General features: G+C 42.1%; 1 protein-coding gene and 1 long non-coding RNA gene across 5 annotated transcripts; one reads left to right on the top strand and one right to left on the bottom strand.

Moving 5' to 3' along the window:
• Positions 1-6,257: 6,257 nt before the first annotated feature.
• On the bottom strand, positions 6,258-114,690 carry fbxl20 (F-box and leucine rich repeat protein 20). Of its 4 annotated transcripts, none has more exons than XM_033034860.1 (15): positions 114,569-114,690; positions 65,407-65,468; positions 44,453-44,507; positions 39,115-39,189; positions 33,302-33,396; positions 30,935-31,003; positions 29,449-29,544; positions 21,399-21,525; positions 18,857-18,931; positions 15,205-15,335; positions 14,541-14,601; positions 14,046-14,090; positions 11,490-11,546; positions 8,641-8,853; positions 6,258-7,108 (listed from the first exon to the last, which is right to left on the bottom strand). In XM_033034860.1, exons 2-15 carry the CDS (start codon positions 65,466-65,468, stop codon positions 7,001-7,003), a joined length of 1,269 nt encoding a protein of 422 aa, XP_032890751.1. In that variant the 5' UTR covers positions 114,569-114,690; the 3' UTR covers positions 6,258-7,000. The 4 variants fall into 4 exon arrangements, with proteins under 4 accessions (XP_032890751.1, XP_032890749.1, XP_032890750.1 ...); XM_033034858.1 differs by lacking the exon at positions 114,569-114,690 and adding an exon at positions 114,373-114,562; XM_033034859.1 differs by lacking the exon at positions 114,569-114,690 and adding an exon at positions 114,373-114,562 and having other exon boundaries at positions 15,205-15,332.
• On the top strand, positions 114,677-119,642 carry LOC116981780. The gene is made up of 2 exons (XR_004414291.1): positions 114,677-114,857; positions 119,091-119,642. It is a non-coding gene; the product is annotated as an uncharacterized LOC116981780 (long non-coding RNA).
• Positions 119,643-123,338: the final 3,696 nt, after the last annotated feature.

Raw genomic sequence — 123,338 nt, 5'->3', positions numbered from 1 at the left:
AAACACATGAAAGACTGTAGTGGAGAAAGATAGCTCTACACTTTTATAAACGCTCCAACCATTGACCTCACTGAAGTGCAGCATCCTCTCCTCAACACAGTGGTACTGGAACGAAAACGCGTCAAGAATCTTGTACTCGACAACGAATGACATCAATCTATAATTTATAAACAGAATCATCTTGATGATTGACAATTTAAGGCCGCACATCACCCTATAGATTTGGGGGGGGGGGGGGGGGGGGGGGGGGGACTTTTCTCCTTTTTACAAAATATGTACATTCTTAAAATGATTTTTCTTCAAGTAGCTTTTACCTTGCATAAATAAAATGAACTGCACGTTTCTTTAGACATATTAAAACAATCAATGCTTTAGCTCCTTGGATTATGCTGCAGCTTAAAAAAACCGTAATCATTTTTCTTCTGATCAGATTAACACTTTCATCCCACTCTGCATCATCAAATTTACTTATTACTGCACTCGATACCTCTTGTTAAGCTTGAACCACAGTTGAGGTTTATCTACATTTGTGTGTGTACTGACAAGCCTTGCTTAGATTTATAATCTAATAACCAAGAACCTAGGCAGGGATCAATCATACCTAAAGCCACAGGCTAAAAGACATTTTCATGGCAGCAACATTGACTGCTTATGTTTGCGGTGAAACCAATGAACAACACAGAGCTTTTTGATTCATTTATCCAGTTTTAATGTCATTTGAGATTATATTTTTGCACCTATTTAACTGTCCCAACAACCGCTGAAGTTTGAAGCGGATTTTTTAAAAGTCTGTAAATCCTTACATTTTCCACAGAAAACATGAAAATATTTTTAGATATTAAAAGTTGCACACCAAGTTGCAGTCATTGTGCAGAATATGTTAACATCAGTGCTTTAGATCTTGCTTTAAGTAGATTCCAAAGCAAATGCACTGGTATTTCAAAAGTGGAATTGAGTTGGTTTGCAAATTCACATCAGGCCAACCATTCCCCAACTCCATAAGAAGTTGACCTAATCTTAAAGTGTCTAACCTAAAAATGCAGTAAATCCAGAAGATCAACACCAAGCCATCACCGCAAAGAAGATAACTACCATGCCAAATACAGGATACACTGGACAAATGAGATTTAACAAAACACTCAACTGGTTGAAGACCAAGACTAACACCAACTCGGTAGCTTGGGCTAATTTGTGTAAATTCAATGGCGAGCAAAATGGATCCTGCATAAAGTGCAGTATAGGCAAATCACATTTAAATCACAACTCCTGCTACATTAAAATTGATAATATGCCTTATCAGGTCATGTCAACAGAGCATTCTGCTATATTAATGCAATGTTGTATATCATATTCTCAGAAAGCTGTCAAATTAACACTGAACTGAAAAGATATTTTTTTTTTAGTTGTACTTCAAGTATTGCAAAGTGTGCAATTCATAATATTCACACAACTTCAAAAAAATAAGCTTCATCTGATGAGGGGCACATGGAAGCCATTCTATACTATGTAACCCACCACTTGGCCACTTCACCATAAATTCTCCAGATCTGCAACTATTTTTACCGACACTAAATAAAATGGGTTGCCATTTTTCAACAATTCCACACAACTATTCACAGCCGCCCTTCGTTGGTTCTTAAACAAGAGCAGCAGTTTATAATGCTGAAGCAACGTTCCCACTGGTGGACAGAAACGTCCTTTGTTTCTGTGAACCAGTGGCAAGCTATAACCATTTTAATTAAAAGAAGACATAGATAGCCACTTCACATGTGGAGATGTGGGGGTGGAGGCATAGTGGTTGTGTTACATTAGCATCCCAGAGGCATGGACTAATGTTCAACAGGATTCAAAGAGCTAGGTAATTTAAAGTCAATAGAACCTGTCAGTAGTGATTGTCATAACATTTCAGGTTGGTAAGGAAACACAAATTAGTTTGTTAATGACTACATGACCACAGTAATGGATCTGATTTAAAATGACCTCTGAAGTGTCCACAACAAGCTACCGTTGTCCAAAAATGCTATCAAGAAAGTAGCGCACTACTGCACTCAGAGCAATTAGGGGTGGACAATAAACTCTTGATCTTGATGGAAAATCCACATCCCAGGTGCAGACAAAAACTGGAAATGCCACTTTCTATAGTGCACAGAAAAATAAAATAACCTCCTCGAATCAGGATCCACTCCAGCCGACCAGGGCACCTGCTGGGATAGTCAGCTGTACTGATGAGCACAATACTGTCCAGCCACACATGGAAGGCAGGCAGATGTTGGCATTCCCAATGTAACTGCATCATATTAATATGCCACCAAGAGAATTGGAAATTTACCACTTCTGTCAAAGTTTCGTCCCAACTTGTTCATTGTGGTTTATTTCACTTTTTAAAGTTCCCCTGCATCAAGTTGCTTAGCTAAATATCATCTGACAGATGTAATCATCAATGTTCCCCTTCTTTGGTCCCATTTTCATGCAGTCCCATCACAACTGTATTCCTTGTTCGAACCAACCTCAGAGAGGCCTCACATGTTGAAGAGCAGGTAAGATTTCAGTGTAGTTTGTGGCCATGAGGTCTTTGATGCTTATTTTTTCCAAATACTTTGATGCTATCTCCCTGGATGTCTTATCCTATATGGTGGAAAGACAAACTTCACTCCAAGGGATGTACGACAGGTTCACATTGGTCAAGTACAGCACCACCACTTTAGAGTTGGCCCATGACAATTGATGTTTGGGGTGTAGTAATGAGACTTGCAGACTGTGACCAAGTAGATGTACCTATTGACTTTGCAGGCCGACCCACCTACACTTTTGATCACAGGATGGGAGTCTGATGCACATGTGGGAAAGTATTTAGTTTAGTTTAGAGATACAGCGCGGAAACAGGCCCAACGGGTCTGCATCAACCAGAGATCCCCGCACATTAACACTATCCTACACACTGCTGACACTTTACACGTATACCAAGCCAATTTACCTACAAACCTGTACGTCTTTGGAGTTTCTTACTTTTCTGCACTGGGTTCATAAGGAGAATGTCTTATTTCCAATTAGTTCAGACAAGCTACATTACCAAAAAGATTTATTTTCTGAATTTCATACCCCAGAAGTGAGCTGGAACCAGGCCAAGCACATTTTATTTAACATCTATTAGATACCAATAATGGGGACATCCACTAAATTAACCACTGCTACTTCCACATCAGATTGCTATTAATCTAGATACTAATGACGCAAGAGATTTATATGAGGTGTAAAATTGAGGACTGCATAGAACAAGGGAGGGCTTAATCCCTTCATCTGAGAGGTTAACATCTAGAGCGCACAAATTTAAGGCAATAAGTAAAAGGAAAGAGTTGAAGAAAGTTGCATCATATGAGCAATGGTCTTTTACTTATAGTTTAATAAGGTGATTATGGGACAAAAAGGATGAGAATTTAACATGCTCCAAAGTAAAGGGGAAGAATTGAAGAGGTAATTGGTGTGGGTGGATTTTTCAGCTGGCATGGAAGTGGACATGATGACGTCCGTCTATACTGCTTTTCTATGTAGTCTTTCACAGATCTTGGCTTCATCAACCAAAAATAATCTAAATCTGTTTCCCTTACTCTAGCTCGGACTATCGAGTCAAGACCAAAACAAACCACCGCAAGGAAGCTACAGTGAACACCCACTGCAAACAGGACAACAAATTCATGCACGAGATGTCAAACACAATGCCACAGAGAAAGGTGGAGAGCAGAAACTTACCAGTGCTAGAATAGAGACCAGCAGCCACTGTAAACTGTCGATATCTACAAGTTTGTCTGATAACTCCTGAATGTTACACAAACAAGTCAACAGCTTTGGATGAATAGGCTGAGGAGCCAGAGGCTATGTGTGTCTGTTAGAGGTAACAAGGGGACCATACAAGGTATATTCATATAGTTCCCAAGGCACTGACAACTATATGGAAATCTGCAGGGTCATTGAGACGGAAAATATATCAGGGTTAAAATAAATCACTGATCAAGCAAAAATTCAACACCTATCTTGTGCTCATTCAGTTTAATGCCATCAAAACTGAAACCATCAGCCGGAACACTGGCTGTTTCTCTCTCCAAACATTCTACCAAACCCAAGTATTATACTGGGAATCAAATAAAGTCACGTTAGTAGTAACTAGATATTGACTAATTCTCCTGGACTTTTCCTTTGGAGGAAGTGTTGATGAATAGGATGAAACAGAGTTGTGAACAAGTTACTGCAAGTCGAATCACACATACATTTAACATTTTCTGGTGGTATGTTATGAATGTGGCATGCAAGTCAGCTGTTCTTGCATAGCGCTAGCTTACAGGACAGTCAGCTGAAAGGCATTTGCAATCGGCAATATCAAGAAATGGGAAGAAAAAAGATGAACTGATAAGTTTCTGCAAGGAAAGCCAGCTGTTAAGGAAGCAATCCAAAAATAAGTCAAAAGCAACAGGAACAGAGTCTATGGTAGAGAAAAGGCAGGACCAGAGGAAGAATCTATAAAGACTGCTCAGCCCGACTTGGGGAAAGATTACAAGCTTTGGTCTCTTGCCAAAGATATGGCAGCCACCAGGAAGCAGCTTTGAGCAAACTTCCATTGCATTCGCGTTTAGAGGAACAATATTATTGGATGGAAAGGGCACAAAGATAATTAGCCTTTTAAACAACTTTACTGTTTAAAGTAAATGACTGACTGAATAGCAAAGCAGAAAATAAATAAATTAAAAGGAAACCCGTACATCAATAATAATAATAATAATAACAATAGGCAAGTCACAGAAAAACGGACTTTTATCTTCATTTTACCATTACTTCCATCTGGCGTATAGAACTGTGGGATAAACATCTACCACAATAAATAAATTAATGACTCAGCTAAAGTCTCTTCTTGTGTATTTGGTTTGTCATTTCTTTTTGAAGAGGGATTGGGTTCCATGATCCTCACACATAACATGGCCTGTCCCATTCCCTGGAGACAATGGAATGGATATTTGCTGAAAGTTGCATGCACTGGACATGCAATGGCTCTGCATTGTACTAGGTTTCTAAACTTGTTTCACTGGCTTCAATGGAACTTAAATCCTGAAGAAGAATTCAACATGCAGCATCTGCAATTCCGCCAATTGCCAACTCAGCATGTGGAGGTGGCAGATTTCCATCTCTTGGGCCTTTGCAGTCAGAAGCAACTTGAATGAAATAACAATCCCGGAGTCACTGCTGAAATTGCTGAGCCATAAATACAGAGACAGCTCCGACAATTACTCTTCCACAGGCCAGTCCAAGACTTATTTCCTCGTGCAACCATATCTCAAAATGACCCACACGAACAAAATGTTTGTGAATCCAATGGCGAGAGGTCAAACTTAAAAAAAAAAAATGTTAAATGCGTAAATTTATAATTGAATGTTTTCAAGAAACTTTCAAGAATAATAATTCAGGAATGCAGAACTGATTTCAGAACTTCAAGCAAGTGCCTGCAAGCTCAGTTTAAAATATAAAGAATGAAAACATAGACACATGAATCACTTTAGTCCTCACTCTTTCCCACCTCCAAAGTAAAATTGAAAACATTTTTAAAAAGCTTTTCACATTTTAATTCTTAACATTTACCTCTAACCCTCCAACATCTGGTATGTTTTAGATCTCCGAGAACACAACTTGTACACATTGGTAGGTTGTTAGTGTTTTATCTGAAACAAGATCGGGACTGTTTTTCAATGGATTACATAGAATGAGGCAGGCGGATCATGAGAAATATTACAATTTCATTCCTGGATGTTTGGAACTACGGAAATCGTTAACCACATCTGACACTCTGAACCACTGAAGAACTGACACACATCAACAACACACAGGGTTAAGATGTATCATGAACTGACTGTATTGCACAATAAGGTAACAGGGCTTATAAAAAAAATCCACCCATTCTTGTAAACAAGCAAAGAGAAAACCCTATCAGTTCTCCCATGGTCCAGTAAGTTTATCCAACCAGGTATATGATTCCTCACCTGCACTCAGTCTTCCAACATCAGCCAGGTTAAAGGGGGTTTATATAATTAACTAAACAATCATTGAATGGAATTTCAACTTGGGCTCCTGATCTAAATTTCTATCCATCAATTCTACCTAAATAGGACAAATGAAGATAGAATTGTGACAGAATGCATCATATTGCACTGCACCCACCCCAAACCCTAATTATGCTCGATACACCAATGTCATCATATGGTCACAGTGGACAGGCATCCATTAACCTGAGGAACCGTACTCCGTGCGTTCGGGCGGAGAGACCATTGACTCAAACATTTCACAAGAAACAAAAATATTCAGCGTATCTCAAGAAGAAAACAAATGACCTTGATGCTACAGGATGCAGGACCGTAGCACAGGCCAAACTGTGCAAGACAGCAGAAATAGTGAGCTGCAGAGCCTAAAATGCCAGCTGGTAGCCTCTTTTCCAGGGAAGGAATGACAGATATGCAGTCGGTTTGGACCAAGAAGAAACTCTTGTGCAAAGCTTTCACAGGCCAACGTGCCACAAATTCCATGTTACAATTCCCTTCCTTTTCCATGCAGAAAGAATAGTGGGCAAAAGGGTTAGTGCACAGTATAATGTGGTTGTGTCTCACAGTACGTGTGTGTTGGCAGGTTGCATTACATTTTTCTCGAGCGGGTATGTAAAGAATTTCCCCCACTGCAACACATGGAATCTAATTTTCTTTCCCCTCAAAAATCCAAAAAAATAAATTATCCGTGTTGTTGGGAGAATCTGAATTGAATCATACAGTGATGGGACTACTACATATCTGCACCCACAGACATGGGCATCACAGGTGCTGCCTGGTAACCATGCGATCAGTCATAGCCACAGTGATTGGACAGCCCTTACTATACAGTCTCACAATGCACCAGGATCGCCACTGACGACGTGTTCAATCGCCTCCATTGCAATGCTATTTAAATAGATTTGGGCAGGACAAAGTTGGTGTCATAGAACAATGCAGCACTTGCAGAAACGCTGACGACCACCACTCACTGATGCAGGAGGTGTCACTGGAGCAAAGTAGGCATGGACTTTGATGTTGGGTAAGTGAGTCTGCAATTAAAGAGAAAAGGGACGGATCAAACTTGTGCCAATAAATCAGCCAACATTAGCAACAACTTGTCCCACCCCCATTCGTTCCTCCTTCCAGTACCCGTCCAGCACAAGGTACAGAAGCTTGAAAGCATGCACCACCAGATGCAGAAACCGCTTCTTCTCCCATGTCATCAGGTTGATCTTCCATAACTAGGGTACTGTCCGATTCACCTCTACCTCATTGTGGACATTGGACTTAATCTATGGAACTGATGTGCTACAATGTTGTGAACTATAGTCTGCACACTGCATCTTCCCCTTTCCTCTGTCCATTGTACTTGAGTTTGCCTTGATTATAATTATGTAAAGTATAGCTGATCGGATAGTACGCAAAGCAAAGCTTTTCGCTGCACCTCAGCACACGTGCCAATAATAAACCTAAACCACAAATCAGGCAGGTACAAAAAATTGCCACAGCCTTTCCCAAACATATCCTTTAAATCCCAATGTTACCAGTTAATTTGTATATTATATGCACATTCACACACTTGCAAGACATTTCAGATTGAACAGAGAAAAATGTCTCTGCCACAAAAGGCATTGTTGCTTGGTGTATACAAGGTGATGATAGGTATCTAGACACAAAAAGCATAGGGGGGGGACATAAGAAATGTGATGGAGGACCAGCCACAATCATACTGAATGGCAACACAAGCTTGAAGGGCTGAATGGCCCACTCCCACACTTATTTTCCCCTTTTCACATTTCTACACAAAGCTCCTTCGAACCCTAACTCTGACCAGTCCTAATTCACTTTAAATTTTGTTAACTAGATGCCCCGAGGCATTTTGCAATGTTAAAGTTGCTACATAAATTCAAGTAGTTCTTTTAAAAATATATAGTATAAGCTCTCTTACCTGCCTTGTTGCAGATGAGTGTCACTATCCGATTGAGCATAGAACAGTAAAGTACAGAAACTGACTCTTTGACCAACAATGTCTGGGCCAATGTTAGTCACTTAAAGGCATGTCCCACGCATGTGTTTTTTCCGGCAACTTGTTGGCACCCATCATAGTCACAGGGTGACAGGGCCTGTATGGTCGTGAGTAGTCGCCCAAAGAGTCGTACCTTTTTCTGGTCGCCGCTGGATTTTTAACATTTTCGGCGACCTGCTGTGACTATGACGGTGTCGGCAAGTCGCCGAAAAAAATCACGTAAGTGGAACAGGCTCTTAAGTGATATGAAATATTTACTTCAATTTATTTCTGATCCGTTAATTTGTGAAGTATTAAGATACTGGTTTGCCCTCGACTCCCACCATTTTGACTTCTTTCATTTATATTGCTCAACTCAGACAATTATTTGCAGTGTTCAGATAAAACTCCTTTCACACAACCATCTACAACTACAACCTCCCCCTTTTCGTATCTCCAACACATCAATTAACAGCTGGAGGACGGATTGGGACGTTATAACTGGATGGACAGCACCCATACTCTAAGATAGACATAAGTAGAAGTCCAATCACTTGGACAGAACAACATGCTTACTCGGAGTCTCTTGATCCCAGCACGTGTTATCTGTTGACAATCGTACAGCTCTATCCTCTCCAGACTGTGACAGTTCTTTAGATGCTCCAGCGAGGCGTCTGTGATCAGCGGGCAGTTATCCAATTCTATCACTTCCAATCTGTCATGAGCACAGGCCCCGTTCCCAAGATGGCGGATACCGTCGTCAGTGATCAATTCACAGTGAGACAAACTCTGCAGAGGGGAAAATTGCGCTGTGAACAACTTATATTCAATGTTTTCAACATAAGTTCCAGAAAGCAAATGGAATGAGAAAACAGATTAGAGCAGGAATTGAATTGGGGCAGCACAGTAGCGCAGCGGTAGAGTTGCTGCCTTACAGCGCCAGGGACCCGGGTTCGATCCTGACTACAGGTGCTGTCTGTATGTTCTCCCTGCGACTGTGTGGGCTTTCTCCGGATGCTCCGGTTTCCTCCCGCACTCCAAAGATGCACAGGTTTGTTGGCTAATTGGCTTTGGTAAGTTGTAGAAATTGTCCCTAGTGTGTGTAGGTTAGTGTACGGGTGATTACTGGTTGGGGCTGACTTAGTGGGCCAGAGGGCCTGCTTCTGTGCTGCAACTGCAACTCTCAAGTGAAAGCATGATCATTCTAAAAGGAGTTGAAAAGAAGAGTTGAGGAATAGAGGTGAGGCAGATGGAATCAGGGAAGGAATTCAGAGAGTGGGATTCAGGTAGCAAGAGAAGGGGGTGGTCTGTGTATTTCAGTGGAATACTGGCCTGTTTGAGGCCTGGAATGGATGTTAATGGGATACGGCCAGGAAGGATTTAACATTTAGGATTTGAATTGACTTCTAAATCTTGTCCCCCAAAGCGCAAGCTCCTTTACTGCAGAAATAATAGTTTTCTTCTACAATCTGAGACTTGTTTTTCTACCAAATGAAGGTTTCCTGCAAAGGATGTTTAGTCACACTCCAAACAGTTCAGAACGTTCTGCCTTCCGGCAGTTGTTGTCCACGGGGAAGAGCAGACATCAGATTCTAAAACTCAGCAGCTGAGAAAAACCGTGAGCCATAGAAAAGCAAGTGATTAGGAAAACTGAGATCAGAAAAACTGCACAAAAGGGTGCATTTGACAAACATGACCACAAGAACAAAACTATAAAGCGGAACAAAATTAGAGGGACAGCAAAGAAAAATATTTCTTAAAATAGACAAATTTACAGTAATTGGGGGTTTTGTAATATATTTCTTGAAATGTATATTTCTTGAAGTATATATTACTTATGAGTATATATTTGTCTCCATTTACAGAGTTTAAGCATAGGTTGTCAGTGAAGAATTGGAGATTCAATTTCTGCTGATTGGTTGATATATGAACTAATTTGGACACAAAAGGCAGACGTGTTCATATTTCAGGTTGAGAGTACTTCAATGTATTTGGCAAAACAGCTTAAAGTACCAGTGGGTTTACAAAGGTAGACAAAAATGCTGGAGAAACTCAGCGGGCGAGGCAGCATCTATGGAGCGAAGGAATAGGTGATGTTTCGGGGCGAGGCCCTGCATCAGTCTGAAGAAGGGTCTCGACCCGAAACGTCACCTATTCCTTCGCTCCATAGATGCTGCCTCACCCGCTGAGTTTCTCCAGCATTTTTGTCTACCTTCGATTTTTCCAGCATCTGCAGTTCTTTCTTAAACAGTGGATTCACAAAGGTTAGACCAGCAAGCCCACAGCCCAGTTGGTAATGTGGTCTTTGCTTGATAAGTCGCTGGAAGCTTATGTTCTCTCTCAAACAGTTTCACACAATGGAGGAGCCATCAAATATATTTCAGGGGAAAGAATGCAGGCAGAGGCAAGAAAAAAAGGCAAAGGAGTCAAACAGAACTAATAAATGGCAAACATTTTGTCAACTTTCAAATGGAGAGAACCCCCCACCCCCCTCCCACTAATTTACTTAACTATCTATCTTTTAAACAAAGTAATTGTTCGAGGATCCAACTCTTTACATGTTATTTGGTCAGAATGCAAATGACAACAGATGCCAGATATTTGCCGATCAACATCATCAAACTTTGATGATCAAAGCAGTTGGCAAGCAAAAGGTAGGTGTTAACTATCTTTTACAATAGCAAACCGGGAACAAGAGTCCTTGGCTCAAAATTACAGATCGGTTCATTAGGAATTATATCAGACCCATTTTCTTTCAGAGTAGTAGAAATCTGAAACTCAAGAAACACTGGGCCCGGATAACAACTGCACAGCAGTGTAGTTGCTGCCTTACAGCACAAGCGACCCGGTTCCGATCCTGGCCATGGGTGCTGTCTTTACAGAGTTGGTACGTTCTCCGTGACCCCGTGGGTTTTCTCCAGGTGCTCCGGTTTCCTCCCACATCCCAATGACATACAGGCTTGGTAGGTTCATTGACTTCTGTAAATTGTCCCCAGTGTGTAGGATAGTGCTAGTGTAAGTAAGAGTGATCGCTTGTGGGCACGGACTCAGTGGGCCCAAGAGCCTGTTTCCACGCTATATCTCTAAAGTCTAAAGCTGTCCATTCAGCAAGGACATGATCAGTGATTGAAGTTTTGCAGTAAGAGGGAGTCAGAACCAAACTGAATAGTGACGAGACACGACACGGTGAATGGGGACACAAGAGAATATAGATGTTTGGAATCTGGAGCAACAACCAATCTGTTGGAGGAACTCAGCTGTGGTGGGGTGGGAGCATGACTAGGTGAGTGGAAGGAATCCTGATGCAGGGTTTTGACCCAAAATGCCAACCATTCCTTTACCCCACAGAGGCTGTGTTACCCACTGAATTCCCCCAGCACAATGTTTGTTGACACGGTCACTACTTGCTCCCTGTTTCTACTCACCAACACTTGGAGCCGTGGACAGTAAATAGAAAGCTGTATTAAAGTATTGTCTGTAATCTGCAAGAGAAAAATAAGAAAATAACTGAATATGGGTTACTATAGATATATTGCATCAGCAGTTCAAATAAATAGCTGCCACGGCCTTCCTATGAGATAGGAAGGTAAAACTGCAATAATTTGGCTACCATAACTTGGAGTATTAATATACTTACATGCCATTATGATATGATAGAAAAGTATTCAGTCTATGCCTAAACAGAGTATACAAGCATAAGGTGCATAGGCAGCAGCCTCCCATTGCCATTATATACTTTAAGGATGTCCAGGTTTTAGCTACCAAATTTCCAATTAGAGGGGGCACATTAAACAACAGTTTAGAGTTGATGTCTTTAGCTGATGAAAACTCACACTGCCTCAAAATCTTATGGAAAGAATAATCTGAGTCATAGATCTTAGACAGGAACTCATGAAGTACAAACTTATTCAAGAGTCACCATCTTCAGGAAAGGGAAAGAGTATAGGAAAAATAAACTCATTGTTACAGGGCACACATGACAAGCTGCAAATTCAATTAACAGCTTTAGTGCACAAGTGTGTTAAAGAAACGAAAAGATATGAAGTGTTTCACATTGTGTTAAAGAAACGAAAAGATATGAAGTGTTTAAACAGAATTTCACATAGTTCTATAGATTTCACTGAAGTGTTTGTTTTTCCACTGAGCTAATGGTGAGCCATTTTGTCACTTTCCAAAATTAAAACCCAACCACGCCATTCAACCAAAATGTGACTTTTGTGATGAATACAAGATAAATATCAAAAGCCACAATGAACTGAAGAGCCTGCCTTTTCTTGGAAATAAACAGACTTATTTTAATATAAAAAGTATCACAAGCTACAAAACTATATCCATTTTTTTTCTAGGAAAAGTAATAGATACCAAGGTTATGACAGACAGTCATAGTCAGTCATACGACGTGGAAACAGGCCCTTTCGCCCAATTTGCCCACACCGACCTAGAGACCCCATCTACACTCGTTCCACTTGCCTGCACTTGGCCTATATAACCCTCAAAACCGATCCTATCTATGTGCCTGTACAAATGGCTCTTGAACGTTATGATAGTACCTGCCTCAACTACCACCTTGGGCAGTTCGAACTATATATCCACCACCCTTTGTGTAAAGAAAAATTACCCTTCTGGTTCCTATTAAATCTTGCTCCCTCACCTTAAAATTATATCCCCTAGTTTTTGATTCCAACTCTGGGAAAAGGTAGTGTGCATTCAACCTGTTCAAATCAATTGAAATGAACAAGACTGCACCATATATCAGCTTTGAGAGGCCAAAGAGTAATACTGGAATCTCAACTCAAGGAATTAAGCAATCAAAATGTATATTTTGAAAGGAACTGCACATGCTGGTTAATCTGGACAACCCATCCTTTTTCTCCCAAGATGCTGCCTGACCGGCTGAGCTACTCCAGCACTTTGCACCTATCTTCGATCACATGGACGACGTGCTGTTTAGGGAGTCAGTACTTCTGCACTGATACGTGTGATACTAGCATTACTCAATGCAACCGGCAGCTAAAAGTCAGCGCACTCCAGCCCATTATCTGTTTCTTTGGGATAAGCTTCATGGTCCCATAGTATCTGATAACAGTATTTAAGAAGGAACTGCAGATGCTGGAAAATCGAAGGTAGACAAAAGTGCTGGAGAAACTCAGCGGGTGCAGCAGCATCTATGGAGCGAAGGAAATAGGCAACGTTTCGGGCCAAAACCCTTCTTCAGACTGATGTAGGGTGGGGGGGGGGGGGAGAAGGAAAGATAAAGGAAGAGGATGAGCCACAGGGCTGAGGGAGAGCTGAGAAGGGGAGGAGACAGCAAGGGCTACCGGAAATTGGAGAAGCCAATGTTTATGCCGCAAGGGGCAAACTGCCCAAGCGGAATACGAGGTGCTGCTCCTCCAATTTCCGGTGGTGCTCACTCTGGCCATGGAGGAGGCCCAGGACAGAAAGGTCGGATACGGAATTCCGAATTTAGTCAGAGGGTGGTGAATCTGTGGAATTCATTACCACAGTTAGCTGTGGAGGCCAAGTCGGGGGGTATTTTTAAAGTGGAGATTGACAATTTCTTGATTAGAAATGGTGTGGAGAAAGCAGGACAATGGGTTTGAGAGGGAAAGATAGAACAGCCATGATTGAATGGTGGAGTAGACTCGATGGGCGGAATGGCCTAATTCTGCTCCTGACATGAACTTGGTAGTTGGCACTTCTGGTTGGGATTTCATATTCTCAGCTTTTTTCCATGGAAGCAAACTTAGGTTCATATTTAACATCATCTTCGCGTTAAAACCTGGTGTTAAAGGATGGTCAATACCAAAATCTGACATAACATGATTAATCACTGGAGGGTTTCAACCTGAAACATTAACTGTGTTTTTCTTTCAACACCACAGATGCTGCCAGATCTGCTGGGTAATTTCTGCTTTAAAAATATATCCACCATTCGTTATAAAGACCAAAGAAAGTAAAAACATTACTAAGATAACATTCACCTGAACACACTCTTCCAGGTCCATCTTCTCAAGCTCATGGCAATTCTGCAAAGAACAACAGGATATATATATATAAATTTTCTAATTACCTCTCTCATACTGCTCAGCTTCGTTTTGGCTACAAGTTATATCTTTTGTGGAATTGGCATCTGGACTTATTTTATCAAAGCTGAATTTCAGCAAAAAGCCCTGATCTGCACTAAAGCTTTATATAAGCTGCAGAAGCAGTATCGTTAATTGATTCACATTTTTCACCACTCCTCCCTGGAAATAGTTTGGCACAAATTGCCAACCGCAATACTTTACTCCAAGGTTGATTGATTTCAACAATGCTCTTGTTATAAACGCTTCAAAACAAAAAAGTCTTTGTGACCTCAGTTGACTTGACGTACTCTGCTAGACTGTGCACTCGTCATGAGCAAGACAATTACCCTCCAGCCTTGCAAAATATCAATTCAGTGCACAAGGTGGCTGCCAGGTTATTGGTGCACTTACTCGGGCTAACGTGGTGAATCCCACATCTGTTAACTGCGAACATCTAGCAATCTCTAATATTCTGAAAAATAAAATCAGAAGTCATTAAAGTAGTAAATATTTGTCCAGCAATCTCACCGCTTTATCCTTTGATATCTGTTGGACAGTTTGGATCATCATATATACTCACACACACACACACAAGAGAAGCATGTACCATTTATTAAAAATTGTCTACTGCGATAATGGGGACTGAGATGTTTGTCAAATTGCCAGATAATTGGCAACAATAATAAATGATAACAATAAAAAATGATAAATAAGTCGTTTTCTTTACTTTGTCCTTAATTTAAGCCTCCTTGCTTCAAGAAATAACAGTTAAATTAATAACAGTAATGCGTTTTTTATCCTGTCGGATAAAGCTGTACTCGTCAGAGTTAGTATAATATTCTTTCTGGAATCTTCAGTTTAAAACAAGAATCTATCGTATAGTGTAACAGTAAGATCAGTCTTTCCGTATTCTCTTTTCATGATGCAAGTCATGTTCAATGCACACAGCTGACAAACTCCCTACATGCCAGTGAAAATGGTTGCCAGAGAATGGAGGCAAGTATGCAAGGAAGTATAACATATTAGTCACACCTCAGCCATGTACACACAGAAGTGGCCACTGCTTCATGCCTACCTAAGTCGAATGCAATTCTGTCCCAATGCATTCAAAATAGCATCAGTGATGTTACTACAGCCAGAGACACAGAGTGACTGCAGTTTATGGCATCCTCTGCAAATCGTTATCAGCCCCTCGTCTGTGATCTGCTGCAAAAGAAAATCACAACGAAAGTAAAATTTTATAGGGATATTTGAGGTGGTCATGTGATGCAATGCTGCGCCACAGGTGGTTCAACAGCTTCCTGATCGTCACTCACTGGAGGGAAAATAAAACAGCAGTACAACGTGGCCATTTCCGTTCACTTCTTGACTGTCAGATTCCAGAGGAATAAAGCATCCCCCCTTTGGACAGCACACAATGTTAGAGATAGACAAAAGGAAATTAAATAAAGCGGGCAGAACAGAGGAGAGAAGAATCATGGAGCTGGGAGAGAAACATTAAATGGACTTTACAGACCTCCATCCCCTAAAACTACACTTTAAAAGGTTTGAAATGCAGCTGATCTCATTAGTCAAAGTTATAACCTTTCCTCCAGGTAAATGAGAATGGAGGAGAGTGGTTGAAGTGGGCAAGGAATTCAAGGAATTATATGCAGATGTGTTGGGTAAAACACGTTTTTATTACTGCCAAGTGCTTTGATCTTCCCACTGGTAATGAGAACTAAAATATTATGACATTCATACAATGACAAGACTTGGTAACACAAATTATACTCAGTTGGAGGATTGCACGCACAGTAAACTGCGATTACACATTCATAACAAAAAAAAGATCAAGCATCAGATGGGCCTCACAGACTAAGAAATTTAAGAGCTTGAAGATTTGGAAGCAGATTTGAAATGATTCAATTTGTGCTTCAAATAGATTACTGCAATGTTCAGTGGTTGGAGAATATGGCATTTATATCGTTTTTTACGTTGAGGGTGAAGGAAAGAAATACTTTCACCTACATGTTTCAAGGTAGCAACCTGGATAGTTTATTGTTCAGCAGCTCCACTATTTATAATATTTATGCAATTCGCTAAAAGTAGTGCAGCTATAAAGGATTATGAAAAGTATGCTTACATATTGTAATATCAACGATATCTGTTTGTTAAAAAGCTGAAGTAGAACCCTTTGGCTTGCTTATGTCTCAGATGACAGGAATGTAGAGAGAAGCCAAAGATCGTATCAGCCATGATCATAATGTAGGAAAGAGCAGAGTTGAGGGATTGTGTGATCCACACTACTTCCCAAGATCTTGTTCAGATCTGATCTGCTTCTGTCAGAGTAGTTATGATCTGGAACTCTTAGCCTGCAGAAGCTGTTGAAATGGATAGTCAAGGCTTTCAAAGAGGTATTGTGCAAGTCCTCAAGGAAAAATATTTTGTGGGACTTTTGGGAAAAAGTGAGGAAATGGGACTGTCAATACTATACTGAGAAGCCCCAGACGAGATGAAATGAATGGCCTCCTCAACTGCTATTAGGGTTTATGGTTGTCTGTGAATACCAGGAGCTGCACAGCAATTCTCACAGCCAATGCAGAGACAATCATTATTGTGCATTTCATTCAATTCTAAGCAAGGTTGACATTTATTATCCACCATTAACCACTGCTGATCTGACTAACTTGTCAGTCAGTTGTGTTCCAGCAGTAGGATGCTGCCTTGCAGCGCCGTAGACCCGGTTTCAATCCAGACTACGGATTTTGTACAGTCAGTACGGAGTTTGTACGTTCTCCCCGTGACCGCGAAGGTTTTCTCCAAGATCTTCGGTTCCCACCCACACTCCTAAGACGTACAGGTTTGTAGGTTAATTGGCATGGTATAAGTGTAAATTGTCCATTGTGTGTGTGTGTGTAGGATAGTATAAGTGTGCGGGGATCGCTGGTCGGTGCGGACTCGATGGGCCGAAGGGTCTGTTTCCATGCTGTATCTCTAAACTAAACAATCTAGAGTAACAAAAAGGCCTAAAATGTTTAAGCATTGCAGATGTCCTTCTTGAAGTGAACAAGATGGATTTTTAGGACAATCAATAGTTTCAAAACCTACTGATTACTATCTTTATATTCTAAATTTATTTAGCTATATAAGTTTAAATTCTTTGGCTGCAGTCATGGGGTTGGAATGTGTTTTGGATTACATCTAGGATTCTAGTGCAATTCAGTTTAGTTAATTGTCACGTGTACCGAGGTACAGTGAAAAGCTTTTTGTTGCGTGCTGACCAGTCAGGCAAAAGACAATACATGATTACAATCGATCCATTTACATTGTACAGATACATAAGGGAATAACGTTTAGTGCAAGGTAAAGCCAGCAATAGTCCGAGGGACATCAGAGGTTCTAGATTACTACACCAGTAACATAACCAAAGTGTGTATTTATGGCACTGGAGATTGGGTAACAGGTGAGAAAGTAGGCAGAGGGGTGACCAGATAGATAGAAGTATAGATAATTGTGTGAGGCATAGATAGGGTAGACAGTCAGAACCTTTTCCCCAGGGTGGAACTGTCAAAGACTAGAAGGCATAGCTTTAAAGTAATGCCCCTGTCCCACTTAGGAAACCTGAACGGAAACCTCTGGAGACTTTGCGCCCCACCCAAGGTTTCCGTGCGGTTCCCGGAGGTTGCAGGTGGTTGTCGGAGGTTGCAGGTAGTGGAAGCAGGTAGGAAGACTGACAAAAACCTCCGGGAACCGCACAGAAACCTTGGGTGGGGCGCAAAGTCTCCAGAGGTTTCCGTTCTGGTTTCCTAAGTGGGACAGGGGCATAAGAGTAGCAAAGTTTAAAGGAGACAAGTAGGGCAATTTTATTTGTAAACAGTGGGTGATTGCCTGGAAGTGCAGTAGTGGTGGAGGAATTATTTCAGACAGGCACATGAATATGCAGAGAATGGTGGGATATGGATCATGCACAGGCAGGTGAAATTAGTATAGTTTAGCAACATGTTAGGCAGAGACATTATGGGCTGAAGGGCTTGTTCCTTTGCTATACTTTTCTCTGTTCTATAGAAAATATGTTTTAACTCTTTCTTGAACAAGCAACAACTATTGAAATCAGCACAAATTGCCAGCTGAGAATAAGAAATGGCCTGGTCAACTTGCCCTATGTTGTTATAGAACCAGCCGGTAGACTCGTGTGAGTACTAAGCTCATACACTAGTTGGGCAAAGAACCCAAGAGTCATTTTCACCCTTAGGAATTCCTCCCACCCCACACCTCCCACTTCCCAGGCACCAAATAATGGTTCCTACCAAGGCAATGGAGGGGAAATAATTGAAGGAAAATAATTTCTAACAGAAACAGGCTTTCTGACTAAGAGGGCAAGACCTCGTCACAGCTGAACAATCATTAATGTGGGTCTAATTGTCCAAACTTTGAGGCAGAATAGTGCGAATTATCTGGGTTTTTGAACAAATCTTGAAGGGTCTCGACCCGAAACATCACCTATTCCTTCGCTCCATAGATGCTGCCTCACCCGCTGAGTTTCTCCAGCATTTTTGTCTACATTCAGATTATCAATGTAACCTATGCTCCATAAAATATGGGTGCAGCTTTGAAATAATATTCCTTGCACTTGTATTTAAAGTATTTTGCTCCTCTGAAATCCACAGAGACTTAGCAATGTTTAGCATCATTTGTTTTTTAATGTTTTTACAAGCAGTTTTCACTTTCCCATCAGTTTCACTTACAGAGCAAGTCTGAAGGTTCAGAGTGACCAGCTCGGGACAGTGAGCACCAATGTACTTCAAAGCTTCATCTTCAAGCTGTGTGCAGAAAGCAAGTACAAGTTATTTCAAAACTCACAGATTAATATAAGGAAATTAGTGTTAACCATACATTAAAGTGGTAGACATACCAATTCAGTCATTACTGGATCCAACCTTCAATGCTGTATATTCAAGATTCTGTTGCATTGTTAGACACAACTAAACTAAATATGGCATCAGAACACTTTGAGATGCAGGGAGCACTGGTTCTTCTTCCACAGATGTGGCCTGGCCCAAATATTCCGAACATTTTCTGCTAGAAATCTTTTTTCCTCATAAAGAGAATCACCGGTGCTGCCCGTAATGGCCGCCTCGCCAGCAGTCTGTATTTTTGCTTTTTACTTTGTATGGCTGTATGGCAACTCAAATTTTATTGTACCTTAATTGGTACATGTGACAATTTAAATTGAATCTTGAACTGTAATATTGGCGGTTTAGATAAAAAATCATTGGAATATCAACAAAATGGAACACTCAGATGCATCATGGTGTCCATCTTTGAGTCACAGAGCCATACATCATGGAAACAGGCCCTTCGGGCCATCTCATTCATGCCAACCAGGATGCCCCAGCTACGCTAGTCCCATTTTACTTGCATTTGGTCCATATCTTTCTAAACCTTTCCTATCCAAGTACCTGTCCAAGCGTCTTTCAAATGTTGTTATTGTCCCTCAAGATCAATGATAACTTGCTTTAACGAGGCCAATATCACCACCACAGATGGGTCAAGAGATGCCTGACGGGATAGGTGACTGGTCTTATGGAGGATGATGCACCCATTCTGCCATTTACACTGGTCTTCTGTGCAGTCTTGATGCATGATCCCCAGATTATCAGTGCCGTCCAGAAAGTTACTTCACTAGTGTAGAAATCAGTGGAATGTTGCATTTCTCTGCCAAACACCCCTACTGCCTCTCACCTCCATCGAGGAGGCTTTCGGAGTATCTTTGAATGTTTTCCTCTGTCCACCTGGTAATCTCTCCCTATGATGAACTTCATGGTAAAACTTCTCTCTCGGGAGTCGTTTGTCAGTCCTGTAAACACCATGGCTTGCCCAAGACAGCTGAATGAGTTCATCTGGGGGCTCCATGCCGAGTTCTCTTTCTCACAATGACTTTGGTTAGTTAACTTTCATGAATTTGGAACGTTGCAATGACAGCAGAAGTGGCATCTTTCCAGTGCCTGCTATTGGAGATCCAAGTCTTGGAAGCACACAGGAAGACAGAATCATTACTGCCTATCAATTATGATGCACTGGTTTTGACTTTGAAATTCAAACTTAGAAACTCTGAAATTCAAACATTTTGAACTTGAAACAGCTTTTTTTTCAGTTAAAGGCTGCACTGGCACATAGACTTTATTGTGAGGTGGCTCCTAAGATGGAGAAGTGGTCCGAGTGTCCCATGAACTTTATAGTAGGAGGATGGTGCAGTACGGTAGCAGGTTGGTAGGGGACCTCTGTCTTACTGGTGTTGAGTGCAAGGCCCATCCTCCAATGCTAAATGCACGAGTCAATGATGATTTGAAGCTCTGCCCCCTTGTCTGCAACAGTACCACCTACACAAAGGCGACTAAGTTTGAGATGTCCTTGGTTCTGGAGTGGAGGAAATGTGGTTCGAACAGTTTTTCATTAGTCCAGTAATAGTTCCACCCAAGCAAGATAGTCAGCGGTGAGGTGCAACTGGCATGAAGCCATTTCAGCAGTACATCAACACTAAAAACAAGTGTAAACGTGACATGATTCTAAGGAGGTTCTTAGCTCGAGGAAGTCATACTTCACTACACTCGAGTGTTGCGATGGCCATGACCCTAGATTAAGGTGCTTATATCTTTCAGCTGTAATTCCGCTCCAAGTGAAACTTTATACCAATACTGGGAAAGTGGAATTTCAATTTAACGTTAAATAAACGCCTGAGTGAATATTTTAAGTACAAGCACCTAATTGAGGAAGTAGACTTCAGTAAATGACAATAGTGGTCAATGCATGAATTCACATTTTGCATAAATGACAATTTAAAATGAAACCATTAGTCAGCCTATTCAGCCTCGACTCCATTTGCCTCGGTAATCCTCCTAATATCACCACTGACAAACCGGCTCTAATGGACAGCGAGTGAGGATTGTGAAGGTGAAGATTATAAAGTAGCATACCATAAAATGTGGTCTTTTCAGCGTTTAATTAGCCGTGTCAAAAATTATATCTGCAACAATACCCACCATGTTCGATTTTTGCTTTTTAAAGCATTTGCAGTTATATTTTAAAAAAATACAACAGTTACTTGCAAAACTGGTTTGCTTCCATCATCTTGTTATAAATCACAAGCACAATATCAACAGGAACAATGTGGATCCCAAAGGTGAAAGAACAATTATCGATTATTGTCAGTCTGAATTATTTTTTTGCAGCAGGATTGGCTGCAAGTCATATAGCATGCTCTATGTACATGATAAATCACGTGCCGACCTGTGTGCATCCTTTCAGAAACAGAGCCTTCAGTCCACCGCAGCCCCTCACCAGTGCTTGAATTCCATCCTTTGTTACCTGATCACACCAGGATATATTCAACTGTTCTAGAAGCGGACATCCCTCACTGAAAATAAACAATTTAACAATGGTGAAAAAAGCGTGCTTCTAACTTAAACCATACAAGCAAAACATCCCGCAATCAATATTCACCAGCGGAGTGGGTTGCGTATTGATGTGTAGAAAGGAACTGCAGATGCTGGTTTACACCGAAGATAGAAACAGAATGCTGAAGTAACTCAGCGGAACAGGCAGCATCTCCTCCTCTGAAGAAGGGTCTTGACCCCAAACGTCACCCATTCCTTCTCTCCAGGGATGCTGCCTGTCCCGCTGAGTTACTCCAGCATTTTGTGTCTATCTTCGGGCTGATTATTGAGTTGTAATACATACTCTAATCAGAGTTTCAACTGAGTGAGGCTCTTGTGCAAAGTGAAAGATCGCAATAAATTAAAGAAAACAGCAATAATGACATTGGTAAAAGCAAGACTTACTTTGAAACTTTAACAACCACAATCAATGGACATGGGGCAAGTATTTACAGCATGTAGCAATAAAGAGAGACCAATAGCTTTACAAGCCATGAGAGCCAAGTTAATCCAAACCCTTAGTATATCATCGTATCAAATTATAGACCAAATGCAGGTTATATTGATTCTTTTCCCCACCAATATAAACAAGGCACAATTTGACAAGGAATGTCATCCTACCTTGTGCGTAATGGATGTTAATAATAGATTCATTACTACTAGGTCTAACCTCATGCAGGCATGGGTGGCAATTCTCTAAAATAAGGGAATTCAGCGAGTGTGTGTTTCACCACTGGAGTCCAGTATCGAGGCACGCCTAGGTGATCCATGGGTGAGTTTGAGAATAGTAAGGTTAAACGAGAACTTACCAGTTTGAAGTTTGATCTTTATTTTATGAGGAGTTACGATGAGGAACTACGTGAAGAACCCCGCTCGTGCGCATGCGCGTCAATCTTCAAAGCAGCGGTGTGAAATCACAGATAATAGTGACTGAAGTATAATAGTAAGCTGAGAGAAGACTAGAACTACCAGATGACCTTTATGAGGGCTGGGAGCTCTCATAAAGATCAATGGAAGATCAAACTTCAAACTGGTAAGTTCTCGTTTAATCTTACTATGTTGCTTACTATGCGTATATAATGCGCATAAATAACTGCACTTTTTTCCATTCATTGTATTTTAACTTATTAAGTATGGAAGCTATTTGAGGAAATGTGTGGTGTTATGTCTGTCTTGAAGCTGTCGTGGCACTGTAATTTCCTGTAAAGGATTATTAAAGGTATAATCAATCAATCAATCAATCAATGTTACTTCGGAGTCACGTGAAGATTTCAAAGCTCTGTGATTTCATGCCGTGAGAAACGAGTCTACACAATCACAACTGCTTCATTGACAAATGAGGGAAAAACATTCATAATGCATACAGTCATGACATTGATTTAGAACATGCTGATGCTGTTAATGAAGTAATAATCATAGTAACACCTCCCGGGTGGAACTATAAATAAATAAAACGTAAAATAGAGTTGACAAATACCTTTGGTCTGGCATTGGGTTATTACAAAATGTTTGGAAAACCCGTTCGTGTTTTACCATGCTGCAGCTGTCAGGATGTGATCCAACGGAACGTCAATAACCCTTGCTGCCGATGTAGCAGCAGCCCTGGTGCAGTGACATCTGGAATCAGTATCTACTCCTGCATCGATCAACCCCGTTTTATCCCTGGAAATCGTCTGACCGGATACGTTTTATAACGTTTTTTGTGTACTAACAAGCATTGCAAGTTCAGAGCCTTGAAAAAGCTCTTGGTGACCTTGACATATAGTTGTATATGTGTGCCCTCACATAGCCAAAGGTCCCTGGGTATGCCTTGAACTATTCTGAGACCTGTGCTTAAGTAATTATAAACATAAAATATTATGTTTTATTTACAGATGTAATCATCCTGTCCCTTCGCAATATGTAGCGACTGAACTTGTTGCGCTAAACCAGCGCCAGTAGGACAACTAGCTTATGAGAGCCAGCCAAACTCAAGGATGTAACTGGAGCCCTCTTGTGGAATAGTGTTAACACAATGTCAGTATCCCTTACTGGGATTCTCCTCCTGGGAGAACTTGTGTTAAAGATATCCTTTACAAACTCGATATCCGGGGTGAACCCGACAGAGTGAGTCCCGTTTGCTGCAGTAAATATGATGGGGAAAACACGTTGACACCGTTAATGGCCCTAACATTTAAATTATTGTCAAAAGACCAATTAAAATGAACTCCAAGACGTCAGTAGTCTGTACCGTTTTAAATGGAACGTAAGCATTAAACAACACTTCCCATTTCCTGCAAAGAAATGTACTGCTTTTCCCTTTTTTGGTGCTATCTCAGCACTCTGGAGTGACCCCATACAAGGGTAAGTGTGCCAACTCCAGCCGTAGGGCAGTCTATTCAGATACTGCAGAGCATAAATTGATTTTAACATGCAACGGCTGATTTCCCGAGCCATAGCCTCTTATAAGGTTGTCTTATTATTCCCGACAAATTGGGAATTTAAGCTGCATAGGCCAATCAGACAGTAGGAAACCTAAGGCGGGATCTTGATGACTTTATTTGAAGACCCGACTGACGAGGCAAAATGGAGGAAGATATAAACCATTCCTCCTCCTTGTAGCGAGAATGTATCTTTCGCCACTGTTATGCCACATACTTTTGCGACCTGTGAAAAAGCATGACAGCAACATATCAATATACAGTGTTCCATTTAACCCAAAATCATGAATACTATGTGGTCCAACACCCATTCTGTGTTGTCATGATCTGTACTTGATAATACACCTGTGGCAAATTAAATTAGGTAAAACCATTACAGGATATTTTACTTTAACTTGATTGCACCCATGTGACCAACGTATGCCTCCATCATAGTGTATCAACCTGAAATTGAGCATGCAGAATATGCATATTCGCTCAGTTACTCTTTAACCCATCGAATGCATGTAGGGTCTATAAATAGTTGATACCAATAAACTGAAGAATTGATAAATCATACAAATCTCCTCCACATCCAAACTGGAGATGACCTTCGCAATACCCTACGTTAGGCCATTAGCCTTATTTTTGCAATATAACTGTAATATTTACTGACCAACTGATGCATACTGTTTGTACATCATAGTGACTTTTGTAGCTTCAGTTAGTACAATACAATATAATAGTTTTATTCCTCACATTGCACATAAGTGCAAGTGAAATGAATTTGTCAGCAGCAGCAGTAGTAATAGTGTCAGTGTATTAACAATTACCTACATGGCACTTTACAGTTTGCCATTTAGCATGATGTCAAAGTTCCCACTTGCACAGCTGAATCACAGCTATATATTGCCAATTAGTCTTAATGAGTAGCGGCTGATTCTAACCACAAGGCTGTTACAGATTTCTATTAACTGCAATCTGTTGCCCAGGGTGGCGTCATAGGCCAATTAATAGTCAAAGGTAAATCCCAATGACCAACAAGTCTATTTGGTAACAACTGAATTTAACTGTATAGAAGAGCCCAATTTCTTAAATATAGTTTGAGACTCCAAATATCTCCAATGATCCCTGTAAATGGGAACACCCTATGAAAATCAGTTGTTAATTAGCCATCTTTCATAATGACCAGGCCACTCCTGTCATCATTTTGTGCCTGTCTTAAATGACAACTCTGGCCCAATTTCCGAGCCTGTCTTGCAAGACAATCCTGGCCATAATACAATTCTGACCCCAACTATGGACTACTCTGACCATTATACCAAGCCTGTTTCAAAGGCAATCCTGGCCAAAATAATGAGTCTGCCTCAAAACACAATTCTGGCCCAATTCCAACCTGCTTTACATGGTTAGATGCCCCTAAGGAGATGATTATGTCTTAATCATTCGTGTATTGTGCAATCAAGTGTAAATCTTACCAACTTGTAAGTGGTCCTTAGTTGCAGAGTAGAACTGGCAGAGTACATGGAGCCTCTGGCCCGCTTTCATGCAGCCACCAGCTTCAGTGAACCACTTACTGCCGATGCAATGAAGCTTTGCTCGTTGTTGGCCTTGACTGGTCCAACAGCTTGTGCTTCGTCCTCCAGGTTTTTCCTGTTGAATGGGTCTTACCTGAATAGTAGATTCAGCGGCTGTCTCTAATGTCCCCCTGAGCAGTGTTCACTGCATTGTGTTGGGATGGCAAACCTTGCTGCCAGGCATGGTACTTCTGACACATGCCCTTTATCCCTTGAGTATGCTCCACAGCTCAACCCTCAAACTCGGCGTCAGATTTGTACTGACCCGGCATACTCCCTACTCCAAAAAAGAGAGGCATTAAGCAGCCCTGTTACAAGGCGCTGCTGGCGCGGGCTCCCCCATTAGGCCAACGCTGCCATTAGCCTAGGCATCACCATGAAACAGCCCTGTCCAAAGGTGCTGCTGGCGCTGGCTCTTCCATACGCCTACGCTGCCATAGACTAGGCATCTACCTCAAGCAGGCCTGTTCCAAGGCGCTGCTGGCGCGGGCTCTCCCATACGCCTACGCTGCCATAGACTAGGCATCTACCTCAAGCAGGCCTGTTCCAAGGCGCTGCTGGCGCGAGCTCTCCCATAGGCCCACGCTGCCATAGACTAGGCATCAAGCAGCCCTGTTCCCAGGCGCTGCTGGCGCGGGCTCTCCCATAGGCCCACGCTGCCATAGACTAGGCATCCAAAGTAAGCAGCCGTGTTCCAAAGTGCTGCTGGCGCGGGCTCTCCCATAGGCCCATGCTGCCATAGACTAGGCATCAAGCAGCCGTGTTCCCAGGCGCTGCTGGCGCGGGCTCTCCCATAGGCCCACGCTGATACAACTCCCTAGTGTGTCTAGATGGAACATCCTCTCCATTAGTACCTTCATCCTAACCAATCTCCAAATTTTTATACCTTACCAGAGGGGAACCCTCCCAGAACTAATGCTGACCGTTGAGGTTAGTTTGATCCCATATCCTGGGACCACTGCGGTCTGGGAGCCGCATTGCTGCTGGATTTCCCTTCCCCGGGAACCCCAGCATCTGTATATTTTACCGGAGGGGAACCCTGACGGTACTAGGGCTGACCGTTCTTTAAATGGAGCCTCCCGAGGAACCCACATTGTCCTCTGAGAATTTAACATTTAAATTCAAACAGTACCCGTAGCTACCCGGGTCTCTGACACTGCAAGTTAGCAACTCTACCGCTGCTGCAGTGCAACCCAACTGGGATATTCCCCAGTGTTTTAAGCACTAATTAAAAATCGCAGACCTGACTTACCAGCTACCCGCTTCCGCGGTCGGAACCGGGGTCTCCCCACAGCCCGTAGCTGGTTCCCTCGTCGGCCTCGCGAAGTACCGACAGGAAACCTCTGAAAAGAGGTCCCTGCACGGAATCTAAGACGGGTAAGAAACAGAAACCTTACCTTCTTAGTTTAAACTTACCGCTGGCAAGCAGCGACATGTGCTTCGCAATGTGAACGGCGATATGATGCGCATGTACACGAGCGGGGTTCTTCACGTAGTCACTCACGTGACCCCAAGTAAAATTCCATATCTGGACCAGAACTCCAAAGTTTGCCAAATTCCAACCCAATGTAATGATCAACTTAACCAAGGAATAGCACTGGAGATCAGCAAGAAGCTATAAACCGGAATCAGACAGAGCAAGTTTAATTTCCCCTGTGGCCCAGTCACACACGTATATAATTTTGCTGCTTGCAATGCTCCAAAGTCAAATAGCCCTTTACAGCTGTGCTGACAAAAATCCCATGTTATTTCTTTGCAAAATAGAAATTTATTGCAGTCTATTTGCAAATCTATTGTAAATGACTCCCAGGTGACACAAACTATCAAAGGAAGGAATAACACTCTCCAGAGAGCACTGCAGTAACCAGGAATTGGAACTGAAATTATGGGAAGAATTAAAAATTTCAGTTTCAGAGAAATATTAAAATCAATGCACATGATCAAAGTGTCAGCGCGGTATTTAATCTAACCGTGGGGATCATTTAATATGGATAGTTTCAAGGTTGTTTGCACAGTTGATGGAAGATTTTGCAGCCTCCTGCTGTGGGCATTGGTGATAGCACAAGCACTTATTGCCCATCCTTGATGCGAGTGTTGCTTTTATTTTGCTGCTATTTTTCAGAATGGCTTTCATGGCCTCTTCACACGGAAGTTACGGGAGACCCGATAGAAGTTAAAAAAAATATGGGAAGCACAGATAAGATAAATATTAGAATAGTTGCCCCAGGATGGAAATCTCAAATGCTAGAGAACATAGCTTTAAGGCAAAAGTTTAGAGATTTACAACGCAGGTTGCTTTTTTTTTTTTTTAAACACAGAGTGGCAAGTGTCAGGAACACACTGCCTGAGAAAGTGGGGGAAGCAGAAACATTTAAGAAGCATTTAGACAGACACACAAAGACAAAAAATGGAGGAATATTGACCATGTGCAGGCAGACGTGCACTATAAATTGGCACCAAGATCAGCGCAGACTCGTGGCACCAATAGTTAACACTTGCCTACTTTATCACTGACTTTGCCTTTCATTCGTGCCACTGCTCCCCCATTTCCACTTCTCTGAACTTGCTTTAAACCTTTTTACATCTATTTTCTCTGCTGATGCAGAGGACTTCCAATACTTTCCTTTTGTAGTTTAAAAACACTCTGGAGTATTGCGTACAGTTTTGGTCTCCTAATTTGAGGAAGGACATCCTTGTGATTGAGGCAGTGCAGCCTAGGTTCACGAGATTGATCCCTGGGATGGCGAGACTGTCATATGAAGAAAGATTGAAAAGACAAGGCTTGTATTCACTGGAGTTTAGAAGGATGAGAGGGACCGAATGGCCTCCTCCTGCACCTATTTTCTATGTTTCTATGTTCCTAAAAATAAACAAGCCTATTTGTTTGGATTAAAAGGGGGAAATTTAGCCATGTGCTTGAGTATTTTAAGAATATTCACTCCCAACACAAAATAAAGTGAGTGAGATTTTTAATGCTTTGTTTTGTTCCATGTTGGCGATTTTATGAGTTGTGGGAACACAATTTCTGTTAAATTGCTACTCTTCAGAATAGTTTAGCCATTTCACACCAATAGTTCCATTACGCAAATGCCATCAGATTAGTCAACTGATAATTATTCATTAAATCAGTGGAATGTCTAACATTACGTTCATTTACTGAATGGGAATGCTAAATGCAAGAACAGATGTGGGATTAAAGGCACGGATAACTTGCAAAATCCTTTAAAGGGCCTGTCCCACTTACGTGTCCTTGAGCCGCGAAGTTCGAGCGCGATTACATGCGTACGCACAGCCGTCTGGAGCTCGTGACGTAATTTGAAGATGGACACAAAGCTGGAGTAACTCAGCGGGACCGGCGGCATCTCTGGAGAGAAGCAATGGGTGATGTTTCGTGTCGAGACTCTTCTTCAGTCTGAAAAGAAGGGTCTTGACCCGAAACGTCACCCATTGCTTCTCTCCAGAGATGCTGCCGGTCCCGCTGAGTTACTCCGGCATTTTGTGTCTATCTTCAATTTTCTTGGCCCCACTCTGGGAGTAGAAGTGGGGGCGGATCCGGATCTGCAACGACCGTGAGCCCCAGGCCGAGTTCGGCGATCGTTTGGCTGCTTCTGCTGCTGTTGGAGGTGAGACGTTGCATCACGCCAAGGTCTTGGGCCTGTCCCACTTTGGCCGTCAGTTCCGCGACAGGCTGTTGGCGCGCGAAGATTTCGTTCACTACAAAAATTTCGGAGTCCCGCGCGATGTCGTGCACAACTACATACCCCTACGCGCTTCTAAGTGGGACCGAACACACGCAGCCATACGTTGCCCGTGCGCCTCAACGCAACCACGAGGTCGCATAATTTGCGTGCCAAGGACACGTAAGTGGGACAGGGCCTTAAGAAACAAAGTAAACATGGTAACAGGAAGGTCAATCATTAAAACTCACCTCAGAGCCTTCAAAGAAAAGTTTGTGATCGACGTGCATGACGCTAGATCCAAACTTCTTAGCTTCGAGCAAAATTTACTTAGACTAGTACAGGTTCTACAAAGCAAGAAAACAAAAGATGATCAAGAATCCATTTTAAGCGCACAATACCAATTTTCCAACAAGACTGTCAAAGGGATCTCATTCTTCTCTCTTTTTGCCCTTGTTGTTGGGAAAACAAAGGAGGACCCCGAGTACTTTGTAACTTTGTCAGCGCCATAGGTGGCCCCTATTTGCATATCTTGGGTATGCAAGCAAATAACTTCATTGTGCCTTATCATATGCGATATAAACGTCTTCCCATCCTGCTTCCTGTAAAGACTCTCCCCTTCTCCCAATTCCTTAGTCTACTCCACATCTGCCCCCAGGATGAGGTTTTCCATACTAGATCATCAGAGATGTCCTCATTCATTATAGATGAGGCTCTCACTAGGGTCTCCTCGATATCCCGCAGCTCCGCTCTTGCTCCCCCTCCCCCCCCATTCGCAACAAGGACAGAGACCCCCTTGTCCTCACCTTCCACCCCATCAGCCATCACATACAGCATATAATTCTCCAACACTTTCACCACCTCCAACGGGATCCCACTACTGGCCATTATCTTCCCATCTCCACCCCTTTCTGCTTTCCGCAGAGACCATTCCCTCCGTAACTCCCTGGTCAACTCGCCCCTTCCCACCGAAACTACCCTGTCCCCAGGTACTTTCCCCAGCAACAGCAGGAGATGCAACACCTGTCCATTTACCTCCCCCCTCGACTCCATCCAAAAATCCCAACAGTCTTTCCAGGTGAGGCAGAGGTTCACTTGCACCTCCTCCAAATTCATCTAATGTATCCGCTGTTCCAGGTGTCAACTTCTGTACATCGGCGAGACCAAGCGCAGGCTCGGCGATCGTTTCGCTGAACACCTCCACTCACTCTGCCTTAACCTACCTCATCTCCCGGTTACTCAGCACTTTAACTCCCATTCCCAATCTGACCTTTCTGTCCTGGGCCTCCTCCATTGTCAGAGTGATGCCCAGCGCAAATTGGAGAAACAACACCTTGGGTAGCTTACACCCCAGCGGTATGAACATTGACTTCTCTAACTTCAAATAGCCTTTGCTTTCCCTCTCTCTCCATCCCTTCCCCCTTCCCAGTTCTCCCACCAGTCTTACTGTCCCCGACTACATTCTAAACATAATAAGAAAGAAGTTGCTTCTTCATTTGTTTCTTTCAGTAGATGTTGGACCAGGAAATCAAATTCAAAATGCTGCCGTCTTTGAAAATTCCCCGCCCATTATGGCATCAGTGGAATAGCTTATTATTGATTCATCCATCACTTCCTTACTTTCCACTCTTTCAAACATTCATTGCAGCTTAATTTCATGACTTTTACCATTCATTTACATAGGCTCACAGAAAGCAAAGACTGCAAATTATTTTCAAATTATTAAATTTTACTTACGCATCTGTGATTTTTGTGCATCCATTCAAATTTAACTGTTCGATATTCCTGCAATTCTGAGCAAAGGTCCTGGAACAAAAGAGTGTTGATACAACTTACACTTTTGAATTGCAATGCAAAATTAGAAAGAGAAACTTTCTACTAAACCAATCATCCCAGGAATCATGATGGATAATACATCTTTGTTGTATTATCAATTATATCGCTCTTACAGAAACTAGGCCTGGACAATATTACAGATATTGTCTCAGCAGAGCCCTATCCAATTGGAGCACAATATCCCTAATCTTCTCTTCAAATTATTTTCCAATAAGGACCATCATCCATATTTCCTCTCTAGTTGCTTGCTCTTTCTGCAGGTTAACTTTCAGGTGATTTGGAAGGATCATGCAACATATTGGACCAACAACACCCTCTCCACCATCTAACCTGCCTTACCTACCTACAACACCTCAATGACACTGCGCTGCATACAGTATTCAGAGCCGTCCCCTAATTTATTTTCCCACAACCAGTATAAATGAGTCACCAGACTTCAATTGCCAGTTCCGCTGGTTAACCAATTACCAAGACGACTTGAGGCTAGTTCACATACTGCATTACAACACTGTGATGTAAAATTGTACAGTTAAGATAATTGAAATGTAAAACTAATAAATGCATCTCCTCATGACTAAAACCAGTCAACATTGATTGGCAAAATATCACATGGACATTCGGTCTGGCAGACTGTCGCACAGAGCAGCAATAATGAAAAGCTGACACGGTCCTTCATTAGGAGGCAACATGCATGCACAACATGGTTAAACTACAAAAATCTTTCATAGAGATGAAAGGAGGCAAACATGCATGGCCAGAGTACAATTGTTTAATCAGTCGAGGGTTAAGAGCTATATATGATCAAGCGGAATGAGTATTGTGGACTGGAAGTGATAATTAGCCATGGCTAGCTGGCTTTTATTTCCCTAAATTTATCACAAATAGCCATTAACATAGGTATGTTCAAAGTCAGTCTTTGTTCTCTTTTTGTTACCAAGATACAGCACGGAACGTCACAGGAGATCCCTTTTCCCTGTGGCTATCAAACTACAATTCCTCCCTCTTCTGTCGTGGGGTAAACGACAGTAGATGAGGTTGGAGGAGGTGCAAGGGAACCTCTGCCTAACCTGAAAGGACTGTCTGGGTCCCTGGACAAAGTTGAGGGAGGAGGTATAGCGACAGATGTTGCATCTTCTTCGGGTGCAGGGGAAGGTTCCTGGGGAGGGGGTGGGAAGGGTTGAGTTAACCAGGGAGTTGCGGAGGGAACGGTCTCTTTGGAAGGCGGAAAGGGGTGGAGTTGGGAAAATGTGGCGAGTGGTGGGATCCCGTTGAGGGAGGTGGTGGAAATTTCACAGCATTATGTGTTGTGTTGTGTTGCCTTAATGGTAATATCCATCGATATACATACAGTGCAATGAGATTGATGTATAGTTTGGTGTTTAGTTTCGATTGTGGAAACAGGCCCTTCAGCCCACCAAGTAAGCACTAACTAGCGATCACCTGCGCAGACTATTTCTATCCTACACACTAGGGACAATTTACAGAAGCCAGTTAACCTACAAACCCGCACGTCTCTGGAATGTGGGAGGAAACCAGAGCACCGGGACAATACCCACACGGCCACAAGGAGAACGGACAAACTCCATACATCCGTAGTCAGGATCAAACCCAGGACTCTGCAGCTGCAAGGCCGGAACTCTACGCTACGCTAAATCAGGAAGCATAAAAAGGAATGGAAATCGTGATAATTCTGTTTCATAACCCCAGATAAACCTTGATCTAAATGAATGAATAATCTAAATGAATGAATAAGCTTAGAGAGTTCAATGGCCCACTCTTATTACTGAAAGGCTGCAGCAGCAGACACTCAGCTCTCTCTGTCTCTTCCAATAATGTCACCACATTCACAATTCTAGATGTTATTTGTCCAGGAAGCCTCAAAGATCAGAACATGGATTTCAGTTGCAGGAAACTCAATGCTGTGTTTACAAGGCATACCGCATGTGCGCAAATGCACCCCTTTAAACCAACATACTTGCACCAAAATACGTGAATCCATGTTTTGAGCAAGAAAAGTGGGAGTGCCTTCAACAAAACTAAAACACCAGCCAGAACCAATCAGTATATCATCCCTTAACAGTCTTAACATAGCTCGTTTTTTAGGCCATCATTTAAAATAATTCAGGAAGGATGGTCCTATATCAACACACGTAAAGAAGGGTTTTGGCCCGAAACGTTGCCTATCTCCTTCGCTCCATAGATGCTGCTGCACCCGCTGAGTTTCTCCAGCATTTTTGTGTACCTAATAGTTTTAATGTACAAGTTTACCGTAAAGAGTTGTCTCCCACTCCAAGGCATCCTCTCAGACTAAGTTTTCGTAAAAAACCACCGCATCGTTTAGAAATATTCTCTACTACTCGGCCCTGTGTCCAAGAAAAGAAACAATTTCAAATTCAGGAATTTGACACGATAGACATTTTCACGATGAAGATTATGAATTCAATAGTTTTCATAACCCGAATTAGAAAATTAACATTTTTCCTTTCAAAATCTGATAGAAACAGTCAATATTTCAAATTAAAACCTCATTCCATAATAAGATGAAGACTAATGTACAAACTATGAAATTGAGAATTTGCTAAATGACAAGTTAACAATTTGGAGACAGATCCTTGATTTCCTGGATTCTGAGAAAGAAAACACTTTAGTAGACGAAAGTTGAAGACAAATATTGTTTTTAAGCTGTAAAATTAATGTCTAGAAAAGGACCAACATAATAAAATCTCCTCACTTCTGCACTTTGACTTCAAAAGGCTCTTGTCCAAGTTCCCACATGAACTTGGCATTGAAGACCTACCAGAATGTCGCATTTCCACATAACTAACAAATATACTTCTGTATTTTTACACCAAACCACGCAAGCTATCCAATTTACCCCAACATGTTTGTGCGGCAGATGATGAGAGCTAGCGTATAAAAAACAACAGAATGTACAGTATGTTCTGGGACAATAAGATTAGCAGCAGAAATATTTTATAATGAAAAGATTTGTTCAACCAAGGGTGTTCAGGTTACGAAAGGTTAAGTAACCAGTGGAATGGCAGGTATGCTGTATGACTGCCAATTTGAGCATTATGGGCGGTTCAATTGTCAGCGAGATGGACAGAGTGTAAATGCCGAGCAGTCTAGACATAGTTGAAAACAGAAAAATGTTGGCATTCCACAGTGGGCTCAAGAGCATCCGGAAAGACAATTTCAGATTTCAGAACTAAATTGGCCAGGACTGGAAAGAGTCAGCAGACCCTTCATAGGGTTCAGTAAAATATATGAAGATGTGTGGACCAAGTTGGTGACAATTTGCGCCACCTTTCCTCCTTCTACCTTAAATAAAGGTTATAGGTTCGGAAGTTACAATATACAAATAGTTTTAGCAGATGCAAAATCCAGACAATGATTGCAGGCAATTTTCATTGCACACAGAGCCAATGTTCACTGCACATAGATCCATGGAACAAATATGATGTCTCGTGCAGAACATAATGGACCCAGTATAGAATGGGACTCAATTCACTAACTGCAAGCCTAAAATTAATTTCTATGAAGTATAAGTACAGTAAACCCTTGTTTTAATGGAACTCGATATAACGGATTTCTGTTACAGCGGACGGACCTACTCACGGCTGCCCACGCCACCCCCAGCTCCCACCGACAACCTGCCAACGCAACCCCTGGCCGTTTCCTCAGCCAAGCCACCATCACCTGTATTGCTGTATTGAATCTTTGGAGCTTAAGACGAGTAAGGCTTTGTTTTAATGTTTCAGCTGAAAAAAGGAACTTCTGCCAGTGCAGTTCTTGCTCAGCCCAAATTTCATTGTCGGGTCTCCACATATGAAATGCCATCTATTACACTCAGTTACAGCGGACAATCGGCAATAACGGACATCATTCTTCTCCTCAATGGTGCGTTATAATGAGTTTACTGTATATGCAAAATCGTTAAATGCTCATGCAATTATGCTGCTCTTACAATAACGTACCAAGTTTGTCTTCGCTTCTCTAAGAATTTTTTTTAAAGTTCTAAATTAAGACTGAGCACATTCATTCCTCCCTTTATGTCATTTCACAAGTAGTCTCTATTTCCAAAATATTTTTTTTTAATGGACAGTTGCAGTACATCAGTAAGAGAACTCGAACACAGAACATCTAAATGGAGAGAGACTGCAAGTCAGTGAAGTACAGGGGAGAGGGGGGAAAGATCTAGGTGTTTGGATACATGAACACAAAAACAAAGGGGGTGGGAGATTGCAACCTTCACATGGTCCGCCCTGTTTCGACGAATGCAATCAACCCGGCGCGCACAACCAAATAAGATCAAATAGAACAAGTTGTCCTACAACTTTAGGCTGTGCACACCATACGCAAGAAGAACAAAAAAATAGCAGAAAAGTCCAATAAATAGTCAAGGTGGCAAACTCCATTTTGCTCTTCATTGCAAAGGAGTGGGGAAAATAGAGTGTTTTCTCATTACATTTGTCCAGGGTATTGGTGGAGCCTCGTCTGGACTAGAAAATAAGATGCAAGGCATTTAAAATGGAGGGGCATGAAGATTTATTCTCACAGATTCAATGATACTTTATGGTATGCCAAATAGATGGTGGAAAATATCCACAATTCTCTGCCCTGATGGGTGATGGAAGCTGGATCATTAAAAGTATTTAAAGTGGAGGTGGATAATTATTTGAAAGATTGAGAAATAGAGATGGAAAGAGAAATGGCACAGAAGAGTTAAAGACAGCATAGGCCAACCATGATCATATCAAATGGCAGGACATGCTGAAAGGCTCGATGGCCTACCCCGCTTCAATTTTCTTGTGTTCTTGCCCCCTGTGGTATCTATTGACAATGTTGTCCACTCCCCTATTTTTAATTCAACCCAATGCCACATTGCATTATGGTGAAATCGCATTGATCATCTTGTTCCATATGTTCTGCCTCATCAATTGAATGTCCAGGGGAGCTTCACAGCACTGCTCGGGTCCTTTCTAGCAAGGCAAAATGAGGACAAATATTTGGTCCAGCTCCCATACCAAGAAGAGAGTGCCCGGTTGGCATTAGCCAAGATCCAAGGGTTCTCAGAACCATGTGTGCATTTGGCTGGTGTAGGGAAGATGAGAGAGCACAGCTGCTTGACGTTTTTGTGTGGGCACATGTGCCAGAGGCTCTGGAGAATAATTTATCAGATTTTTTTCACAGAACATGAAAAAAATAAAATATATAATTGCTATTAGCAAGAATCTGTGGAATTGATTTAGAGCTATTGTCACACACAGGGAATCAGTGTTTAGCAACAGAACAAAATTAGACCCGTGTCCTGTGTAGCGTACACAATATAGGGCACCCTGGAACACAATATAGGGCATTTTTGAGCAAGGTAACAACACTCTAGGCATATACATATCGTAAGCCCTTGACAAAACTGCAAATAAATCAGTAGGTTGGAGTACATTTGCAGATGGTTACAGAATTTCACTTTTGCATTATGCTGTCTGCAACATAAAACTATGAGATTCAGAGAATAAATTAAACACTCAACTTCCTCCTGAAATCTTATACCTGGCGATTTATTACTATAAGAGCTCTTAAAACTGCAAAAGTATCTCTGAAGTGAAACTATGTTTATATATTCTGTTGTGCTGCAGCAAGTAAAAATTTCATTGATCTATCTGGGACATAAAACAATAAAACACTCTTGACCCTTGACACCAGTTCTAATCAAGAATCTGTCTATCTCAGCCTTAACAATATCCACTGATGGCCTCCACAGCTCTCTGTGGCAATGAGTTCCACAGATTAACTACCCTCTGACTAAAGTAGTTCCTCCCCACCTCAGCTTTTTAAAAGAGCGCCCTTTAATTCTGAGGCCATGACCTCTGGTCCTAGACTCTCCCACCAGTGGAAACATCCTTTTCACATTCACTCTACCTATGCCTTTCATTATTCTGTAAGTTTCAATGAGGTCCCCCCTCAACCTTCTAAACTCCAGCGACTACAGGCCCAGTTCTGTCAAGTGCTCATCCTATGCTAACATTCTCTTTCCTGGAATCATTCTTGTGAACCTCCTTGGGACCCTGTCTAGAGCCAGCACATCCTTCCTCAGATATGGGGCCCAAATTTGCTCACAGTAGGATATGTTACCCTAGATATATCACAGAAGAATATTCCAACATAACTGATTGAGTAGAGAATGCATGACACATTCATTCTGGCCAATGCAGTTATTTCCTTGTTGGCTCTAGTTAAGTATGCTTTTCTTTATTGGATATTACAAACTAAACTGGGTGGAGTTGGCAAAATGGGGAAAGTTGGAGAGAAACCAGCCAAGTATTTTTTTTTGATGATAAGCATCACTTTGGAACAATACCCTTTTTGAGATTTAAAGTTTTTGTTTAGTAATCTGCTTACTTACTATCGCTCTTTCTTCTTGCCACATCAGAATGAATTTGGTTTTAAGCATTTTTTTTCCTTAGATTTCTAAACAATGCATCAATTGATGCAAACAGAGCTCACATTAGTAAGAGTTATTATGGTGCCCAGCTGAGATTCAATCACAAGTCTCCAATTGCATGCTTGAAAATTAGCTCAAAGGAATAGAACTTTAAATGGTACTATCAAGACAAAAGCATCAATTGGGCAACTGCAGTATAAGCTCACTCCTTACACCAATATTCAACTACTGTCTGCCTAACTTAACAAATCCGAGTTCATTCTTACAAAGTAACTTTGTGCATCAAAAATCCCACAACTATTGAACAGCATTTGTAATAAATATTGGGAGTGAAGTATATCTATGGAGAATGACTACAATAGTCCATAAACAAGCTAAATATCCAGTGTGTAAGAAGGAACTGCGAATGATTGGTATTTTTGTTGATAGAACTGGGTGGAAAAACACTCTTCTGTTAGTGGTATGTTATGGTATCAGCCATCGGGAAAGGGCAGCAGTGCCTCAGAGCATTACTTCAATTCAAAAAAATCCTCTTCAAAATGCCTGCAGCAATAAAACATTGTCTCGAGACTGGGAGTGGTCCTTAAATATACAGCCTCATGACTGTAAAAGGAGCATCATCTGTCTACATCTAGAGGCTAATTTAACACATACGTCTGCAAACTGTATAAAACTTAAACATTTCTGGACTGATATTTTTGAAATAACTTCAGAAGTTATTAATACAAAACTGGACCCAGACACAAAATTAATAATACTTGGAATATCAGAACAAACCTTAACACTCACAACAAACCAAAGAAATTTCCTCAACTACAGTATAATAACCGGAAAAAAATTAATATTAAAATTTTGGAAAGGCCCTACAACCCCCACAATTAAAATGTGGATTACGGAAATGTCGGAGACCCTATACTTAGAAAGAATTAGACTTGTCTTAATGGACAAACAAGATCTTTTCCAAAAAATTTGGGCTCCATTCATTAACTATCTGAAGGGATAGATTGGCACAGCACGAGGACCCAACTGAAACTTGAACTCAGGAACAGATGAAAAGCTATACTTTATAACCTACGAACCTATCTCCATTGACGTATTACAGGTAACCCATTCCACCTCCCTTGTTTTTCTGTTCTGTTCTGTTTTTTTTCTTTCTTTTTTATTTGTAACTTTCTACCCTCTCTTTTTCCCTCTTTCTATAAAAAAATAAAAACACTAGAAGCAGAAGTAATTGATAATGGAAAATTTTAATAATGTATGAGTGATGTGTATGAAAAGTTTTTTTACTATAATATGTAACTACATTTTATATGTCTACTTCTGATAAATAAATAAATAAATAAATAAAAAATAAAAAAAGGAGCATCATCAACCAAGTCAAACTAACAGAGTGAAGAAATAAATTGGGTTTCTTATTAATGGGGAGTAATGCCTTTGTAAGTTGCAAAATGCTATTAAGATTTTATTTGATGGCTCAAATTGTGCAGGCTGTCCATCCAGACCTTCATATGGATCAAAGAACATTGTAACTACAGCTTCCTGTGTAGTTGTAATCAATTTAAACAAAAGATCATTTCAATTAGTTTTGCTTTGCAAAATGTCATTTCCATTCTCCAGGTTGTCTTGTACATTGTACCTCTATATCTCTTTGGAAGTCAAACAGGTCGATCCGTTGCCAGTTACTACCATCCAGTGCCAGGACATTCCAGTACTGAAAACACAAAAATAATTCAGTTAATCTGAGAAAATGTAAATAAAATGTAAATAAGGAGGGATGTGAATAACCAAAGTGTGAATGATATTTCCTTTCTGAGATTGTATGCATAATAATAAAACTAATTTCCTGAGAAAGTAGTGCAATAAGTTTTATCCAAACCAGTTGTAACTAAAGGTTCTACCAGGTTCAGTGGTCTGACAGAGTAATATGATCCCATAAAACTGTAGTCATAAATTATAATCACTTGGGAATTACAGACATCAAACCCTTTTTAGCAAGTAATTTGGGACGTTAATCCATTCAAATCTGAATATCTCTGAGGATTTACAATTATCGAGGAATACATACTAATCTGTTTTAAATGTGTGTCTGAATTCCTCTTTCCCCGTCTACTCTCCTCATATGCCGTTTAGAAATGAGAATGTTGGTACATTGAGTAGCATCTCAAAAATCCAAAACGTAAAATGTGGCGTTGGAGCTACTGCCTTACAGCACCAGAGACCTGGGTTCAATCCTGACTACAGGTGCTGTCTGTACGGAGATTATACAACCTATCCATGACCTGTGCGGGTTTTCTCCGAGATCTTCGGTTTCTGCCCACACTCGAGACGTACAGGTTTGCAGGTTAATTGGCTTGGTGTAAATGTAAAATAAATTGCCCCTAGTGTGTGTAGGGTAATATTAATGTACGGGGATCGCTGGTCGGTGCGGACCCAGTGGGGTGAAAGGCTTGTTTCCACGTTGTATCTCTAAACTAAACTAAATTAAACATGAAGACAATCCTAATCCTGATTCTTCTTTCTTTGCAGCAGGAGGAATTGCTTAAACTAAAACATGGGAAAGTTGTTCTTCATTTAAGAAATAGGGTGTTGGATTAACAGCAACATTTTTCACAGTTTTTTCTTAATTCCATCATTATCTTTGCTGTATATATGTCCATACTCTGGTCCCGCTAAAATAGTATTGATGGACAATAAACTTTATTCAAAATCACCTCCCCATTTATTTTTATACAAGGCTGTAGTCCTATTGATTGGTGATTGCATTATCAATTGCAGCAATGCATTAACATTTCAGCCTGCATTAGATGATTAGCTACAGCCTGCCTCAGTTCTGTTCAAATTTCCTACCATCTGGTAGCTCCATAGAGCTAAAGTCGATGAGTTATTAAGTAATAAATCAATCAAATCGCATTTCATTTGCAGTGAAATATCCTTCCCAAGGGGCCAAGTTTCAAAGTTGCTTTAATTCATTGGCTGGATGCTTGGAGCCTAATGCTGAACAGACTATATTGCATCTGTTTTGTTACAAAGGTGTCATACTAAACTTGAAAAAGAACAACTAACTAGGTCTCCAAGGAAGCTCAAGACATTATGAGTACACCCTATGGGAACACAATTGCAGGAATCATCACAGCAATGTGACAGTTCGCAACAACTAAAATTGCATAGGTGGAGAAATGAATTTCCATACTTATTTCTAACGGCAAAATGCTGTGCTATAATTAAACTGTTGTGCCTGCTTATTTGCTTAAATCTTTACAAAATCAGTTGGGACAACTCTTAATGCTGTTATTCGTCTGTCTCCTCACGATGAGAAAGTTGACAGCACTAACGTTGAACAAGGCAGATAGATATATGCCCACTGTCATTTTTCAAGCCAAAGTCAAAGCTTTTATGACCTTGTTGTGCATGCTTGTGCGAAATGCTACATTAGACAATAAGTGCAGGAGTAGGCCATTCGGCACCTCGACCGCCATTCACTGTGATCATGGCTGATTATCTACAATCAGTACCCCGTTCCTGCCTTCTCCCCATATCCCTCGACTCCACTATCTTTAAGAGCTCTATCTAACTCTCTTGAAAGCATCCAGAGAATTGGCCTCCACTGCCTTCTGAGGCAGAGAATTCCACAGATTCACAACTCTCTGGGTGAAAACGTTTTTCCTCATCTCTGTTCTGAATGGCCTACCCCTTATTCTTAAACTGTGGCCCCTGGTTCTGGATTCCCCCAACATCGGGAACATATTTCCTGCCTCTAGCGTGTCCAATCCCTTAATAATCTTATACGTTTCAATAAGATCCCCACTCAACCTTCTAAAATCCAGTGTATACAAGCCCGGTCACTCTATTGTTTCAATCTATGACAATTGAGCAACCTTTCTGAGCAACCTTTCTTACATTGAGCAACCTTTCGTTCCAGGATATACACCAGAAGAACTCCTGCAGCGAGGTCCTAGAGCTGAGATATGCAGCTTTCAATAAACAAAAATGCAAGAGTTTTTTTTAAATTTCAGATTTTTTCAATAATCACACACAGTACTACATAAACATTGTCAATTGAAGCAGGGTTTCGGCCCTAAACGTTGCCTATCTCCTTCGCTCCATAGATGCTGCTGCACCCGATGAGTTTCTCCAGCATTTGTGTACCGTCAATTGATACTAATTGACTCATCCTCTTAACTTAAAAAAAATACCGGATCTCCCTCAAAAGTTAAATTGTGCGCAATCTTTCAATAATCCTTCAGTAAGTTTCTCCAAAGGGCAATTGACAATGAAGTCATTTGCCCAACTGAACCACTCAAAAGGGCTCTACAGTTTCAATCTCTCAGACGACAACTTAAATGTTTGCGAACGAATCCCCAAACAGAGATTCTAAATTGTTTTGTATTTGTTTAATGATTGTAGTTGCCCATGAGATGGAGGAGAAAATGACTTTAAAATAACACCCACGAGACTTCAAAATGTACAACTTAATCACCTTGGAGAAGAAAAGCTTGGTGTTCAGTGTTTGCTGTTGCTCAGGCCATTGAAGCCGGTTATTGGTTTCACAGCACTTCACTCAACAACTTGTTCACTCATCGAGTATTCTTTGTGTGTCAGTAACAAGTAGCATTCAAAGTACTCCAGGTGTTTGACCAGAACATTACACAATCCCATCACCGCTGCTCGCCCCCCACCACCCACCACCTTCCCCACACCCCGAATGGGCAGGTCATGAACTTTGTTGGTGAATCATGTGCATTTTGTTGTCCATTGGTCAGCAGCGAGTTAACATATGCAGAAGGCTCTTAGTTCAAAATCCCTCTTTACAATTTTATCCCCAGCACTTTGGAAAATTTGCCACATCCATATTTGCCTTCAGTAATCCTCATCTGCATCCTCATGTATTTCATCTGACTCATCTGAACTGCGAGTTGCTTCCTCCAGAAGTTTTTTCTGGGTTGGCATCACTTGTAAATTTGACCAGTTTGTAAAGCTATTGAATCAGCTCATAAAATGTAACTGCATGGGGCCCAAGACCAACTTCTAGGGATCCTTACGCAGCACTTTAAAATAACGCGTAACAAGCACTTGACAATTTGTACCCATCAGCTATCTTTCACAGCCCATCACGTTTCTACACACATTTTTCTCCTCGTAGCATCTGTTTTATCTTATTCACCTAAACAAAGTCCTTCGGAAATCTGCATACATTAGTGTTTGCTTGTCCCATCAGCAGACATTGGCTGGGGAGGGTGGAATAGTCGGGTGAATCTGAATGGATTCATTCATAGTGACAAATGCGTGAAATTAATTTGGAAAAAAAAAGTGGAAAAAGAAACATTAGAATTGACCAAAATATAACCAGATACCGATTTAGAAATCCAGGGCATGAGAGTTTTGGGCAGAACGATCTTGCCTTCCCTTTCAGCATGTCCTATTTTTAGCTGGCTTTGTTCTTTTACATCCAGAACAAGAGATCAGCATAAATTCAAAATCACAAAAGACTTTGCAAAGAAACACTGTTTTAATTAATGCCTCATGCAATAAACTGGGTTAGATGCAAAAAAATACAAAACTTCAGCAGATGCTTCACAATTTAATCAGTTTCTTCATGCGTACAAACCATCATTTGCTGATCCCTAAAGTGAAACTTCTCAAGTCATTCAAGAACAAAAATCAAACACAACTTTCAACTGGAGATTCAGACTATTTTTACTCTGTTCACGTTTATTAATAGTGAACAATAGAACACTAGCTTATTAATGGGGTCAGAGTGCAAACTTTTGTATTTTCTATCCACATCTCAGATTCTAACCAACATTCCTACCACCCTCCCCCCACCCCAACAGTCTTTTCCCACCCCAACAAATACAGAGATAACTTTGTTTTGAGAGTAAAGGGAAGGGAAATTGCCTCGTGATATCTAGTCTTGGATCTCAGTTTAAAGTTATTGAAAAACCTTCTAAAAAATTACTTTAAATTACTTAAAGCTTTCTCAATGGTGTACATAATTAAAATGATAAAAGCTTAAATATTTTGTAGATCCAACACTGCTTGAGTATTATCAAAACAAGTTTAGTTGACTAAAGGAGTTTATTTTCCAATGTTAACAAGATCACTACGACATTGCTGATGTCGAGCTGATATCGAAGTTTGCCTCGTATGGGGACATAGTTTATTTAGCTCCATTGAATTGTGTTGAAATGCACTGTAGGGCTTCCCAAAGAGCCAGCCGATAAATTGTGCAGCTAAGTTATTTTGAGCCAAACAATACGAGGTTTATTCTCTGAATTGCGTCAATCTACTGATTAGCCGAGTCAATAATAGTTGGATTTAACATCCCAGGACTAAGACGCAAAACTGGTTTTATACAAGTTTCAATCTTGATCATCTTTTTCCTGGAAACCTACACACAGAATGGTTGTGCACAATGATCACACATTCCAGAGGCCACTAAAAACCCATGGATCAAAACCTGGCAACGCAATTCATTCCAACAGGGAAAAGTACAAACACCAAAGCAAGTCCATTGTAAAGTATCACACCAACTAGGTTGTCTACGTAACATTAGCTCATCAACAGCATAGTTTGCATTATTTCACAATGAATAAATCTTTGTATTTCCAGCTTTCAAGCTTTTGTTAATGTGCTCCTCCCTAATACTTCAACAATACATGCCCTTCCAAAATAGTCAGTAACTGACAACAACTCTTGCCAATTCTTCCCTCCCCGATACCGAATCAGTTGATTCCACCGGAGGCAAAAACTAGATCTGTATTAGTCTGAACTATTCAAAACTTGAAGGTACACAAAAATGCTGGAGAAACTCAGCGGGTGCAGCAGCATCTATGGAGCTAAGGAAATAGGCAACGTTTCGGGCCGAAACCCTTCTTCAGACCTTGATTCAAAACTTGAATTAGCTTAGCCATTGTGGATAGCCTGGATCAGAGCTTTACAAAAAATGCTGGAAAGATACTTGAAAGACGCCTTACCCTAGAGACTTGAGCAGAGCGACACAAGGTGACTACGTCCAGAAAGGAGAATATTCTGTGGGAAGAGACAATGATTGAAACAGAACTGAAAAATACACCGGCAATTTCATATACGTGTTGGTGCACATAAGTCAATGCAAATATTGTAACTCCCACCATTAATAGTTTACAAAATAGCTTTAAGTTGCGGTGATAACTGTAATGGATTTCCTAAGTTATAGAATCAGATCTCTGGATACATCACCACACAGGGTAAAATGGTAATCACAACTTTCATTTCTGATTGAGGGATCTCAGATGCTCTAGTTTTAATCAGTGAACCCAGAGGAGTCAGGAAATAAAGACAGACATCATTGTCTTTGGTTATTACTTCACGTTGGTGCTCAAACTCTGCTGGCAATGTGCAGTAAAACCATATGAAAATAAATGTTTGATTATTGGTGCAACAATTTCAGATCACCTGGCGGATCAGACAATAAATAAGATCAATATGTTTGAGAAAGATTAACATCTGGTCATATTCCAGATCACTGTAGTGTTTCAGACTCTTACATTATAATGCATGTGGTACTGCCTTAATTAACATGCAATTTTGACCCACCCATTACATGGAATTAAACATAACATACAAAACAGAAATAGGCTATTTTCCGCAGAGTGTATGAGAAAATACATAAATATTTGAAAATACAATGTAATTCCTACTTCCAGATTAGCAGTTCGAGAAGAGCCTAGGAATTGCAAATGCTGGTTTACAAAAATAAAGGCACAAAGTGTTGGAGTAACTCAGTGGTTCAGGCAGCATCTCTGGAGAAAAACACATTTTGGGGCAGTACTCTTCTTCAGAGCTGAAGGACCTTAAGTCTGAAGAAGGGTATCGACCCAAAACATCACCCATTCCTTCTTTCCAGAGATGCTGCCTGTCCTGCTGAGTTACTCTAGAATTTTGTGTTTATCTTCCCTGAAACTTACTGGCCCCACTAGAAACATTGTTGTTCTACAAAGTAACATCCTGAAAAAAATGAATTAAAAGGTATTGGAGTATTAATAGAGTACTATTAATAAAATAACATCTGTTATTCTGTTATCTGAGAGTCTGTAAAATCAATAGTCCAGCAGTCGTGAGTGTACAGAATAATGGTGTGTTACTGTACATAGAGCAAGCTTAAGTGCCAAAGCAGACAAAATGAAAAGTTAACATTCATGCACTCGAGAACAAATGATGTTTATCTTAATAACCAACTGCTCAACATGCTCTCTAACACTGGAAATGTTAAGACAGTGAAAGGCTGCAGATCTAGAGATTAACAAAGTTTCACAAAGATTTAAAACAATGAAATTTAATGAAAGAAAATGAAAACAGCCACACTATGTTGGATAAGCTGAATTTTGTGCATAATGTGGGAAATCGGAGATTATGTACTGGAGTAAGAACACAAAAGAGAAACAGCTTGCCCGAAGTGCAGCTTCCAGAAGGAGCCCTTGTACACGGAACACAAAGTAAGTAAGCAGAGCATGGAAACAGGCCCTTTGGGCCACCTGATCCATGCCGACCTTCGATCACCCGTTCACACTAATTCTGTGCTATCCCACTTTCTCATCCATTTCCAACATACATGGGGCAAGTTTTACTTTCACCGCGGCCAATTAAACTATAAACCCACGTCTTTGGTATGAGGGTGGAAACCGGAGCATCTGTTAGAACCCCACACAAACAGCCAGCACCTGAAGTCAGGATCGATCCTGGGTCTCTGGCACTGCGAGGCAGCGTTTCTACCAGTTGCTCCGTCCTAAAGCCATTACCTCAGTGCGGCGGCACAGTGGTGCAGTGTACAAGCCTTGGCTTTCCAGTTGCAAGAACTGCATTTAATAGTGAGAAAGTCTTGGGCTCCATCCCAGATTTGTGCACAATCAACTGTGTCATTTATAAAATTCATAAATATATTAATAAAATTAATGGAATTCAATGTAATAATTTTACTCGATTGATCGTGTGCAGTTCTGACTTCCCAAGTCTGTTTGAAACAAAACAAATCTTTTGTTTAAATAAGATTTTTACTTCACAAATATGGGCTCGAAATAGAGGCAGAAAGATGGAAGAGAACACAAGTTATAGCTGAGTCTCACGTTGCGAGTTGACACAAGAGGTACCTCGAGTTAAAACTCGTGGTAATAACGTACGATTAACGTACGGAACTCATGGATGCAACTTAGAGACTTGTGGTGCTAACGGCAGGTACTCGTGAAACTTGTCGACTCTTGCAAAAAATCAAACATGTTTAAAATTTTCCACAAGTCAATTTTACTCTTGTGGTTAAGAATTGAAACATTTTAACTCGTTGTAAGAACTTAGTGGCCCGTGCGTTTACCTTAGTGTATCGTGAGTCTACCGTGGGAACTCTTTAACTCAGCAGGCAGGCAGCAGCAGATAGTCGCTCCCTTCAGTTTCCCAGCGACAATCACCTGCCATAACGCGAGAGAGATCATGCACTGTTGTAGGTCTCCTTTGCACGTCGGTGTTTCTGTCTTTCTCCACTCATTGTTGACAGATAGGGCCAACAATGAGTGGAGAAAGACAGAAACACTGACGTGCAAAGGAGACCTACAACAGTGCATGATCTCTCTCGCGTTATGGCAGGTGATTGTCGCCTGCCCGCTGTTCCTGACGCTAAAGACTTGGGATCGTTGCCCTTCGTGTTGGCGTGGAGGGGGAGGGGGAGAGGGATATTGTGCTGTTTGATCGCCCCTTGCTATCTCAGGGACAGGGAGACACAGCGGCTTTTGAGACTGGTGGGCAATCACTTCCAAAGTGTCTGCCCACACAGTCAGTACACCTCTCCTACACTTGTCTCCCGCACTAAGATCATCCCGCAGAGAATGATCCCAGCCTAACCCAAGAGCCTTGTCACCCCAGACAGATTAATGACCCCCCCCCCCAACCTCTCTCCACCTCAACTCACGCCTGGGCACCAAAGCAGCTCAGGAGGCGAACCCTGAGCTCCGTCTCACAACAATCTGATGTGCACATCCGTCCACATTCAAAGATTTAATCTCCCGTCTCCCCGCAGTGTGTAGACATGGCAGTAAATTCAATTAAAACATATCAAACCTGTGTGTTTCAAACAAATCATACGTATAACTGCTCTGGCACCGGATGGTGCGCATTTTCCCTTTGTAGGTCACATCAATAGATGCGGCCGCGCTGAATTCTATCTTTAAAACAAAGCCACAGGATGGAGAGGTCTTCTTTAACACTGTTGCTTATTAAAACATAACACTGTTGCTTATTAAAACAAACCTTCATTCAGGGTTGGCTCAAGAGTAACTCGGGAGACGAACTTGGAACATTGCAGAAATGACTAGTAAACGGCAAACATGTCATACCCGTGGGAACTCGGTTAAACTCTTGATCATACACTTGCAATCTTGTACACAACCACAAGTCTTTCACTCGGGGTACCTCTTGTGTCACTCGCAACGTGAGACTCAGCTTTTATTGTGCTCATCCCATCACTAAATGAGAAACCTGTGTTTAAACCCCCTGAAAGCTTTATTTGAATCAAATAATTAAACAATTTCCAGAGCACAATTGCCATAGAAAGAATGCGGACAGAAAATGAAGATACTAACTTCCTCTAAAGTAAATTACATGCAAAATAAATGTTCACATCTTTACTGATTCTATGAAATTAGTCGGAAACTCAAATCTCATGCTATTAACAAGGTAAATAGAAGGCATGATTCCTTGAATCTACACTACCATTCAATAAAATCACATTCTCAATCATCAGCCCACTTTATTACCCCGATTCCTCTAGCTGGATTTCACTGCTGTCTTTAAGTCTAACTGATCTCGGCTTCAAACTACTCAATGGCCAAGAATTCGCAGTGAATTCCAAAAATTCACACTGAATAAAGAAAAGTAGACAAAAATGCTGGAGAAACTTAGCGGGTGAAGCAGCATCTATGGAGCGAGGGAATAGGTGACGTTTCCGGTCGAGACCCTTCTTCAGACTCTGAATAAAGAAATGTTAGTTACCTCAAAACCCACAGAACCAGAGTAAAATTTATGATAATTCCCTATCCAAAGACTATGCCCCCAGAGTACTAGGATTCTGCAGACAAAGGAAAGGCCATCACAGGATGTGAAAATTATGATGCAGAATCTTGTCTTTGTGCAGGAAAATCAAGAAGCAAATGAAGATCCCCGACCTATAAGTAGCATTCTTTCAGCACGCTCTGTCAAGGCCCTGTAGGGATGGAAACCGGTAACATGCAGGGAATCTATCAGAATGCATAAAAGCAAATGTCCCACATTTATGTTGGAGACACAAGGTTCAGGAACATCACGCAAGTTGCAGTACCCACACAGCACAATGCAACTTCTTGTGTCTGCAAAATAAACTTTTAACGAGTACAGTCATCTATTTTCACCATGATCAGCCATGTATCTATGTTGAAAAAAATCTAGTTTGAGGCTGCAGATGATAAAAATATATATATTAATGCAAATCATTAAGCTTTATCCTCCAATTGAAAAAGCCAGTCCTGGATTTATAATAGGGTGACCAATTTCACAGATCACATCACACCTCTAGCTCACCAACAGCTCAAAATCCATCCTACAAACTTCAGTAAAATCAGGTCCGGTTGTGCCATTATTGGTTTGGTTGAGGTTTGTAGTTCGGAAAGGGCCGCCTTTCCTCAGCTACCAAATTAGCAGATAAATCATAGACTGGAACACTTTTGTTTGACAAGGTATGATGTTCATGTTAATTATGGAAAACCAGGGGTAGGGTAGCAAGTAGAAACAAGGAATTGCAGATGCTGGTTTACAAGAGGACACAAAGTGCTGCAGTAACTCAGCGGGCCAGGTAGCATCTCTAGATAGCATGGATAGGCAATATCTCAGTTTGGGACCATTCTTCAGACTGAAATTCAGTATGGGATGGGCTGAGGCATTAAAATAATTAGCAACCCGGAGATCCAGCTGGTCTTGGTGGACCATGCGCAAGTGTCTGGCCAATGGTCACCACGTCTACACTTGGTCTCGCCTTTCCTGCCGGGGACTGGACCAAAGCTTCAGTGGCGGCGGTGCAGCACTGGATTCACCGCGGAGCGGGCGATGCCTACTTGGATAGCCATTTGAAGCTCCGGAGCACTAGGCCTGCTGCTTCAACATCTCGGAGCTGGGGTTTGGAGAGCTCCCAGCACGGGCGGCGCTGACTTCAACATCGCAGAGTCCTGGGACCCTTTGCCGAGGGCCGCCAGCGTTGAATCTCCGGTAGGAAGTGGCCAATTCGGATTCGGATGTCCAAGCCGTTGAGGTGGTTCTCCCGTTCCGACGTCGGAGTTCCATCATCCCGGCGAGAGGGCTTGAACATCGGGCCGCCCGTGGCGGCGACTGCGAGGGGTTCAGGAGCCCCCCGACCACGGGTGAACAACGGTGGAGGATGACTGAATTTTAAAGCCTTCCCTCAGTGGGAAATTTTGATTCCGCTGTGTGGGGATGTCTGTGTTAAAGTCTATCCCATTCTGTGCTCTTTATTATTCGTATGGCTGTATGGTGACAACACATTTCACTGTACCAATTGGAACATGTGACAAATAAACACATCTTGTATGTCCAGGAGCCCACATTGGGGTCACCAGATGCAGTAGATGAAGTTAGACGAGGTGCACATGAATGTCTGTCACACCAAGGAGGACCACAGGGGTCCCTAGATGGAGGCAAGAGAGGAGGTATAGGGACAGGTGTTATACCTCCTGCAGTTGCAGGCAAAAGTAAGGTGACATAAGGGTTAAAGTTATCAGAGCGGTGTGTAAATGGACGTAAACTATATGTATTCTCAAATTCCAAGAAAGCTGGGAAATTCAAAATCCACAAATTAAATAAATACAAAATACTACGCTAGTATCAGTAATAATGACCAATAATTTATTTGTTCAGAAAAATCAATTTATTTCACTTATTTCCAAAAGGAAATTTGCCACTCACGTCATCTAATTGCAACACTCAATGTTCACATGCCAGCAGCAAGGCACCTTTCAGTAAATAATTAGAACCTTCTGAATGTTAAATGACATCGACATCCTGTCAACAAATAAAAACACGTTCTCTTTCCCTCAGAAAGATTGCCAAGAAATGAAAAAGGAAGCAGACATGGCAACATCACTCGATTTTAAGGTCATATCAAGATAACAAACAGAGCAAATGCACAACTTGAAAATGATTTGTAGGTGATATATGGTTAAACTACAAACTGTTTCCTTTTCTGCAATTACTTTAAGCAGAGTCCACAAGGGAGGAATGAAACCAAGTATAGTATTTATAAATTCTGTTGCTGTCACTATGGGAACAAGCATCCAGCATGGAAGCCCAGTATGTATTCTCACACAACGGGAAGATCTAGTGCGAGGGACAACATTTCCACCACTCTAATCACTTATGTCCTGGAAATAATTCACTCACGTGTAATAATTATGCAAATTTAAAATTATTTATCAGTTCATAAGGTCATAAGTGATAGGAACAGAACTATCATGTCTACTCTGCCATTCAATCATAGCTGATCTACCCTTCCCTCTTAACTCCATTCTTCTGTCTTCTCCTCATAACCCCTGACACCTGTACTGATCAAGAATCTATCTATCTCTGCCTTAAAAATATCAAATGATGGCCTCCACAGCAGAATAATGAGAATAATGAAACTAGATGGATCATTAAAAAAATTACTAAAGTAACTGCTGCTGGCCACAAGTATATTCAGCACAATTATTAACCACACACACTCAATTAACATCCGTGGTTGCAGTGCAGAAGACTGTAACAATTTAATACCAGAACTCAAGTTTCATCTAACTAGGAACTACTTGATGCTTCACTACTCAATGACAACCCAAATCGGAGGTTAAAGATATCTGTGAATACCTTTACCAGCTGATCCGTACAGGTTCGGAGGACACAGCCGGGGACTCCATCCGGACTAGTTGCTTTCTGTGAATGCACTTAAAGGCAGGCTGATCTTGCATCTACAATATTAACAGTTTGTACAGGCACAACTGAGACTGGCAGGGTGTGTGGCTTTCCTCCACCGACCTTTTGTTCAAAGGCAGAACATGCTTGAGGGGCAATTAACTTGCTCCAAACTATTATTTCTTATGTTCCTAAGGTCTCAAGATCTTAAGATTTGGCATAATTATTAGTTTTCACTGGTTAAAGCATACGTTAAAATGTGGGTAAAACTTAGTAAACCGACACACATCTTGAATTAATAGTAAACAAGTGCAATCCTTTTCTGTCAGAGAATTCGACAAACAATTGATTCTGCATGTGCAATCTGGATAAATTAAGGAACAATATAAAAGTTAGTCTAATCCACAAAGGTGGGTTACATTTGCAACACTGAAGAAATTTAATGTAAATTTAGCAAGCCACACTAACTGCAAACAAAACATAAAAGAGTCTGAAGAAGGGTCTCGACCCGAAACATCACCATTCCTATCCAGTGATGCTGCCTATCCCGCTGAGTTACTCCGGCATTTTGTGTCTATCTTCGGTTTAAACCAGCAACTGCAGTTACTTCCTGCAACATAACAGTAGTCCATCCAGATATGCAGATCCTGCATTGAATAGTTTATTATTATTATTGTTAAAAAAATACAATTGTACTCCCATTCTCTCCGCAATGTTCTCCTGGGCACATTGGAGAAAAGGTGGTCTGCTGTACTCTTCAGTCGTCAGTGCTCCCCGTCCCCACAATATGAAGCTGACACAGCACGTCTCAGTCAACAGCACTGACAAATGCAACCAAGTAGTGTTGTCTCCACTACAGTCTTGCAGGATTCAGATTTCCCCAGCTGCCCTGCTCAGCAGGCTATGTCAATTCAGTACCAAGGAGGAAAACAACTTAGCTTTCACAATTTAAAATGTCACAAATTAAGTGTCCCAAGTGCTTTGCATCAAATGAAATAGTCACCTTGGTGATTTAGGAAATGTGGCAATCAATTCATTACAGGAACCTCCCGCAAGTGGCTGTTTTGATGGTGTTAATTTGGGGATAAATATTGGCGAGCACTCCAGGGAGCAGGCTCATGAATTCTTCCACTAATAGTGTTTTGTAATATCCATCCTCGGAGGCAGGCAGACCTGCACTTTGATGAGTCAATCACTAGAAATGCATGCAGCATTGTGATGCTAAATCCTACATACACACAGCAGCAAAAGCTACATCAGCATATAGAAACCATGCTCATGAATAAAGTAGGCATTTAATTTTGGAGCACCAACCATTTAAAGATGTTTCTGTCATCTGGCAGCCCTTTCTTTGCATCCAAGTTCAAGTCCACAGTCTCAACCATATACATCTTGGCTGATATTGCAGTGCAGTCCAAAGGGTGGCGATTCTATTTTTTTTAGATGAAATATTAAACCTGGTCTTCTCTCCTCCTCAAGTAGGTATGTAGGGTACCACTGCAGGACCCCAAGCAATATTCTTCCCCTCAGCCAACATTAGTAAAGGTTAGATTTACTCCAGTGCTAAGGAGATTGCTTTCCATGAATCATCTACAATTACAACACCGATTAGAGTTTGAAAGTAATTAATTTGCTGCAAAATGCCACAAGCAATCCTGAAAGTGATGGTAAAGATGCTAATGTAATTGCAGGTCTTCCTCCTTGGCAGTTTATCAGTCAATGAGGAAGCATTTTTAGAATATGCACATGTACAGAAGCAAAGCAAGGTGTAGGACTCCAGCCGACAGTCACCCTATCCTAAAAAAAGTTTCTTCTCACATGATGGAAAACCCAACAACACAAAAGAACTGAAACAAATAACACTTCACCACCAAATAAAATTGTCCTAATCAGGCATCTAGAAAAAGAGATCATAGCCTCAAATTAAGGAATCAGTCATTCATGACTGAATTTATTTTTTCCAGTTTACCTTTTATATTCTCTAGTCAGCAGTTCTATGGAGATCAGCCTAGGGCTGGTGCACACGAGGAAATATCCTACTCCTCTTTTTGGAGTAAATGTTGGAGTAACTCAGCGGGCTCGTCAGCATCTCTGGAGAGACGGAATGGATTGCTTTTTGGGTCGAGACCCTTCTTCAGATACTTGTTCTAAACCATATTGTTTGTTTTGTTTTTGTTTTTACCTTGTTTGGGATGTGTTTATCTTGTGTGGGACTAAAGATGGAAATTAGCCACTGGCTACAATCTTGCATATTACATGCAAATGTTTTATTAATATGCATTGTCCCTAATAAAATCAATTCAATAAAATCAATTCAATTCAATCATTTAAAAGCCTCAATGTGCTTTGTGAAATATTTATATCTTCAGAATTAGCATAAGCAAACACAATATGATCAATTCACCTGCAAATGAGGTGCAGCTGTACACATGCATCACTGAAGTAATGAGGTGGGTCAGCAAGTCAGAGAAAACTGCAAAATCTATTTTAGGACATAATTGAACAATTATGCCAAATTTACACTGACCATTGAAAAACTGATTCTTAAAAAGGTGAGCTAGGGTATTACAGAATTGATAAAGATATGGGGAAAAGGGGGAAAAAGTGATGTTATTAGAAATGCAGTGAAATCCATTGAGAAGGGACGTCCATTTTCTGAAAGAATTAAGCCGTCTTGATCTGAAAGCATTCTCAGGAATTTTGACAAGTTTATCTTAATTACATCTTAGAAGTGTGAAGGAATTCGCTCCACTTTCCTGTTTGAGTGTAGGTCCAACAACACACAAGTACATTAATTGAGCTGAGAAGTAGTAGTTTGCCTGCTTGGCATCCATCTAATACCCTCAGTACAGTCACACCACAACTGGCACATGGCAGCTGCTGTGCACACCGTTTGTGGAGAAATTTGTAGCAATAACTTGTGCTACCTCAAAAGATCTCTACCAAGTGGAAAGACAGCAGGCAACCGAGAACTCAACTATCTGCAGAGTCTTCTTCAACTACTATGTAATCACTTCACACTGAAAGTCTAAAAATCAATTGTGCGATACTTTCACAAAATAATATTTCAAGGCTCATCACCATCTTTTGAAGGGCTACAAATGCTCGCCTTGCCACCAAAAATCACATTCTATGAAAAGATTGAATGTAAGATCAACTCTCACCTGTAGGAATGCTAAAATATAATCCATTGATGGCTGAAAAATAGTTCAAAAGGTAATGCAGAAGAAACTCTTTCTGAAGACAGTAAGAATGTGGAGTGCAGATGTACAGGGTGCACTCGTGGGGGAAAAAGTACTGATTAATGGGGGTAAAATGTAATGCTGAGGCTGTAAAAAGCACTGGTCAGGCTGCATTTGGAGTACTGTGAGCAAAATTGGGCCCCATATATGAGGAAGGTTGTGCTGACTCTGGAGAGGGTCCAGAGGAGGTTTACAAGAATGATTCCAGGAATGGGTGGGTTAGTATATGATGAGCGTTTGACCGCAATAGGGCTCCACTCGTTGGAGTTCAGAAGGTTGAGGGGGGACCTCATTGAAACTTACAGAATAATGAAAGGCATGTGGAAAGAATGTTGTCACTGGTGGGAGAGTCTAGGACCAGAGGTCAGAGCCTCAGAAGTAAAGGGCTCTCTTTTGGAAAGGAGGTGAAGAGGAACTTCTTTAGTCAGAGGGTAGTTAATCTGTGGAACTCATTGCCACAGAGGGCTGTGGAGGCCAAGTCAGTGAATATATTTAAGGCAGAGATAGACAAATTCTTGATTAGAATGGGTGTCCAGGGTTATGGGGAAAAGGCAGGAAAATGGGATTACCTGGCAGATTGAATGGCGGCGTAGACTCGATGGACCAAATGGCCTAATTCTACTCCTATAACTCGTGAACGTGGGAGAATGGGGAAAAATGGGACGATTGAAAAAAAGGTTGTTTTTTTTTAAATACATGAAAAGTTCTAAAATCGCACAAGCATTTTAACATTCCAGCGATGATCTTCCAAGGTTAAATGCCATTGCATAACCATAAACAATCTTCAATTCCCAGAGACTCAAAAGCAATCCTGAAGAATTACCAACATTATTCCCAATGGGGATGAATCAGTAATTTGGCACTCCAAATATTAGACTGAGAAACGCTCATTTAATCCACATCTGAAATGTATTCCACAGACTCAATCGAATATTTAATCTCCTGAGAACTCCCACAAAGTGGGCTCTTGCTTTGTTATTCCCAATCACCTCCATGTCTTTCCATGACTTGACATACAATAACTCAAAGAACCATCACATTCCAATTAAAATCAAATCAGCCTCCGATAAAGTTTTTAAATCCTACTTTGAAAGATGGACGTCCATTAGTCTGAAGAAGGGCTTCAAGCAAAAATTTACTGCCCATTTCCCCCCACACAAGCAGCCTGGCCTAAGTTCATAAGTGACAGGAGCAGAATTAGGCCATTCGGCTCACCAGGTCCACACCGCCATTCAATCATAGCTGATCTATCTTTCCCTCTCAACTCCATTCTCTTGTCTTCTCCCCATAAGAGAGAGTTAGATAGAGCTCTAGGGGCTAGAGGAATCGAGGGATATGGGGAGAAGGCAGGCACGGGGTATTGATTGGGGACGATCAGCTATGATCACAATGAATGGCGGTGCTGGCTCGAAGGGCCTAATGGCCTCGTCCTGCACCTATTTTCTATGTTTCTAAACCCCGACACCCGCACTAATCAAGAATCTATCAATCTGCAGAGCCCTTCCATCACTGTGGCCTTTGTCCAATTTTCCACAAATTTTACAAGAAAATCCATCGAATTACTCCAATTTTTTCACACTCAATCCATGGAACTCTGCTCACTCACAAAATTCATTTCACTTAGCATTTTAAAAACATATAAATCACCTTGCAATCTGTCCTCCCGGTTAAGACTGTGGTGCAGTACATTCTAATTGTCCACCTTCTTGAAATTCTGCAGTCTACATGGTGAAGATACTTCCACTGTGATTAGTGGTATACTGCAGAGATCTGTGCTGGGAACATTGCTATTTGCCATATATTACCTCCTACATCGACATCTGAAATGTCCTGATTAAATTTGCAGAAAGCATGAAAGTTAGCGATTGTTATGGATAGCGAGGATCGTTGTCCAAGACTGCAGCAGGATATAGATCAGATGGAAAGTTGGATAGAAGGTTGGCAGATGGAATCTCACCAGGATGTTGCCCACAATGCAGGATTTTGGGAAAATATTGGAGAGGCTGGGAATGGAATCTCTGGAGCAAATAATGAGAGGTGGCCTGACAAAAGTATAGAAAATTATGAGAGTCACAGGTACAGTAGACAGTCAAACTTTTTTTCTCTCTCCCATGGAAAGAATATCAAAAAGGAGGGTATCAGTTTAAATTGCGTAATTAAAGTAGCTCTGAGGGGGGTTAAACACAGAGGTAGATTTTGGTAACAAATTGCCAGAAGTGGTTGAGGAATCAGATACAATTACTGTGTAAGAGGCATTTAAATAAACAGTCATAGAAAAATAAAGTCCTAATGTGGGAAAATGGAATTAGTGTCGATCAACAAAGGGATTGGCACAGACAAGGTATGCGAAAGAGCCAATTTCTCAGCAATACATTTTATGATATAGCAAATTCTTCCATGATTTTCAACCCCAAAATCACACTCAAATCTCCTTCAGCAGATTTTCATTTATTTCTTATTTAATTCTGTATACTTCAGTAGCACTGGATATTTCAAATTTTCACACAGATTTGTGCGCTATGAATAGCCAAAAGGAAAACAAAACTTGCATTCATCATATTATCCCGACTGTCATAATGTCCCATTTATCGTGCTCATCATTTTCAAGATCAGCCACTGTGACCAGAGGTGCAACCGTGACAGATAATTTGCATGCAGGAGTATATTCCAAATACAAAACGGTATCACTGAATACTGAACAGTGCAGCTCTGGGAAAGAATGAAGATCAAAACATCACGAGATCTTCTTACAAAATGTCCAGTCAACTTCAATATCCATCCGACCCACTATGTTTAAAAAAAAAACTATTCAAAATCCATTCAAATAACAATATTTCCTACAATGTAATATTCCCTCGGGAATTCAATTGATTATAGGTCACCACCCTGAAATATTAACTATTCCTTTCAGCAGATATTCCTTGATCAATAGAGTTCTTCCAGCATTCAGCTTCATCTTAGATTATATAAACTTGAGTGAGTTGAAGTAAGTAGGTGAAGGGGCAGGGTTATTTAAAACTAGATTAAACAGGCAATTGCGTAGAATTATTCTTAACATACGATTTGTCAAAAACAATTCAACTTCAGCTTCAAAAATCCTGCAAATGTCAATAAACAATCCCTAGGTCTTTTCCATTTTAATGGCTGAACAGTCCTGACAGCATGTAGAATACACAGCTAAGCAATGTCAAGATCAATTAATCAGTTCGAAGCTGTCGTTCTGACACAGCTAGCTGCAAATGATAATGGACCATTAAATATGTAACAAGAGGGACAGCTCTACGAACATCTCAGCCTCAATGAAGGCTGAAGCCATTATGCGAGTGCTAAAGGCTGAAGCATTTGCAACCATGTTTAGTCAGAGGTGTTGAATAGACGTTCCGTCTTTGCTTTCTCTGCACATTCTCATCATTGTCAGTTTTCAGACTATTCAATTCATTCCATGTGATACTATCATCCAACATTGGTTATTGCAAAGCAAATGTGCCAATACACAAGGGTTCCGACCCAAAATATCACCATGCATGTTCTCCAGAGCTGCTATTTGACTCGTTAATTACTCCAACTGTAGCATTAAAGACAAAAAAACTCTGCAGATGCTGGAATCAAAACAGACCATTGGAAGAACTCAGGGTACACAAAATTGCTGGGGAAACTCAGCGGGTGCAGCAGCATCTATGGAGCGAAGGAAATAGGCGACGTTTCGGGCCGAAACCCTTCTTCAGACTCCCCAGACCAGATTGGAAGAACTCTGCAGGTCATGCAATATCTGGGGAAGCAAAATGTGCATGTCGCCGTTTCCACTCCAGAACAAGCCCCTTCTCTGGCCACACTCGTCCAATACATCTGTGGCCGTAGCATCCTTTCAACAATGTGGAAAATGAGCCAGCGCTGTCCTGTTCACAAAAAAAGGAACAAATCTAATCTGATCAATTGCCACCCAATTCTTGTCAACAGATAGAAGAGATAAATGATAATCTGCTCACCAGAGCTCAGTTTAGAATTAGCTAGGACCTCATCACAACCTTAAACCAAATTTGGACCAAATAACTAACTAGAACTCAAGGGCAGTTATTAGGGCAGCATTTGATCAGGTTTGGCACCAAGGACCTCTGATAAATATAGATCGCCCTCCCTAATTACACTGAACACACCTACCTTCATTAGAAAGAATCTAGCGTTTCAGGAAAGTGGCTCACCATCACTTTCATAAGGACAACTAAGAGTAAACAACAAATGCTGACCATGCTTACACGGCCCATTCCTTGATAATAGAATACATGTAAAAAAAGATACAAAACATGAAATGGACTAATCAGGTAGAATAGTTGAACTAAATAGAGGAGATGAACTAAGGGGGACGTCTAGTTACTTATGCATTAAAAACTTTGACAAACCACTCTCCGTGGCTTCAGCAACCTGAGCTATATCCTGAACTTGGGTGCTGTCCGCGTTTATGCATTCTTCCTGTTGTCATGTTGATTTATTGCAATTTCCTCCCACATCCCAAAGACCTGCTGTTAAATTGAGAAGCTACTTAACTCCCCCCCCCCCCCCCCCCCAGTCCAGGTAGGCAGCAAGAGAACGAGTGCGGAGTTGGTACCAATGTGGAGTGGAATAGGTTACAGGGAAATAAGTGGAAGAATAGAATTAATGAGAATACTTGGATACAAGATTAGGCCTTCTCAATCATAAAGAAAAATAAGTCTAGGTTTACTCCACCCACTCATCAATTTGTCCTGGAACATGGTTATTTGTCCTGAAACGCATTAACCAGCATCCTTCATACAAACGTTCACAAACTTTCTTCCACAGACCAAATAAAAAACATGAAGGTAGACAAAAGTGCTGGAGAAACTCAGCGGGTGCAACAGCATCTATGGAGCGAAGGAAATAGGCTGCACCCGCTGAGTTTCTCCAGCACTTTTGTCTACCTTCGATTTTCCAACATCTGCAGTTCCTTCTTAAATAAAAAACATGAATGGCAGATGATCAGGAAGGAATCTATTGAAAATAGCACTTTATATTTGGAGAGTATATTGTGATGAACTTTCAGTCCACAAAGTTTATGGACAAGTCTCAATGGAATGTTTTTGAAAAATCATAGTATTCTCATTAGACTTTTCATGCCTCATGCCTGTGCATCTTATATTTTTTATCTGGAATAGACAAACATCAATTGAGTTAGCCACGAGTGTGCATTATGGAAGATAAGCCTTTGACAATAGCTAATAGAGATCACAGCTGTGAACTTGGGCGAATCATGAGTTTGCTCCACAATGACAGACGACTCCGCTTGCATCAACACTTATGGCCCAACTTATTTATAAATGGCATGTTTATGATCAAAGCTTTCATGCCAGCACAAGGTACATTCCTAACTGCCTACAGCACAATAGCTCTTGATTACACAAAAATACTTCTTGATATATTTCCACTCACAGCTAAAAACAATGTTTGAGTATTTTAATTACCTGGTGCTCAATTCAATTGTGTTTCCTGCCCAAATTATTTTCGGTAACTGGCAATGCGAAGGACTAGGAATATTTTTTAGAAGAAAATCGTATAAACAGATTGGATTGTGTTCCTTTAAATTCCCAGGTCTGGGCTTTCCCAAAACAAAAGCCATGATTTAAATAGACTCAAATCGCTATCAACACCAAGCAAATAAATATCCCTACAACTTCTTACTACGTCATAATTAAAAGCAGAAAGGTGCCATTAAGTCACAGATGTTTTCCCACCATGTCATTCCTTTGACTACTATTTGAACATTCCTAGGAGCTGTATTATGCCTACAGTGAGTCACTATCAAAATTAAAGGTTAATTAATTGAAATCTGGTTGTGGTCAAGCCAGAGGAACAATCCCAATGTCCTTTGGCTAGCCCTAAATATTTTTTTTAAGCAAATAGAACCTCAGTATGGGCCAAAGAACAACAGCAAGAAAATTAAAGTGCTCAAGCGTAAGCCAAAATTACATCAAATCCAAGAATGAATTTACAACATTAGCACCCAGACAATATCACTAAGGCTTAGGAGTGAAATAAACAAAGTATCAAAAATAATCTCGTAAATCTCAAATCAACACTTTGCACAAAATCTTTCTTAAAGAACCTCCAGTTCTTTTGAAGGCATATCATTTTTGCTAACATTACACAGAATTACAGAAAATGCTCTGAAATCAAGATATACATTTTTTAAAGACTGTGGCACAGAATGTTACAAAAAGCAGAATAAAGTGCTGCTGGATTCCACTTCCAGAAACGGAACTTCAACCACAACTTAACTCGGTGTCAGATGTATTCAAGATTACCCAATCTCAAGCAGATTTTGTCAATTTAGGCCCACAAATTTATCTGCACTTCAATGGTTAAAAGATTAAAACTGTTACAGATCCAGTCCCATATGCCTGAAAGCAAACAATTCCCTACCACCAATATTCTCACGTTTGGATGAACTTGTTCTTTCCCTGAACAACTTCTCTTTTGACTTCTCTCATTTCCTACAAATCAAAGGTGCAACCAGGGGAACCTGCATGAGCCCTAACCATGCTCGTATTTTCATTGGCTACATGGAGCAATCCCTGTTCCAAACCTCCACAAACTCTATGTTGCATTGATAATAGCATTGGTACTTCCTTCCCATATCCACATGGAAACATCAAGTTTACCACCTTCGCTGCTGACTGCCAACATCTCGCAAATTCACGTGGGCCATTTCTGACACTTTTCCTTTTCTAGATCCATCTCAAAAAACTAACTATCTACCATTGTTTATGATAAAATGATTGATGGCGCCCTCTCCAGTATTTGCTTCATTCCTGAAGCTTCTGCTTTCACCCAATCTTCCTCCAAACAGAAGAGTTGCCTAGTCCTCACCTTTTACCCCACCAGCCTCTGCAGCCAGCATATCATCCTTAAGCATTTCTGCCAGCAGCAATGAGATCCCACCAACAGCCACGTCATCTCTTCCCCACCCCTTTCCATCTTCCACAGGGACCACTGCCTTCATACTCACTGGTCTGCTTATCTTCTCCCTCTTCCATCCTGGGAGCCAAACAGCCCAACAAAGAATCAAGTGCAGCTACTCCAGCCTTGTCTACTTCATTCTCCCAACTCCAACCCTGCCACACCGAGCACCATATACCTGTCATCCTTCACTCCTCTGTCCACCAATCACCCATTGGACCCAGTCTCACCACTCACCTCTCCTCATTATCACTGGCTCTTCTCTCTCCATTCTTAGTCCTGATAAAGAGTTTCAACCCAAAACATTGGCACATTCCCACACATTTGCTGTTCAAACCACTGAGTTTCTTCAGCAGATTGTTTGTTGCATTAGAAAGAAACTGTTCTTCAATCACTCAAAATACAAAATCAATGTTAAGTGAATTACAACAAATTCCAATGCAGAGGTTAAATGGAGCACCTTTGTCATAACATTCATCAAATGTCACAGTGGGGAGGCACACAATTAGCAATCCCAGGTGACAGAAGCCACTTTGTACAAAGTCGCACAGATAAATGACCATGAAAGGAACTTTAATGTAGATGCTATTCTTGCATGGAATGGGCGTCGAAGTTCCAGACCCAACTCGACACTGAGATGGCCAAGCAATCTAATTGTACAAAATCTACACCACTCAGAATGCAGTAGTTCACAAAAAGCAAATTAACTGCAAACTACAAAGGGGTAGTTGAGATGTGTATTAAATTCGTACTTTGCCATCCTTTCCTATGTGGAAAAATCTAAATTAAAAAACAAAGTATCTCTACTTATTCTACCATTCTGGAAAAGATAGATCTGCTAAAAAATTATTTATGGCTGAAGTAATTAAAGATAAACTTTTAATATGGACCAGAGGGGCAACTTTTTCACACATTGGATGGTGGGTATTTGGAACGAGCTGCCAGAGGAGCTAGTCAAGGCAGAAACTATAACAACATTTAAAAATACATTTGGACAGGTACATGGATAGGAAAGGTTTAGAGGTATTATAAAGGCCAAATGCAGGCAGGTGGGACTAATATGGATGGGGATCCTTGGTTGGCATGGGCAAGTTGGGCTGAAGGGCCAGTGTCTATGCTGTACGACTCTATGACTGCCTATCATCAAGGAATTACTGTGTAAAAGGGACAAAACATAGGCTCCTGAAAATTAAATCAATTTAATAATGTTTTACCACCGAAACAGATTAAGCATCAAAATTATAGATGAAGCCCTAAAATAAGTGTCGCTGGCTTTTGTTCAAGTTTTCACTTACCAATTTATTAAATTTCAAACAGTAACTTTTAGTAGCTGCTTAAACAATTTGTTCAATACTTTTAGGCTGTGGGCCGAGCATCAAAAATGTGTCTAGAAATGGGATTTCGTGACCCAAGTCACCAAACTACATGAAATTTTCACATATTGTGTAAAGAAAATTATATAAATCACCCCTGAAACTCGATATGAAGAAGACTTGCACATTTTAATTAAATTAGAGAAAAAACGGAAACATTTCAGGTAATTTTTAGTCCAATCAAAGCACATTTAACATTTAGAGTTGTCTGCCAGTTGGCCAATCACGCGCTTTGCTTCAGGCTAGCACACAAAATGGCTGAGGGGGCTTCACAGATGCCTGTTTTACTGAAGATTCCGATTTGTTGTTCTGTGGAATAAATGCCGTGGAAACTTGCAGCAGGTAATTGTATTTAGTGGGAAAAGCATTAAAAAGGCTGAAGAAAGTGCTGCGAAGTGGATTAAAGTGCAAGAAAGCCTTGAAAGCAAAGTCCCTGCTGAGGTCCTGGAACACAAAGATTTAGACAGCCAGGGACTAACTCTAACTAAAAGTAGGTATGTTGCAAAGTCTACCTGAAGCGTCGCTGAAAATCTGTCGCTGCGGGTGTGCGCGATTTTGGCGCCGTTTAGAGGGGGCGGGTTTAAAACGCAATTTTCTCTAGGCTGTTCAAATCGAAGATGTTCAGCCTAGTTAATTATTAACGAAAAATCGCTGGAAGATCCCGTCGCAAAAGCTATTATTAGTTTTAAAGGCCTTGGATAATAGTTATAGTAGTTTAAAAATCAATCTCTAAACCCGCGACCACCGACAGCCGTCAGGGTCCCATAGAGCAAACCACAGAAGGTATGTAGCTTATTTTTACATTAAAAAGGGCTTCTTAAGATCCCTTTATACAAAGTTTAATATTGCGAGTAGCTCATTTTGGCCACATTATATCCCGCAGTATTTTTCTGGGCATTTGAGGGTACAAATCTAGCGCAATGTGAACGTTCTAAACCAGCGCGTTCACAGGATCCCACTCACAAGCTGATTTAAAATAGACTTTAATTTACAGCAATTAAACACTAAATTCCTTCCATTTGGCCTATAAATTAATGTAAATGAGATTTAAAAACCATGTTTTATTGTGAATTATTTATGAATATTATTTGCACACTTAGGCTATTTAAAAATGTTAATCATTTATTAAGAAATGGATAGATGTTTAGATCTAGTAATTGAAGTTTGAAATTAGCTACACTTGGGTAACTAACTAATTATATGCTTTAATTTCAGGTCATCCAAGTAAGATTATTTTATATTTGTTTCAGAATGGTTCAATCTATGATAACTGAAAATTTCATTCAGTTCTCTTAATTTTTAAGAAAGTTATGGGCTTTTGACTGTCCACGATCACAGCTTTTTTGTTACGTCCATAGAAAATCAATAGGGAACAAGATACTAATTTCCGAGTATGAAAATGGCCATAACTTTTTAAATACATGAGATATGAAAGTGAATTAGGTGTCAAATTAAACTTCTTTTTATGCTTTATCTGATGGGATAAATTACAGACTTGATTTTTTAAATCTCAAAATTTTGTAACATTGCTACTAAAAGGTAAGATCTAAAGTCTGAATTTATGAAAATCTATCTGTATGGAGTTTAATTAATTTAATTGCACCTTTATAATGTGAATAAATTCATTCATTCATTCACTTACTTCATTCATTCATGAAATTGAGGGCCTAAACTATATGTATCCAAAACACAGTAAATTAAACATTGTCACTAATGCCAGCCTGTTGTAGAGTAATAAGTCTTTAACAGCTAATCTCGGAGCTGCCTGCGAAAACTTACCGGGAAAAAGTGCGCCATTTTGTGTGCTAGCCTGAAACAAAGCGCGTGATTGGCCAACTGGCAGACAACTAGATGTTAAACGTGCTTTGATTGGACTAAAAAATTCCCGAAATGTTTCTGGTTTTTCTCTAATTTAATAGAAATGTGCAAGTCTTCTTCATATCGAGTTTCAGGGGTGATTTATATAAATTTTTTTGCACAATATGTGAAAATTTCATGTAGTTTGGTGACTTGGGTCACGAAACTGCAGAATAAAGCTCCTCGGCCCACAGCCTATTTTCAGAAATTTACCAAAAACCCCAGATCAACTTCAAGAGACAAAGTTCTGAAAGTAGGATAACAAAAAGAAAATAGCATAAGGCCAAGTTCAAGGTTAAAAACTAAATACTCATGGCTTGAATAAGTTGGGGTTTTAACATAATACGAGCAAATCTATTTTCAGATCTTGGCTTAAACATTTCATGATCGCAAATTCTAAACAGCATTTTTTTTTAAATGCCCACCAACAGCATTTCAACCTAATGACTTTGCAAATCAGGTCATGTTTTTTGATAAACAGCCTCAACATGGTACCGGAAAGGGGTTTCTTCTTGGATTGAATTGTGTTGCTCTTACCTGAGTAAAAGTTCCTTTGGGAGTTTCTTGTTTATCGCAGCTTCATCGTTATTCGCGAACATCTAGAAAACAGACGGTTAGTGTTAGAACATGACAAGTGAAAAACAAAATCTATACAAACAACGAGAACAGAAATGGACTTGAGGCTCCATTCGCATTTCGCTGCCACGCATCGGTTTAAAACTGGGGATGGGAGCAAGGTAGTGACAGCAACTATTTCAAAAGGAGTTTAATTCAGTGATCCAACAGGTTACAAAACCAGAGTTTCGTGTGGGCATTATGTAAACGGCTGTTGTACGAGAATTTTGCCCGATCAGTCTGTGGCCCATAGCACTGTGGCCACAGCGCTGTTTAAAGCCCATAGAGCTGTGGCCAGTACCGCTATATTTAAACCCATATCGCTACAGCCGACAGCTCTTTGTTTAAATTCCCACACACTAAGTCGACAGCGCTCTGTTCAAACCTTTGTGCGCCAAACCGGCAGCGCTGTTTGTATTGCTTTGCGCGGCAAGTCTATAGCGCTGTGCGTATTGATTTGTGCACCAAGTCTGTAGGGCTGTGTATTGCTTTACGCGTCAGTCTGCTGCAGATAGTGCTTTGTTCCCGGGGGTTGGGGTGGGAGGGGGGCCTCCCTCAGATACAGTACCTTGACATTGGTTACAGTTTGAATTTGGAGCAGCGCTATTGGCCAGGACTTACCGGCGGTTATTTGAACGGCGGATTTCTTACTCGTATAAAGGCAGGCGTCAGTTATAGTTTATGTATGAGAGGGGTTCACCCAAGTGGTGAGTCGCAATCAGCGGCGGGGAGGGGGAGGGGGAGATGGAGAGGGAGAGAGATGTGCTGCTGTGAAACAGACCCCGCGCATACCCCAACACAAGTATTGCTTTTGTTCTCTTGCCAATAAAACTGATTTGTAACTAAACAGACGAGTGTGCCTTTTTCTGTTCTGCTAGTTTGATCCTTGAAACTGTTCCCTTGAAACAACGGCAAATCTGAATCACTGCCTCATCCACCCGTCAAGGTTAAACGAGTGAGAATTATTGGAAAAAATACATTCAGCTGTTGCACGACAAACAGAAAAAAAATGCAGCTCAGCAATTCACAGCCTGGCCCTCAAGGTCTCATTTCAGTTTATTTGTTAGTTGCAAAAATGTTACCGTATTGATCCAGTCTCTAGACCCAGCCTGTTCAGCTTACAGACATGCATATATATTCACAAATGTTTAAGAGGGATAATGTACAAAGAACAAGAACTAAAATAAAAGCAGTAACAGCAATGTCAAAGCATAATCAGCCTTACTCCCCTTACAAACTTGTGGAATGTCTGTCACAACTGTTAACCTATTTCTATAGGACACACCATTGGAAAACTAGCTAAAAATACACAGCACTGGTATCTTTCTGACCAGCATTACATGTTGACATTTCTGGCAAAGAGTTAGAACCAAAAACAAACAAAATTATATTTGAACAAAATTTAAAACACAACTGAACAAGAGATCCCTGCAATGATAACTTAAAAAGCTTAGTCATCGGCAGGAGGAAAGAAATGTTCAGAACATTGGGAAATCTTTATAGTGTAAAAAAAATTTAATTTGAAGTCCCGAAGTGAATACAGCAGCATGTCATTCAATCATGGCATGCGTTTTTTTTACCTTGCAAGAAAATAAAGTTACATTGATCCACAAAGTGTTGGAATCGGTGGGCGGCGCGACTTTCGTCAGCAGCGGCCTCTGTAGTCCATCTGCGTTTTTATTATTTTATGTCTATGTTTTTATTAAGTTTTTGTTATTTTTTGTTGGGGTATGTGTGTGGGGGGGTGGGGGTGGGGGTGGTGTGGGGGGGAGGGGGTAACTTTTAAATCTCTCCCTGCACAGGAGACCCGACCTTTTCTTTGTCAGGTCTCCGTTGTCGTTGGGGCTGCAACGAGGAGCGGCCTCCAACAGGAAGACCGGGGGCTGTGGTGCCGACTACTCACCTCACCGTCGCGGAGCTGGCCGAGTCCAGAGCGGTTGGAGCGGTGGTGGACGCTGCTGCGGCCCGACCTCCTGAGATTCGGTGGCTGCAACTGCGGGTTTGGCGGACAGTGACACCGGGAGCCCGCGGGTCCCTGGAGGGAGACCGCTTTTCGGGGCTTCCAAAACGGCGACTTCTTCCGCCCGAGTTGCGGGGTTGAAGAGCTCCTGGAGCGGGGCCTTACACCATCGTCCCGCGCGGCTTGGAATGGCCGCGGGACTGCGAGCGCACGCCGGGGGCTCTAACACCAAGACCCGGTGCGCGACCTTGCATCACCCGGCGTGGCTTTAATGGCCGCGGGACAATCGCCATCACCCGCCGGGGGCTTTGACTTTGACTCTGACATCGGGCGGGAGAGTGCAGTGGAGAGATAAGTTTTTTTGGCCTTCCATCACAGCAATGTGATGGATGTTTATGTAAATTATGTTGTGTCTTGGGTCTATTTGTTTGTAATGTATGGCTGCAGAAACGACATTTCGTTTGGACCTCAAGGGGTCCAAATGACAATAAATTATATTAAATTGAATCTCAGCAACAATACTCTGCTCTAAATATAGCAGTCATTCCACAACTATTAGCTTTGAATACATAATACTTGGCATTAAGAATAAAACTCTGCAGGTTAAAGCTACATTCCTGCTCAGGAACATGGCTATTAGACAAAACTAGGCCCATTCAATACAAAGATTTGTTTTGTGACAACTCACATAGAGACTGGGCATTCACTGAGCATGTCAGGACATGCTGTTTGTAAGCTCCGTCTTTCTCCCTCCACTCACACCCCCCCCCCCCCTACCGCCCGTCCTTCCCCGCCCTCAACAACAACAGAACAAAGTACAAAAGCACTAAAACTTCCGAGCCTTTGCCCATGACATTACAAAGCAATGTTTTTCACTAATTATGACAAAAACACACATCTATGGAGCACCAATTCAATGCATCAGTATTTATTTATTTAGTGCAATTAAAATAGTATATGAATACACCAAATAGAAATTGACAGCACTGTATCCATGCCTCCCTGGAGTATCCTAACAAGTTCTCAGTCTGCAGTTTTGCATGTTATATTACATCAAAAATTAATTTGAGTGTCTCTACCTCCCTCGTTATCTGAGTGAAAAATCCCCCCCCTCTTTCAACATAGCAGGTTACTGACTTCAGAGTTAAGGGAAGTGGGTCATTCTGTTGACCTTATCCAAGCCTTAAATTTCACCTCCCCTTAGATACAGTTACAAAAAAAAAAACAATTCCAGCCGAGCCACCCTTTGTCTACCAACATACTTGGAAATATCTTCCACATCATATGGTGCTTTCACTTCCTTTCGGCAATATGATGACCAGAAATGCACGGTACTCTAAATCTGGCCAAATGTTTCAAACTCAATAGAACCTGCCTGTTTTCTTATTCTATGATCAATCCAAGTATTTGATATTGGGATTGGTTTATTATTCTTGCATCTCATGCAACACAAAAATAAAACTTTTGTAAATCATCAATAAATAATTATGATCAAGTCATACACGATAACAGGTAGTGCAAAAACACAGAACAGAGTGCAGAATATAGCGTTACAACTATAATGAAAGTGCAGATAAAAATAGCACAAGGGCTGCAACGAGATACATTGGGAGACCAGGAATGCAAGGTCCATTCAAAAGTCTGATAATAGCAATGAAAAAGCTGTTCTTGATTCTGGTGGTACGTGTTTTCAAGCTTTGTATCGTCTGTCCAACAAGCAATGGGAGAGGAGGGAATGTCCAGGGCATGAGTGTTCCTTGATTATGTTGTTGTGTTCAAGAAGGAACTGCAGATGCTGGAAGATCGAAGGTACACAAAAATGCTGGAGAAACTCAGCGGGTGCAGCAGCATCTATGGAGCGAAGGAAATAGGCGACGTTTCGGGCCGAAACCCTTCTTCAGACTGATTATGTTGCTGCTTTCTGAGTTTCCAATGCTTCGAGTTTGCTCACCCCAACATACTATTGCTTAATCTTCATGGGACAATTTCATTTTGCCCGTCCACCTGACCATTGATTTCTTCTTGATGTCCAAAATATTTGTGTTCCCAACTATTGCCACCATGTTTTAGAATATTACTTGCAAATTTAAAAAAATGTTTCCTACATTTAAGTCTAAACTATTGAAGAACTTGCTGAGAGGAACGTTGTTACATAAGGTTACATAACACACTTAGACAGGTTCATAAGTAAATAATGTTTAGAGAGATATGGGCCACACACAGGCAAATGGGATTTGTGTAGTTGGGCATCTAGAGCTGCATTGTTGTATTGACAATTTGGTTCATTGCTGTATAACTATGACTACAAAATATATGCAGGTACCCACAAAGAATAATCCACCTGGGTTTCTCCTGCTAGATGTAGAATGGGCTTAAGAGAAACGGAAATTATAATAGGAACTTGCTTCAGCCATTTCTGCTTAGATTTGCAGTAAAGAGAGTTAGTCAAGTTTGAGCTGAAGTGGAAGATCGCAAGCAGGCTGTGAAGACGGATGCGTGGCCACTAAAAATTAAGTGAAATAGGAACATTTTTTAATTATTAGGATGCAAATAAACAGATTTGCATAAAAACTGAATCCAAAATCCCTATATTTAGCTTTTTACCGCCCAGTCTCCTTTTTTGCATTCTTTCCATTTTCTTTAAATACTATTTTATTTCAGTACAAGTAAATATTAATTCAAGCTTTTCATCTGAACCTCGCACAGAGACGAAGTGAAATATTTTCTTTTGGTCCAGCCCTAAAAATAGCCAGACCACTGACCTCAGAACAGTGGAAGTTTTGACCCCTGCAGTGAAAGTGGTTTCAATCATAAAGTTAGTTGGAGTAACAAATCTCAGACTTACAGTTCAATGGCAGTTACAAACTACAACAGACTGGCATATGTAACACATCAACCTGAAATCCTATAAAAACAGCCAGTCAGTCATTTACATTTCAGTTCATTATTAATTCAATGTAGAAAATCCTTTCGAGGGTCAACATTGGATAGTTCTTCAAAACTTACGTTACCAAATCTACTATATCCTCATCAGATCATATAAGGACTTGCATGACCCTGCTCTCAATAAATAAACCAATTCATTAGCTGTTTGAAAGAAAATATAATGCACATGCAGGAAAGAGAACATGAATTCTGAGTAGCAAAGATTAATATAGAGCAGAGCATCAGTCTGATAATACAAGATGAACCCAAAATAGTTAGGTGACTTCAAGGTTGTGATGTAGGAGTTTGGTGGAGAAAGGTAACGGTAGAGAGAAATAAATCTTCCACTGGCTTTTTACAAATTAGAAAGTCCTGAAAATAAGCTATCTTGGATAGATCTTTGCCCCAAGCAACCATCCAGGAATGTCATCTAAATCAGAAAAGAATTCCATGACTTTTTCCATAAATAAATTATCAATACATATCTCTGCCAGGAGTCCTTTTTTTTTTGCATTGGCGGTAAGGTCAGAGAGTAGTGAGAAAAGTGCGAATACTGATCGATAAGTGCTGCTGAACCCACAAATTGAATTTTCATAAGAGCAAAATTAGGCCCTTCAGCCCATCGAGTCTACTCCACCATTCAATCATGGCTGTGAATGCTAATGTACTCAATCAACAATCAGCACAAGTTTGGGCCTAATGGGCCTGTCCCACTTAGGCGATTTTTAGACGACTGTCATAGTCGTAGCAGGTCAGCGAATATGACAATGGATTTCACCAGTCAGCACCGGTGACAACCTACGTTAACGTGGCGACAACCTACGACAGCATCTACGTACAAGATTATGAGGGGAATAGATAGGGTAGATGCACAGAGTATTTTACCCAGAATAGGGGAATCAATAACACACAAGTTTATGGTGAGAGGGAAAGATTTAATAGGAACCCGAGGTCCAGTTTTTTCACACTGACGGTAGCGGGTTTATGGAATAAGTTCAAGTTCAAGTTTGCATTTATTGTCACATGCACCAATTAAGGTACAGTAAAATTTGAGTTACCATACAGCCATACTAAATGAAAAGCAACAATACACACAGCCACATAAAATAAAATGTAACATAAACATCCACCACAGTGGAATCCACATTCCTCTCTGTAATGGAAGGCAATAAGGTTCAGTCATCTTCCTCCTTTGTTCACCCGTGGTTAGGGCTGAACCCTCCGCAGTTCACTGCTGCCGATGGTCCGATGTCCAAAGCCCTCTCATCGGGATGATCGATACTCCGGCGTCGGGATGGATCGGAACACCCCGCGGCATGAAGCTTCCGAGTCGGCCTCTTCTTACCGGAGACCGCGGCATCAAGTCCACAGGCCCCGCGGGTGGAGCCGTTTCACTGCTGTTACTCAGCAAAGGATTGCAGGCTCCGCGATGGTAAGTCCGTGCCGCGCCCACGGCTTGAAGTTCCGGGACGGTCTTCAGGAAAGGCCGCACCACTCCATGTTGTTAGGCCGCAGGAGTGGGACGGAGATACCACACGGAGACAAATTGCATCTCCGTCGAATTAAGTGACTGAAAAAGGTTTCCCCTGAATTTTCGCCCCCCCCATATAAAACAAACCAAGAAACACTAAATCATATTTTTAAAACGTACTTAAATAATAAAGGCATAGAGGGGACTGACAGACTGTTGGCGTCAGCCACCACGGTGGTGCCACCTGAATAAATAGCTGAGGAGGCATTTGATGCAGGTACGATAACAACATAAAAAAGACAGGCAGGTACATGGATAAGAAAGGTTTAGAAGGACTTGGGCCAAACAAGGACAGGAGAGACGAGTATAGATGGAGCATCTTAGTAGTCATGGACAAGTTGGGCACACACACACGCACACACACACACGGAGCAGACTTGCTAAAGAATTGTGCATCAAATGTAAATATGCCAATGATAAATTGCAAACTGACAGTCTATGAGTGGGGAAAAAAACGTCAAGGAATTTGGATGTGCAAACATAATGGTTGGCATGACCTCAGCACTGATCAGCACTGTCTCTTTTTGATTTCCACAGGCCACTGGCCCTTCAGCTTTTGAAACTGTTTATAGCATCCTATTGAAGATAGACACAAAAAGTTGGAGTAACTCAGCAGGACATGCAGTCTAAAGAAGAGTCTCGATACGAAACATCACCCATTCCTTCTCTCCAGAGATGCTGCCTGTCCTGCTGAGTTACTCCAGTTTTTTGTGTCTAGCTTCGGTTTAAACCAGCATCTGCAGTTCCTTCTTACACATAGCATCCTATTGAGGTCAGACCTGCTGAAATCCAATATTCTACTATTAATTAGACCAATACATGTATTCCAAATGCTGGAACTTTACCATGACCCCACATTGAAATGGACCCGAGTTGTATTGGCTTCATGCCCTGAATGAAAGCAGAGGCATTAAGTTTGATGTGTCTGTCAGAAAAGACTTTTCCTTCCAATTACTGTATTTCTCTTTTGCCATAACCATACTTTTTATCTGAATAATAATGTTAAATTAAGGTTTGATGAATCCAATAACAACACATTGCATTAATGAGGTTTAACATGCATAAACAAAATGCAGAGTTGCCTATCTGGGCAAACTGGCCAGATCTATTCAATCTACACTGATGGATTAGATTGCTGAGCCTAGCTTAAAGTGCAGGTCACTGTGTAAACAAGGAATTAGCTTTCAAGCCCTGAATTAATAGTGAATGTACAAGCTGTTTCACATTGAGCCACACGTCACTGAATGGAACCAAAGCTCCGAATCTGCCACATATGAAAACTAATGATGATTAGTTTTCATATGTGAAAATTACTACTGCTCAGAATCATTATTGGGTATTGTTTAAATAGGTAAAATTACTGAACGACAATGCTACCATAACAAATATTATCTCTCGTTTCCTATTTATATACACTCAATATTCTGCTGCCAAGACTCAGCTGTCATTAATCTACCCTGTTACCTTTAGAACTTAATGTGTGATTACTGCAAATCCTAACGTCAATGCGACTGTAAATCGAATACTGTCAAACTTCTAGCTGAAGAACACCAAGTAGGAGCAAGAGTCAGTCAGCCTCTTGATCAAGTGTTCAAAAGGGAACTGCAGATGCTGGAATATCGAACTTTCACTCAAGTTATTGTTCATTTCTTTAAACATCGCCAGGTATCTGATGGGGACAACCATCTGAAAAGTGGTTTGGTGTTTCTCCAAATTGTCACTGCAGAATGTTAGGGATTATACAGGCGTGATAAAATTAAGTGGAAGTATGAGGCATTAATTCAAGAACCAGTCATCAGAATATCTGATGTACAATGTACATCATGAAGCAGTACATGTACAATGAAAGCAGTAATCACCTTGAAATTAAAATTTGCACACAGACAGGCGCTACACAAATAACCAATACTAGTTCTCGTATGAATCAGCCAAATGTAAAACAATGGGGGCACGTAAATTGGTGTTCATGAAACTAGGAAACTTCATCTTAAAGTTAGTTCTCACCAATGTGGAGATGACGGAAGCTTTGTGACCAGACTTAATTGTCACATCATAAGATCATAAGTGATAGGAGCAGTATTAGGCCATTCGGCCCATCAGGTCACATCAAACATATGCACGTAGAAACAGGAAACTGCAGGTACCGGTTTACAAAAAAGGACAAACGCTAAGTAACTCAGCGGGTTAGGCAGTATCGCTGGAGAACATTGATGAGAGACAATTTGGATCGGGACCCTTCTGATTATAAAACGGGTGGGGGGGGAGGGAGAAGACTGGGAGAGAGGAGAGGCAGGACAAAGCGTGGCAGGTGATACATAGACACTGGCGGGCGGGGGGGGGGAGATGGTTGGAACAAAGTACAGAGATTAAATCCAAAGGTGCAAGACAAATTATAATGCCAGAGGAAGGAATGTAGAGGGGTAGGGGAGAAATAGGTGCAAATCCAGGTGGGGCTGTCTATCAGCAATGTGTGCTCAAGAATCAGCCTTCAACACTCATCTTGGGTCTCTAGCTTCCCTATCCTCAGAAGCTTTTAGGCCATCCATATTAACTACTTTGAACCAGCTTAGGTGTTGGAACACTCGGATGTCATGTTCCTATCTCCCATCATAGATGAAGCCCTCACACGTGTCTCCTCGGTACCCCGCAATTCCACCCCTGCTGCCGCTTGTCACAACAGAGACAGAGTCCCCCTGCTGCAATTTCTACATGGTGAAACCAAAATGTATAAAAATGGCCTTTATTAAAATCTGACACTGTGCACTTTAACCACATGTGATTTTTTTTCCTATTACAAATCTCAAATTGTGGAGTACATGGGGCAAACAAATAAATGACGGGTCTTTGTCCCAAACATTATGGAGGGTACTGTACCAGATTTTCCCCTTTAAAAATAGTAAGCAATGAAGCCATGCACATGAATGAAAGCATCATAAGTACCGCTTCTTATTTAAAATCTATAAACAGTGCTTATACCTAAATCTGAATAATCCACTAACACTTGTTTAATACAATTTCAATATCCTTCACAGCATTTTTGCTTTCCAGTTCAGCATGTAACATTATACATTTGTTAAATCTGTTGACAATTATTTACAGACACACTGACATCACAATGGCCATGCTAAGTGAAATTTGTCATCCATTAAGACTGACAGGCAATGTTCCAATTTACTAAATTCCTGATTAAACAATGGTGAGGCTATGTTTACTTAATTATTAAACTTTGACACATCACTGCACCATTACGGTGTGAAGGTCTGGTTATTTAGATCATAATGCAATACCTGTGTCGGAAAGAACTGCAGCTGCTGGTATAAATTGAAGATAGACACATATTGCTGGAGTAACACAGCGGGACAGGCAGCATCCCTGGAAGAAGGAATGGGTGACGTTTCGGGTCAAGACCCTTCTTAATGCAATAGCTTATGTATTATACAGTACACCATTAATGCTTGTAAACTATGTACCAATTGCAAGCTCAGGGATATTTTGAGAATTAGACGGCAATTAAGGACAAGATAGATGAGCAGAAAGTTCAAAAGGGAATTCAAAAGAATCTTCTTTACCCAACGAGCGATGATAATGTGAAACCTGGTACTATTGGAACGGTTGAGACGAATAGCACAGATGTATTTAAATAAGGTTTGCTTATGCTGATAGTCAGACAACAGCTTAAAAAATACAGCAGTAACGTTGAATTCTCTTATTTTAGGTAACCGCCAACATCTGGGAACACAGCTGGTTGGTTGGCATCGGCAAGGGCCTGTTTCTTTTCTGCACAGCTCTGTGCTAAGGGGAGAGCTTATTGAAGTGTACAAGATCATGATGAGCATGGATAAAGTGAACGCTCAGTCCCTTCCCCCAGGGTAGAGGATTCTAAACTTGAGTTCATAAGCTGCAGTGAGTAGGGAGAAGGCAGAGAGTTACAAAGTACTTCAGAGACAATCTTTTCACCAGGAGGATAATCAGCATCTGGAATGAGCTACCGGAGGAAGCTTATAGAAGCAGATACAATTATAACTTTTTAAAGACATTTGGACAGATATATAGATGGGAAGATTTTAAGAGGGCTATGGGCCAAATCCAGGCAAATGGAACTAGCCCAATGTAGGCCAGGTGGGCTAACAGGGCTGTTTCTTTGCTGTATAGCTCTGTGCTTCTGATGTCTGATCACCCTCAGTGAAGATATTCCATGGATTGCTGTTTGTTTCAACATTTGATAAATACGAGCATTAAACATGACAAAATTACCTATGGCAATCAGCCCCCATCATCATTAACTAAAGGTCAGCTCCATCAACTTAAGGCCCAAGAGTGTCTGTCTATATTCAAAATGAATTACATCAGAAAACACAATGATCATGAAATCATTACGGCTGCAGTTTTTTTTTTAAATAAAAAAATCTAATCAACCCGCAATCTTCAGTGTGCTTGTTGCATTGTGCGTTCATTTCTCATTTATGCTTCAGCACAAACAACCAAGAGCTTGCACATTAATGAATTTACTAATATTTTTGTGGAGGCTTAAAAGAAGCACCAGATATTGAACCAAAGTAACAGAACCAGTGGTGGACAAGCAAAGAATGCAAGAATCAGAATAGAGTGCAAGTGAAACTACTGGCTGGAGAATTCAAAGGGCAAAGAGAAGGATTTAAATAAAGACATGAGAACCACAGCAACTCAGTAGCCCATATGCCTTATGTTTGGATTGATGTAATGATCAACAAACATACTTTTTCATTGACAACCAAAGCTTGTCCTGGTGCATTGAATGCAAAGATGATTTTCAATAACATCTTCCTTTATGGAGAGATGGTTCCTAAAACAAAGGCCCTCAGGGCTGAGGGTGATTCACTTCCACATTAGCTCTATTGGATTCAAGTTGGCTGACGAGGTCACTGTGGCAAAGTTGCAAGGCAGGTACACTTCCAGAGCAAACACAACTCCATTTAGAAACATAGAAACATAGAAATTAGGTGCAGGAGTAGGCCATTCGGCCCTTCGAGCCTGCACCGCCATTCAATATGATCATGGCTGATCATCCAACTCAGTATCCCGTACCTGCCTTCTCTCCATACCCTCTGATCCCCTTAGCCACAAGGGCCACATCTAACTCCCTCTTAAATATAGCCAATGAACTGGCCTCGACTACCCTCTGTGGCAGGGAGTTCCAGAGATTCACCACTCTCTGTGTGAAAAAAGTTCTTCTCATCTCGGTTTTAAAGGATTTCCCCCTTATCCTTAAGCTGTGACCCCTTGTCCTGGACTTCCCCAACATCGGGAGCAATCTTCCTGCATCTAGCCTGTCCAACCCCTTAAGAATTTTGTAAGTTTCTATAAGATCCCTTCTCAATCTCCTAAATTCTAGAGAGTATAAACCAAGTCTATCCAGTCTTTCTTCATAAGACAGTCCTGACATCCCAGGAATCAGTCTGGTGAACCTTCTCTGCACTCCCTCTATGGCAATAATGTCCTTCCTCAGATTTGGAGACCAAAACTGTACGCAATACTCCAGGTGTGGTCTCACCAAGACCCTGTACAACTGCATTAGAACCTCCCTGCTCCTATACTCAAATCCTTTTGCTATGAAAGCTAACATACCATTTGCTTTCTTCACTGCCTGCTGCACCTGCATGCCCACTTTCAATGACTGGTGTACCATGACACCCAGGTCTCGCTGCATCTCCCCTTTTCCTAGTCGGCCACCATTTAGATAATAGTCTGCTTTCCTGTTTTTGCCACCAAAATGGATAACCTCACATTTATCCACATTATACTGCATCTGCCAAACATTTGCCCACTCACCCAGCCTATCCAAGTCACCTTGCAGTCTCCTAGCATCCTCCTCACAGCTAACACTGCCCCCCAGCTTAGTGTCATCCGCAAACTTGGAGATATTGCCTTCAATTCCCTCATCCAGATCATTAATATATATTGTAAATAGCTGGGGTCCCAGCACTGAGCCTTGCGGTACCCCACTAGTCACTGCCAGCCATTGTGAAAAGGACCCGTTTACTCCTACTCTTTGCTTCCTGTTTGCCAGCCAGTTCTCTATCCACATCAATACTGAACCCCCAATGCCGTGTGCTTTAAGTTTGCAAACTAATCTCTTATGTGGGACCTTGTCGAAAGCCTTCTGGAAGTCCAGATACACCACATCCACTGGTTCTCCCCTATCCACGCTACTAGTTACATCCTCGAAAAATTCTATAAGATTCGTCAGACATGATTTACCTTTTGTAAATCCATGCTGACTTTGTCCAATGATTTCACCACTTTCCAAATGTGCTGCTATCCCATCTTTAATAACTGACTCTAGCAGTTTCCCCACTACCGATGTTAGACTAACTGGTCTGTAATTCCCCGTTTTCTCTCTTCCTCCCTTCTTAAAAAGTGGGGTTACGTTTGCTACCCGCCAATCCTCAGGAACTACTCCAGAATCTAAAGAGTTTTGAAAGATTATTACTAATGCATCCACTATTTCTGGAGCTACTTCCTTAAGTACTCTGGGATGCAGCCTATCTGGCCCTGGGGATTTATCGGCCTTTAATCCATTTAATTTACCCAACACCACTTCCCGGCTAACCTGGATTTCACTCAATTCCTCCAACTCCTTTGACCCGCGGTCCCCTGCTATTTCCGGCAGATTATTTATGTCTTCCTTAGTGAAGACGGAACCAAAGTAGTTATTCAATTGGTCCGCCATATCCTTGTTCCCCATGATCAACTCACCCGTTTCTGACTGCAAGGGACCTACATTTGTTTTAACTAATCTCTTTCTTTTCACATATCTATAAAAACTTTTGCAGTCAGTTTTTATGTTCCCTGCCAGTTTTCTTTCATAATCTATTTTTCCTTTCCTAATTAAGCCCTTTGTCCTCCTCTGCTGGTCTCTGAATTTCTCCCAGTCCTCCGGTATGCTGCTTTTTCTGGCTAATTTGTACGCATCATCCTTCGCTTTGATACTATCCCTGATTTCCCTTGTTATCCACGGATGCACTACCTTCCCTGATTTATTCTTTTGCCAAACTGGGATGAACAATTTTTGTAGTTCATCCATGCACTCATTAAATGTCTTCCATTGCATATCCACCGTCAACCCTTTTAGAATTAATTGCCAGTCAATCTTGGCCAATTCACGTCTCATACCCTCAAAGTTACCTTTCTTTAAGTTCAGAACCATTGTTTCTGAATTAACAATGTCACTCTCCATCCTAATGAAGAACTCAACCATATTATGGTCACTCTTGCCCAAGGGGGCACGTACAACAAGGCTGCTAACTAACCCTTCCTCATTACTCAATACCCAGTCTAAAATAGCCTGCTCTCTCGTTGGTTCCTCTACATGTTGATTTAGATAACTATCCCGCATACATCCCAAAAAACCTCTTCCTCAGCACCCCTGCCAATTTGATTCACCCAATCTATATGTAGATTGAAGTCACCCATTATAACGGTTTTGCCTTTGTCGCACGCATTTCTAATTTCCTGTTTGATACCATCTCCAACTTCACTACTACTGTTAGGTGGCCTGTACACAACACCCACCAGCGTTTTCTGCCCCTTAGTGTTTCGCAGCTCTACCCATACCGATTCCACATCCTGCAAACTAATGTCCTTCCTTTCCATTGCGTTAATCTCCTCTCTAATCAGCAACGCTACCCCACCTCCTTTTCCTTTCTCTCTATCCCTCCTGAATATTGAATATCCCTGGATGTTCAGCTCCCAGCCTTGGTCACCCTGGAGCCATGTCTCCGTGATCCCAACTATATCATAGTCATTAATAGCTATCTGCACATTCAACTCATCCACCTTATTACGAATGCTCCTTGCATTGAGACACAAAGCCTTCAGGCTTGTTTTTACAACACTCTTACCCCTTATACAATTTTGTTGAAAAGTGGCCCTTTTTGATTTTTGCCCTGGATTTTCTGGCCTGCCACTTTTACTTTTCACCTTGCTACCTATTGCTTCTACCCTCATTTTACACCCCTCTGTCTCTACGCTCACACATTTAAGAAACCCTTTCCCTTTAACTCCATCCTCCACTAGCCCATTCGACACCCCACCCCCCTTATTCAGTTTAAAACCACCCGTGTAGCAGTGGCAAACCTGCCTGCCAGAATGCTGGTCCCACACCTGTTAAGATGCAATCCGTCCCTTTTGTACAGTTCCCCCTTACCCCAAAACAGATCCCAGTGATCTAAGAATCTAAATCCCTGCCCCGTGCACCAGTTCCACAGCCACACGTTCAGGTCCCGTATCTCCCTGTTCCTGCTCTCGCCAGTACGAGGAACTGGAAGCAAACCGGAGATAACAACCCTGGAGGTCCTGCTTTTCAGCATTTTTCCGAGCTCTCTAAAGTCACGCTGCAGAATATTCATCCCCTTCTTTCCGACATCGTTTGTGCCGACATGCACTACCACTTCCGGATGTTCACCTTCGCCCTTGAGGATTTTCTGCACTCTGTCCGTGACATCCTGGATCCTGGCACCCGGAAGGCAGCACACCATCCTCGCATCCCGTCTGTTGCCGCAGAAACCCCTGTCCGTACCTCTCACAATGGAGTCTCCCACTACAATGGCGTTGCCTGCCTTAGGCCTTTTTGGTTTTGGCTCAACAGCCCTATTCGCATCACAAGCCAGTCCGCCGCCCAGTGTAAACACCTCTTCTGTCCCGACAGCTTCTAAGTGGGTGAACCTGTTCACAAGAGGTACAACACCCGGGGAAGTTGGCATTCCATGCTTCCCTCCCGTTCTCACTGTCTCCCACCTTCTCTCTTCCAGTACCTTAGGTGTAACAATCGTACTGTAGGACTTGTCGAGGAACGACTCCGTTTCTCGGACGAACCGGAGGTCATCCACTTGCTTCTCCAGTTCCCCAACACGGCCCTTCAGCTCTACCTGGATGCACTTTTCGCATTTGTAGCAGCCAGAGGCACCAGCGGTGTCCTTGACCTCCCACATACTGCAAGCATCACACTGAATCAGCTTGCCTGACATCTCCTTCTTTCGTCTCTCCCTCTGCAGTGTTTTGCGTAGTCTCCTCTCCTCAGCCTCCTCTCCGAAGACTCTCGAGCCAAAGACTCACACTTTTCTCACAGGGCACTTCACTCACTGCCGCTCCCTAAGAGCAGTCTTACTTAAATTGACTGATAAATTGCCTGATTTACCAATTTACAAACCAAATTCCTCAGTTTTCAATTGTTTTCCCAGCACTGACTCACTTCTCTCCTCCCACTTGGGCTAGAGCCAATCAGTCGTATCTCTTGCTAATCTCCTCCTGCTGCTGTTGTTGCTCCCAAAGCTACAGCAGTTCTTTAACCTGCTAACCTCCTGCTGTGATGGAGCTCAAATTAGTGTGCCTGTTTCAGAACCCTGGTGTCAAACATACCTGCCCACTGTGTTGGTAGGACACCTTCATTGCTTTGAGCTGGCAAATGAAGATTAATCCCATCTCAGAAGTATACGAGGGACCATAGTGACCCAGTAGACTGCAAGCATTCAGGAATCAACTCTTAATCTTCAAACACACTTTTCTTCTCAGAGCCAAAGGCTATGCCAGCACACTGAAGATAACACTGATTTTCACCTGTGTTTACGTTCACAGAGACAGCTCCCCAAGATATGTGGCCCACCATATCCAGGGTAGTGCTCCTTTACTCCCAGAGATGATAGATTGCAATGAAATTAGATCTGTTGAGTAAGATCGCTCAAGATAGAAGTGCTTTTCTGTGAGCAAGTAAAAGGCAATTAATTATATTAATAATGAATTGCATTTTTCTTAAAAGTGAAGACCAGCCTCTTTAGTGTCATTAGATGGAAAGAATACAAGTTGCAAATAGAGGACAACTCTTCCATTGTTACAATAGGATTCATATACTTTCTTGAATATAGTTACAAACTTATATTGCTTTGCAGGTGTACGAAATGAGGTTATTGATTTGTGATTGCAGTGACTGTTTACCAAGCAAGAACTTTAGGAATGTTGTCCAGTCCCACAGCCTTGTTTTTCAGCTGGCTTCTGGCCTATCACTTGTCAGTCTGGGGTATTTGGACCAGATTGTTTGCTGTGTATTCAAGGACCCACATGTCAAAGATAGAGTTCTTCAGTGCTGCGTTCAATAACAACCAACTGACTTTTTCAGTTTGCCTCCATTCTCAGCTCTCAGCTGGGTGGTCTTGAGTGTTTGGGAAGTAGACAATTTTGATAATGCTGAAGAATGATAGAAAGGAAGCTTGGAAGATCTAATCCCTAAAGCCTACAACTTCCAGAGGACCTAACACTTGTCTAAATAACTTTAAATACTTAATTAAACAGACCTTAGTTTTCCAGTCTCTTCTCATAACTTCAGTCTGAAGTACGACTTGAAAGGCAGTTTGCCTGCTGTCATCAGCAACTTTTGCCACAGATTCTACCTGACCTCCCATTTAGCATTTTGCTATTTTATTTTAGAATCCACAGGGAGGGCTCAATTTCCTTAAAGTGGCTTTTACTGGATTTCTGATAAATGCATTCCCTTTGACCATGCTTTACATCTTGCTTATTTAGCCAATACAGTATCGGGTATTTTGTCATCCGAACCATTGCCATTTTGGAACCCATTAATACATGCCATTTTCCATAATCTTGTTTGACAATAGACAATAGGTGCAGGAGTAGGCCATTTGGCCCTTCGAGCCAGCAACGCCATTCAATGTGAACAAGGCTGATCATCCGCTATCAGTACCCCGTTCCTGCCTTATCCCCATATTGGCTTAGTTGCAACTATGCATCACAAAATCAGAACCAGTTTAGTTTAGAGATACAGCGCGGAAACAGGCTCATCGGCCCACTGAATCCGCACAGACCAGCAATCTCCGCACATTAACACTATTCTACACACAATAGGGACAATTTACACGTACACCAAGCCAATTAACTTACATACCTGTAAGTCTTTGGAGTGTGGGAGCAAACCGAAGATCTCAGAGAAAACCCACATGGTCATGGGAAGAACGTACAAGATCCATACAGACAGCACCCGTAGTCGGGATCAAACACGGGTCTCCGTAGCTGCAAGCACTGTAAGGCAGCAACTCTACCGCTGCGCTATCGTGCCACCGTGTTAAATAAAAGTCACAGGGAATCTTAGAGCAACAGATTATCTATTAAGAAAATGAGAAGTGAAGAGATGCATATGAATTTAATCTTGAATGCTTTACATTTTGAGGGTTGGCATGAGGAAATATTATATGAATAGAACCGCTTGGATAGTGACTTTTATATAGGCTAGGTAATTTGCAAATGAAAAGCTTGGGGTTTTCCTAGCGAAGTGGGGTGCAGACAGACACATACACACAGGCGGAGATGAATCAAAACATGGAGGCCTGAACCTGAACCTGCATGGCTTGGTTTATTGCTGAGGCAATTGTAGCACTGGAGAAAATTGTATTTGATATGACTTTGTGTTGGAGAATGGATAGCTGAATAGGGGCCTCTTCTTAGGCCAGAGGTCAATTGCTCTTTTCTTTATGGACATTCTTAAGCTGTGAGGTTTGTGCTGAGTTTGTGATATAGATCAGGGCTGAGAGATAATAGGCCCTGCAGTTAGCCTTGGCTATGTTGAATTAGGATGTAACCCAGGCAAGGATTCCAGTCTTGCTTCACAGGCAGTGTGCTTGGACAACCAATCGAAATAAGAGCCTAAATTAATCATTCCAAAGTTGAAGAAAACAGCCTTCAACAGGTCAGTTATCTATCACAGATCAAAATAATTGAATTCACATCACTGTCATTTCAATTGTTGCAAAAACATTTTCAGTGTGGGTTTAACTGGGCCTGTGGGATTAGTGAAAGATATAAAACATTTACATTACACCATTAGGCCACTCAAACCCATCAGTTCACTTTTCATTAGTCTGGAAAAGGGACTTAGAAGCTTTATTTTTTCGTAACACCCAAGTGAACAATCCTAATTCGATGAGCTGGAGGAATACAACTGGTCAAACAGCATAACTGTTCCTGCACTTTTCGTTTTGCTCAAGATGCCACCACCACAATCTTCTGTGTTTTATACTACTTCATGTTTGGAGTGCTCCAAGGGAAACAACCAATTTGAAGTGCATTTCTCTTAAACTGGATTTCTGAACCATATTTAGTACAAGCTTTGCTTTGATGAAATATATATTAAATCCCATTGCCCACAGTAGGGACAACACATTCCCCCATAAGTTTGAGAACAGTGGCATGTCTCCATGTTTAACACTTGGTCTCAATACTGTCTGTGGAGATATTAATGACATTATACTCCAGTTCAAAAGTAATACTAGTTATTTAACAAGTGATTAATGGCTTTAAATTACAGTGTTCACCTTTTTATCAAAAATGTGCTTTTACCATTTTCTTCTACTCTCCTTCTACAGGGTAAAAGCTTGTTTCTTAAATAATTTTTGCACAACTATATAAAACTGGAAAATCAACCTAGAGATCATCCTGCACAAAGTTTACAGTCTAACTATTTATTCCTGGTGTCAATGTAAACAACACTAGATATCATATCGAAACTGTGGCTTAAATAACTAGATACGCTCACATGGTTCAGCATGTGCTTTCGTTTTTGCTAGTTTGCAGCTTATTTACCTGTAAAATGTAAAGTGCATTGGTAATCCTGTACCTTTATTCAAAATGACCATTGGCTATTTCAATGCTTTCTTTTTAAAATCAATTCAGACTACTGACATTGCTGGCAAGATCAGCATTTACTGTTCTTTCTTAGCCAAGCAATGTGCCTGGACTTCAGAAGATCCTTCAGGAGGGTAAACCATTGGAAAGCATCTGGATCCAATGGGAGTACCAGGTTGCGTTCTCAAAATCTGCCCAGACCAATTCGCTGAAGTTTTTATGGACATCTTCATTACTGAGGTCTGATGTTCCCATCTACTTTAAAAGGGCATCAAAATACCAGGAGTAAGGTCATATGCCTCAATGACTACTGACTAGTATCACTAGTGTCCATAGTGAAGTGCTTTGAGGGGTTGATCATGGCACTTATCAACTCCTACCTTAGCAAGAACCTGGACTCACTCCAATATGCCTACCACCACAATAGATCAAGGGATAGAATCTCACTAGCTCTCCACTATGCACTGGATTATTTGGAAAATAAAAAACATACGTCAGGCTGTTGTTCATCGACTACAGCTCGGCATTCACATCATCATCCCCTCCAAACTTATTACCACACTCAGGGATCTGGGTTTCTACACATCCCTTGCAACTGGATCTACAACTTCCTCCAACATAACACAATCAGTATAAATGGGCAACAGTTCCTCCTCGATAACCATCAGCACAGGGGCAGCTCAAGGCTGTGCACAATCCCATGCTCTACTCATTCTATTCACATGACTGCGCAGCTGGACACAGTTCCAACTCCATCTGGACAAATTATGGGTAATGATGAGTCAGAGTACAGGAGGGAGGTCGATCGTCTGGTTGAATTTAGCAGGTTAAACTTTGTTTGTTTAATATGAGTACCAGGTTTACAAGCCTTTTGTGTGGCTGCAAGTAAGAATGTCATTGTTCTGTTTCGGTACATATGACAATTAGACACTCTTGACTCTCTTGAAGTCAAGTATCAGCTGGACCAGAGAAAGCTGGCAGAAAACCTTCCCAGAAATAGATTAGACCTTCTCGGGTCTCGACCCAAAACGTCACCCATTCCTTCTCTCCATAGATGCTGCCTCACCCGCTGAGTTACTCCAGCATTTTGTGTCTACCTTCGATTTTATCCAGCATCTGCAGTTCTTTCTCACATATTTTACTACTTTCAAGTCTTGCTACGATTCTCCATGCATTCATCAATTGTTTCTCCCTTTCTCCCTCCCTCCTGGCCAATCCCACATTGCATTCATAGGTGTTACATTTTGATGCATCACTGCTCTTTAGCCATTAACTTATTTAATGTGGTCCCTCTTGTAGTTTCCAGTCTAAACAATGCAGTTCAAAATCTGGCACTATGCCAGCAAATGGTTAAAACGCACCCTTCCATGGACTGATGCATTACTATTCCAACTCAAAGTTTTAATGTGCTAATGTGTTACTGGCATCTCATTTTCAAATTTACATTCATATCTAGTAACAATTCAGTAAAAGTCTTCAAACTGCTTATGCCAACGTTCAAAGAGAACATTAAACAAAAGCCTTCAGGTTTGTGGTTTCAAGAACAAAACCACTCATTAAATATTGAAGCTTATTTTATTGATGTGTGTATTGTGTATAGTTTTACTCAATTTTGGCCAATATTCATTTAATTAATTGCAGTAGCTGGGTAATGTATTATTTTATATGATTATTCACAAATCTATATTTTAAATGTTTCCAGGGTTACGGGGATTTACTTTATCCCATGAGCGAATCAATTAAATAACCTGCAAATAAGATATAATTACAGGTTTAGCTGGGATTCATTCCATGGACAGAAGCTTGCATCCACTACACAGTTACTTCAAAAGAAAGCTATAATTCTTTTCTCCCATTTATTTTCAGCCATTGCTAGCAGTTTCAGTGCCTGGAATAATTTAGTGTTCAGCTATACATTATGCATGTTCCTCACCCCTGCATTTTATATCAATATGCATTTGAACTAGTAATATTTTAATGCACAGCTGGAGAAAGTGGCACTTTTTCTCTCAACAGAATTGAGAGGGCAGAGACTTGCGTCTGTTTTTCAATTAGCTTCCAGAACAGAAGTAGACCGGAGTACCCTGTCGTACCTCCTTAGTGGATTTCAGAACTTTTCACATGGAGTAACTGAGTAGGTGCTGATAGTGAATTATTTTTGTTCATTACAACTGTACCGCACTGTACTTGTCCAAATGGCAATAAACTCAACGACTTACAATTTGTCGGATTTAGTTTAGTTTAGAGATAGTGCAGAAGCAGGCCCTTCGACCCGCGCCGAATAAAGAACCCCGCACACTAACACTATCCTACAAACACTAGGGACAATTTACATTTATACCAAGACAATTAGCCTACAAACCTGTATGTCTTTGGAGTATGGTGGAAACCAGAGCTTCCCGGAAAAAACCCACGCAGGTCACGGGGAGAATGTACAAACTCCGCAGAGACAGCACCCGTAGTCAGGATCGAACCGCTGAGCCCCAGAGCTTGTACACTTGGGAGTCCAATGAGCAGTTCTGGTCATTCAGTAACGGGAAGGATGTCTGAGTGGGAAAGCGTGCAGAAGTGTGCTACATGGGCTTGTAGGCTTGAGTTATAGCATGAGGTTGACAAGACTGAGATTTTGAGCCTGTAAGAGGCTGTGGGGTACATCTAGAAAGTACATTCTCTGAATTGTTGCTGGGCTTCAGAAAGTTAACCATCAACACTGGTTACATTCAAAGATTCCCACACAAATGCATATTTTCAGAGAAGATTTGAACTGCAGCACACTGAACCTATTGGACAATCGGCAAGAAAAGTAAAGATTAATTGTGAAGCCACGCACCGTGGAAAGACCAGCCAACACTCAGGGTTACAATACACTTTGACTGGATAATTGAGGAGATGGGTTCATAGGACTAATGGCAGCAAGAGTCAGTAGGGAGTTCAAAAATGGAGTTCAAAACTTTAATAGATCACATCCGACCTTACAAGTACTTCATACATAGCAAATTACTTTTGAGATTAAAAATCCTCATTATTTACCGTGGTAAAATTAATTAAACCTTTGACAGGCAAGTAGCTACAACATCCATAATCTTTTCTAGTGGCCTTAGTCCTATACAAAGAGCTGAAAACAAACCATTTAATTGAAATAAGAACTGAGAACACTGTAGATCCTTTAAGTTTTTTTTTAATGTGGAGGCATGCCTCCCTCAAGTAGAATTCAGAAACCATTTTTATATCTGATGCAGACAGACTTACTGTTTGCAACATTTCCCCCTTTCTACTCAAGATTTGCAAGGTTTTATTTCTCCCCAGTCTTACTGGTCTCTGGTTCAACATTTCCATTGGCATGTAGAAAATAGTCTACCAGAAAAAGGCAGATCAATCAACACAGGCTGAAGAGGGAAACTACTACCACAAAGGAATCACTCAGCACAATGCTTCTGCATAGTATCTGGTAATGGACAGAAACATGGTCAGCTGTCAATGACAAGGGGAAAACACAAAAAGAAACAGCTGCTCAGGAAACTTAGTTTTGAATCGGAGAACAAATACAACATGCAAGGTGGTTATTTGGAAATTGTGTCTGCACCTGCTTTATATAAGAGTTCCTGACGCCCTACAAATTCTTTCTGGTACTTATCTATTCCTATTTGAATAATACATTGAGATTCTCCCCACTACCACCTGAACAACACATTCCAGACAAGAACCACTCTCTGCTAAAATGTTCATCTCACTTTTGGTTCTCCTGCCATTCACCTTCATTCTTCACCTTCAATCCTGGACCATGGTCACCTGGGTTATTGCATAGCCTTACCCCATTGTCCACAGGGATTTTGGAAGAGGCAGAGCAAAAGTTGTTCAAAAAGGCTGCCCGATTTGTTCACATTTATACTGCAGATATAAAGCATTTGCTCTTTGTCGACAATTTTTTCTTCGAAGACCCATAGGTCATCCAAAAGCTCCAGTCATGTCCACGGTTGGACAGCCTAAAATTGTATGTAAAACCAGATCAGAGTTAAAGCTGGATATACAATCCTTTGGTCAAAATGAGATACAGAAATTACTTCCTACCTTTGTGGAGAAGTTAGAATAAGATTTTCTGGTGTTTACTTAAAGGTGCAAAACAAATCAACCTGCTTGCGAACAGCAGAGTTTTCAGGAGGCAGCCCCCACACAGAGAAATAGTAGTCAGAGTTCTGATCATGATGTTAGAAGACACTGTCAACAAATGCAGCTTTAATAGGCCTACAACCTGCTCACCATTGCTCAGTTCAAGTTCTATTTGGATCATTCAGCTCTGAACCCCCTTACAACCTTGGTACAAATTTTGGCAAAAGGACTACATTTCAAACACGACTCGAGAGTAAATGACCTTTAGATCAAGGTAGCACTTGACCAAGTAGCCACAAAAGGTCTGGCAAAACCAGGGGCGGAAATCCGGGGGGGGGGGGGGGGGGGGGGGCAGGTGGGACACGTCCCCTCCCACCCCCGGATTTTAAAACACGGTGAAATCTCCGCCTTCCGCGAGACAGTGGGGGTGGGACTGCTGATCGAGGGCGGCGATTGGACGAGAGAGACGTCAGTCAGCAGGCAATGGGGGCGGTACATGATGAGTCAGCGCGGTAATTGGAGGGAGACGTGGCACAGACCTGCGCCTCATCCGCAGCCAGGATCGATCCCGGCCGGCTCTCCGGCGCTGCCTCGTCCCCACCCGAGTGCCCCCCCATGCCATGGGGTGGCCAGAGACGTCGGAAGTCAGACGGGAGCTGTACCTCCAGGCCCAAAGCCAGCGCAGAGAAGCAGCGCTAAACCCAGCTCAACTCTGCCTGTCCTGCCAGGTTAACCTACAGCCCTCCCTGGACGCGGGAAATATGGCCCAGGTTTACAACCAGCACGGAGAAGCAGTATTGGTGTCCAGTCAGTCCAGGGAGGGCTGCAGGTTAACCCGGCGAGATAGGCAGAGTTGGGCTGCATTTACCACTGGATTGAGCCTCCGAAGCCTCACGTGTGTTTGTGAGTATGCGCATGCGCGCACGGCTGCCAAGAAATTGTGTGTCCCCTGTCCCCCGGTCCCCTCCATATTTTGATAGCGATTTCCGTGCCTGGGCAAAACTAATCAACGAGGTCCAGTGACAACTTTCCATTGTGGGGAATTGCGCCTCAAATAAAAGGAATTCAGCCGTGGGGTCTTGGGAGGGTAGTCTTTTTGTTCCTCAGGACAGTGAACTAGATCCAATTATTTCCAGCTGCTTCAACAACGACTTTCTCTCGTAAGAAATTTCCACTGATTGCACAGTATTCATAATTAGCTTAAATAATGAAGCAGCCCATGTCCACCTGCAGTCAGCTCTGCAAGGAACAGTGAAATGTAACATTCACAGCATGTGAGCCAAGCAATAATCGTCTCTTAGAGGGAGACAAACCGCCTTACTAGATAAACATTGACAACCAGGGCAGGGGGAAGGAGAGCACTATGAACAAAAACTTAGCTGAATCAATCTTTGCACCATCTACAAGCTGGGTATGCAGTGTAATTTTCCGCAATTGCCTGCGTGACTGCAGGCTCAACAAGACAGAGTCTGACAAATAAATCCTCATGGTTGAAAAGCTAGCCCAATCTTAAACTTTCACCACACCAGCATCTGCGTGCTGAAACTGCAATGTGTAGTATTGATACAATGCACTAAGCAACTCGAGAGCAAGACCACAAACGTGGACTTAAAATAAGTGCAGCGGGTACTTGGGTATACCACCATTCCAATATGCTATCCAGGTCACACACACCACTAAATTGTTTATCATCTTCACTGGGTCAAAATCTTACTAATGCTTTAACGAACATTGCCAGTAAAAATCCTCATGGACGAATCACCTTGTTCCATACTTTCACAAACACATCAGCAACAAACATAGAAAATAGGTGCAGGAGGAGGCCATTTGGCCCTTCGAGCCAGCACCGCCATTCATTGTGATCATGGCTGATTGTCCCCTATCAATAACTGGTGCCTGCCTTCTCCCCATGTCCCTTGACTCCACTAGTCCCTAGAGCTTATCTAACTCTCTTTTAAATCCATCCAGTGACTTGGCCTCCACTGCCCTCTGTGGCAGGGAATTCCATAAACTCACAACTCTCTGGGTGAAAAAGTTTTTTCTCACGTCAGTCTTAAATGACCTCCCCTTTATTCTAAGACTGTGGCCCCTGGTTCTGGACTCGCCCAACATTGGGAAAATTTTTCCTGCATCTAGCTTGTCCAGTCATTTTATACGTTTCTATAAGATCCCCCTCATCCTTCTAAACTCCAGTGAATGCAAGCCTAGTCTTTTCAATCTTTCCTCATATGACAGTCCCGCCATCCCAGGGATCAATCTCGTGAACCTATGCTGCACTGCCTCAATCACAAGCAGGGCTCGAAATTAGCAGTTGCCCGGGTGCCAATGGCAAATTATAGTCCCGCCGGGCAACCTAAAAGCCATGCCATTTTGCCCGGATTGACAAGCAACCGTGACACCCGCCCGCCATCCGTGTCCGGGTCTCAGCTCTCGGGTCTCCGCTCGGCGCCAGCTCTCGGCTCGGCGCTCGGCTCTCCGCTCGGCGCTAGCTCTCGGCTCTCGGCTCTCGCTCTCGGGTCTCCGCTCGGCGTTCGCTCTTGGCGCTAGCTCTTGGCTCGGTGCTAGCTCTCGGCTCGGGTCTCCGTTCGGCACGGCCGGCCGCCGAGCACATCATCGGCCGTGGTTGTGCGCATGTGCGGCCCTGCACATGCGCACTGCCACGGCAAGTGGTCGGCCACTTTCTCCCCCCCTTTGCATTGTGGGAGTTTGGGCCGCCATTGCTGTCCGGTCGCTGCCTTACCGCGACCGCTGAAGAAAAAAGCAGAATCACTCCCTGGAGCTGCAGTAACTCCCTGGAGTAACTCTTTCTTCTTGGTTTCGTGGTCCTCCAAAAATATTCGAAATGGAATTTAAATTGGTGGACCCACCACCACCAAACACCAAACTCTGAAAAATAACAGCCTATTGCATTTTATTGTGTATATATATGGTCTATAGTATATAGACACACTGAACTTTTATCTCCTGTTCTGTAATATGTTTACATATACTGTTGTGCTACAGCAAGCAAGAATTTCATTGCCCTATCTGGGACACATGACAATAAAACAATGACTTGGACAAGCAAAAAAGGGTTCTTGGGGAAAAAAAGCTACCTTAAATTTAGTTGCGTCTGGTTGGTACCTATGGTAGGGTGAAGACTATTCCATGCTTTAATTGTGCGGGGGAACTCCATGGAGCAGCCAGCATCTCTGGATAGAAAAAAATGGGTGACGTTTCGGGTAGAAACCCTTCTTTACATTTCCTCTGGTTTTAGTGTTTTTAGTTTAATTTAAAGATACAGCGTGGAAACAGGCCCTTCGGCCCACCGAGTCCACGCCGACCACTGATCATCCGTACTCTAGTTCTATCCCACACATCAGCGACGTAAGTCAAGAATGTTTTATTCTCTCACGTCCCAGTTAGAACAATGAAATCCTTACTTGCAGCAACACAACAGAATATGTAAACATAGTACTCTGTAAACAATGTTATAAACGGGAAAACAAAACTTCATACAGACAGCACCCATATTCAGGATCAATTCCAGGTCTCTGGCAATTTTATGCAGCAACTTTATGGCCAATGTACTGCCCCAATAGCCTTGAACTGAATTAAAACATACAGTAGTTGTAAAGGGGGACATAGCGTCACTTAGAGATTTAAGACTGAAAATGGATAGTTTCTTTTTTTTAGTAACCAAAGTTATCAACATATAATTTTTTGTGTGTTGGAAAATAAAATATAGTAGCACAGCTGGTGGACTTGCTGCCTCACACGCCAGAGATCTGTGTTCGATCCTGTTCTCGGGCACTGTCTGTGTTGAATTTGCACATTCTCCCTGCAAGCATATGGGTTACCTCCCACATCTCAAAGACGCATTGGCTTTGTAGGTTAACTTGTCTCTGTAAAATTGCTCCTAATGTGCAGGGGGTGGGTGAGGAAAGTGGGATAACAGAACTTGTGTGAATGGGTAGACCAAAATGCTGGAGAAACTCAGCAGGCGAGGCAGCATCCATGGAGCGAAGGAAATAGGCGATGTTTCGATTCGAAACCCTTTTTCAGACTGATGTCGGGAGGGGTGGGAGCGGGAAAAAGAAAGGAAGAGGCGGAGACAGTAGGCTGTGGGAGAGCTGGGAATGGGAGGGGAAGGAGGGAGAAAGCAAGGACTACCTGAAATTGGAGAAGCCAATGTTTATACCGCTGGGGTGTAAACTACCCAAGCAAAATATGAGGTGCTGCTCCTCCAATTTGCGGTGGGCCTCACTCTGGCCATGGAGGAGGCCCAGGACAGAAAGGTTGGATTCGGAATGGGAGGGGGAGTTGAAGTGCTGAGCCACCGGGAGATCAGGTTGGTTATTGCGAACTGAGTGGAGGTGTTGTGCGAAGCGATCGCCAAGCCTGCGCTTGGTCTCACCGAGGTTGATCATACGCTGAATAACCATATTTTTGTTGGGAAGTGGAAAGAGATAATAGAAATTGCATTCATTGCAACGTGTAAAAAGAGATGAGACACTGTATTGTAATTTTGCTGCATGTCATTGTGGTATATATCATGTCTTGACTGGTGAATATGTTTAGTTTGTGACATTATTTGAAGCAGAAATAATGTGTGAATGCTTCATGACCATAATTCCGACTGGTAACTACGCACTTCGTCCGAGCACATTATCGCACGCGTCATGCAGGCCATCTTAAATGACCACCTAAACTGTCATTTGGCAACCTAAAAAGCTGCCGAGGTTGCCCAGCTGGCAACAGGGGAAAAAAGTTAAGCGAGAGCCCAACAAGGATGTCCTTCCTCAAATTAGGAGACCAAAACTGTACACAATACTCCAGGTGTGGTCTCACCAGAGCCCTATACAACTGCAGAAGAACCTCTTTACTCCTATACTGAAATCCTCTTGTTATGATGGCCAACATTCCATTAGCTTTCTTCACTGCCTGCTGTACCGGTAAGCCAACTTTCAGTGACCGGTGTACAAGGACGCCCAGGTCTCGCTGCACCTCCCCCTTACCTAACCCCATTGAGATAATAATCTGCCCCCTTGTTTTTGCCGCCAAAGTGGATAACCTCACATTTATCTATATTATACTGCATCTGCCACGCATCTGCCCACTCACTCAACCTGTCCAGGTCACCCTGCAACCTCCTAACATCCTCTTCACAGTTCACGGCAGAGTACATCTGCCAAATACTCTGCTATAGATCATCTTATTGTCCATTATCATCCAGATAACACCAAAAATTCAAATAGGTACAGCAACTGGGTCTCAAGACAAATGCTGAACTTAGACAATTGTTTGTAGCTTGTCCAAAATAAATTGCCAGCCATAAAGCAATTAGAAATTCTTCCTTACTTCTTTGGCAGTATCCAAGGAATCCCCAGGATGACTTTAAAAAGGAGTAAAAGAGGTTGGATTCTTGTGCATAAATTCTTTACATGTACAAGGTGGGAATGCCATCGGACCAAGATGATGTTAAGGGGCTGTCCCACTGCGGCGACCTAATCTGCGAGTTTAGAAGAGTTTGCCCTCGACTCAAACTCGCAGCATGGTCGACACAGGGTTACTAGGAGGTCCTATGAGGTCACTGGAACTCCCATTCATGCTCGAGGAAGTTCCCGAATACTCGCGGCCTCAGCTAGGTCGTGGAAACATTTTCAGCATGTTGAAAATTTCCACGAGTAAAAATTGGTCGGCATGGTTCTTTTTAACTCGTAGTGCAGTGGAGTCGCTATTTAGTTACAGGCAGTCGAGGCAGCGGTAGGCAATCTCCTTCCCTGACCGGGCGTTTAAATTGGCTCATTGGGAGTTTTCAGGACCCCCCCCGCGCTCTCTAAAGGACTTACCGTACACTGTGCAGCCGTCTTTTACCTTCCTCTGCATCGCAGGTATGAATTTCACAGCGCTCCCCCGCTTTCCCTGGCCCCCGCCGTGTGCATGTGTGCGTGTTCGATCCAGCTCGCGGTTTCATCGCTGACGCTCGATCCAGCTCAAGGTTTTCCAGGCGAGTGCCCTCCAGAAGGTCGAAGATACTCTTCTAAACTCGCAGATTAGGTCGCCGCAGCGACTCTTCCCCTCTATGCCACTTTCTCCTTCCATCACCTCACATTCTTTCCTACTTTATTTTACACTCTTCCTCGTTCCCTTATACTCAGTCTTCCACTTTCTCGTCGTCTCGTTCCGTCTCTTGTTCTCCTTTTCCTCCTCATCGAGCAAAGGTTTTGTTGGTGCTGTGGTTTTAGTGTTGTTGGGAAACTAGAATTAGTGGCGACAGAGAATCCACAGTTGCAAAAAAAAAAAAAAAACCCCCAAAACAAGTAGTCCATTATGCAACAGCCCAATTTGGCCACTGCACATATCCCACTCCAAATATTGTGCCATGCCTTAATTACAAAAGCTTATGATCCCGATTGCAAGTGCACATTACAACTGGAAACAAAAACTAAGCTGACTATCACTATCCATATTTACTAAATCATTACTGTCACCGTAATGAGATTAAAAATCCACATTATCAAAGTAGCAGAGATTAAAATCACATGATTCAAACTCTCAATTACCCGACTGTAAGCAACACCTTTTGACATTCAGCTGCTTTGATCTGCGTGGCAACATATTGGCTATTGGATCTTTGTACATTGAAAATGTAAGAATGAGGAAATCGACTCATTGCCATTTTATATCAGTCCTCAAAATTAAAGATCTGCAAAGAAAAATGAAGCCACTTGAGCACTTTTACACTTCAATATTAGGTTAGCACTTCCACTGTTAATGAATGGACTAATTCTTACCATTGTTTTCTGTCAATTTCTATTAGCACCAATAAAAAAAACCCAGAAGATTCTGGAAACATTCAGATCAATGGAAGTAGAAACTAGTTAATATTTCAGGTCAGAGATACTTTGTCAAAACAGGGAAAGATGGAAAACAAGACCTTTTTCGTTAATAGAGAAGGTAGAGAAGCATTCCCTCTCTCTCTATTCCTCCCCACCCAAGTCACACTAGCCTTGTTTTCACCCTATAAACAGCGAACAATGGCCTGTTTTCTTTATCAATATTACTTTTTTTGCATATTTTTTATTCATTGTTCTTTATCTCTCCACATCATCGTCTATATCTCTCGTTTTCCTTATCCCTAACCAGTCGGAGGAAGAGTCTCAACCCGAAACGTCACCCATTCCTTCTCTCCAGAGATGCTGCCTGTCCCGCTGAGTTACTCCAGCATTTTGTGTCTATCTTCGGTTTAAACCAGCATCTGCAGTTCCTTCCTACACAAGGTAGAGAAGTATGGGTATCAGAATATGTCTGAAAGGACAAGTCCAAATAAATGAATGTGGCAGTTAGATTCACATTATGCTTCTTTGTCTGTGTTATCTGTTTGCTAATAGCAGGACTGTGAGATGTCCAGCATGCTAGGCTGTACCAGAGAACCAACCAAAGTTGGTTCAGTGGGCAAGCCTGGTGAATGCTCCAATACAATAGCAAAATAGGGAATATAATATTGTCTAGTCCCATGGATACTGAATTATACCATGAAACCTGCCTGACGCTTTTTGTAAACTGCCATGGAGAGATCCTTTTCTGGAAAAGGTCTTTAAAAAAAAATATATATAATCTACACTGGACAGTTAAGCTGCATTGAAGCATAGTCAGCCTCAGTAACAAAATATTTTTATTTAACATTAATTTTAACAAAAGTGAATCAATTATATTTTATTTCCAAGAACTATAAAGGGCATTATTTGCAAAAAAAAATTGGTTAATTTGATTTGAGACGAGTCAGTTGTGTCTGGATCCTAACTATTGCATTTTGAATTAGTATAAAAACATTGTATTGTTTTAATTAACTGCTAAATTATATTACCGTAGAGCAACAGAACAGCACCCACATGTCGAGTCAAAACAAAAACACTGGTTTGTAGTAATCACAGGAATGGGAAATAAAATAGAATCCAATATTAAAAAAAGCTATCAAACTGATTGAAACACACTGCCTGAAAGCACTGCCATCATGAGATCCTTTAAATCGAACTCTGCAACATCTTGCTGAAGGCCATTCAAATAAAGCACAAAATCACACCCACAACCCTTCTCCCTACAACTGCATGTGAGCGCACAAACACCAGAGCCCTGCACCACACTGCTTGAGGGAAACAGCCAACTTCAACAAAATGGGACATGGCCCACATGTGTTGAATAATCAAGAAAATCACATTTATACAACCTGGCATGGTATTTGTTCACTTGTAGGCTCGGTGAAAGGCTGCACTGTTGACTGTTCATCATGTGTCTGAACAAAACATTACAATGCTAAGAGATTAATGTAACATGGTAACATGTTAAAATGAAATGAAATTATTCCACACGAGTTATTCCACCAAAGTCCCCAAAACTACAATCAGTGATTCTTTGTTTCCTTCACATTTCCATTGGTTATTGTCAGTCTCCGTAGGCTCGGCTCATCTGGAAGCCCACAGCTCTATGGATAACACAGACTGGAAAGAAGCTCACAACTTGCAGTTCAGAGTCAAAGATGGCCATTTAAATTTACTGGCACTTATCATCCCGAATGTCAGTTTAATCTTCATCAAATCTGTTGCTATTGCTGCCAAAATACAATGCTTCATGATATTATTTATTCATGGCATAATATAGACCTACTCAATAAAAGGAAAGGTTGAGAGATATATATGTGGGCCAAACACAGCAAATAGTCCATCTTGGATGGCATGGACGAGTTGCGCCAAAATATCTATTTCTATTCTATGTGACTTTGACTCTAGTAGCTAGTTATCAACTTCAGGAAGCACGATGGAGTACATGCCCCAATCAGCAGAGGAAATGGTTGAGGCTCAAGTTTTTTGATGTTAATAACAAGTTGACCAACAATCTGTTGTGCAATATATACATTGATGCGATGACAGTCAAGGCAGCACACCAACACCTCTAATTCTTGAGGCGACTGAGGAAATGTAGCGCGTCTCCAATGACTCTGATAAACTGTCGGGTTGCATCACAGCTTGGTTTGAGAACAGCTTGGCCCATGACCGCAAATTGCAGAGAGTCCTTCTACACTTGCCACCGCCTCGGAAAAGCAGTCAACATAATCAAAGAGTTATCCCACCACAGCCATTCATTCCTCCATCTGGCAGAAGGTACAGAAGCTTAAAGCACATACCGCCAGACTCAGGAACAGTTTCTTCCTGTTACCAGGCTTCTGAACAGTCCCTCCATATATAAGAAAAATGAAATAATGCAAAAGTTGCCAGTTCAAGAAAATAGTAGTTTTGAGCACAACAGCAGCAGCAAACTATTAACCTGTGATAATATTAATGACATGGATGTAAATAAGAAACTTGATAAAAATGTTGTGGATTATAAGAAAATCGGTAGTGGATAGCAAGGAATGTTGTCCAAGACTACCACAGAATATAGATCAGATGGAAAGTTGGTCAGAGTATTGTTGGATGGAATTTGATTGTGACAACTACAAGGCGATGCATTTTGGAAAATCAAATAGGGGTGGGTCATATTTAGTAAATGGTAAGACATTAAAGAATGCTGATGAACAAATGAACTTGGGATTGAAGAGTCAATTGTTTCTTAAAAGAAGTAACACAGGTAGATAAAGTGATGAAAGTAAACATGTTATATGCCTCATAGGTCAAGGCATAAATTATAAAAGTTGGGACAAAGTGCTAGAAGAACTCAGTGTGTCAGGCAGCATCTGGGGAGGGAACAGACAGGTGACATTTCGAGTGGAACCTTTCTGCAAACTGAAGGATTCCATTTTCCTTCCCCAAAATTGTGGCCCAATTAGGTTCCTCCAGCACTTTGTGTTTGTTCAGGATTCCAACAACTTCATAAAAGTTGGGACATGTTGCAACGTTACAAAATACTGGTTAGTCCGCAATTGGTGTACTGTGTACAATTCTGGTTACCATCTAAAAGGAAAGTGTGCTTGTGCTGGAGAGTGTGCAGAGGAGATTCACCAGGATATTATAGGGAGAGTTTGGAAAGGATGAATTTGGTATCCCTGATGCACAGGAGGCCACGGGATATAAAAGACATAGATAACGTAACTAGCCAGAATCCCTTTCCCCCCCCCCCCCATAGTAGGGTATCAAAAGAAGGCATAATAAGGTGGGGAAGAAGCCATAAAGAAGATTTGAATAAAATTTGAGGGGAGGTTTCTCACACACATGCAGTCAGATTGGTCGAGGGAAGTGGAGTTGGAATCAGATATGATCACTATGTAGAAGAAATATTTAGATAGGCACTTACGTCGGTACGTTATGGAAGGATACGGACCTAATGCACGAAAATGGGATAGCATTGATGGGCAAAAATGGTCAGCTTGAACGCGGTGGGTCAAATCACCCATTCCATGCAAATTATTATTCTGCAATAATTGTCAATTATTAACTATTAATTTCATAATCATACTTTATTACCCAAGTATGATTTGCAACATACGAGGAATTTGTAAAGGTTCACACCACTTACTTTCTTAGGTATACAAGCAGCGGCATTAACTATACCAATTATCTGTAAACATAAAATCTACACTAATCCTTCTACACGGCATAGATAGGATAGACAGTCAGAACCTTTTTTCCCCTCGGGTAGAAATGTCCAACACTAGAGGGCATAGCTATACGGTGAAAGGGGGAAAATATCATGGAAATGTTTGGGGCAAGTTTTTTTTGTTTTTTTTTTAATAAACAGAGGGTAGTGGGGGCCTGGAATGAATTGCCAGGGATGGTGGTGGTGGAGGAGGCAGATATGATAGTGGTGTTTAAAATAACTTTTAGAGAGGCGCATGGATTTGCAGGGAATGGAAGGATATGGCTCACTTGCAGACAGATTAAATCAGTTCAGTTAGGCATCATGCTCGGCACAAACATTCCTGTGCTGTTCTGTGTTCTATGTGATGGAATAATTTAGTTATGAAGAGATATTAAATAGACTGGGTTTGCTTTCCTTGTTGCAGACGAGGCCAAGGGATGGATTCTGATAGAGGTATCAATATGATGTGAGGCATGGGTAGAGCAGATAGCAAGAAACATTTTGTATGGTAAAGGCGCCAAGGACAGAGGGCACAGGTTTAAAGTAAATAGCATACGGTTTAGATGTTTAAAAGGAAGATTTTTTTCACGCATGGATTCTGGCTACAAATATTCTCCAATTTTTTAATGCATACGACGAGCACTTGAACTACCAAAGCATAGCAGACTATGAACTACGCGTTGGTGAATGAGATTAGTAGAGATAGATATTTAACAGTCTGCATAGGCACGGTTCCTATTGTACAACTCAATTGTTTACAAACAATTATAATGCTAGAGGAAATGCCATGGGAGGGCACAAACGATGTTTACCCCAACACTGCAAGGATTATTCACCACCACATTTCCCATAACCATTATTGATACACATCATACCACAGGTGCACAACCTTTTATCCGAACATCCAAATAACGAAAACCTCCGAATAGCGGACATTTTTTCGGTCCTTGAAGACGTTCAACGAGGGCGTCCTGCAGAGGTGACAGCGGAACCTCCGGTCGGTCCTCGAAGAAAGGGGAACTAAATCCCCATTCATAAAAGAGAAGGTGAGGGTATATTGCGCGGGAGGGTTAATAATTGACAATCTGCTGTTGCCTGCCCGCTGAGTTAAAAAGTTCCCATGGTAGACTCACGATACACAGTGTATCGTGAGTCTTGCGTGGGAACATTTTAACTCAGCGGGCAGGCAGCAGCAGATTGTCGCTCCCTTCAGTTTCACCTCACCTACACCCCTCTGCTTCCCGGCCATGTGTGTGACCCCTTCCCTCCCCTCTCCAGCTCCCCGCCCATTGCACCGGTGCGGGGGCTTTGCACTGTCTTCACGTCGGCGATGCCAGCAGGTCAGTGCCAGTCACCGGAGACGTCAGGACCAACAGGACACCGATCCCCAGGCCCACTGCAAGCACGGAGATCCCAGAGACCCACAGCCAGCAGCAGCCCAGCCCCGTTCCAACTCCAGAGGAACACGCTTCCCGTAGGGACAGAAGCTGATGGTGTGCAAGGTACGTCTTGGTCTTGGGGTTGCGGATGAGGGGGCGCAGCTCGGGCTGTGACGTCTCCGGCCACCCCCCTGTACAGGAGCTGAGACTGGGAACTGTGGGGTTGTTTGCAGTTGCAGAGGGAGGGGGCAAAGGCGGTACAGTTCCCAGTCTCAGCTCCAGTCCAGGGGGATGACCGGAGACGTCAGGACCAACGGGACACCGACTGCAAGCACGGAGATCCCAGAGACTCACAGCCAGCAGCAGATCTAGCCCAGCCCCGCTCCAACTCCAGAGGAACCCGGGTTGCGGATGAGGGGGCGCAGCTCGGGCTGTGGGCGAACTGCCACTTGTCGCTGTAGCGGCCCATCGGGGAGCGGGTTCCTGTTGGTCCCGACGTCTCCGGCCACCCCCCTGGACAGGAGCTGAGAGACGTCAGGACCACCAGAAGCCGCTCCCCGATGGGCCGCTACGGCGACAAGTGGCAGTTCGCCCACAGCCCGAGCTGCGCCCCCTCATCGGGACACCGACCCCCAGGCCCACTGCAAGCACGGAGATCCCAGATCAGCAACTCCAGCCCAGCCCCGCTCCAACTCCAGAGGAACACGCTCCCCGTAGGGGCAGAAGCTGATGGTGTGCAAGGTACGTCGTGTTCTTGGGGTGGCGCAGCTCGGGCTGTGGGCGAACTGCCACTTGTCGCCGTAGCGGCCCATTGGGGAGCGGATTCCTCTGGAGTTGGAGGGACAGGGAGACACAGCGGCTTTTGAGAATGGTGGGCAATCACTTCCAAAGTTCTGCCCACACGGTCAGTACACCTCTCCTACACTTGTCTCCCGCACTAAGATCATCTCGCAGAGAATGATCCCAGCCTAACCCTCTCTATTCTCGCCTATTCTGCAAGAAAAAACTACATTGAAGACTCAAACTCACGATCGAGTAACTGCCGGGATCGAGGCGCAAACTCGCGACCTTGCGGATATGAGCCGAGCACTCTACCACTGAGCCAGCCGTTAAAATCTACGCTAAAAATCTTCCAATCCGAAAGCCGAAAAATTCCGAATTACGAAAAGTGTCTGGTCCTAAGGCTTTCGGATAAAAGGTTGTGCACCTGTATTAAGATATTTGGCTTGCTCACTAAAGTGTCCCACAAATTATCCTAAAGTCCAACATAATTCTATAATGAAACTCCAAAACATTATACTGTCACTGTTGAAGCTCGGACTGAAACGTATGCACCCAAAGTTAAAACAAATTCTGGCGCTAGAGGTTAACATTTATCTTTTAGAGCCAAAGAAAATCCCTACACTTTTTAAACAATTAACATCTACAACTTTTCCCTACTCCAATTCTTTTAAATCCAGGATTCTTCATTTGTACCACGTCTCCAACTCTTTCTCCAGGGACAGAGAATTTTATAGTTCGACATAATTCGGCACTGAGGGTCGGTCGCAAATTATGTATCATCAGATCTACAGTTGTTTGAAAGAAGGATTAAACCAGGATGGTAGCCATTGCAGAGATGTTTAAAGCACTATCTGTAGGAGAACCATGGAGGTACACCCCAACTTTAGGCCCAAATCTCATCTAGTTTACTGACTACTTGCCTCATGACTATGAGAAACAGATTGGTGTGCTTACACTTCCTATTCATGGATTTTTACAATGGTTTATTATGATTCAGTAAGATAGACAAAAATGCTGGAGAAACTCAGCGGGTGAGGCAACATCGACGGAGCGAAAGAAATAGGCAACGTTTCGGATCGAGACCCTTCTTCAGACTGATGTGAGGGTGGGGGAGGGGCTGGAAGAAGAAAGGAAGAGGTGGAGACAGTGGGCTGACGGAGAGCTGAGAAGGGGAGGAGATAGTAGGGACTACCTGAAATTAGAGAAGTCAATGTTCATACCGCTGGGGTGCAAACTGCCCAAGCGAAATATGAGGTGCTGCTCCTCCAATTCACGGTGGTCCTCACTCCTACCATGGAGGAGGCCCAGGACAGAAAGGTCAGATTCTGAATGGGAGGGGGAGTTGAAGTGCTGAGCCACTGGGAGATCAGGATGATTATTGCGAACTGAGCGGAGGTGTTGGGCGAAGCGATCGCCAAGTTGGTCTCACCGATGTAGAGCAGCTGACATCTGGAGCAGCGGATGCAATAGATGAGGTTGGAGGTGGTGCAGGTGAACCTCTGCCGCACCTGGAAAGACTGCTTGGGTCATTGAATGGAGTCAAGGGGGGGGGAGGTAAAGCGACAAGTGTAGCATTTCCTTCGGTTGCAAGGGAAAGTGCCCGGAGAGGGGGTGATTCGGGTGAGAAGGGACGAATTGACCAGGGAGTTATGGAGGGAGTGGTCTCTACGGAAAGCAGACAGGGGAGGAGATGGGAAGATGTGGCAAGTGGTGGGATCCCGTTGGAGGTGGTGAAATGTCAGAGGATTATTTGTTGTATGTGACGGCTGGTAGGCTGGAAGGTGAAGACAAGGGGGACTCTGCCCTTGTTACGAGTGGGGGGGGATGGGGAGTGAGAGCAGTGTCACGGGGTATAGAGGAGACCCTGGTGAGAGCCTCATCTATAGTAGAAGAGGGGAACCCCCGTTCCCTGAAGAATGAGGACATCTCCGATGCCCTGATGTGGAACACCTCATCCTGGGTGCAGATGCGGCGTAGACAGAAAAATTGGGAGTAGGGGATGGAGTCCTTACAGGAAGCAGGGTGGGACGAAGTGTAGTCCAGATAGCCATGGGAGTCAGTGGATTTATAGTGGGTGTCGGTCAGTAGTCTATCACCTGCGATGGAGATAGTGAGGTCAAGAATTGGTAGGGAAATGTCGGAAATGGTCCAGGTGATCATGATTCAGTAATGTTGCTCCAACTACTTAAGAACCTCACTGGCATCAACCGGCAGCTGCATGAAGGATAGCCAAACATTATTGCACTTGCCTTGGGGAAATAGATGCGGCCAGTTGCGTCCTTGCATCGGTTCTGCTGATCAATAAAACCATAATCAACTTTTTAACCTCAGTGTAATTTTCCTGTCCAGTCTCTAATAAGTGCAAATGACTAAGCCTCCACAGTTTCGTGGATAATGAATTTGAAAAGACTCAATCTTCAGAATGAATCATTCTGAAGATTGAGTCTTTTCAAATTCATTAACCAAATACAGTTTGAATGGCAAAGTCCTTTCTTGGAGACAGATCCAAACACTCCAGTAAGGGAAAACATTGAAGATAGACACAAAATTCTGGAGTAACTTAGCAGGTCAGAAAGCTTCTCTGGAGAAAAGGAATAGGCGACGTTTCAGGTCGGAACCTTCTTCAGACTCCATTAAACTCCACTTTAGGCATGAGGAAAAACATTATCTCTACCATTGCGATCGAAGTGTTATGATGGGGACAACACAGTAGACAACTTAGGCATTGTTACAATGATCAGGTTATGTTGATTGAAGTAAAAACATTTGTTGTGACATCAAGAGCACCCCAGCTCATCACTGAAGGAACATTGTGGGATCTTTGACAATCAGTTTAGGTTTTCTTTCAGTCTAATCTCCCCTGTCAGGTTATCACGTCAGCATCATCTATGCTGCATTTGTGGAGTGAGAGCTAATCACAGGACAATTCAATAACATACATTCTAGCTCCTCCCTCCCTCAAGGATACGTTCCACATTACCATATCCAACTACAACATCAAAAGTACACAACTTTGATTCAATTCAAAATAGAACAACAAATTAGGAGGAGCAGCTGTTAAAGCCGCTGCCTCCTCCACCTCCCTGGACCGGTATTTCCAGCAATTTCTGGTGTAACCAGGCATATATTTTCATTTTATTGGGTTCCTCTGTGAAGAGAGGTGCCCTGATACGTGGGATCACCAACATCCCCGTTGGTTCTTCCACTTGGGCACTGTCCTTTGTAACGGCAGGCGATACCACACCAGCCCATTCTCCTCTTCCCTTTCACCACCCAGCGATTTAGACTATTGTACATTACTGGAATGGGAAGACGAAGTGGATCGCTGGAAGCCCAACAGCAGCCAGGTGAGCAAGTTTGTAGAGCGCAACATACAACAGCTGCAGCCATGAAAGGAATCAACAGCATCGCATGCAGCAGGACAACCCCAGGCTGGAAGCCTACATTATTAATATTCCCATACTCACCCACTACCACACCTTAGTTATAATAAAGTGAGAAAATAAGAAATGCCTCTCTCTTTCAGCCCAGATCATACTCTGTATTTGCAAAAACTTGAGACGATAGATGCAAGATGGCGCTGGAGCTTGGCGACTCTTTGCCTGCTGGTCTCAGTGGAGGTTCTACTATCAACCATTTCAGTCATTCCACTCTTGCTTGCCTATGGTTTGATTGTACTCATGTATTGCATAATTTGACAGGACAGCAAACAAAGTTTTCCACAGCATCTCAGTATATGTGATGACAGTAATAAACTTAATTATAAATTATAAACAGTTCCAGCAACCTGGGTTCAATGCTGACCTCCGGTACTGTCTAAGTGGAGTTTGCATGCTCTCACTGTGTCTCTATGGGTTGCTCTTGGTTCTCCGGTTTCCTCCCACATAAAGACAATGTTGAATGGACCACTTTAATTACCCCTAGTATATGTGGATGGCAGAATAAAATAGTATTAGTGCAGATAGAAGCTAATGGTTGCAGTCTGGACCAGGGTCTCGACCCAAAACGACACCCATTCCTTCTCTCCAGAGATGCTGCCTGTCCCTCCGAGTTACTCCAGCTTTTTGTGTCTATCTTCGGTTTAAACCAGCATATGCAGTTCCTTCTTAGAAGCTAATGGTTGTCATGGAGGGCCGGTAGGTCCCATCCGGTACAAGTCCACATTAATAAATATAGATTCCAGGAAAGGATCACAGTGGACCTGACCCACAAAATAGACAAGCATAGTTTTAGCCCTTTGTGAATTGCACCAGTCACTAATCCTTATGTCAAATGCTCCACTCCAAACATTATTCGATCGTTAAGAGTGTTTTACTCTTAATCAATTATAACTTGGATCTTGTGATTCATGTGTGGCCCTTGTATCTTCACTAAGCAAAAGAAAACATGAGTGGGCATTTTATGTGGTTGCTAAATTTGTAAAAAACTATTGCATGAGCTCACTTCCCTGCCCCCTTCCCCCGAGAGTGGCATTTAATCTGATCACGCTGTTATCCATGGCCAGCAGGGAGATGCAACAAGCATGAATTTTTAAAAGACCAATTAGTTTCTGCATTCACAAACATGCATCTTAATGCCACTGATAAATAGAGACCCAACCCATCTTTGTGGGCTCTTATACAAAAGTTCTATGCATTTTTTCATTCTTCCCACGCCCCGTTCCTACATAATTGAACCTTACCCAGGAATGTGATGTCAAGATAAGGTGCAAATTTCAAATCCAAGGCCAAAAATAAGCCTTGCAGTCTCAAGGTGTTTCACTCAGTTCCACAGCAAGTTATTGAGGGATGAAATATGGCCACTAAAACGTGTTTTGAAAAGCTTAAATTTCCCTTTCCATGATTTGGGTATTAACGGCAGGGTTAGTATTTATTGCTTAACAAAAATCTTTCAGAAGGTAGTAATGTGCCGACTTCTTGAGTCATAGTCCTTCTGCTGAAGGAGATTCCATGGTGCTGTTGAGTAGGTCTTTCCAGCATGAAGACCCAGCATCCTTTTACCCTAAATTAGGATCAGACACAACTTGGAGAGTGAGCTGATGGTAGTATTCCCAAGCCCCTGCAGTCCAAGTACTCTTTGGTGATAAACTATGTAAGTCTGGGAAAGGTTATTGAGGTAGTCTCACCAAGTAACTCCAGATGGAGCACCGTACACCCACAGTGCATTGGCAGTGGGGGGAATTAATGTTTAGGGGAATGAATGAGCTGCCCATCAGGTTGCTGTGTTGAAGTTTGAGAGTTGTTGGTGCTGCACTTATCCAGTTAGCAGGACAATTTTCTATAACACATCCAAAAGATGTTGGCTTATTAGAAGATGAGTTACAGGATGCCCACCTTCTCTTATATGGCAGTGGTCATGTGTTTTAGTGAGCAAGGGAGCTCAGTGATGTGAGGAAATATTATACAAATAGAACCACTTGGATAGTGACTTTTATATAAGCTAGGTGAATTGCAAAAGAAAAGTTTAAAGTTTTCCTGAACCGAAATAAAGTGCAAACAGACAGATACACACAGGTAAAGATGAATCAAAACATGGGAGGCCTGAACCTGAACTTGCTTAGCTTAGGTTATTGTTTGGGGGCAATTATAGCACTGGAGGAAATTGTATTTGATATGGCTTTGTGTTGAAGAATGGGAAGCTGAATAAGGGGCCTCTTCTTAGGCCATCTGCTCTGTCTCTATGGCAAATTTTTGAGCTCTGAATGTGACATAAAGGTGAAGAGTTATGGCTTGTTATGCTAGGTTTGAGGCAGAATTCAAGGCTGAGAGATGATAGACTGCAGTTAGCCTTGGCTGTGTAAAATTATAATGAGTGTGATAAGGAATAAGATGCAAGTGAAGGAATAGTTGCTTTGAGAAATAATTAGTTTGAGGGAGTTGTTTATAGAAGGTTGAAGCAGATGGAATTCTGACGTAATGGTCTGGGTTGTACCTTGTACCTTGTGTTCTGTCTAGTACATGAGATTGGAAATCCTGCTTCCCGATAACAGGAAAGGCACCAAACTCATATTAACTAAATTGACAGATTTACGACCCATGTATCTTTGGATGGGAGATGGAAATGTGCGTTTTGAACTTAGAAACTAATTCAGCAAACTTATATAATTAATGTTTTAAAGACATAGGTAATGGTATTTCAAAATGTGTAAAATTATAGTAACACCAATTATGAAATGTATTGTCTTAGTAGAAAGGTACACTTTAGACTTATAGAAATTGTTTAGATTTATAGAAATATATTTTCTCTTGGTATAGAAAGTGTGTATGACTTGTGTGATCATTGTATGTATCTTATATTTTGAAGAGTGGTCTTTGATAAAAGCCTACTGGGGTTTTGCTGTGTTGAAATAAAATAATTCTAAAACAAAGTTATTAAGCACAGGCAAACGGAGGCTGTAAGGAGGCCAGGGAAGGGGGATCATGTGACTGATGTTGTAAATCACCAGAATGACTCAGATGATTGGTCACTAGCTTGTCATACCCTCTGTATCTGAAATGACTAATACCTATATAAATACCATGAGTTGGTATCAAAGTTACTCCTCTCTGGACCCGCCCCAGAGCATCAGCTCTGTGTTGGAAGGTTCAAGAGACTATTCTCAGCTGAATAAAGAATTGATTTTAACAGCAACAAGTGTTTCAGTCAAGTTGACTTTAGATTGAAAGAACTCAGTTTAACAGATGCACAGTTATCCAATCAGTACAACTCCTCCTTGCACCCATTAATACCCCTCTTCCTCACGTACAACTCAAATTCTACTTCTAAAACTTCTGGGTGCTGCCACATACTCTTGCCCAAACCTCAGCAAACCCCACTAAACTTTAGGACTCATTCTGCAAGAGATGACTGCCTGCAGATTCTCAGTTCAATATAAATTAGCTTTTAGTGGTTAGCTATTACACTATAGTGTTTTAAAATAAACTAAGTGCCCTCACATAGACCCCAGAAACTAGCTGAACAGTTCTTAAGAGTCTGGATGCACATCATGGAAACAGGCAACATTTAGCAGTTCAAAAAATCCTGACAGAAAGCAAGCTTCAACAGCTTCAAGCTCATTAAAGGCAGCATGAAGACGGGTGCATTGGCTCGACGGTATGTATTTCTTACCAACTCTATTCCATTGCATGATGCAAATGCGTTAAAAGTATCCTGCATTGTCAGACCACAAGGACGAGCGTGGTCAGTTGTCCATATCTTCTATATTGACTTCATGTGTAATCTTGCATATCATCTACTTCTGAGCATTCACATGTAGCAGCCAGCTCCCAAAGGATTCCCGAGGATTAGGTTTGGGTTGGCAGAATATAGATTTGAGCAAGTTACAGCTACCCAGACATTACCGAGGTAATAGTTTCAGAACTGGGAATTGACCCTATCAAGACTGGGAGTGAGATTGAAGGAGATTAAATTATATCCTTATCACCACTGAATTTTAATGACACATCTAAAATGTGGGTTCCCACTTGCTTTACGACAACTATAATCATCCCAGTGTCAAAGAAAAAGGTAACCTGCCTTAATGACTATGGTCTGGTGGGTTTGATATCTACCATCATAAAGTGCTTCAAACAACTGGTCATGGAATATGAACTCCAACATCCCAATCGATTTTGATTATTTGCAATTTACTTTTCGCTGTAAAGTTCCACGTAGATGCATTCCTCCTGGCCCTGCACTCATTCCTGGACATTTGGATAACAAGGACACCCATTTCAATCTCTTATTTATTGACCATACCTCCGCCTTCAACACCATACTTATCTCCATACTTATGAACTCCAGGATCCTTTACTTCCAGACCTATAGACCGCAATCAGTAAGGAAAGCTAACAAAATTCCACACCCGTCTATAGCCTCTTACTCTAATCCCTATACACCCATGACTCTGCAGATTCATCATGTAACTCCAGTTACAAGAGCGCAGATGACATCACTTTAATCGACTGGCTCAAACAATGACAAGATGGACTACAGCAACAATATAGAGAGTTTAGAAGCATGGTCGGGGCCTATTTGAGGTTTCCGCAATCGCCGCAACGACGGCCCGATTGAGCTCCGGCGTCGGGAGAACATTCTTCAGCGGCTTGGAGTGGCTGGAACGGCCATGCTGCCAGAGACCATGGCTCCCGAAGTCCACAGGCCGCGCTGGTCGGAGCTCCTACACTGACGATCTCGGCGAAAGATCCCAGGCTCCGCGGTATTCAAAGTCAGCGCCGCCACAGATCCAGGATGTTGGAGTCGGCGGTCTCAGCACTCCGGAGCTTACCACACGGCGACCGGGGTAAGGCATCGCCCGCTCAGCGATGGTGCTTCAGCGCTGCGCCGCCGCCGAAGCTGAAGTTCTGGCCGGTCCCGGCAGGAAACGCCGCTCCAGTCCCGTTGGTAGGCTGCAAGGAAGGGGTGAAGAGACGGCTCAGAGAAAAGCCGCAACTCCGGCCAGGTTGGGACTGAGAAATAAAGTTTCCCCCTTCCCCTCCCCCCACCCCCCACATAAAAAAGATTAGACCTCCAAAACGAAACTTTTGAACATACTAAAAAATAAAAAGGGTGAAAGGACGGACAGCTGCAGGCTGGGCAGCCATACTCGATGGTGCCCCCACTCGAAGGGTAGAGGGCACACCCCAATCTGATTCAATGATGCTGAAGTGAAGATTCCCGAGTGTAAATATCATTAATCATTTGCCCTGGTCCAACCACATTGGCGCTACAGAGAAGAAACACAACACAACCTCTACTTCCACAGAAGACGAAGGAAATTTGGCACCTTAAATGATCGTACCAATTTCCACCAGGGCATCATAGAAATCATCCTATCTGGATGCATCACCAATTGGTTTGTCAATTACTCTGCCCAAGGCTGCAAGAAATTGCAGAGTTGTGAATGCAGCCAGTCCATTACACAATCCAGCTTCATCACACAACATCAGCACCAACTACACTTCATACTACCTTAAGAAAGCAGCAAACATAATCAAGGATCACTCATACCCCAGTCATACTTTCTTCTCCTCCCTTTCCCTACAGGGCAGAAGATAAAAGCTTAAAAGCAAGTACCACATAATTCATGAACAGCTTCTTCTCCAGTGTTATCAGACTCTTGCATGGATCTCTCATTTTCTGATTTTCCATCTGTGCTTGCAGCCCTTCACTATTTTTAAATGGAGGAATGGAATTGCTGTGAGCCATCGTTAATTCATTTGGCCTAAGTGGCCTCCATCTGCATCATGAGGAAGTATGGATACCATCTATTGCGGTTAAAGCAAGAGGCAAGACCATGACGAGCAACTACAAAATGCAGCAAGTCTGAAAGACAGGAGAACAAAAGTGTAGATACAAGGAACTACAGATGCTGGTTTACAAATAAAGACAAAAAGTGCTTGAGTAACTCAGCAGGTCAGGCAACACAACATGGATAGGTGATGCTTTGGGCCAGGACCCTTTGTCATACTCAAAATATCCAGCTAAAGTGGATAAGACTAAGCAAACAGCGCACAAATGGCAAAATGTGACCACTGCTTATGAACATTAGGGTAGTTGATGCAGAGGCAAGCACTATCCTCCAACACCCACCTGGTTATGCAAATGATCTAATGGTCAGTAGTAATACGCTCGGGGGGAAAAACACGGCTTTATTTTTGAATGACAAAATTCTATTACCTGTCCACTCAATAGGCAGATTCCTCCCCATAAAAAACCCTTGTGCTTTTTTTCCCTGTAGTAATCAGCTGTTCAAGAACAGCTGCAGTGCTAGTGGCAAAAATATGCTCACAGCATTGTTGGGTAAAGGATTCCAGGTTTAGATCGGACCAGCAATAATTTGCAAAACAGAATGCTTTGCAGCTTCGGACCCTGCTAATGGTGGTATACCCATGTGCTTGCTCCCATTACCTTTCATGGATGTAAAGAGTATAGATTTGGGAAGCATTGTCAAAGTAGCCTAGGCAAGGTGACTCGAGTCAATTTTGTGGATGGTTCACAAAGTCACCACCGTGTGTGTCTCAAAGGTGCAGACAATAAGAAAATAAAGTTATCTTGTCCTGGATGGTGTCCAGTCTCTTTGGAGTCGTTCTTGTTGCACTCGTCCAGGCAACTCTATCGTGAAATAACTTATAGATGGTGAAAATAAGTTAGAATATCAGGAGGATGTCATACTACATGAGACCTAGGTTATGACCTCCCCTTGCAGCCACATTTGACACACTGTTTACCACCGTTACATCCCAATTGCTGTTGCTCCAGCCAAGATCAAACAATTAATCAGGAAATTGGACCCCTTGGTGCTTTAAGCTAACTTGGGGTAAAGAGAAATTGCTTTGTTACAATTGCTAGTTATTCTGAGGAAATATGAAGACCTTTTGAGTAAGTGCACTCCCAAAAGTACACCAAACCTGGTTGGGCAAACGGAAAGATTTTTTTTTCAGTCTGGCAGTAATACTGGCAGAGGTTATAATGATAATTATCAACAAATCCAACAATCCTATTATCAGTTTAATTCTTGGGGTCACGGTTCATATTCCAATGTTGTCCAGTGCACACAAATAAAAACTCCACGTGGTGCAAAATGCATTGTTTCATCTACTGCATGTTCTTTCTATTCTGAACTACAGCCACTAAATATGCAATAAGTAACAGTAATAAAAATATATATTTTTAATTTCTGCCATTAACAAAATGACTGGTTCCAATATTAGTGCATCTAACTGTCTCGCCAAAGAATTTACTCAGACTCTCACTGTAAATTCAACCAGTTGCTAACAATCTGTTTTGAGAACAAAGGTCATGCAGCCCAGTAAATTGATTCAGACACATTAACTTGCCCTTTGTGTCAATCCTTTCCCTCTTTAGAAACACAACCAAACTTCCATCTATTTAAGACAACTTGCAATACTATTCAGAAATCCACATTATTTTAAGAGCATTTCCAGCACTGCTAAACTACAGAATCAGAAAGTAATGAATTATTATAGTTTCACTATCTCACGTATGAAAATGATCCATTATTTTAATTAAACTATTCAAAATTCTGCTGGGTCGTTTAATGCCTGTTGTTAGCCAAGAGTCACACAGAGATTGAACAGGAAGAGAACAGTAAACTTCTGCCTCTAAAAGGAAGCAGCTGGGTGGTTGCACGTGAATAAGAAGCAGTTCATTAATTTAATTAAATTTCCACAGCTGCCAAAAGTGAGATTTGAAGTCAGTGTGTCCAGATCAACAGTCTAGGCCTCGGGATTACCAATCTACCAACATAACAACTAATCTACTGTACCACTAATCTACTGTAACACAAAGGGTGCCTAGTTCTTTTGCCAACAGAACATGAAGTCTCAACACTTTCGTGTGCTGCGATTGTTTGGGATATGCCTCATCAACCAGCTGGTCTTTTCCAGTCCTGTGTTTATGATCATTATTTTCCTGCTTTAACTCACTACATCACTGTAATGATATGTACATACATTCCCACAAGATAAAATGCTAACCATAAGACCAGCAAGAAACCAGGACAATTTGCCAACATGGAAGGGAACAGAAAGTGATGTTATCTGAATTTTTTTAAGTAAATCATAAATTTCCTGAATTGCACAAAATCACACTCCTTTCTGAATTACCACACTGTTATATGATGCGAACGACTGCCTTATTATTCCATTAATTACAGATAAAAAGGCTGGCTTCCTTGCCCGATGCAAGACAAAAACTCTCCTCACAGTGCAAGTCATCATTCCCTACCATTCAATCAAATTAAAAGCAACAATTCCATATCAAACACAGACCAAACAACCCCATCGACATTGTACTGTCGCGAGCTGAGGAGATTATCACCAATTACCGCAGACAGAATTACTTGCATGCTCAACAAGTCAACTCCTCAACCTTTAGTTGAACAAGCCATTTAAAAATGGCTATCTTTGATAGCCATTTAAAAAAAAAAGAAAAAAACTGATCCAAAAATCAGTAAATTAGATAGTTAAGGACAAAACTCATTCTTAATGTCAATACTCACGGTCTTAAGGCTCACTGTCTTAAAATATCATGTTAACATACACATACTCACATGCAATTCATTTATTTACTTAGTACCTACAGGCATATCTAAATAAATGCACTACAACCATACATACAATCATTTTTTTATGCGTTTAATCTAAAGTCAATATATTAGCATTTAAAAAAAAACCTAAATCTATTACCTTAAAGAATTAGGACCACAGAAAAGAAAACGCACAAAAACGGAAAACAAGAGCAACTCTGGGGCTAACAAAACATTCATCAGCTGTTGCACATCACACAAAGGAGTAGAAACAAAATGCTGGAGTAACTCGGCTGGACAGGCAACATCTCTGGAGCGAAGGAATGGGTGACGTTTCGGGTCGAGACCCTTCTTCAGACTGGAAACATCACCCATCCTTTTCCCTTTTCCTCCAGAGATGCTGCCTGACCCACTGAGTTACTCCAGGATTTTGTGTTTATCTTCGGTGTAAACCAGCATCTGCCGTTCCTTACTGCACACAAAGGATTAAGTTGGTGCGGGCAGGAGGAGCTGTGAGCTGTCGGCTGGGGAAGGTGTGCGGGGGTTCGCTCCGGCTCTACTCCCCGGGGCCCACTGTGAGAGGGTGCTCTCCCAAGCCCCGGGAGGCGTGGGACCCGGGACCCAGCTCGGGCTCTACTCCCGGGGGGTGCGGGGCCCCTGGGACCGTAGACAAGGGAGCCCGGTGTCCACTCCGGCGCCGTTGCCAAGGGGGTTGTTGAGGGACTCCGGCTCCACTTCCACTCCCGGGGGCCCCAGTGGGTCAGGGGGGGGGGGGTTGCTGCGACCCCCCAGCTCCACTCCCAGGCCCTTGCTCCAGCTCCACTGGCGGGGAGGGGAGTGTGGACCCAGTGGCTGTGATCCCGGGGTGCGGGGGGGGCCCCAGCTCCAGCTCCGGGCCCGTTGCCAAGGGGGGCCTAGCGGGGGGGCACGGAGCCTGACTCCCTCACTCACTCACCTCAAACCTGCTCTTGGTGACTCCATTCATCCTGCTGCCCCCCCGCCGCCGCCGCCGCCCCACCACACGCCCGCTGGGCCGCGGCGCTGCTGCTAATAATCCCGCTCTGGTTTCTATTCTCCCGGCGGCTTCAACTTTTCAACAAAAACATTAAAACAAAAAACACACACACACACAGACCGGACTCTCCACCCACCTGCCAGCATCCTCGCACCTGATTGGACCGCACGCTCCGCCCGGCGCTCCGCCGCAGTTTAATTCATCATTGGGTGCGGGAGTCGGGGCCGTCGGGGCCGCCGCTCCTCATTCCCCTCCCCCTCCTCCTCCTCCTCCTCGTCCCCCCGTCCCCTCCCGCTGCGGCCTCTCGCCCAGGCCCGGGGTGGGGGGGGGAGAGAGTGACGTCAACGTGGCGGGAAACACAAGCACACGGACAGGGAGGGGCGGGGCAGTCGGCCTGGTCCCGCCCATCACCCTGTGACTGACAGGTGGGTCCCAATGAAACCCCACCCCCCTCCCTCCACGCCCCTCCCACCACCTCCTCCCCCCATCACCATCCACTACCCTCCTCCCTCCCCCCCATCACCCTCCACCCCACTCCTCCCTCCCACCCTCCACCCCACCCATCACCCTCCACCTCCCCCCCCACCCTCCTCTCTCCCCCCCCACCCATCACCCTCCACCTCCCCCCACCACCCTCCGCCCCCCCACCTCCCCCCCATCACCATCCACCCCCCCTCCTCCCTCCCCCCTCCACCCATCACCCCCCACCTCCCCCCATCACCATCCACTACCCTCCTCCCCCCCCCCTCCACCCATCACCCTCCACGCCCCCCCACCTCCCCCCATCACCATCCACCCCCCCTCCTCCCCCCCCCCTCCACCCATCACCCTCCACCCCCCTCCTCCCTCCCCCCCCCCACCCTCCACCCCACCCATCACCCTCCAAAAATTAGATTGCCTCTTGCACTATTATTGACTTGTTTTGTCATTATGTTTTTGCATGAATGCCTTTTGCACAGTTCTATGTGTTTGCCGAGTATAGAATTTGTGTGTAATTTTGTTCTTATTTAGACATCATTTATATTTCTGTGTGTTGTCTGAGGTGGGAGGATTTCTTTACAGAATAGTCGGGCAGGGAGTTGTTGTTAGTTACCTAAAATTGGAGATTCCAATGTTCACACCATTAAGTTGTACGCTACCCAAGTGGACCATGAAGTGCTGTTCCTCCAGTTTGCACCTGACCTCACTCTGGCAATGGAGGAGACCCAGAACAGAAAGGTCAGTCTGGGAATGAGTGTTCAGCGAAAAGGTCACCAAATCTACTTTGTCTCGTTGATGCAGAGGAGGCCACATCAGAAACACCCAATGCAGGAGACAAGGTTAGAGGAGGTGCACATGAAGCAAATTTATTTCCTTCCAAATTACTTGAAACAGGTACAACAGGCCAACAGTGCAAGGCATAAGCAGTGCTATATCTCCTCCACAGGATCCATTCATTTGATCTCTGTTGACGTATTGTATTTTGAATTGTCACATTGTTTTGGTTTTAAGGATATAGTGTGGAAGCAGGCCCTTCAGCCCACCGAGTCCACGCCAACCAGGGATTCCATCACACTAACACTATCCTACACATACTAGGGACAATTATACCAAGCCAATTAACCTACAAACCTGTACCTCTATGGAGTGTGGGAGGAAACCGGAACACCGGGAGAAAACGGGGAGAATGTACAAACTGTACAAGCACCTGTAGTCAGGATCGAACCCAGGTCTGTAATGCCCCTGTCCCACTTAGGAAACCTGAACGGAAACCTCTGGAGACTTTGCGCCCCGCCCAAGGTTTCCGTACGGTTCCCAGAGGTTTTTGTCAGTCTCCCTACCTGCTTCCACTACCTGCAACCTTCGGCAACCACCTGCAACCTCCGGGAACCGCACGGAAACCTTGGGTGGGGCGCAAAGTCTCCAGAGGTTTCCGTTCAGGTTTCCTAAGTGGGACAGGGGAATTACTCTACCTTAGCGCCACCGTGCTGTTTTAAATGTGAGGGAATTAGCTGGGGTTCCTTAACATTCAGTCGTTCCAATCAAATAGCCTATCATCATATTGCTTACACTCAGTCTCACCTTGACATACATTGCCCAAAGCCACAATAGCTGATCCAGAATCAAATGCTTTACTTCCTATCTGCACCATGTCTTTGGGCATGTTACTTGTTGATCAAGGTCCAGTTGCTGTGCAGATGACAAACAGTTCCAACACTTTATCACTCTTCCCTGCCAAGTCATGCCCATTTATGTTAAGTGTCAGGATCTACTTGCTTCCCCCTTCAATATGTCATGTCAGAGTTCTACATCATGCTTTTCACAATATCTTATTTCACAGGAAGCTTTCCACAGCAATTTTAGCAAGATCAGATGACATGCAGATTTATGAACCTATATCTCATTGCTGTCACTGCTAATTGAAACCATTTAGAAACGGTTTCTCTAGCTCCAATGATTCTTAAGGCCACTCACCTCAGACCCAAACATTTATGTCAGCTGATGTGTTGATGAAAGACGCTGTTGAGGAACAATGTACTTTAAAGTTTTTACAAGTTTATGTACAGGAACACATAAATACGACTAATTTTCCTTTTCACACTTATGCATTTTAATTCACAGCAGTAACAATGTTGCATTGCATTAGGATCGGTCTGCTACATCATGTTTAATTTTGGTTCTTGTTTAAACAGGAACTTGTATTATTTTTAGTCGAGTTGCACAAATAGTAAATTGCTGTTTGCATATTAGTGCACAGATAGGACATGTAGTGTTAAAGAAGGAACTGCAGATGCTGGAAAATCGAAGGTACACAAAAATATGCTGGAGAACCTCAGCGGGTGCAGCAGCATCTATGGAACGAAAGAGATAGGCAACGTTTCGGGCCGAAACCCTTCTTCAGACTTTGTACATGTACTTTGGCTGGAAAATGCAGCATCTAGATTCAAGAAACTTTAGATGGTCATTATAAAAAGGGCTGGCGTAACACAGCAGGTCAGGCAGCATCTCTGGAAGGCATGGATATTTCAACGATGCTTCAGTACGGGAACCCTCTTCAGACTAAGTGTAGTCGGGGGCAGAAAGCTGGAAAAGAGCCGAGGGCTGGGCAAAGCCTGGCTGAGTTTAATGTTTGGTATGAAAGAACGAGGTATTTTGTTCAATTAAGTCATTTTCACCACCATTAAAAACAAACAAGAATCACATTCACCGAACGTAACCTAAACACTCTCCATTTCCTAAAAAAGTTAGTAGTTATAGAAATAGAGAAATAATACTGTTATTCATTGAGAATTACTTTCCTTGCACCACTCATGTCTCCTGTGGGTGAGTTGAGAAAGGCAGACTTGGGAAAGGCAGTAGAATTGATGGAACCAGATTCTATGCCTTGTAGGCTGATGTCATTGACATTAACAAACCATGCAAGTCAGTGAGGCTGGGCAAGTTGCATTGACTGAAGTCTACTTCCTTAATCCTCCTCCAAATTATAGTTTATTTCTAAATTAGAAAATAATCTCTTTTTAAAAAAAAAACTATTTATTAGTTCCTCCACCACTGGGGTCACAAACCCTCCTGTGTACAAACATCATCCTCAGATAGACACAAAAAGCTGGAGTAACTCAGTGGGACAGGCAGCATCTTTGGAGAGAAGGAATGGGTGACGTTTCGGGTCGAGACCCTTCTTCATACTAGTCCGGGAAAAGGGAAACGAGAGATATAGACGATGATGTAGAGAGATAAAGAACAATGAATGAAACATATGCAAAAAAGTAACGATGATAAGGGAAACAGGCCATTGTTAGCTGTTTGTAGGGTGAAAACGTGAAGCTGGTATAACTTGGGTGGTGGTGGGGGGGGGGGGGATAGAGAGAGAAGGAATGCCGGGTGCTACTTGGGTGGGGGAGGGGTAGAGAGAGAAGGAATGCCGGGTGCTACTTGGGTGGGGGAGGGGTAGAGAGACTTGGGTTTGGGGAAACATCATCCTCATCTGAATGGCAGTATAGAGTGAATTATTAGATTGTTTCTCAGTTTTTGATTTTCAAACCAAGGGGAACATATGGGCCTCATCTACAATGTAATTTTTTATAAACACCTAAATTAAATCTTAAACCAGTTCAGGAAATATAATCAATCTTTTACCAATGTTCCTTGAGTTATAGGGATGTAGAGAGTAAGTTCATGGAACTCCCCTTCTATGAAAGGAGACAAGGATCTATAATTATATTCTGAATAATAAGAGCATTGGACTGGAGATGAACAATAATCATTCCCGTCAATTTATATTGGAAAAGAAAAAACATTTCTAAATTGCCCTAATTTGGACAAATTACTTTCCAAGTGCTTACAATGTGTTGCAGTCACAGAAGTATTTTCAAGGCAATATTCTCTTCAATGCCTCTTCAGAAGTATGAGAAAAATGTCCCACAATGTTATTTGTTGTAGATTTACTATTGACCATCGCCACAGTTGACAGAATAATTTATTTATTGAGGTAGAAAACAAATTAAAAACTTGCATTTATATGCTGTACTGCCGTGTGTATTAAACACACAACTGATTTGATGTCCCGCTGATTTACTCCAGCATTTTGTGTCTATCTAACTGATTTGATGTTTCTGTTTGTGGGGTAAATGTTAGCCAGGGCTAATATTTCTTTGAATGGTGTTGTATTTTGTTTTTAGGTTTTTGAACAAGGATCTAGGGCCTCCTTGGAATAATGGCAGAGTGGCGCAGCGGTTAGAACCTCACAGCTCCAGAGACCCCGACCTCAGGCACTGTCTGTGTGTGTTTTCCACGTTCTCCGTGACTGCATGGGATTTCACCACATCCCAAAGGCGTGCCGGTTTGTAGGTTAATTAGCCTCTGTAAATTGTCCCTAGCGTGTCCGGAATGGTTGTGAAAGTGGGATAACATACAACTAGTGTGAACGGGTGATCGATGGTTAGCATGGACTTGGTGGGCTGAAAGGCCTGTTCCCGTGCTATATCTTTCAATGGTTCAAAGAAGAAAGCCAAAGTTTCGTGCATGCAAGTTTGCACTCAGGGTGCAAAATGTCTAAGCATAATGTGAAAATACATGCAGTCACCATCTCTGTTAGAAATTCACTAACTTTTACTCACGAAAGGGCCAGTTAGTTGGGCAGCTTTTTACCAATTCCCATACTAAATGGTAGATTTAAACAGGAATTAACACTAGATGTCATATTGATTTAATAAATTCAAAATGCTACAACATTTGACAGTCTATTGTATTTTGTTTACAACTTCTGATTATGCATATATAAAGATGGAAGGGCTAAAACACACTTGATCCACAGCATGGTTACAGGCCCTCCAGCAGAGTCCACACCAACTATCAATTACCCATTTACACTAATATTGCACTAATTCCATTTAATTCTCCCCACTATCCCTGCACTCTTGCCACACACCTAGACACAGGAGTAATTTACAGTGGCTAATTAACATGGGAGGCGACCCACACGGTCATCTTCTCGCCAAACCCCCTTCCCGTGTGAACCTCAAGAATTAGGATGGGGTGCAATTCCACAACCACCGAGCAGCATTTTACTCAAATAATTTTTGATGAGTTGAGATTTGGGAAAATAAGGAGTTAGCTTCACATGGAGGGTTGTGCAGAGAGGGAAGGAGGGAGATTAACTGAACAGCTCCAACATAAACAGGTGCAGCCACGATGGGCTGAATGGTGTCCTATGTTCTGCGTTACTCTATACATGCTTTAAAGTAAACCCGTGAATAGAATGGACTGCAGTCAAACTTGGATATATAAAAAAGAAAGAACACTGTGTTCCAAAGCACCTCCAGTTTTTCCACTAATTATATTAAATATCTGTGCAACTGAAAATATCAAAGTTACACAACATCCACAAGAGGTCAGTGCAAATAGGAAACTCTAACAAGCACAGACACTGTCCTGCTGAATTGTTTATTTCCAAATTTGAACAATAACATTGGTTTATTTTTCTCTGCAAAGTAACATTCTCAATTATGAAAATGTTGGGAAAATAATTTACATTTTGCAAAAAAGGGTATGGCACAAATCGAGGAGAATATTGGCAACTTATTTACCTGCTGGACAGAACAGCAAAACAAAGATTACTTCACAAAACACGAGACAGTCAACCATTTTCTTTAAGTTACAAATGCGTTAGGAAAACACAGGGGTCCTTATCCCATACACTGCTAAGATCACTGTACAAAGAAATGTCAAGGTTTTATGCCAAAATAGGTATAAAAATAGTTTTTGTTTTAAAAATTAATGTTTCCAGAAATAATTTGGATTTTTTAATCAAATATATAGATTTTTGCTTATATACACTGGCAAACCAATCATCTCAAACATCCACTGGACATTTCAAAATGGCTCACTAATTTGGGGGGTTTTAACACATAATTCTGAGAATAAAATTCCAAATTAGTTTCTGCTGTCACCAAGGATTGCTGGGATGGTTTCAAGGATGTCCTCAAAGTAATGTGCCAATATTTAGGCCAATGTTTGGGACTTTGACCATGTTGAATACCACAATGTGGAGAGGATGTTTCCACTAGTGGAAGAGTCTAGGACTAGAGTTCATAGTCTCAGAATTAAAGGACGTTCTTTTAGGAAGGAGATGAGGAGAAATTTCTTTAAATCTGTGGAATTCTTTGCACAGAAGGCTGTAGAGGCCAAGTCAGTGGATATTTTTAAGGCAGAGATAGATAGATTTTTGATTAGTATCGGTGTCAGAGGTTATGGGGAGATGGCAGGAGAATGGAGTTAGGGGGGAGAGATAGATAAGCCATGATTGAATGGCAGAGTAGACTTGATAGGCCAAATGGCCTAATTCTACTCCTATCACTTATAACCTTATGAATAGCTTTTGCCTGACCATCCTTTCCGTCGCCTCCTCATCCATCCACTCACATATCAACAAAGATAGACACAAAATTCTGGAGTAATTCAGCGGGACAGGCAGCATCTCTGGAAAGAGGAAATGGGTGACCTTTTGGATCGAGACCCTTCTTCAAAGATGCTGTCTGTCCCACTGAGTTACTCCAGCATTTTGTGTCCAACTTCAGTGTAAACCAGCATCCGCAGCTCCTTCCTACGCATTCCCATATCAACCTGTTTGCAACATGGCCGAGAATACTGTGCAATAATAAATGAACTGGCCCCAAAGAATTCTTCTCCCCCTGACCTGGGGATGAAAAATCGAGCTTAGACTATTTAAACTCAGCACAGATTAGAAATAGACCAAGTGACAATCCAATTTATAATGCTTCGCTTTGTACAAGATCACCTTGGTCCTCAAGGTGATTGGCATAATATCCTGCAGCAAATTTGCCAGAGTATTAAATTAAAGCCATGGGAAGATTGACAGCCACATCCAGATGTTACGATTCCAACCTCAAATATATATATATACATATATATATATATATATATATCAATCTTACCTGAAATGGGGCTTTGTTTCATTCTTTATAATTATCATTCACTGATAATTGAGACGGCATCAATACCTTGCCTGAATTATCCACAATTTAATACACAATAAAGGCATTAACATTTTCTTAAATTCTTTGCGATCTTCTCCTGCCCTTTGAATGGTAGTTTGATTTCAATACCTTAAATTAGTTCTACTTGTCTGAATATTTCCAAATTTCATAAGCAAACTTTAGATTTTATATGCATGAGTCGCAGAAGGGACCAGACTGCAAATCACGCAGGGAGCGGCTGAAAGTAAAAGATTGTTTCAATGTTGGCGGTGGAGTCACTATAAGTAAATTGTCCAACTCCAAGTCACAATCTACTTTTCTCTCTCAACTTCGGACCATTTGTGGATTTGGACCACTTTCTATTTTTTCCCCCAAACGATTTGTACCAATTTGAAGTCACTGCTAAAAGATCAATGTAATTTTTTTGTTTTATAGAGATTTTGTAATATTGGTAGTCTTCTGCCAAAGGTTGAGGCAGAATCCATAAATATTCAGCCAGAATAAATTTGGATAGTACTCGATGGATGTATGCAGAGAGGAAGAGTGTGGATTGGAAGTGGCACAAAAATAATCACTCAGGCCAAATAGCCTGCCTCTGTAAAGTTCTGCTTTTATAATTTATCATAGCACTCATCTTAAAAGGAAAATGGTGGAGAAATCTGTAGCATCTTGACGATGTATCCACTGAACTAAGTTTCAGAGTTGCTAAACAGTAACCGATGGTCTCAACACTGCAATCGGAAGTACACCATTTCTAAGACCAAGCCTTTTACACAAATCAATGTGAAAGCAATTCTGACTTGTAGAGCCACAAAATCAATACTAATGAAAACTTGTGTATTTGAAATGTTAGGTTTAATATAAGCTGTCATTAATGACAGAAGCCAATTTCATTTTGAGAAACATTCTTCAATAAGCTTTAACTCTTAATACTGCCAATGTAAGTAAATGTCTTCATATTCAATTGATTTAACAAAGTAGTTTTACCCTTGCATATTTAACTGAAGTTGGCAATCTTGAACAAAATACTTCCCAATAACACCTGATTGAAGTCCCACAACTTTTTCTTCTTTATAAGAAAAGTATCTTTGCTTTATACAATAATTCTCACACTCAAAAGCAGCATTCTCCAAGTTACGTCTCATCTCGACATTCAGAGTAGAAAAATGGGGTGTTCATTATCTCTGCTGAGCAAGATGATGTTATCAGGACAGGAATTAGAGTCAATGGCCTGGGGAATTCAACCAGGGCTCCTGATTCCCATCTTATGATATTTGCTGGAACCTGAGATTTTAGGCAAGAGGATTGGGTTTAGGGCTAACACCCTTCATAGTCGAAGCTGCTGACAGCAACTGCCACAGCTTACAGAAAATAGGTGCATAAAGACAAAGCAAACTGGGTTCTCTACCCTGTAAGAATCAATGGCTCCCA

The sequence above is a fragment of the Amblyraja radiata genome, chromosome 16 (assembly GCF_010909765.2).
Source record: "Amblyraja radiata isolate CabotCenter1 chromosome 16, sAmbRad1.1.pri, whole genome shotgun sequence".
Taxonomy (NCBI): domain Eukaryota; kingdom Metazoa; phylum Chordata; class Chondrichthyes; order Rajiformes; family Rajidae; genus Amblyraja; species Amblyraja radiata.
Note: the sequence above shows the minus strand (reverse complement) of the source record. Positions and strands in the feature narration are given on the sequence as shown.

What these genes read in the sequence shown, in the direction of transcription:
- fbxl20 (XM_033034858.1), bottom strand. Translation starts at nt 114,402, where the DNA reads ATGAATGGAGTCACCAAGAGCAGGTTTGAG. An exon ending in GTCCACGGCTCCAAGTGTTG is followed by an intron (nt 8,854 to 11,489) that starts GTGAGTAGAAAC and finishes TCCCCTCTGCAG; the next exon opens with AGTTTGTCTCACTGTGAATT. An exon ending in CTGGGATCAAGAGACTCCGA is followed by an intron (nt 7,109 to 8,640) that starts GTAAGCATGTTG and finishes CTTTAATTGCAG; the next exon opens with ACTCACTTACCCAACATCAA.